This window comes from Sesamum indicum, linkage group LG3 (assembly GCF_026168435.1).
Source record: "Sesamum indicum cultivar Baizhima isolate 11 linkage group LG3, ASM2616843v1, whole genome shotgun sequence".
Classification (NCBI taxonomy): domain Eukaryota; kingdom Viridiplantae; phylum Streptophyta; class Magnoliopsida; order Lamiales; family Pedaliaceae; genus Sesamum; species Sesamum indicum.
In genome coordinates, this window is record NC_142659.1 from 1734817 (window position 1) to 1878995 (window position 144179).

The following is a 144179-nucleotide window of genomic DNA, read 5'->3' on the forward strand; positions in this document are numbered from 1 at the left end:
AAAATTGTATTATTTTATCTTATTAATACTTATTTTCTTCATTAATCATAAATTTCAGTAAATAAATATTTTTTTCTAGTTTTCAGAAAAAATAATATTCAGAACTTAATATTTAAAAATTTTAAGCACACCAATTTATGTGTTATCTAATAACAAATAAATTCTAATTATGCTTGGTTTGGTTTCATTTTCAGTTCTTGAAAAGAGTGATGTAACCGTTGCATGAATTTGTCAGCATCCTCAACCTGACCATTAAAAATCTAAAAATAGAAAAACTTTTGATTTTATTGAATTAAATTAATTACATATTATATGCGATCAGTCACTTCTTTTGAAATCGTATCTCGATTTCATGCCAAATATATCACATTTATCGTATGAAAATTTTTTATTCAAATCAAATTTGGCCGAATTAAACACTTTTCTTGAATTGTACATCAATCACATGATAAATATATTAAACTTATTGTATAATTGATTCAATTGCAATCGAATCTGATTTAAATAAAAATATATGGTCAGACCTGATCTATTATACTAGAATTTCCCCAAAAATTAAAAGATTGGAAAAAAAGAATACTAAAACAAAGAGAAAACTCCAAACTAATGAATAAAATCAAAAATCAGATGCAACCCACATTAACAACTGATCAATATTTAAGTTAATTAATCCACATTACATGTTAATTAAAATCAGTTAATTCTGCATAATACCCAAAACCAATCTCTCTTTCTTTTTTTTTTTTTTTTTTCTATCAAATTTCGTTATTACTGAAGCATGGAATTCTTACAATGAGCAATTGCACCCTGGATTGCACTCTGCAGCTCCTCCATTGATGAAGCATCCGAGTGGTACGTACCCGACCCCGCCCGGCCCATTTGGGTGTACCCGAACCCGGATTCAACCCCGTTTCTGCCATGGCTGGGTGACGACCTCATCGACGACGGGCAGCTCGAGATGTAGCTTCGAGTTGATCTTGGGTATAACCTCTGCAGATTCCCAGAGAAAGAATGTGAAATAGTTGTGTGACGATTCTCCTTTAGGTAGTTCAGTTCTTGATCTTTCATCGTGAATAGCAGAGTCGTGTTCGCCGATCTGGGGTTTCTTGATGACGGTGGCGGTGGCGGTGGGGTTGGTGTTGGTGTTGGCGGCGGAGATATTTTCTGCTGCTTTTGGGAGAGCTTTTCGTATAAGGGCTTCACTTTTTTCAGGTACTTGCGGATGACTTCTTTCGCTGTGGAGCTGACCCGCTTCACGGCCGCGCCGCCGGAGGGGGGCGGTGGGGTAGGGGGGTTCTTCTGTTCTTTCCGGAAGACGGAGGAGAGTTTCGGGAGAGAGAAGTACTTTGATGATGATGGTTTTGATCTTGTGTTGTAGCTGCTGTTGGTGAGGCGTTTGAGTTCGTCGTCAGAGACGGAGCTGGGGCGGGCGGAGTCGCAGTCGAGGTGGCGGAGGAGGTCGGTATTGGAGGAGGAATCGGTGGAGGAGTGAGAGGCGGTGGAGTCGCGGGATGCAGTGGTGGTGGTGTCGGAGGAGGAGGAGGAGGAGGAGGAGGAGAGGAGGAGGGTTCGGACCATGGAGATGCGGGGGGAGAGGTGGAGGGGAAGAAGCTGGCCTTTGTAGAAGAGCTCGTCAGCGGGGCGGAAGGCAGCGGAGGATTTCCGGGGGGAGATGGAGATGGTGAACTCGAAGTCGGAGGAGGAGGAGGAGTGGGTGGGGGAGGAGGGGAGGGTGTAAGACTTGGTGGTGGAGTGGTGGCGCTTCGCCGTGCGGTGGCCCATGGTGGTGGCGGGCTACATTACCGGAGAATTTGACTGTGGAGAGGTGGGGGCTGATTCTTTATAGTAGGAGGGAGATGGGAGATGGATGCATGAATTTATGGGCATAAAGAAGAAAAAATTATGGTATATTAAATTATTAACTAACCCTACCCATTTATGGCTCTTAATTACTTTATTGTTTTCTATATCAAATATTAAAAAAATGTATATTCAAGTAATATATTAAAGGAATGATTATATTATGCTTTCATAAAACTCCTTGTAATTATATATAAATTTCTTGTGATTTGAAAAATTACATTTAATATTCTTGTTAATTTTTTCATCTGATAAATTCGTTCATTAGTTAAAATTCATTGAATATATTAATATTAACAAAAGTATTGAATGAAAATTCATATGTACCCAAGTGACTTGTTATTGAATTATTACAGGCCAATCAAATGTATTTCTAACCAAACTACATTTATACGCATTCAAACGCAATTGCACGTGAGAAGGTATATATTTTCACCGGCCCTTACAAGTATAATTTGATCAGAAAAAAATTTTGCTGACCTACAATAAGTCCATATTAAGTTTATCCGGAGTAAATATGGATTTTCATTCAATTTCTTTTATTAATAAGAACAAATTCAATAAACTTTGAATAATTTAATAATTTATTGGCCAGACTAAACAAACGTTAATAGTAAAGGGCAGTGTAATTATCTCTATATTGAACGATATGATTATGATTTGATATAATTAACTCATTTTGAATTAAAGGAATATTAATGTTTATCCAATTTTTAATTTATGACTTTATAAAAAAAAAGTACAATGAAAATTTTCATGTCCGGAAGTTTGAAGCATTGATGAAAATTGCATTTAAAAGTGTTAATTTTATTTGTTTTTATCAACTTAATCTGATTTTTCAAGTTAATATGGTTGTTGTTATGATCTCATCATATCAACTACAATTTATTTATATAAATTATTTATGTGTTTTGAAAATTCTACGTACATCAATTAAAAATGTCAACACAATTTACAAAAATTACAATTATCTTTTAAAAAATTATACATATACTTCAAAAAATGTCAACATAACACAAAATATCCCTATTTTTGGCTGTCAGGGGTCATTTATGTAATTATGCAAAAGATAGGAATAATTTGTGTAAATAAATCATAAATTAAAAAGTATAAATAAAAATAAATTCAAGGGATAATTACACTCCCCTTCCTGAGGTTTTATATAATTACATGTAGACCTCATGTGATTTGAAAAATGGCATCTAGTACCCTAAGTTTACATTTGTCTAACAAATAAGTCCATTCATTATTCAAAGTTCACTGAATTTCGTGACATGAAGAAGAAAAAAAAAACACTAAGTGAAAATTGATATTTCTTATCGATTGACTTATTATTAACTTATTACAGTTCAAGTGATTTTTTCTGACTGAACTACCCTTTATAACGGTGAATATATACATCTTCACATGCATTATCGTGTGAAGATGTATATATAAGGATAATTTGATTATAAAAAGATTTATTTGACCTGCAATAAACAGTAATAAGTCAATCGAAAATATATAGATTTTTATCCATTTTTTTTTGTTAATATCAACAAATTCAATAAATTTTAACTAACATGGAATTTATTTGTTAAATGGAGCAAATTTAGGACTAGATGTAATTTTGCAAATCACTGGAGATCTACGTATAATTACACCAAATCTTAATAGAAGGGAGTGTAATTATCTCTAAATTAATCATCAAGTGCTTACCAAAATATGAAAAAAAATAATGATAATAATAAAAGAAATTTTATATTGGTAGAAAATATTGTTCCATTGTATTTAATTTTCTTGACCATATTTTAAATATATATTATTGGCGTCCACGTCACTATAACAGTTATATCATTTAATTATGATTAATTGTCATGATTAATAACAAATAGTTGTAGCAAATAATTATTGACCATAGTCATGCAACGATTTTTCCAAGTACATCAAATGCAGATGAAACACTTGTATGATTTGTAAGTACCAAAACTAAAACAGTTTTCAAGGGATGAATTCGTGTAACGAATATCTCATATAACCAAACTTCAATTATTAGGACTCCGATCGAAACAAACAATACCTCACATTATAAAACTCCGATCTTGTGAGGCTCAGACCAATAGCCTTACAAAACTCGGATTGCGTGGCATGCTATACCAATTGTACATATGTAATAGAAATCATAGCTTATAAATAACATCATGGCATGGAACAAATGTAAGTTTGATTCAAATGAATGGGCAATTTGGTAAAATAATAAAGTCGTGCAATCGTAGTTGCAAACCTCAAAACCTCACCACCTAAATAAATGAATTAATCTCCAATATTGACTCTCTTATATATATATATATATATATATATATATATATTATAGAGATACACGACGTACTCGATGTGTGTACAAAAATATTAAAAAATTATAAATAATTAATATTTTTATTAATAAATTAGTTATTAATTATGAATTACTGGCTTCAAAAACATAAAAGTGTCAAAAGTTGATGAAATTTCAGGGGTATTTTAGTAAATTTATTTTTAAAAAATTGAAATAACTACTATGACCAAATTTTACTGAAGAAAATGAATGAGTTAAAGGATAATTTGGATATTCAAAAGTTGATAAGATAACAGAGTTTTCTTTTATAAATTATATAGCACTTTTCTGAAATTTATCATAATTATAAATACCATCATTATTTTAAATTTACAAATATCTTCCTAAAATTAACAACAATCTAACAAATACCCTCTACAATGAGATGTCATGATCGAAGGGATATCTCTAAAATGATCATTAATTTTAGGGAGTATTTATAATATTTTAAATAAAGAAAAAAGTATTTGTATCAGGAGGGTCCGTTGTAATATTTACCCTTGAAGAAATATTACAACGCCATTTGAATAATAGTGAAGGTGAAATATAGTGTTGATAAATCATAATTCCATGTAAATAAAAAATTTAAGTAATAATTTTAATATTTTCGATAATTATTTAATTAAAATAATATAACTATGACTTTGTAAGAAAATTTATTAATAAGAATTAGTAATAAAAATTGTGCATAAATTATCATTAAAAATAATTAGTGACATACATATAGTGATGATACAGTGATAACAAATATTTTTTGTTATTTTATTGTGTTATAGTTATAAAAGTGTTACTAATTACCTAAATGATAATTTTCATGGGGCTATAATAAAATTAAGAATAATATTGTAATTTTTTTTAATATAAAACAATAACAAAGAAAGAAATGAGATAAATTCTCACTCATTTATATTCTATTTCATAAATTAATTCTGTCTTATTTTGTTGATTTAGCCAAAATATAATAATACTAAAATATTTATTTTTGAGATAAAATATAAGTCGATAAGAACTTTTTTATGTTTAACCCGTAAAAAATATTCTCTATTTATATTTTTGAATTGGCTCGATAAATTTATTTTTGGCTAATGAATTATTAAAAAAAATACTAATAGCTCAAATTATCAAATCAAATTCAAATTGATAAATTAATAATATATACTAGAAAAATATTCTAGATAATTCAATTAATGACGATATTCCAAAGTTGGATATATGCCATTAATTATTTATTTTATTTTTATCCTTGTTATATTTTATATTAAGTAAAATTATAATTTTATTTTCGTATATAACCCTCGACTGACGGTCAACTAATATCAGGGAAGATCATTGAAATACAAAAACTCAGAGGTGGTCTATGCAAATAACCCCAACCTCATCTATAGTTTTTATGCTAATAATTATGTAATTACTAACTTATTATTTTTATAACGTTGAAAATTATCGCCTAATATATATTAACGAACGAAGATGTATAAGGATAATTTAGTCATAAATAAATTTATTTGACCTGTAATAAATTTGTAATAAATCAATTGGGGGTAAATATAGATTTTTTTTCTAATTTTTTTTGTTTATATCAACAAATTTGATAAATTTTGACTAACAAGATGACTTAGTTATTAGACGGAAACAAACCTCAGGGGTGCTATAATTTAGTCTTTTTCTTTTTTTATAAATTTAGTCCTGAACATCTCATATTTGATCATTTTTCGATAAATTTAGTCCTGAACATCTCAAAAAAATAATTTTGCTTATTTACAGTAGAAAGGTAGGGTATTTTATAATTACATTTCCTTTTCTTAGAAAAAATAATAGACCCTTAATATTGAAGGGTGAAAAGTCTGGCATGCCCCTGGAAGTGGAAAAGTAATTAATTACTTTGAATGAAATGACATTTATAACCTCCAAATTTTAAGTATAGCTATGGGATTTTGTTGGAGAAAATGGTAATTATAAACAAATAATAAACCCGGGGGTATGGTGGATCGGAATTTGAAAGGTCACATCAGAAGCCACATCCACATGCATGATGCATGGCGTCCGGCATTCCTGTTCTCCTTCTACCACGTAGGTCTTCCCCAGTCACGTGCTCCTCGGTTCTAGTTGTGGTTAGGTGTCACGTGCAACAGCCATGGTCTGTGGAGGCGTGGACCATTTGATTTCGATTCCACTCAGGCTGGGAAAATTATAGTCTTTCTACTTTAAAGTTTGATGTTATTAAATATAAATTTTTTATAATTTAAAAAATTATACACAGTACTCTTGATATTTGTTTTTATCTAACAAATAAGTTTGAAAAATAATATTTTTAGTCCCACAAGTTAGGCCCACGTCACTTTTGGTCACATTCAATACAATATTAGTACTTTTAATCTCGTAACTTACAAAAATTAGCACTTTTGGTCCTCATGCACTTATCCATCTACAATTTAACAATATTGGTCACGTGCCTCGTACGTCGCCATTAAGTATTTTTGGTTGGATGAAAAGACTGCCCATTTTTTCATAATTTCTTAAATAAAAATGGGAGTATTTATAATTAAAGCAAATTCAAAAGGAGCTTGTTATAATTTTTCCTTCATTTTATTTTATTTTCTTTATTTTGCCAAGTTTATTTTATTTATACCCACCAACTAATTTTAATCAAATTAATTTCAAGCTTCAACACATTTATATTTAATTAATAATTTATGACACACTCGATATGTGTACATAATTTTTATATTATAAAAAATAAATTTCCTTTTTGTTTTCTATTTTTTGTTTTTTGCGGGGTGGGTTGGGCATTATGTAGATTAAGTGCATGCGTAGTATTCTAATTATTTTTAAATTATTGCTTTAGTATGATGAAATAATTAAAAATGCATGATTTTAATTATATGTTATAGGACAGTAATGATGGTATTGATAAAGGAAGTCTGCTGTAATTAGTATTAGCAATGAGTAATATGCATATATATATATATATATATATATTCCTTTTTAGCTGTTGTAATAAAATGGACATGGGCCTCATCTCCACACCAAAAAGAAACAAATTTCATCATATTTTATAGGGATAATTACACCGTCTTCTCGTTATATTTAATGTTATTATACATGAATTTTTTATAATTTAAAAAATTATATTTAGTATATCGTTCTTTTAACAATTCGATCCATCTATTAGTCGAGTTTGTAAAATTTGCTAACATTAGGAAAAAGAAAATGAATGAAGATCTGTATTTACTTCCAATTGACTTATTATAAACTTATTGCATATTTAACATATCTTTTCATACCGCACTGTTCTTATATATCTTTACACGCGAATGCATGTGAAGAGGTACATTTTCACCCTTATAAGAATAGTTTGGTAAGATGTTTGACCTACGATGCATCTGTAATAAGTCAATTTACGGACAAAATATAAATTTTTATTGAACTTTTTTTTTTGCTGATATCGACAGATTTCGTGAATTTTTTACTAACAGATGGATCTATTTATCAGATGAAAATAAATGTCAAATATCAGGTGTAATTATTCAGACCACAGAAATTTTGCATGTAATTACATCAAACCTTAGGAGATGAAGAGTGTAATTATCCCTATTTCTCAATCACAATGAGTCCCGCTGAGATTAGATTTTAATTACATAAATATATATTTTTTTATAAAATTACAGATACGATTTCTGAATGAGTGTATATAGTTGTAGAATTTTGCCCTTGATGAAAAGTACATTAATAACAACTTCAATATTATATTTATATTTTTACAAAGAACGGTGAATATTTGTATAATTAAATATAACCTGAATGAATATCGATATTATTTATCCTATTTTATATGTTCCCATGCTCACTTATAATATTGTACATAATTGCTAGTTCTTTTTATACTGACTTGCCTTTTGGCAGGATGGTTGTGATTTACTCACTCAAATTGGAAAAATCTTGAATAGTTCAGGATTTTAATAATTAGGTTTGAAAAATAAATTAAATTATTGGATACACGTAGTTAAGATTAGGTTGAGATTCTATGAATAAATTTGAAATTATGGATTTGAGTCTCGCTGAATGTGTGGGTATTGTCCCACTTTATGTGAGTTATTCTAATTTATTTGTTCTTAGTTATTTGTTGAATTGGTGTAATTTATTTATTAATCTTAGCTATATTGATCTATTTATTGAATCGATATATTACTCAAAAAAAAAAAAAAAAACTCAATATGGCATATGATTTTATTCCACGAGGACATCTTTAAATTAGTGCAATATCTATGTCTCAATATTATATATATATATATATATATATATAGGAAAAAATACAAGCAACCCCCTTGTGATATCGTAAATGAGCAAATTAGTCCCTTATCAGATAGTGATTTACCTCTTTGTATTTTTTAAAATACAATAATTTATTCTCCAATGATTTTTAAAATGGCGCAATTTACCTCCCTATACAAGGAGGTAAATTACTTTATTTTAAAAAGTACAAGGGGGTAAATTGCTATATTTTTTTTCATATGGTGGTAGTGTGCTCATTTTTAATATCACAGGGGGTAAATTGCTATTTACTCTATATGTATATCTTCATATTCATTTAAATTTTAATATGCAAAAAATTATAATAATGTTTATTGATTTAATTTTGTGTGTTGAATTTGCATATGACGACAAAAACATATATAGACCAAAGTGTAGGCGTTGCATTGCATGTGGTACTTAATCCATAATACTAATATTCATATATAAACAAACCTTAATGAATTACTTAATGTAATTGATGATTTTGAGTTTACGTGATTGATCATTTTTCTTGAATTATACATCAATTAATAACACGTTTTTCATATGTGATTAATGAGTTCTGATCTAGTCTGGTGCGAACTGCCATTTTGAGAATATGGCCATGTGTCCTTCCCATGCTCATCTCGTCCGATCATTATAATCATGAGATGAATGGCTTGAACTAGACATTTAGTATCAAAGCTCCCAAGTCGTTATCTCATCATAAAATCTTATAATATCAGCGGATACACATCAGGAGAAGATTTACTTTAGACATCTTCAGGGCCTACTTAAATAATTGGTACCCATATAAATAAGATTTATATCAGTAAACAAATAAAATTTCAACCTTATAATTAATGTACGACCCTTTAAAAACCATGCTTTCATCGTACACAATGCATAATAATACAGTGGATTAAAATAGCATGTAATTGTTAAAATCATAAATATGAATCGATTCATCGCATGTAGAATTTGCTCGTATATGAAATAATCCATCTCTCTAAGAGCTTAAATTTTTAGATAAAGTGATCGTTTAATATAGTATTAAAGTCAGATCAAACAAAAGGTCGTGTGTTCAAATCTCATTATCGCTCATTCATAACAAAAAAGGTTTCACATTTGCTGATGGGTGAGCGTGTTAATTAAAATAATAAATACTAAACAATATTCACCTTTTTAACATCTTAAACTTTTGAATCGAGCATGTTAAAATAATAAATACCAAATAATTCACATTTCTACCAATTTAAATTTTTAAACGAAATAATAAACGGCTGTGCCATGGACGGGGTGGCCATGAGTCGTCGTCGTGTACGGAGAAATTAAGGTAGCGAGGGTTTCGAAATTCGTGATGTGTTGTTGAAGTTTGATGTCTTAATTAGGTACATACGTAGTTGTGATAATACTATGTTTGGAGACCACTGTAAATACAAACTTACTTTTTTCAAAGTAACGTATAGATCTGATCCACCTTAGGAATTGTGTGTTTTATTTACATGTTCAACTTTTGAGGAACAATCCAACAGTGGTTAGAGGGTTGGATTATGGAGTGTGCCGTTGTCACTATGTATAGTTTCATGCAGCATTGGATTTTACAACTCCATTTGCCAAACACCAACTTTGTTTTGTTTTATTTTTAAAGCAAGAGAGAGAAAGTTATGTGATCAGAAAAAGTATGATTTTTTTATATATAATTAATTATCATAGTTGAAATATAAAAAGTTATAATGAATACTAATTAGTTAAGAATGTGTAATTGTTGTTAGTTGTTCTATATAAAAAAAATAAATTATAATTAATTATGAATGTGCAATTATTATTAGTTGTCTGGAACATATGGCGATCGTCTAGTTAAGTAGTTTGTCCAATCACTGAAGGGCAATGCATTTGACTGGTATACTGATTTGGAGGCTGGCTCGATTGATGGATGGGAACACTTAGAGCAAGAATTTTCCAATCGCTTCTTTAGCGCTCGGTGGACTGTAACCATGATTGGGCTTACAAATTCTCGCCAATAAAAAGAAGAACTAGTGATCGATTATATCGATTACCTAAAACTTCTGTCACTGAAATGTGCATTCAAGGGATGCATTGGGGCCTTTGGTATATTCTCCAATGAATCCTACCTAAATCTTTTGAAAAATTAGCCACTCGAGCACATGATATGGACTTGAGTATGACAACGGGTGGAGTTGATGGACTACCTATTCAGAAGCTTCGCAAAACCAACGAAAGACAAGAAATAAAGAAAAGGGCAAGGCCTTTTCAGAAACTCTGAGCAAGGAATCAATGGCCGTAAATGTAGCATGCTTCAAACTCAGGAGCATGGCAAAAGATAACGTTGTCACAAATAATAATGTTCCTTACGACAAAACACAATAAAAACAAACTTTGAAGTAAATGCAAGCACAACAGTATCCATTCTTTGATTCCAATGTCTCCAGAATATTGCATGACTTGTTGAAAGCTAACCTTATCGGCCTACCCAAAATGAAGCGACTTGAGAGAGCTGAATAAATGGATGATCCAAAATATTGCAAATACCATTAGTTAGTTGGGTATTCGATTCAAGATTGCTTCATGTTCAAGGATAAAGTTATGTAGCTGGCTCGCCAAGGTAAACTTTCTCTTGAGGAGGATACTACAGCAAATGTTATTACAATCAAGTGTAGATCTTTCGATGGCAACAATACTTCGTGCAACATTACACATGCGAATAAGACTACGATCAATGAGGTTTCAATACTTGAAAAGAAAGATTCCTCTTACGCTGATAAGTGTATGTCCACAGTTACTTTCACTAATGAAAATTTGCTTCTCGTGTCTAATCCTTATAATCGTCTCTTGTTCATTGCTAGATATGTACATGAACAAAAAGTGAATAGGATATCAACCGATGGAGGCTATGTTGTTAATATCTTACCTCGGTGAACTTTGTAATAATTATCCCTATACATGAATTCTGAAATAGTCGCCTTATGATCTAAAGTTTCAACCAAAGAGGTTAAAAGTTGTTGGCATTATAAGAATGCTATTGGTGATGGATTACATGGCGTCGACCGCGCTATTTCATGTTATAGACTCCAAAACTTCTTACAACATGCTTTTCGATTGCCCCTGGTTACATGAAAATTCTGTGGTTCCCTCTACATGGCATCAACGCTTCAACTATTGTCATGACGGTATAGTAAAAGAAGTGCTTGGTGCTAACAATTTTTTTTTATCTAAGCCGAATCAAACTTTATCGATGCTAAGTACTATGCCGAAGATACTAAAAGAGGAAAAGAAGTTTCGCCCACAAAAAAATCAAAGTCACACAATGATCAAAGCGTGGAAAAGAATGAGTCATCTACCATTGAAGCCAAATTATCAAAGAGTCTAACTTTACCATTGACTCAGATCATCGTGAAGCAACCATCTAAGCCCCACTCAAAGGATTTGTGCCCTCGACCTAAGAAGAAGAAAGAGAAATGAAACACTGGCCATAGATGGAAAAGGATATGAACCTAAAGCCTTTAAGCTACATGTCAAAATCGAGTATAAGCCACAAGAAAGGCTAGCCCTTCAAAAACTTCCTCCTGAAGCCACCAACACGAAACTCCATGGCTTTACCGCTCTTAAGCCTATCCGCATCGCCACAAAGAGGGCCAGTAGTAATCATGTCACTGAAGCGTTCTTTTCAATTGTAGATGACAAGAGGAAAGAAAATCCACGAGAATCTGCCTTTATAAGAATTGGCTGATATAGAAAAATGGTGCATGGAACAACCAACAACCAATCTAGCTTTGATAAATTAGGTCCTTGTAAAAAAATGGTGAAATAAAAGAAATGCATGTTTAAGATGGTTGCACATTGAAAGAAAAACGACAAGTTTTCATGTACACAAAAACTTAGAAGCAAGATCCCTTCCAAAATAAGACACCAAATAACTTTAACTATATCTTATGGCATGGTCCTGAAGGTTAAAACGCAAATCATAATCTTTACGCAAGCACAATTTGACGATGAGGATGATAGAAAAGTATAGCATCATCTAATCACATTAGCAATGGTGCTGAAGAAAACACCACCTAAGCTTACCACATCAACTTAATTGAAAATGGTAATATTGAAAAAGAAGATGCCGAAGACGCTCCTTTAGAACTTGAGGTAGATTTTAAAAGCCACCGTCGATGATTTGAAGGAAGTCAATCTAGGTGACACTAAAAACCCTTAACCAATTTACACAAGTGCCTCGCTAACCCCAGAAGAAGAGGAAGCTTACATTGCACTACTACATGATTTTAAAAACGTGTTTGCATGGTCTTACAAGGCAATGCCAGGGCTAGATCCAAAGGTAGCTGTGCAAAACCTATTAGTAAAGAAAGGGGCTCGTCCTTTCAAACAAGCCCAACGTAGATTTCGACCCGAGTTGATCCCAGTGATTGAAAGTGAAGTAAACAAACTCATCGAAGTCAGTTTCATTTAACAGGTCTAGTATCCTATGTGGATTTCCAGTATCTTTTATGTGAGGAAAAAGAATGGGCAAATTTGAGTTTGAGTTGACTTTAAGGACTTGAATAATGCATGCCCTAAAGATGACTTTTCATTACCAATTGTTAAATTAATGATAAATGCCACTACGGGTCATGAAGTATTACCATGGATGAATTATTCGGATATAACCAAATACATAAGACACCAACAAATGAAGAATTGACAGCTTTTTGTACTCCAAAAGGCATATATTTCTAGAAAGTCATGCCTTTTGGGCTAAAGAATACCGGTGCCACATATGAAAGGACTATACAAAATATTTCGATGAAATGCTTCACAAGAATATCGAATGTTGCATTGATGAAGTGGTTGTGAAGTCAAATAAGTGAGATGATCATTTTTAGGGTAAATAACATTTTTGGTTCTATAAGTGGACCTGTTTCCAATTTTGATCCCACGCTCAGGCCAATTTGCATATTAAGTTCCATATGTGGCTTTCTTTTCAATTTGACGACCATTGAGGGAATTCCGTCCAATACATAACGACAGCTACTTTTTCTGTCACTTGCTGTTAATTGTGGAGGGAAAACGTGGATATTTGCAGGGAAAAACAACAACTTGGTGGACCATTACACCATCTTTCTTCTATTTAAATCTTATTTGTTCTTGCATTTAGTAGGAAAAATGTAAATGTGAATAACGAGTCCATTTACCTAACCTCAAATCTAATACCTAATCAACATATTTTAATACCAATATTATAAAAAAAAATTATTTTATTTCATTCCATTCTTATTTAAAAACAAAAATGTTAGAAAAATAAAATATTTTTTAGATATTATTTTTCTCCAAAATCTATCATTTTAATTAAGCACGACAAAATGTAATGAATTTTCAATTATTATTAGGTTAAATTACATCAAACTCCCTTAAAGTTTGATATAATTACGAATACTCCCTCGTTGTTTGAAAAATTGCAATACCTCCCTATGTTTGATGAAATTATGTAATCCTTGGATGGAGGTATGAAATTGTCAACTCTGCCCTGTTCTTTTTTATTTTTTTAAAAAGAATTAAAAACTTATAAAAAAAATCGAATGGGATGGATGATAAAATTTAAAAATTATAAAATAATATTATCCAGTTAGTCCTTGAAAAAAATAAAATTATAATTTTTAATCCACAAGAGTATTTTGGTCAGTTCATCATAAAAATAGATGAAAACCTAACGGATTGGGCTAATTGTTGGACGATTGTTAAAATCATGGGGGTATTGATAATTTTTTAAAAAATGAGGAGGTATTTGTATTTATATAAAACCTCAGAGGAAGTTGTTGTAATTTACCCTTAGTATTATGCACAAAATAGATATGTTAGAAATTAATTAAAAATTTTCAATAAAGAAAAAGAGATATAAAAATTATGATTAATTATATCGAACTCTCCTAAGATTTGTCATAATGACAAATAATTTCTCGTTATTTAAAAAATTATAAATATCTTTTGAAATTAACGATCATAAAATACCCTTATAATGATATGTTATGAGAGGATATTTGTTAGACAATTATTAATATCAGAGGTAATTGTGATCTTTTGAATAATGAGAAGATAATTACAAATATGATAAATTCCAGGGAGTACTTTGTAATATTTTATTTTTATTGTGTGAATTCCTTTTTGATTTTTATATATTTTTCCAATATTTGTTTTAAGGTAGTAGAAAATATATCTTTATCGCAATACGTTTATTTTTTACTTGATTTATAGCAAGGAAAGAATAGTTTCTCCATCTTTACTCCCTTCTGTTCCTTTGTCCTTCTTCTCCTTTCAAACCCTAATTACGACGCACTTCACAGAAGTTTTTCGTGTATTTCTGATCAAATTGTTGAGGATTTTTTGTTTCTCTAAAGCTTGGATCCGTACTGCTGCTGTTGAGGTAAACGTGATGGCACTTTGTTCCGTGTTTTTGCAGTGTTCAAAGTGTTGCCACCGCTTTTTTTTTGGGGGGTGAATGCTGTTATTGCGATTTGAAAGAATTAATTTTGATTTGTTTGTGATGATTTTGTTACGGAATTTACGTTATATCGCCTAGTGAATGGTTACGTCGCTGAAATTTCAGTTTATGTGAATAAAGTTTGCAGATTATTTCGTAAATTTTGTTTTATCGTTTCAGTCAAGAGCTGATCAGGCTGCTAGAAGTACGATTTCTTTCATCACTTACTGTTGAAATCGAGATATATTATATTTGCGCTCTTTTTGGGTCTTTGTGAGTAATGGACATGTTTATTTGGTATAATAATATTTAGGCACTGAAAGTCAAATTTAATGTGCTTTGAATGAAGGCTTTTTTGTTCCATCTTGCGAAGCTTTAATCCTTTTGTCTTTTCTAGAACCTGGATAAATTTTCTCATGATAATTTAATATGCTTTTTGTACTCCATGACGTCAATCCATGAGTAGTTTTTTCCTCATTGGCATTGATGTGGTGCTTTAAATTTTAAAGATATTGTGGAATATAGCTTTATTGTGTATCGTATACGGTTTCTCACTTTCAGGAATCCAACAGGAATAATGGCACTTGCACGGCGTTACCAGCCACAAGGTAGTCATTTTTGCAGTGATGGCAAGTCATCTTATGGTAGAAACAGCAGGACTGCTGCTAACTACAACTGGAACTATGATAGCCGCCCCTACAATACAAAATACTGTATGCCAAATCATGATTCGACGTATGATTTCACTGGAAATTTAATGCTGAATGGACAAAATCATGATCATGTTTGGCCCGATGCTGTCCCTGCTACAAAAAGGAGAAAGCTCTCAGATATGCCCTGTCAAAGCACTTGGAGACCCTATCAACACCACACCAGATACGGAAGTGGTCTTGAGGATCATGCTTACCTGTTGCAACCTGTACCTCCCCAGTTTGTCAACACTTACTACAATGCCCCTTTAGCCTGCAACAAGAGTTCAGCTGTTGTTGCCCCAACCACACCTGATGACTCCAGTGCTTATGCCTTAACTACCTCCAAACGGGATCGCTCAAAGTTTGAAGATGCCGAGGAAGTGATTTTTATGTCGAGAGATGAGATAGAAAGGTGCTCACCTTCAAGAAAAGATGGAATTGATGTCCTGCATGAGACACATTTACGATACTCGTATTGTGCATTCCTTCATAATCTCGGTGTTCGGCTTGATCTGTAAGCTATTTATCTTGCAAGATATTTACAAGCAGTTTGCTATTAAGTATTGTTGTTCTATATTCTATCTTGAGAGTTTGTTTCACTGACAAATCTTTTATGCATTTACAGTCCACAGACCACTGTTGGAACTGCCATGGTTCTGTGCCATCGTTTCTTTGTTCGCCGTTCTCATGCCTCTCATGATAGATTTGTAAGTTTCTAATCTATTAAGATTTAAGATGGCATTTTGTCTTTCTGAAATGAGATTGATGATGCAATAGAAATTCTCCTGATTTGAATAAACTCCTCCTGGGAGAACTTTCCTCCTACATAGCAAATTAATACTTTTTCTTTTACTCTGTGATTAAAAGCTTAATTGGATGATTGATCTTTTATCATTGCAGTTGTTAGCTACGGCTGCGCTCTTCCTCGCCTCAAAGTCTGAGGAGACACCACGCCCACTTAATGATGTACTAAGAGCATCGTGTGAAATGCTCCACAAGCAGGACTGCGAGTTTCTCCCTTACATGCTCCCTATTGTTAGTGTTCTCTCTCTTCGTCTTTTTTCTGCTCTGTGAATGCTTCTCTGGCTACTCTGAGGTGGAGTTAGAAATGCTTTCTAGCAACTAACATAATCATAATTCTCGTCATAATTCTCAAAGTTTGGCACAAGCACATTTTAATTGGCTTTATAGCACAATCAAGTTTCATGGGATATGTTATTTTTTCTTACAGAATTAATTTTCGAAATGCTTTGTTAACAGACCCTACGTTTATATTCTGCATATAGATGTAACCGAAGCCACATTCTTCTATATTGTCTGGAATCTAATTGTTGTAGTTATGTTGTATGCATTATAACAGAATAATCTGAAGGCACTTGAAGGAAAATAGAGCTATTCTCATGCATCGAAGGAATTGGCAGAATATGGTCTTACTGTTGGATAAATATAACTGATGCTCTTTTAGTTCTTACAAATGCTCAAAAGATATAGTGACACGTGAGGGAAAAAGAGATGTTATTGTAAGATATGACTTCTTTTGTTCATTATTATTGGTATGGCCAATGAATACAAGAACATGTGAAGCATAAGATTTGGTGGTGCAGCGCTCATTGTTTTTCATTGTTCCTTTTTTCCCCTTTACATATTACTCATGCAGTTGACTTGCTTCATCATCCATCTTATTTGGACAGGACTGGTTTGATCAGTACCGCGAACAGATATTAGGGGCAGAACAATTGATTTTAACAACCTTAAATTTTGAGCTCGGCGTGCAGCATCCATATGAATCTCTGACATCCACTCTTCAAAAATTAGGTTTCTCACAATCTGTTTTGGTGCATCTGGCGTTGAGCTTGGTCAGTGAAGGGTAAGTTCACTACTTCTGTACTTCAAGTACTTTTGCTCAATGTGCTTAGTAGTGTATACCTGCATTAATAGCTAATCCATATATTTGACAAGAGTACTTAGCACACATAATAACATCAGAGCAAGTGGTGATTGGTCTACCTCAGATCAGATTTCTGGACTTTGTATCAATTTACCAGCCACCGGCGCCAACACTTCAATAACTGCGAGAGTAGGATAGACTTTTTGTTACTTCTGCATTCTTGGACTGCATGTTACTTTTCTAGTGCTATACTTTCTCCTTTTACTCTGTAATCAGCCTGCCATGTGATATTGATGTTTTGTGGGTTGGCATATAATTGCAGGGTCTATAGAGGATTAGCGTGCTCACCTTATGATATTAGTAGCTGGCGGTTGATGTGCTGTTCATCAATGTTTTGTTTTTCATCTGAAGTTGATCTAGAGATATCTTGTGGATGCCTTTTCCATGCTGACACCTTAATGACATGCTCATTGGCTATAGAAGATAGTTCATGGATGACTCAAACTAATATTGCCATTTGGACATTCTGATTTTGCGTTCATAGGGGAATTTTATGTGGGATATATGTTTGTCTGTTCAGTCTATTCCACACGGAATGCTATAAACAGGCTGAGGAGTTTGTGAAGGCGCTTGCGGGGTAATTCTTTGTCACTGATCATGCTGACTGCCTATGAGCTATTGTGTCCCAACTGACTATCATTCCTCACTCCCGTAAAAGATTTGCCTTCAACTTATAAAGATTTACTCACTTTGAAAAGTTCTCCTTCCTGCTGTATATCGAAAGTAGAAGATATCCTGGTTTGCCATATTTTTCGAACGATCTTCCCTTTATGGCCATTTCATTTATGAGGACTTATTTTCATCTTGAACTTCTAATTTTGAAATTGGCATCTGAATCCTGATAATTTTATGCATACTTTTGGGGGACCTTTTTGGTATATATTATTTGTCCTTTATATCTGGGCTTCCAAAGTAACATCATATGGAAAGCCTATCCACACCCTAAAATATCTTTAACTGCAGTGCTGTAGAGGAGAAAGAGCAAAAGTTGACTGCATTTCCCTGGGGGGGGGGGGGGGGGGCGGGGGACAAGATCATTCAACGTTTCCATTCCACAGCATCCTAGAATGAATGTTATAGTTAAGTGCATTATTTTTCAAGTTCCTCGTTGAGATTGTGTTGAAAAAGTGTGAGGTAGAAGAGTAAAATGGTCTTTGTATGTTTCACTGTGTGCCAATGGAACATCTAGTGATGACCAACAAGCAATTTTTATTATCTTTGGTGGCACAAGTTTTAGTTTTTCATTCATGAACACATCATCAATTATTAGTATCATTAGTGAAAAGGGAAAAAGATATTAGATATCTTAGTTAGGAGAAGTAGTTACATGATAAAAACACATAATACAAGAATGCGTCCCTGTATTTTTGTTGAAAGTTTTTCACTTTCATCTATGTATTTTTTTCTTCCCTTTTCGTTTTTATCTTTTGTTTTCTCCCATGGAAGGAAGGCAATGCAGAAAGAAAATGCTATATTTTCTATTGAGTATGTTCTTCTTCTATAACAATATAGAGACCTTAGCTTGGCAAGAAATTATAGTTACATCTAGGTTCTCAATGCATCAAACTCTCTGTTGGTAGTTGCGTGTAAGTTGTAGTGAGATATGAAATGGTATTGGCGGAAGTTCATAACAGTTTGTTGAGATTATAATGCTACATTATGGAGTATCTTCTTTAAGTGTCTTGTAGGTTTTGTGACCGTGTTTCTAGGATGTTGATCAAATTTTCTTCACTGCTGGCATTTATTTTTCTTTTCTGGAAGCTGCTTTCTCCTTGGAGGGTTTTTTAATTCATATCTTGGGTTTTAGCATTGGTCCGTGTATAGCACAGGCACTTATATGTTCCAGGTTGTTTATGTCTATACTTGGTGTTATTTGCAAGGTTCTTGTTTAGCTATACTAATAAGCTTTAGCATATTCTACTAAAATAGTTTGCTTTCGTCCAATCTTTTTGTTACTTGGAGTAAACATGCCAGGTTATTATAATTTTTTTTCTGTGCATGTGAATCTGTTATTTGAGTATGAAGCTATTGGGTAAGATGGCCCAATTGAGAAAGATTTAGGATATTGTATAACTGTCTTTTCCCTTTGTTTTAGGGAAAAAGCGCGGATCTTCACCTCATAACGGCCAGTACACATGTTTTCAAATGTGTAATAAACTTGAAAGGAATGTCTAAACATAAATTTTCTTGTGATAACTTATGTAAAAGATACTTGATATTTGATTCATGATTCTTGTGGTTCAAAAGTATATGAGGAGTTTGTTAACTTTCTAGGATTCTGATTTCAGGAACTTGAAATAACACTATTACATCTATAATGACTCTTTAAAAGCGTATCACACAACAGTACCTGTTGGTTTTTAATTAATAAAGAGAGCCTCTTCTGTAGGATTACATTAATTGTCTAATTGTAGAGAATGGACATACTTTTTGTGTATATATACTTGAGTGTTCGTCACGGAAACTAGTTTGTGCAGTCACACATATCTGTGGCTGAAAGCTATATTAGTATTCTTTAGGCAAAATCTATTTCAATCCAAGAGCATGGAGACTTGCATGTTGCAAGCCTTCTATCAAATTTTGGGGGGATTTGGCTCGGTGGGAGGTGTAGCTTGCGTGCAATATACGGTCCTGCTCTTTTATCCCCATCAAAGTCAACACGGTGTTGGGACATTGTGGCCGCAGAAGTGAGTCATGAAGTCGCTAATCGCTATATCTGTAGGTGGTGTAACATATTTTCTATATTAGGGTACTTTGTCAGCGTACCCCGCCGAAGAATCTTGGGTATTTCCAACTCAGTTGCTGCATTATGAGTTGGTAAGGGAAAATTGTTTTGGTTCGCTTACTGGCTTTTCTCACTTAAAAATGTTTTATATTTTAACCTATGTGCAAAACTGTTATGTTATTGTGGCAATTACATTCAAATCGCATAAGGCCATGTCAGTCCAAATTTTGGTGTTGCTCACACGGTTTGTGTACCTTACCTGTGTTCTATCTGGATGTCACAATGAGTACGCTCATCATATTTCTGAATTCAACTTTCCTGTTTTGTAGGCTAAGAAGCTCACTTTGGCTTCAGTTCAAGCCTCACCACATAGCTGCAGGTGCTGCATACCTTGCTGCCAAAATTTTAAACATGAATCTCGATTCGTGCCATAAGGTTTGGCATGAGTTCCACGCACCACCATCTGTACTAAGAGGTAAGCAACCTTTCCGCGCAAGCACCATGGCCTCTATTTTAAACTTTTATATCTGATGTAGTTCAAGTAAATTTTTTGCTCTAAAAGATTAGAAACTTTCTTTTATACTGGACGTAACTTTATAAGGGCCTAATATGGTATTTTCTGGGAGCTTTTTTTACATGGCTTGTGCATGTGAACGCCTTGTTTTTGTGAACGCCTTGTTGTTTAGTTGTCTCTCAATAAATGGTATTTAAACTCTTAAGGGAATATCTGCATGAATATGACTTCATCATGCCCTCGTAATAGGCTACTATTGAAGAGGAAAGTATCATTAACCAGTCGAATTTGATTGAAATCATATTCATGAAGGTTTTGTCATATAAAAGAATAAATTGGCAAGTAACCTCGTTTGGTCCATAAACTTGAGTTTTATAAAGCTCTGAACAGAACTCGAGTTATGAAATGATTCTCTATGTGGCAAAGCTGTATTTTATGAGCATTGTGCCTATTTTATAGGCTCGTTCTCTATTTTTCACAATCTTCTCTTACATACAATACATGTTCTATTTTGTAATACCCCCAACTGTTTGATGCAGATGTTGCACACCAGCTGATGGAACTATTTTAGAAGATCAATTCTCTTGAGCTTGAAACCAGCAAATCTAGTCGCACACGTTGTCTCCATCTGTCTCTGTTAGTACACCGTAATTTTAGTGTCAAACCAATCCCGTTACAATTGAGGATCGACAACATGCTTCCATACACTGTAGAGTAAGATGGACTTTTACATGGATCTTAGGTGTAAATGTTACACGACTTCTCTCGTTTTGTGTTGAAATGCTTAATCATGATAATAGAATTTGAACTTTCTGAATCTCTCTTCCTTGGTTATTTTCTTTGGGGCAGACTTGCTTGTAAATTCTCAGTCTTTATGAATCTGATGAGAGTTAAGGGGTTGGATTCTGTGTTGGGATTGGCTCGACAGCAAGAGGCGATGTCAACTGTTGAAAAATGGGGTAATTGGGAATTTTCCACTGGTGCATTCAGTACCGTGACAACCCAATACTTGCGTGCGTATAATCATATAGATACAACGTAATATTTGCGTGTATATAATCAAATAAATAAATAAATACAACGTAGATTTTGAAAATAAAAATCAATATATGGTTAAAAATGGAGCTGGTGATATCAATATATATGACTATACCTTATGGAATTTTCCTTGTCGTGTATTTTCTCACTTATAAATAACCTTAACAATTTTAAACATATTCATATTGCTACTATTAGACTAAGAGAATCGGATATTCTGATATAATGTATTTTTATCCCTGAATATATGTAGTCACATTGAAAAAAATCTTTATTTTTTTAACTAATAACAATAAATAATTATAATAATATATCTCGATCTCGATACATTGATCAATACTTCAATGCAATTAATATATCAATATGATTAATATCAACAAAAAAAATTACAATAAGAGAAAATACACTTTGTCCCCCTAAATTATTCGTCATGTAACAATTACTCCACTAAACTAACAAATATAATATTTACTCCTCTACAATTAAATTTTTAGACAATATGCCCTTATATTATATATATATTTAGTTCAAAGAACTTCTTTCTTTCTTTTTTTTTTTTTTTTGCAATTTTGCAATAAGTTTAATTAAAAAAATTTAATTGAAAAAATATCTTTTATTTATAATAAAGTAAAATATAATTAGTGAGTTCAATAGTTTGAAATTTTTTTTAAGATTCAAAGTTTAGTAATGAATAAGTAAAATAAATACACAAAAAAATTTCATGAAAAGATTTTATTAATTTGGTAATAAAGATTAAGTTATTAACTATTTATTTTTTTAGATAAAAATAAATAATTACATATTGGTTTTCTTAATATATTTTTTAAATATGATAAACATATCTATTCTTTTTATTTTCTAAAAATATTTAACTTTTGGTTAAGCCTATATATTCGTCAATTTCTTTTAAGAAGCATTTATGAGTTGCTCATTATATTATATTTAGTGTGTATCTACTATATATACATTAATTTATACTGCACTTTTAATTTAAATTTTTTACTTATAAAAAAAAATATTGAAAATAATACAATTGTACAAGGCATGAGGGGCATTTTTATCTAACCAAGGGAGTAAGTGTTACATTTGTTAGTTTAGGAAGGTAAATGTTATATGACGAATAGTTCAGGAAGCCAAAGTGTATTTTAGCCTTATAATAATTTATATAAAATAAGATAAGGCCAAATTGTATATTTGGTCCCACAAAAGAGGGTCGGTGGCTTTTTTCGTGATTTACGAGAATTTATATTTTAGCCCAAAAAGTTAAAAATAATTGCAACGTTGGTCCCATTTCAATTTTCCATCAATACTTAACGAAAAGGGTCAAAGTACAATTAAATTTATAAAAAAAAATCAAAAGTTAAATATATTTATAAAAAATTTATTATTTAAAAAATAAATTAAACAAAATTAATCCACCCCCATCCCCTACCCCCTCTCCACACCCCCTAACCCCTCCCCAGCCCCCATCCCCATTGCTGCCTCCCACAGAAGGGAACGACGATGTTGTCCAGATATATTGGGTGATGTTGTCGTTGCCTCCAATCTGGGCAATCTCCGTAAATAACGAATTTTTGGGCGCGGCCGGCCTTTGGGGGGACGGCGGACGCTGCGGTTGTCGATGCCGACTTCGTCCAGTTTTCTATACTTTTTTTAATTTTTAAATTTTGAATTTTAGAATAACTAAAAAAATTATATTAATTAAATTAAAAATAATCTATTGATATTTTTAAATATAATTAAAGGAAAGTTTTAAATTTCATTTTTAATAATTACAAAAAATATTTAAATTTAAATATAATTTATGTAAATATTTTTAACTAAAGAATAATTTAAATTATTAATATAATATATTTTATATAATATTTATTTAAATATTTTTAACTAAATAATAATTTAAATTATTAATATTATATAATTTTTGTAATTATTAACATTTATTTTAGTTAAGATACTTTTAAATTTGAAAAATGAATTTACTATTAACTTTTATATGTGATTTTAATTTAATATTTCAATTTAAATTATAAAACTTCAAAAATTTAAGTAATTTTTTCATTATTTAAGTAAATGTATTTAAAAATATTTTATTTTTTAGTAAATGAATATACAAAAAAGTCACTTAAAACAAATAAAAAATATACATGTGAAATATTTAAACACCATGATAGTATTTTATTCAAAAGCACTAAAAAACAAAGTCAAAAGCAGCTAAATTAACCCCCAAACGCACAAAGAGCACGTGTAATGCACCTTTCGTTAATTACTAACAAAAGTGGCATTTTTTGTTGAGTTTTACAAAACACAAGTGGATTTTTAGCTTATTTCGAAAATACGAGGTGGTTTTTAACTATTTCAACAAAACACATGGGGGTAAAATGCATTTTAGCCCAACAAAAAAGGAGTTAGTTGAGTCAACCCATGACTTGACCCTTTCCGTTAAGTATTGACGGAAAATTGAAAATAGAACCAATTGTGCAATTATTTTAACTTTTTGGGATTAAAAATAAATTTTTATAAATTACGGGACTAAAAAGATATTAACCCTTTCTTGTAGGACCAAACATGCAATTTAGCCAATAAGATAAATAGTCATACACAAGTTGGTGCGAATGTAGAAGCGAGCCACTTATAGTGGACGATACCGCTTTGACTTTCTCTCAGGATTATGGCATTGGCAATAGGCAGTAGGCATCAATGGTGGCTTTCTTAGTCAGCCTCATACCTTTATTCTCCAATATCTACTTCTTGTCTGTCCCAATTTGGGAGGCTTAAATGCATTTTTTTTCTATAATTTAAGTTATTTGATATTTTTATTTTTTAATTTTTTATTAACATTTTAATTTTATGTTTTTTTTAATTTTTTACAATTTAACTCATTTTTTTTTCGATTGAATTTCACTCTTATCGCTAGAAAAATACATATGCATCTCACATGACATTTTGAAATTGACGCTAATGTCTCACAACTCGAAGTACAAGACAATAGACAAGTGAAGAGAAGTCAAGAGACCACTTAAGACACACAACTCAAGACACAAGATATGAGATAACCGAAAACAAGAGACTACTCAAGACACACAACTCAAGGCATAAGACAAGTAATAAGTGAAAAGACCACTCAACACGCACAACTCATGGCACAAGACAAGAAATAAATAAAGACAAGTCAAAAGACCACTTAAGGTGCACAACTCAAGGTGCATGACAAAACACAAGTGAATATAAGTCAAGAGACACTCAAAATATAATTGAAGATACAAGTGAAGACACAAGCAAGAGAGCATTCAAGAAGTTTTAAAATCTTCTCAAATGGAAATCAGGAAGATCCATGGTGTTCAAGACAAAATTCAAGTTCTTCATCGCGGGACTAATCCAAAATTCAATGTTTGATTCAGGAGCAAGTCAACAGACTCACGAATTAACATTTAAAAGTTACGAATCCACCTTGGTGGAAGATTGAAGCTTCAATTCCACCAAGAAATCTCTAAAGTTCAAGTCAAACATTCCAAGTTTATAGCATTTATTGGTGTATAAGTCAAAGACCTTCAAATTAAACGTTATTGAAGATCCAAGTCAACACCATAGGAGATTAAAACGTCAAATTCCACCCGGAGTTGCCAAAATCAAAGATCGCATTCTTAAACCGAAAAATCAGAGGTTTCAAATACAGATTTTGTACCCACAAGATATTTGATTAAATTTAAAAATTATTTATAATATTTTTCTATTTTCAGTAAATTCAAAACCACGAAATCTACGTTCAGGATCGAGACGGGATGAATACAATGTGATCGCAAATATCTGTCATTTTTTTAAAATCATTATGAAGTTTTGGGGCATTTTTGTAAACTCCAGATACTATTACATAGCCCCTACATCACTACCCACAACTTAAGATCACGATGAAAACTTTATTTTTTAACATCTGCATATGCAATTCTCATAAATTCTTAAGATTTTTGCTAAGATTTATAAAATATTACTAATATTATAGAGCTCGTTTATGTATAAGTGTGATATTAATTATTTTTTTTATCAAAATGTTTGGTTGAAAAATCACTGGAAAAAAAAAATTACTATTGGCTACAATAATAATGACTGTGACTAAAAATTACTGTAAATAATTATTTTTAACCACGATTAAATAAAATTGATGTAAAAAGTTAGTTTTTCTTCCATGAAAAAATTATTTGCCACGATTAAAAGTCATTGTAAAAATATTTGTGAATAGAACTTCAATATTTTATTAACGAGGTCTAATTTAATTGTCGAAATTGATGTTCCAATATCATAAGATGAGTTTGAATTTCACCAATTTATGGGCGTTTATTCATTTTTTAAAAATTTGAAAGTAAAATTTGATCTATTATAATATTGTTTGCAAAATATAATGATTTGACATAATTGATTTTCAATCGTACAATTTTTAGAGTAATAACATATTTTATCCTTACCAGATTTCAACACCATAAACATCGACGGATCAAGCTAGAGATTCCCGAAAAGTTGAAGGATTAGATTGCAAAAATATGTTAGTATTCTAATGCTTAAGTTCACAGTTCACAGACTTAGTACATTTAGTCTTATAGGATAAATATTGTGATACTTTTAGTCCCATAAAATAAAAATTGCGGCACATTTGGTTCCATATGATATAAAGAACTTTATATCCTACGTGACCAAATGTAACACAATTTTTATTCTGTGGGACAAAAAATGTTACAATATTTATTCTATGTAACTAAATATGCTAAGTACATAAACTGTTGAATCAAAAGTACAATACACCCTCTCGAGTGGGATAAGTGCAATTTTGTTATGTATATGTTAGAAATTACAATTAATTTTTAAAAATTTAAATTATTTATACACACTGGTTTGTATGTGTTGTCAAAAGAAGTCCAAAACTGGTGAGTGAAAACAACCTCAATTGATTGACAACGTATAAATCCAAAACAAAGTAAAAAACACACACGAAGAAAAAGAGGGAGAGAAGAAACGCATTATTCATTGGCTGCCACCGTCTCTCTCTCTTCACCGCTAAGAATTCTACGACGTAACACGCAATCTTTTTCTTTCATTTTTTTTTTCTTGTGATCACGTTCTTGCAACTTCTCTAATCTCTTGAGTTTTACCGGTGCTTTGAGTAGTATAATTCTCTGAAAATTGCCCCAAGAATTCGTTTTGTGTCTGGTAGCATTTGTTTTAGGGTTTTAATTTGATCTGGTAAAGGGCTTTCCTTTTAGTATTTTGGTTTTGCCAATTCACGTAATTTCTCAGGGGTTTCCTACGGATCTCATAGTATTAGTGAGGGATTGGGTTTGATCAAGTTAAGTGCTTGCCGCTACGAAGAAACTTGTATATAGAGGGAGAGAGATGTTATCGAATCATCTGCAGAATGGAATGGACACCGCAAAGTTGATGTGGTCGCGACTGCCGAAGTCGGAGGTGGAGGCGGAAGCAGATGGGTCTACTGCCGACGAAGTCGGTCGTTATAAGAAGAACGATGGAATCGCTGTTGAAAGCCTCGATTATGAAGTCATTGAGAATTGCGCGTACAGACAAGAGCAGGTGCATACACCCTTAGATATGAAGTTTGGACCTTTTTCAGAGTTATGAGTTGTATAGATTTTGGTGATTATAGTTTGTTGAATTGGCTTGTCTGATTTAGATATTGGAGTAGTTTGATATGATCTTTTGCTCTAGTCTGGTGGTTTTCTATGGCATCTTTCTTCATTATATTTATTTTGGACCAAAAAGTTGGAGAGAAGTTTGTTGATGGAGGGAGTAACGATAGGATTTTGAAATGGAGCTATAGACAAGAAATGGAAGGCCATGTATGGACTACTCTGTATTTTATTAATAGCGTTTACACTTTAGATGACAATTTGCCTATTGGTTCCGGATGTTAGTTGAATATGCCTTTTCCTCCTTACGCCAAGTTTTTCTACTTGGCTCTTTTTTCTTCTGTTGATTGATGTAACTGATGGGTAAACTTGAATTAAATGTAAAAGCCCATTGCTTCAGATAAATTGGCAGCTCGGAAAATGATTGTATACACATATAAGAAATGACTTTGAATAGCTGGAACTGTTCTAGCTATTTAATTGGCTTGATCATTTTCTTGTCATCTTGACATTTCAGTTGGTATTTTCACTTGCAGGCAAAAAGGGGGAAGATTTATAGGGCATATACTGTCTTGGTAAAGTGGATTTTGGCATTGCTTATTGGGACAGGTGAGATTTGAAGTTTTTATTTGTTTTTTGCCCCTCTCTTTGGTACAGCGACTTGTACTCACAATAAGAGAGGTGCGTGAAGCAGGCCTTGTGTGCTAGAACTTTAATTTGTTATGGGTTCTCTTTTTATTTGGTTGCTTGAATTTTGGATCGTTTTGTGCACATACAACTACATACGTGCATAGATGACAAAGACACACAAATATGCATGCACATAGAAACACAAACATATACATGTACATGTCTGCATATGTACTTGTATATGCACACGCATTCACATATATACATATTGTCTCATACAATAACACCAAAGCTGCCTGTGAATGTTTCTCCTCAGTTATATTTAATTTGGATATGCGCTCAGTTCACATTAGTTTTCAGAATTTACTTTTTCCATGTCGGGCAACGAAGTACCTCTAAAGAGCAAAGGCCATTTTTGCCTACATTGACAGCCAAGAAAAAGGGAAAAAAGAGGAGGCATGAAATGAAATGATTACGGCAATTTATTTTTAAATTTTCAAAGGCAGATGCTTTTGCTACGTTTTTGTATCTTTTTATGAAATGTCTTTATTCTCTCTTCAATCTCCTCTCACATATCTAAGTCCCATGCATCCATATATGCACCATAAACACACGCATGAATGGCAGAAAATAAAACACACTGACATAATATAACACACTCATGCTTAGTCATACGCAAATACTCACATTTTCAGATTATGTAGACAGCATTTACCCTCTCACACAAGAACATATATTTAGAAATAGGTGTTTTGGGATATTGTGGTGGGGGCTTGGGTGGCAGATAGGGCAGGTGGGGTTAATGGATAGGGTGACGGGAAGGCAGGGTAGGCAGGGATAAAGGGTGGGGGAGTGGGGGGGCAGGGTCAGTACGCAAGGGAATGGGTGGGTCTAGTGGTACTTTTGTGGTGGCTGAGTTGATTAGGGTGGGGAATGAGGAGAAAGAAGAGGGGGTGTGAAAAGATAGGAGAAGAAGAAAGAAAGTTGTTTGTTTATTTGATTAAAGTAAGAAATATAAGGAAATATCCGTTTTTGTTTATTATTGTTATTCTTAGCTACTGTAAATTAATTATAAATTATTAGTTAAATACGTAAACAATTAATTATGAAACAGTAAGTACACTCAAACCATTATTTGATGATATTTTAGTTAAATATCGTTGTTAGCTGAAATTTACACTGAAAAGATTGGTAGGAGTAAAAAAAGTAGGTCTGTAATTGCTAAATAAATTTAATGGAAATTTCAGATTTTGTGAAAATATTACATGTTAGACACTCTGGGTTGTATAATGATATCAAAACCCTTACATATTGAATGGTATAAAAAATTTGAAATTTTTTTGACCATAATGTTGGAGGGTAGAATTGAGTTCTCCTTCCTTTTAATGATGATATTGGCCTTCCTGGTACTGGAGTATGTCGGAAGGTGTCAATCTAATAGATACAATACTGATAAGGGTCTTAGTCCAATACTTAAATTTTCCAAAATATTAGTAGTTTTTATATGTGGACCATTTCCAAGGGACGCCAATTTAATTATACTGAAGTTTTAACTTAAAAGATTTGGAAATGGATTAAGATGCTATATATTAGGTGATGTTAATATGTAATTCAAAAGCTTGGAATTTAGAAAAATGAACAGTAATTAGCAGCACCACCTTCAGATAGCAGTTGTTTTATGTCAGACCATAGTTATTAATGGCGCGCCATGGTGCAAGACACAAGTCCAGTGCCATTTCCAGAAAATGGCGCAAGGGCTGGTCATGGCGGCGGAAAGGCGTGCTGTGAGGCTCAGAGGCGCGCTAAGGCGTGCCTTCTGCAAGCGTCTGGCGAAGCCCAGTTTTTTTCAAAGACGCAGTAGTGGCAGAGGGCGGCTACAGGGGTGGGGTGCGCTTGCGAAGGCTGCTCTGCTCTAGGGTTCCGCCGGTGACGCCGATCTGGGACTTCGGCGGTGGCTGCGGTGCAAACTTAGGGTTTCAGAGAAGGAAGAGAAGTAGGGTTTCGCACAAGGAGAAAAGAAAAAGGGAATAAATATTTAAAAGAAAGTAACAGAAAAATGTAGGGTTTCTTTAAAGCTTTTAACTTATTTTTTTTTAAAAGTCCAGAATGATGTAAAAGAAAAATTAAAGAAAAAAGAGAGAAGAGAAAAGAAGAGAAAAACCCTTACTAGTTGTTTTACACATTTATTTTATGATATAATGATTAATATAATTTCTAATATTTATATTTAATTGTTTGTGTAATATTGTAGTTAAAAGATATATTCATATATGAATAAATAATTTTATTTATTCAAATTTGAGCCATACTTTAAAAATATGCTTGCCGCGCCATGCGCTGTGCGCCATGGCTCCACGGCACATTAACTCAATATTGCCGTGCGCCATACTTTAAAAATATGCTTGCCGTGCGCCATTAACAACTATGTGTCAGACAATATTGTGTGGATATATGGACAGTTGTATACGTTTGAAAGTTTAACTCAATTGTTAAGAGTTAAGAATATCTTGCTTCTAGATATGTTCAAGTCTTGGACAAAAAGCAAATGCGTTGCAAGTAATATTTACTGGAATAAATAAATGAACTAGGGTGTCCGAATCAAAATTAACATCTTCAGCAGGCATACATGGTATAGTTCTGTTAGATGTTGGTAAGTTATTAGCACTATAACTTGTTATCTTATGAAGGCTGAAGAGTAAATTGATCCAATTTTGGCACTTGCTTTGCATATGGTGTAAGTCTTACCTGGCATTTGAAGTATCCGCTCATTTATTGTCGATTTTGATTTTGTAGCCATCCTACTTAAACTGTTTTGAAGTGTTTTCTGATTGTTAGCCAAGACCCCATGAGTTTATTTTCTTATTGCAAAAAAATGCTATTATAGTTTAAGTGCTCTACGTTTCAACTTTAGTTTGCTGATGTAACAGTTTTATGAGGATATCCTGATCATCATGTAATGTTTTTATTTAATAAATCACAGTAAAGTATATTATAGTTGGACATCCAAGAATTCCAGGTTGTGCTCATGGACCTTAGGATGGAAATGCAAGCAATTGATATGTATGTACTTAGTGCTCTTGATATTTGGTGATCCATCTTTCTGTCAAATGCATTGAGCTTATTGATTGAAACCAGGCTTTCCACATCTCCAAACCCCAAAAGTTGGATCGCCAGATTAAAGAAGTAATTTGCTATTAACTGTCTTTAATATCTACATTCAGGCACTGCACTAGCTGCTGTTTTCATCAATATTTCTGTTGAGAATTTTGCGGGATGGAAGTACTCTTTGACATTCAATATAATTCAGAAGTCGTACTTTGCTGGATTTTTGGTATATATGTTGATCAACTTGGCTCTAGTGTTATCTTCTGCATGGATCATCACACAGTTTGCACCGGCAGCTGCAGGATCAGGAATCCCTGAAATCAAGGGTTATTTAAATGGTAAATGTAATCGGATATGCTCTTATCAGTTGATAGGTAATTTGGATGTTCTCTTTGGAACTGATGCTGATTTCCTTCTGAATCTGCAGGAATTGACACACATGGTATTCTTCTATTCAGAACTTTAATAGGAAAGGTCAGTTGGCTTTTGGTCTGCACATTCTTTGATATTATCTATTTGTTATGTGAAGGTTTACGCTGTATTTTGCTCCTCTTCATAGATTTTTGGTAGCATAGGATCTGTGGGAGGTGGCTTAGCCCTTGGTAAAGAAGGTCCACTTGTACATATTGGTGCTTGTATTGCTTCATTGCTTGGACAAGTAAGTCTATTGTTGTCAAAAGTTAATTTGGGAGAGCTTCTTGGGAATCATGTACCTGTTGCTGGATTAGTTGCAAACTTGCAATTAAAAAAGGCTTCTGATCTATATTTTATCTAGACCAGTCAAGAACATTAAGTGACATGTAGTGAAATATTACTGTATTTGTTGCTAAACAACTGCTGAGAGTTAATCTTCAACAGCTACACATAAGTTTGTTTGTCTTATTATATTTTTTGTTTATAATTTGATGATTTTGGTTAAAACTTTCTGTCTGTTATTTTTCATTTTACTTGTAACTACAGGGTGGATCCACAAAATATCATCTGCGCTCAAGATGGCTTCAAATTTTTACCAGTGAACGAGATCGCCGTGATCTTGTAAGTAATATGTTAAAAGTTAAGCATTTTTCATACACATTGGTGGCTGAATTCCTTTTAATTGAATTACTAGTTTGCATTGTTTTACCATTTTATGCGATTCTGTAAACTGCCGAAAGTGAGTAGAGTTTTCTGGATTTTCTTGAAGCGCGGATCAACTCCTTTTAGATGTGCTAGTGTAGGTCCCTTTACCTTTCTTTTTTCAGGTTAATGAACCCTTTTGCGAATTTGGTGCTATTATCTTTTTAGGTTCTTTCTCAAGAACCATAACTCAGATCATGTAGCATTTGAAAAATGTTACAACATGGTTTAAGACTTCCTTGTTTATTTAAAGTGACATGCGGAGGACTTTGGTAGTTTAAATAAAGCAACTTATAGATGTCAATTTTGTACCTTCATGCCATACATGTATCAGTAATGTTGAAATGATTGACATCCATTTATTATGATAAATGAAGTGATACCACCGTGTAAATTTGTCTACTTATTACTTCTCTTTTTGAAAGATCAGCTGAAAATATGCCACATATGCCCTCTGCACGGGTTGTCATGCTTTTTACATGTGCTAAAATTGATTTGGATCTTTTTCACCTCTAATATATCTCATTTAAAGATTAAAAATAGATGTGTTAAGTTGTGATGAAAAAGGTGATAAGGCCTCTGAGCCTTGCTTGTTTTTGACTATTTTAATGTTTTGAACAAGGTCACATGTGGATGTGCAGCAGGCGTGGCTGCTGCTTTTAGAGCTCCAGTTGGTGGTGTGTTGTTTGCACTAGAAGAAGTTACATCATGGTAACTTTTGTTTTCTCATTTTAATGTCAACAATTTTTCATGTAACACCATCTTATGGTGGTAATATTAATTGTTGCTGCTATTTCTTTTCAATTCTCCACTTGAATCCCTGAAGTTTTAGCACTTGGGCATCACCTACTGATGCTCATAGTTGAAAATGGTACCCTATGGTGCATGGCGTAAAAGGCGAAAGCGCACGCCATTTTTTGACCTGGTGCAGGGCACCAGCCCGCCTTTTTCGGGGGGCCTAGGAGTGCCATGGTGCCCCCAGGCTGAAGCCCAGGCTTAAAAGGGTAGGCTGGGCTGGTTGCGCTTTTCTTTCCTTCTGGGGCTTTTTATAAAATAAAACAAAAAATGCAAATAAAGCTGAATGAAGAAACCCTAGTTTGCGCCAGTTTCTTTTATGTCAAAAGGCAGTAGTTTTACCTCTTCTTCGCCCTCTTGTTTTGTGTTTTTTCCCCCTGAACCTTTAGTGAAATGTTGATTACTTTACGATGACATAATATACTGTTATTAATGTCATAACTCAATTTTCTTGCTTTCATATAAAATAATTTGCTAAATAAGTAAATTTGAGATTTTTCTTGCTAATTTTTTTAATTTTTTTGGCTTTTTTCTTTATACTTTTGGCTAAAAATCAAAAACCTAATCTTGAACATGCTGATTTTGGTAAAAACTAAAGATAGTAATGCTATAAAAATATGAATTATATATGCAAAAATGTGACGTGTGCCATGGCCCTAGTCCCTAGAGCATGTTGCGGTATGATATGCCACGCCCCTTTAGCAACTATGGTTAGCGTACAGTGAAAAAATTGGCTACTTTTGTCCATAAGGTGGCTTGAATACGGTCCACCAGAAGGGAGAAATACTGAGCAAAAATTGTATATTATATATAATTTTCTGTATCTTGTGCATATATATAGTAGAAGTGTTTTATCCTGAAATCTCCAAAAAGTTAAAGATTAAAAGTTACAAGCTATACAGAAGATACAAATATGTGCAAATGTGAGCATGATTGAACAATCTGAAGGATATACTCACCTGTATCAGCTGAGTTCAATTGATCCCAGAAGTTCTGCTTTTTTTGTTCTTGTTTTAGGTGGAGGAGTCAGCTCATGTGGCGTGTCTTTTTTACATCTGCCATTGTAGCTGTTGTTGTACGTTCGGCAATGGGATGGTGTAAGAGTGGAAAGTGCGGACATTTTGGCGATGGAGGTTTCATTATATGGGACATCTCAGGGTGACTATACTGACCTTTTACTTGTTCAGTTCTGCCTAATATTTCCTTGTTGACATCTGTTACTGAGTTTTTGCTCGAGCTCTAACCAAGATTATTTTTAGTGGTCAAGAAGATTACTCATTTCAGGAGTTGTTGCCAATGGCAGTTATTGGTGTTATTGGGGGTCTTCTTGGTATGTATGAACATACACAAAACTGACATAATTTGTAGAAGGGTAAATTAAATACTTTGCATTTATTTATTTATTTTTTGTGTCAACTTATTATCTCAATTTTGCAAAATTTGCCTTTTGCCATATATGACTGATTTCTGGTCGATTATTCGACCGGGAAAACATCACATACTGTGCACATGATATTTAAGGGCAATGTACTCATGTTTTTCCGGCATGTGCACTGCATTTTATGTTTTCCTGGCAGAAAAATCGACCAGAAAATGGTCATATATGGTAAATTGCGAATTTCATAAAGTTGAGATGGTAAATTGATACAAAAAAAAATTTTAAATGGCAAAGCATTAATGTAATTTAACCTTTCTAGAATGATGCACTTGGTGATGTGGTTCTGGTTGAATATCTTTTTGGGTTTGCTTGCAGGGGCACTTTTTAATCAGCTTACTTATTATATAGCCTATTGGCGTCGCAATTATTTGCACAAGAGGGGGAATCGTGTCAAAGTAAGTTCCTGAAATGAGATAATCATGCTTTGACCATCTTGGTAAACTATGATTGACCTTGTTTTCTCATATATAGGTTGTTGAAGTGTGTATTGTCTCTGTGATAACCTCCGTTATTTCATTTGGATTACCACTTTTCAAGAAATGCACTCCTTGCCCTGATACAGATGCCAATTCCGGTATTGAATGTCCACGGCGGCCAGGGATGTACGGCAATTATGTCAATGTAAGATCTCTTGGGCTGTTCCTTCTCTGGGGCTGGGAGTACTTAGTTTGACGTACTGTTCATGTCAAATGGTTTAGTTTCAAATTCCAGTGAATTTTATAGCTCTTTAATGGAATCTAAAAGATAAATGGAAAGGGAGTGGGTTCGGATTCTCCACTTGATAAGCACAAAACTATGCAGGTTTTCTTTGTAGTTGTGTATTTGGTATGGTAATACCAATCCTTGTAAGGATTTTGAACTGATTTAAGAGTTTGGGTTGGTACTTTGCCAAATACTTAGCAAGTTCGACTTGCATTTTTGTGTTAATAATTTATAAAAGAAAAATAGACATTTCAAACTGTAGTTTTGTGTAGTCTTTGCAACCAAGAATAATAAATCAGGCCCATAAGAATAAAATAACAGTTCTACAGCTGTCAAAGATACGACGCTTGTGAAGCTATGAACATACTTTTGAAATTTCAGGTGCCAGAAAAGTGAACAGATATGTGTTCTAATCTGTAGACCTTGACCTTTATATGGATCTGGAGCAGTGAGAAACACAGTATCTCCGGCTGCCTTGGGTTTTCCCTTGGCGATTGGTGGTGTAAAATGAATAAATTGATCTCTAATGAATTTTTGTTTTACTGCTAATCAATATGTGAAATGTGAACTATGCTATTCAGATTAAAAAATTATCGTTCTCTGAGGTAGATACCTTAAAATTCCTAATAACATTCCTAAAATATGATGTCCAAATGCCAATATTTCAATCTAGAATTGATAAATATGCTTGATACATTTAGTAAGTTGAGGGGGTGTAATTGTATTCTTTGCTTGATTTGTACATTCGTGCTTCTTGTTCCTTTAAATATCTTTGGTGATTACACTCCCTCTTTTATTGTTCTTGCAGTTTTATTGTGGTGAAAAGGAATATAATGATCTTGCAACTATATTCTTCAACACTCAGGTCAGCTGAAATTCACCTTAGTTTTACTGTTATGGTTATCTTCTGGTCTCTACTAATGCAGCCTTTAGATGTTTCCAGGATGATGCCATCAGAAATTTGTTCAGTGCCAAAACAATTCATGAATTCAGTGCGCAGAGCTTACTGACGTTTTTGGTACAGCATTGCCTTTCATATCATTGTTTTACTATGAGTTCAAAGTGTGAAATTCCAATGTACTAGATGTGCTGTGCCTGTTACCTCTATGCATGGAATATGCACTTGACAAGCAAATGGAATCTGGTGTTGGTTTCTGTGTGTATTTGTCCTATTTGGTAGGGGTGTTCACAGTCGGTAAACCGATAGAATCGAATCAAAACTTGAAGTTATATTTTCTTGAAACGTTGGTATCCAGCTCGTTTCAATTTTTAGTTTTGCTTCACCGAGCTGTACCAAATATTGAATTATTATTTTTATTTATTTTTTATATTTTACTTTTATGTACATATTTTTTATATATTAATTATTTTTAGACTACTGTAATTTTACTTCTTAAAATTTTTAAAAATGAATAAAAAGTGTAAGTATTATTTTTAATATTTAATTTTGAACTATTTTTTATATTTTTAATGAAGATTCAGTTTACCGAAAACACCGAACCACCAAAAGGAAACTTGGTAATTACCGAAACTGACTGACTAATTCTGTTTGGTATAGCACTTTGGCATATTTGGTTTAATTTTACCGAATGAATACCCCTACTATTTGGATAGTTCCCACGAGTCTTTTGAGGATAGGACCTTGCTGCAAAGAGTTAGTTCCCCCACCTCAGATCATTCCATACAAACAAAACGTGTGATAGCATATCATTGTGTCTGTTGTCTGAAATATTTAAAGATCATCTGGTATTCATTAGTAAGCTTCATCAAGCAAATGCTCCACCAACTTGCCCTCCTGGAGAATACTCTTTAAGTTACCTGTGATTCAGTTCTATATCCTGCATATTGTCTTTCCATCATTTATGATTTAATGATTCTGTACATGAAATTGTTCTTCTATGGTGGTGGTTGTTCAGGTTATGTTTTACTCCTTAGCAGTTGTCACTTTTGGTACTGCCGTTCCAGCTGGTCAATTTGTTCCTGGCATAATGATTGGTTCAACTTATGGGCGGCTTGTTGGCATGTTTGTCGTGAGCTTTTACCAGAAGCTGAATATTGAAGAAGGAACGTGAGTCCCCACTTCTATACATTTCTAATTGATTATGAAACTCCAAAAGTATTTGGAGCTACCTTTAGATGCAATTTGTTGGCTGAAAAATTTTATTGTTCAAATGGACAAGTTTTTCAGTAGTGAAATTGTACCACTCCACCCAACTAAGAAATTGAGCTTCTAGGAATTAAGAGTGTGGATCATAAGGTTTTACACCTTAGGTCCTTCATTTTTACTGAATTTGTTACTAAATCCAAGTTTTCTGTTGGTTCATTATTCCTCTCATCCTTGATATGTCCAGTTTTTTGTCCGGCAGTCACATGCATTTTGTTTGTCTGAATAGAAGAACTTGGGAAGTGTTTCCTGTTACAATAGTTAAGTTTGAACTTCAAAACATTCACGTGGCCACAAAGTTGGGCCAATTTGAATATCGAATTCTGTGTGCCTGGTTATAACATCCGACTGAATTGTATGTTATTACTGGAATTCTAGATATGCTCTCTTAGGTGCGGCATCTTTTCTTGGAGGCTCGATGCGGATGACTGTTTCCCTTTGTGTGATTATGGTTGAGATCACAAATAACTTGAAGCTTCTACCTCTCATCATGCTGGTTCTTCTTATATCAAAGGCATGATTCTCTTTCAGGACCTATACTGTTATATAGTTAAGAACTTCTTAGTGAGATAATGTCGTCTCTTTTCACATCCACTAGGAAGGAAAATGAGAACCAACTCAAACAACTAAGTTATGACTTTCACCTGGTGCCTGTTCTCTCTTTCTCCCCACCCCACCAACCCCAACACACACACACACACACCGAACAATGAATGCTTATATGCACAACTGTTAATATTACTCCCTTAATCTTTTAAAATAAACACTTCTTTTTAGCATGATAAATCCAGTATATATATGTACAAATTTGAAAAAGAACTATTGGGTGGATTAACATTCTGAATAGAATATTTTCTTTGAAATTATTTTGGATTACTGTTAGCATTAACGTATCTTTATATATGTTTTAAAAGGCTAAAGGCATCCAGTTAAGTCACTAGTCTTTTTTCCTCTTTTGTTTGTATTGTGTATCAATTTTCAGAGTTGTCTCTGCAGGCAGTTGGTGATGCTTTCAATGAAGGCTTGTATGAAGAGCAAGCTCGACTACGAGGCATTCCTCTATTGGAATCAAGACCAAAATATCAAATGAGAAATATTACGGCAAAGGAGGCTTGTGGAAATCAGCAGGTTGGTGGAATTGTGTAGTTGATTTATTGTACCCCAGTTGTGGCAAGTTTAATGTTTAACAACAGTACTTGTTTTCTTTTTCTTGATGTCTGTTGGAGATCAGAAATTTGAACTCTTAGTAGATGTGGTTTTTTTAGATATTGCTACTTTTTTACTTCTATATGTTGTTATCGAGGTGCATAAAGCAATTATGGCATAGAGTGGTTTGTGTATGGTCCTACTCTTTGGAAGCACAGCAGATGCATTGTTCGAGAACCTTTTAATGGAAATGGAATACTAGGCTCTTAATTTTCTGACACCCGTGCTATTTGGGAGATGCAAATGGATCTGAACATGATTGTTTCATGTTCATATGTCTATATGTGTCGTTACTAATTTTGATGTTGTCTAATTTACTATATTCGGTTCCTTTTTCCTACTTATACATTGTTATGTCATTTCATTGTCTTGAAAGCTTTCAGTTTACTCGGTCTTCTTCCTGCATGTAGGTTGTCTATTTTCCTCGTGTTGTGAAGGTTATGGATGTACTTTCTATTTTGAAGGGCAACAATCACAACGGCTTTCCTGTAAGTTGAGTGTTATGCTGCTCTAGTTCTTAGCATGTCGGAGTTCTGCTTAATAATTCTTTTTCTGACCGTCAGGTCATTGATCACACAAGAAGTGGGGAGACGCTTGTAATAGGCCTCATATTGAGAAGGTCGGCCACCTTTATCCAACTTCCGAATTACGTGACATCTTTCCTTAGAAACATAGATAACTAAATGTCTGTATTTTTGTGATTGAAAAACTTAAATAGTCAGTTGACATGAAAACTATCTACAGTCATTTGCTGGTACTGTTGCAGTCAAAGGTTGATTTTCAACACAGTCCATTGCCCTTCAGTTCAAGAGATGGACCAATACCAATCAGGTAAGTGAAGGAACAATGACTTTCCCAATTCATTTAGTTACACAAATAATAATAGTTGGTCGGTCATCCATATTGCAGGCATAATCTCACGGAATTTGTCAAGCCTGTTTCTAGCAAGGGATTGTCCATACATGACATTCACCTAACCCCTGATGATCTGGAAATGTACATTGACCTTGCTCCATTTTTAAATCCCTCTCCTTACGTTGTTCCTGAGGATATGTCATTAACCAAGGTGATATGTTTGGACCTGTTATTCTGAATTTTCATTTAAATTAGGCGCGCATATGAACAAATGATTACCTTGTGATGCTCTGCATAATGATAATGGTGATCCAGGTATATAACCTTTTCCGGCAGTTGGGGTTAAGGCATTTACTTGTTGTTCCGCATGCTTCTCGTGTTGTTGGAATGATTACAAGGAAGGATTTATTAATTGAGGTACTTTCAATTGCACAATTTTATCTTGTTTGGTTGTGTCGAGAATGTTTGTGGTGATGGGTATGTTTTCTCTCCTACTTTGCAGGATAATGAAGACATAGCTGGTGTAGAGCTTCAAACCACTAGTGTAAGGTCTCTATGCGGCTTTACCTGTATTGCTGAACTTATTGTCTCGAGTATAATTAATTAATATCTGGATGCTACTTATTTTGTTGCTGCATGAAATGGAACTTTTTCATCAAGGTGGATGAATTAGAAATTTTTGCCATCACCCACCTTTACCAACTAGCATGTGCATTGAGTGTTGCTTGGTGTTCAGGAATGCAGTTTTTCCACTTACAACTATTTCAATTACTAAATTTGTTTGTTTACTTCTTGTAAAATGCCATATTTTTTCCCAGTCAGTCGAACCTAGAAATTGAAGATACCTACTTTTCCGACCCCTAGTCACTTTCAGTCAAATCAGAGGGGGGCTTGCATCAGTAAAGTTCAATATGATGTTTGGTTAATTTAAATTTTTTTCAAATCCGCTGGAAATTCAACTATAATTTCACTCCACATGATAGATATAACGCAGAGAAACAAGAAAGCAATGGGAGCCGCAAGGTGTAACTGAGCTATAAAGAAGATAATGATGTGCAATACTAGAGTTGGTGACTGCTTGGAATCGAATGCTACGTGCATGTCTCTGTACTTAAATTTCCATTTTGGTTCAGCAGGGATCATCAAGGTGACAGAAGCCTGTCGAGGGGGAAACCAGACGCCGAACAACCGCTGCTCGATATGGTCTTCTAGTTTGAAAATTGTTAGGACTATATGAGGTTCAACCACATCTGTCATCAAAGGCAAGGTTTCTTCAGTTTCCTCCATCTTCTTAAGATATTCAATTCTTTTCATCTTGAGATCGACATTGGTTATCGGAATTGTATATAGTGCATGTCAATTCTTTTCCGCTCCTTCGAGGGGAAAAATAGAATAGGAAAGGAAAATGTGGAAACATAGAAAGAGAGACGAAGACCTACTATAAGGGGGTTCGGGAACGACACTTGCCTATAGGGAAACCCCGTATTGTAACATGCCGTAATTGTGTATTAGAAATATTGTTAGTGATTAGCTGAGGCTTGTGTATAGCTAGAGATAGAAAGTGTACAAGTGAGTCTTCATGTTTTCTCCCAAATAATAATAAATTCGAGCAATTGGTATATGCTAGTTGTGCTCAGGTCCAAGATCTCCTTACTAGTTGTAGCAGCTGCTTTGCGTGTAGATATTAAGCCATATTTGAAACATTGCAAAGGAGCTAACGGGATGTTTGTAATAGTTTAGCTCAAGTGCTTATCAATTTTTCGTGAAAAGGAGTTGTGCTTTTCAACTGTATAATTAAGGTTATCTAAATGAGAAAACATGCCCATGGATTCAATTTTTCCAGGTTATTGCTCGTCTCCCGAACACTTCAACTCTTCGATATAAGAAAAGGTGTTCACTGTAAACTAAATCAACTGCAAAATGCCATTGCCGTAGACAGCCTCTCGCTCTCCAAGCTCTCTCTCTCTCTCTCTCTCTCTCTCGCACATAGCCCGCGCCCACCACTGTCATAGACGCCCCAACCCTCGTCAATGGTGACCTCTGCCCCAACACCAACAGTGACCACCAAAAGAACTATCCCTACCATTCGACACCCGGCCCCTGCCTACCTCCAGATCTATGGGCACCTTCGGTTTCATCTCCACCACAGCACCCGCCCACAGAACAAGGCAAAGGCTGGTCATTTGGTAACTGCCCGGGTGGGTTTCAGCTAATTCAAATGTAAGGCCAAATAGATAAAACGGTTGCCTGATTATATCCATATTTTGGGGGAGCAGATTAGATGAGGAGTTTAATGTCTGTAAGTTTATGGAGTAATTTACTAACCACCCCTATGAATGAGTATAATTATCCATTAGACCCCACTTTACTGAAATAAAATCTCCCCTTCAGCTTTTTACTAATTACATATCACCACAATTCTTCTTGTACAACTAATAATATTTATAAAGTCTGATAAATTCTAATGTTCCATTTAAGAAAAATACAGGTCTATATATACATTGTTAGGAATTGAATTAGACAGTTTTTGATCATGTGCATGAAACATAAGAAGAAAGTAATTGAGAGTCATCAGATTCGATTTTAGAGAATTCAAATACGATCACGATTCTACGTGAATTATAATAAAACCATTTACTTTAGGAGTTGTAAAGATTGTAAAACTTTTTATCTCAAACACGAACCTTCTTCCTGATTGTGTGTTGGACTTGAATGTAATGTTGGAACAAGCACCACACTTCAATATATGTAATCTGAATAATATACAATTTTATAAATTCGTTTCAACGTATTTGTAACTTAACAAAAAAGGTAAATTATAACAAATTCTTTTGAAATTTGATTTGCAAATGCTCATTGTTTAGAAAATTATCGATATTTTTTTTTATTTCAAGGGTGGTACAACAACTAGTTTCATCCGTTAATTTTTATTAGATTTTTATTTATTTTGATAGTTTTTACAATTCTTTTTTATGGATTAAGCTGTTGGTTCTTTTATAATTTTCAAATTCTTTCATCTACTTCAGCCATTGCTTTGCAGTTTTTTTGTAAAAAATAATAAGAAAAAAGTGGATAATTTTGTACCTTCGTAGAAAATTATATAATTTTATCAAACATTAAAAAAATATTACTAATTTTCCAAATGAAGAGAATGTTTTTGTAATTCTGCAGATCTGAAGTCCTTAAAAAGAAAAAAAAGAAAAAGGACGTACTATGTCTTGTAAGTTGAAACTACACTAATATCTACAGTTACTTCTTAAAAAACCAAAGGAGTTAGAATCTACAAACTCACACCTACAAAAATATACAAAAAATTGGATCGCATTGATCATGAGGACGGACTTTACAGAGTTCAAACTGCAGTATCAGATGGAGGGGAAAAAGACTTAAACAAAGTCCACTCATTCCGCACCACGATCGAACAAACTCTCTTAACATTATGTGTTCATGCAAACCAGAGAAGAAAAAACCACCAACCCATGTACAAAAAGCCCTCGTTCCTTAATTCCATCATCATCCTCTATTCCTCTTCATCATGTCCTTGAAGAACCACTTCCACACAGGATGTTGTCTCCATACACACACTCCCATGAGGTTGATAGACATGCCTTTCGTCTCCGGCAGGAGGAACACGACGAAGATTCCCATTACAAGAATCCATGTGGAGAAGAAGAAGAAGAAGATGACGGACTTCAAGAAGCACATCATGGATAGGAATGTCTGAGATATGACAAAAGTGAACAACATGTTTGAGCTCACTGCAAAGGAGTAGCCGGCAGTTCTTGTCTCGATGGGGAAGATTTCAGTGGGTATCAGCTTCCCCAGTGGGGACCCCATGACCATGCAAAATTGCAAAGGCCATCACGAGCAGACCAACACCACCACCACTCCTGCCAAGCTCTTGTCTAGTGTCCGTCTCTAGAAGGTGGAAACTCAAGATTTCTCCGATCCCACCTGCATCCAAGAAAGTAAGTAATATATATATATATATATATATATATAAAGAGGGAGAGGTCAACGTCATTACATTTTGTTTTTTACAAGTACAAAATCATTACATATAAATGTTAATTGAAGGGTAAAATTGAAAATTTATGTAATTTTTTTGCTAACATCAACATTTTTTCTTTAAATTCTAACGAAAAGGGATCATTTGTAAACAATGAATTTCAAAGGGGGTGTAAGTATAAATTTAGAGCTTCTTTGGGGAAAGGCATAATTTCGCAATTTTAGAGAAAGGAAGCAAGAGAAACAATTGCCATTTGCGGAAACAGAGATCCAGAATACTCAAAATTGCACTGCTAAAAAGATCAGTTCACAAATGGGAGCTACAACACTATTTATAAAGCTCTTAGATTAACTGAACAACCCCAATAACTGCTGAAGCTGAAATCCTAAAGCTGCAGAAGAGCAAGAACCTTGGAAGTTCTTACTGATTGATGTGGTCGAGGTTTTTTTGCTAAAGGATAAATTGGGAATTTTACTTTGGCACAATTGCACACCAGGTGAAATACAATTTTCGCAAAATGTGTAATTTTCAAGAGAAAAGGTGTCTTGCCAATGAATAGTCACTTGGATTAAAAAATTAGTATTTTGGTATTTATAGGGTATGGTGAGGTATATATATTTAAGGTGTGTCTACTACATACCAAATTACTCTTTTACCCTTACAATTTAATATATTTTTTTATTAATGTACATTATACAGCCCCCCACTCTCGGATGGAATATGCCTACCCAGTGTAATATTTTGTCCGAGAGTAAACACTCCTTTGAATTGAGTTAACACATGGGTGTGGATGGCAGTGCAAATGCTTAGCCAACAATATTAGGTGCCGGCTCGAACTGGGGGTGCACCTCGATTGCAGGGTGCACCACCAAGCCCAGTTCGAGGGGGGTGCACCAGCCAGCGCACTGCGTGCCCAGCTCGAGGTTACCGCCGCTGGTACACTTGCCGGCCTCGAGCTGAGCCAGTCGGCGGGGTGCTCCAAGTGGCGCACTCCAACTACCAGCCGGTGGGGCTGGTGGGGTGCACCACCTGGTGCACCCCACGAGTCCAGCTCGCGCACACCCGAACTAGTGCGGCGCACCAGGTGGTGCAACTAGAGCCCTTCTTAAGCTTGGCTTGAGTCTTCAAGTGTTGTGAGGAGATGCTAATTTTTGCGTCCCCTGGGTTTTGAACCGAGGTCAAAAAGGTGGCAAGTAAAAACTCCTACCATTACATCATCAAATATTTCTTAACAATATTTGCTCTCAGTTTTTATTAGTAGAGGTTATTCAGAATTTATTCATATTTCGCGCCGAACTCTTCCATTTATTTTGAGAAATTCGACGCCATCTTCAAGAGATGAGATTCCCCGTAAACAATTTTTACATTTGGTAATGGAGCCCCCCAAGATTTCGGAGAGGGTGAAGCGGCACAAAATTTTTTTTAAGGACGTAGCCTCTTGGGGTGATTTCTTCACCATCCATTAGGTTAAAAATTTTGGTAGGTAACTCGATAGTATTCTATGTTCATAAATGTAGTCACTACACTTATGTTGTTTTGTTCTCTTATAATCTGTATTCGCCAGATGTTGCCTCAAGGGATGTTTTTGCTCAAGCCCCATAGTTAGGTTTTTACCAACTTCGGAAGGGGGGGCAAAATTTTCTGATTCCAACATTTTTTATGAGGGGACCTTGCCTCAAGAATTTGATAAGGGGACATTGCCTCAAAGGATACTTCATGTCCCGGAGTCGGTCTTTCACCAACTTCAAGGTGATGTAAAGTTTTCGGAGCAACATTATTGACGAGGATCTCGATGAAAGTTCTATTTAGGGGGTCCCGGGGCAATAGCGACTTTTGTCTATATGATAATGACGATTTTTGCCTCTAGGGTCCTCGTGAAACTTCAAGGATCTCTGTCTAAGTTTGTGTCGTTTGTTGGGACTACGACAAGAAAACTAACTTCCTAACTCAAAATTCGAAGTACAATAATCAAAAGAGAAGAAAGGTATGCCGATGTTCAGGAGGAATCTCCCATTGAGGGGTACTTGCTCATGAGTCAGGGGGGTTACCTCTTGGGATGGTGACTGTTCACGAGACGAGTCTTGTTCCGCCAACGCCCGAGACCTGGTTTGCATACTCAGTGTCGAGATAACGGTTTCCCACAAACGGCGCCAATGATGTGGTCGAGGTTTTTTTGCTAAAGGATAAAATCGGGAATTTTACCTCGGCACAATTACACACCAAGTGAAATGCAATTTACGCAAAATGTGTAATTTTCAAGAGAAAAGGTGTCTTGCCAATGAATAGTCACTTGGATTAAAAAATTAGTATTTTGGTATTTATAGGGTGTTGGAAATTATATGGTGTGGTGAGGTATATATGTTTAAGGTGTGTCTACTACATACCAAATTACTTTTTTACCCTTACAATTTAATATATTTTTTTATTAATGTACATCACTGATCAAAAAGAAGAAGAAGAAAGCCTATTGCTAAAAACGCTAAATAAGTATGAAGAAGAAAACACTAAAAAAATAAAAGTGCTAACTAATGACTAAAAACTAAAAATAACGCAAAACCATAAAAAAAACGTTTCTTCCTCAAGTGACAAGTGATCTGATATGATCTGTTCTGCCTGAAGTAAAGTTTTGAGCTAGTTGAGCTGCACAGTAGCTAACCGAAGATAATCTTTTTGCCCCCTCCTCAAGTGGGACTGTGTAACAAATTAACCAGACCCAAGTTCTAGAGAAAAGAAATGAGGATCGGTTAGAGTTTTTGAGAAGACATCTGCAAGCTGAGCTTGCAACAGCGCCGGAGAGGGAGCCAGAAACGAAGAAGACGGATGCCGTCATAAGGTAGGCCGACGTCCCAAACTGCTGCAGGCCTTAGCTGCATATAAACTGGCTACGGCTGCTGCTAAGACTTATCATCATGTCTACAGTAGTTGGTTTCTAGTTCGTCGACCCTTTTCTTGTAAGATTCTGGGAACTTGCTCAAAGATCATCCGTTCCAGTTACCCCAGCTGATCATCCAAACAAAGCCCACCAAATCAAGAATTTAGTACAAGAATATATATGATTTAATATACTTAAAAATCCAAGAAACTGTTACATATTATATGTCTACCTATAATCATAACAAAAAATTAAGCCACTTAAGGCAGCAAAAATCCAGCAGCCAACACACAATCTGTGATCTTAGACTTGAAGACGTTGTTGTCCTGGAGGTTTGGCATTGTACTAATTATTAATTTCTTGCTTCTCCAAAGATGTCAGAATTGCTAAAATCTCAGGATGTCCAAACAGTAGGTTCTTTCATGCACACAAAAATATGTCCTTTTCTGTCTAAGTTTTACACAGATATGCATATGTATTGCAGAGGGGAGTGGTGGGGAGACAGAGGAAACATTAGCAGGACCAATGTCCCTCACTCTCCTGCTATTTCCCCTGTGCATATTACATGCAGATAATTACCAAAGCATTCAATGTAATGAAAAGTTGCCTCTTTAATTTATTTTCTTCAAATTTTTACTAAATTTAGATCCTCAAAATTCGGAAAATTTTTGGATAATGGATGAATGTGAACTTTTATACATCTGTGATTTCTCCTTAGAAGAAGAATAGTGCATCAGAATCAAGGGCGGAGAGGAAGGACACATTTTTTACCCAAGACAATAGAGACATCACTATAATGTATAATCATCTCTTTCTCTCTCTCTCTCTCTCTCTCTCTCTATATATATATATATATATATATATATATATCCAAATTCTATGTGTACTAATGTGTGTGAAAATTGTTATTACACTTAAATTTTCTCTAAAAATATAAAATTAATTTTTTTCTAAAAAAATTTTAAACTTACATTTACACCTCCTTTCCAAAAATCATTTTACACTTAGCCCTTTTATTAGGATTTGGACAAAAAATATTAATGTTAGCAAAATAATTACATAAAATCTAATTTGATCCATCATTTAACATTCTCATGTAATAATTTTGTACTTATAAAGAAAAAATATAGTGATGTTAACCAGCTCTCTCTCTCTCTCTCTCTCCATATATATATATATATTACATTTATCTCTTTATAAAAATAAAAAATATACATGAGAATGTTAAATGAGGTACCAAATTAAAAATTTATGTTTTTTATTTTGCTAATATCAGTATTTTTTCTCCAAACTCTAACATAATGATTTTAGGTGTAAATGGAGAATTTTTGAAAGGGGTATAAATTTAATTTTAATTTTTTTTGAAAAAATATAATTTTACATTTTTAAAGATACTTTAAATGTAATTAACCTTTAGAAAAGAATTTGTTTGTTTTAGAAAAAATAGTTGACAATCTAGTGGAGATTTTAAATTAAAGTACCTTCACATATATGCGCAAATGTCATTCTCTAAGGTCAATAGTGTTGAAAAATGGTGAATAACAAATTAAATAATAAATTTAATTAATATATTTATTTTGATCAAATTAAATAATAACAAGTAATTAGTTATGATGTGTGATGCGTAATAAGTTCATAATATGTGGATGATAGTTGATAGTACCCAATCATCAACTGATTGTGTCTAATTAATCAAATATGTGTGTCCTTTGTTTGAAAATATGTATCTACTGGGTGAAATTATGCGTCCATTTGGGTGAAATGATATGTCTTTTGGATGAAATGATGCGTTAATTCAAATAAAAAGTCATAACTTTTCAAATACATCCGATTAGATATGTCCAGTGATATCTTTTCAACTTCTATAAATAGGGCCCATTTCATTAGGTCAACTTGAGTTCAACTTGGAAAGCATTTGAGATCATTTCAAAGTGTCAAAAATAAAAGCTTATAAGTCGTTTCTTGGGAGGCAAACTGTCGTTTTCGTTAGCACCAACGGGGCAATAATTATCTTTTAAATAAAGTAACTCTTAGCTTGATTTCATAATATACAACTCATAAATATCCCTCAATTTTTCACAACAAACAGCAATTCAGTGTCGAAACAAATTCAGAAACCAATGTAATCCCAAAGAGTCTTGAACAAAAGTGCATAATTCTCCAATCCAAAAATGTAAATCCTCATTTTTCTTTCAAGAAAATCTGTCTATGCTTTACAAAAGCATGGTGTAGAATATAGCATTGCTCATTCAAACAAATAGACAAACAGAAATTACAGCCCAATAACCGAAGACAAGGAACCTGCTGAGAAATGATTTTTCTTGCAATTAATTAAGATAAGCTAAACACATACGGATAGCAGCAGCAGCAGCCATGAGAGCTTCCGGAAAAGCATGTTGACAGCAAAGGGAGAAGCTGCATTACTGGGAGAAGGTGCTGGTAATGTGAATCCAGGAACTGGAGAGGGCAATGGTCCCAACGGGCTAGGTGCTGGTGAAGGAGACCGAAGGACGTTTATGTCGACTTTCTGCCCGGCTTGGCAGTGCCCCGGCACGCCACACACGAAGAAGTGGTGGCCGTGAGTGTTGATGGTGATGGAATCGTTTCCAGTTGTGTGGGTAGAAATGGGGGATGAGGCGTTGCATGCCTTGTATTCCGCATGTGTGACTTGCATCACGTTGTGAGACTGAGGGTTGTACTCGAAAACTAAAAAGCGTATACAAACAAAACATTGCTTGGTCAGATAACAACGAAGTCCAAGTAAAAAATAATGAGAACACGTATCCGATACTCTAGAAAATTTACGTTATAAAGTAAAATTCATTACTGAATGAATCTTTGAATAGTTATGCAATGAAAAGAGTTCTAATCGCTGTAGAGGTAAAATAGATACAGGATTGATTAAAAATTTTAAGCAAGGATAAAGTAATGTCTACATCACTGTCTAGAAGCTGTATAATTATTTTTGAGTGGGTTATTTTTAATTTTCAAACAATAAGGGGTATTCATACTAATACCAAATCTCAAGAAAACTCGTTGTAATTTATTTTAAAAAATTAACTGTGACTCTGTGTTGGAGAACATTTGCCTAGGATCTTTGTTAAATAGTGCAAATTACATCGTACCAGCATTGTGAATGTTACTAATAACATGACATATATAATATCACCATTGAATACGAAAACATAGGTAAGAAATTTTTGCTTATGATTGTGCTGGTGGATTCAACGGCAACAATGGAAGTTCAGACACAAGGTTTGTTCATACTCCATAGGTTATTATGAAACATGATCATGACAGGAGAGTTCACATGTACGCATGCATGTCTTGGCATCACCATCAATGCTTCGGTTAAAAGGTTAAAACTAATGAATCAAATCAAATCGATTATAAAGTAAGTGTGAGTGGTCACTTTTATTGAACTATACGCCTATCACACCATATGTATATTACACTTGTCATATAATTAGTGTATTCGACTAAATCTGATTTGAATTAAAATTTTCCGTAAAAGAACGTCACAATGTGAAAAAGTTAGGAGAAAAGGTCTATCTAAACATCCCCAGTATTTCAAAGTGTGTTCCCTTACTTCACCTGAGTTTTCTTGCATCATTTTCAACTAAGCATCAAGCTAGAAATTTTCAAAGAAAGATGGCGTCTTTGCATCAACACAGCAAAACAGAACTACCCATGATTCTCCAAAACATCATAAATATACACAAAAACACAGGACAAAACAGACAAAGAGAGGAAGAGGGAAACACATAAACACACACACACAAACACACACATATATATATATACCTATAATATCACCAAGTTGAAAGGTTTTTGCAGCAGCCCATTGCCTGTAATCAACATTCCCAACAGTGGTCCAACCAGCTGAATCTCCCACCTTATGAACAGCTCCAGCAGACAGCTCAAACAAACTAAAGATGAAAAACAAAATCACAACACCTTTGTTTTCAAGAATTGAGCCCATGTCCTCCTTTTTTCTGCAAACTTTGCCAACTGTTTTTTGTCTGAACAGTTCCTTTGTTTTTCTTTCCCCTTGAGAACTCAAATAGGACTCTCTTTTCTGTTGGCTTGCAAGATTTTGTGTCAGTTTTATAGTGAGAATTTTGAGTTTTTTGGGCCTCCCCCTGAGGTTGATTTTGAGGTTTTCATATATAGTGGACCGATGTGATTCAGACAATGACTACTCTTTTTAAGAAAATTTGTTGAGAAGTGGGCCTCAAAATAAGAGAGATTTTTCCACCTTTTTTCATATCAATAAAAGGGGAAAATTGCACTTTTGGTCCATACTGTAGAAGTATTATATTTTTGATCCTATAATTTATGAATTTAGTACATTTCATCCCATAAAATATAAAATTATAGCATTTTTTATTTCATAAGATAAAAAATTATAGCAAATTTGATCCTATAAAAAAAAATTGTAGCATTTTGGTCCCAAATGTTACAATTTTTTAGCTTACGAGACCAAATATGCTAAAATTGTAAATCGTGAGATTAAAAAAATAATATTTTTTCTCTTATAGGACCTAAATTACAATTTTCCCTAATAAATGAGGAAAATAAGAAAAAGAAGAAAGGCATTTATTTTCAAGATTAAAGTAGTGAGGTAGAGATAGTGGCATATGGTTAAATGTCCATCTTCATCAACTTGTAGTGCACTCCAATTCTCATGCAACGCATGTTAATTAGTTTAACAAAATTATAATATAATTTTATAAGATAGTTTTTAAAATTTGGAAGCTGTCGGATCTTATTTTAAAAATAAAATATTTAAAATATTTAAATAAAATAAAATAATAATGCTTATAAGATATTAGTGATATAAATTTATAACTAATTTGAAAGAGTTTTTCGAAATTGTAAAAGATAAATCAATTAGAAATATCATATTTCTTTGAAGGAATATATAAATTCTTTTAAAAAAAAATACATGCACACGCGCCCGATAGGCCAACATTTCAATAATAAAATATTGGATCGTCAACTATTGAGGTGTCCTTTAGGAGACCAGAAGCTTATAAGCTCTTAACACAGATGTTATACTCATGCAATATTATTTTCTAAATTTTTAAATATTTTATAAATTCGCTATTCAAATTAAACGTGATAGTATGTGGTGGGATGGGGTGGAGTGGGGTGGTGGGGGGGGGGGGGTTAATTCTCTCAATTATCAAGATTCAAATTATTAAAATGGGATTTAATTGATAAGTATTAATTCAAAAATTTTTAGTTATAATTGAGAGATAATAGTTAAAAAAACTGAAAATAATATATATTATTGAGGTGGAGATATGAGACCTAAGCTGGTGGCTTTAATTAAGTAGAGAACATTAATGGTTGAAAGACTTGAAAGCAAAGAATTAGCTAATAATACTAAGGTTGTTGGATTCTGCAAATACATACATATATATATATGTATTCAACTTCTCAACTATACTTTTAAGTTGTCTATTGATGCCGATAAAAATTAGCTTAATTGGCGAAGCTGATACTTTATAACTCTAAGGTCATGACTTCAGACCCCACCAACACGTGGGATGTTATTCTATTTTAATAGCATGTGTCGTTTTACTGTAAATAGTAGAGTTTGATTAGATATAGTTATATATATTGATAATTACTATATGATTGTTATAATTATGCATTTGATTTATTCAAAAATAGGAAAAAATCCAAACAACTCACTTCTGATATCGCAAATGAGATGCAAATCTAATTAAATGGACACGTTGTTAGACGGATGTTAAAATCAAAAGGCATTTGTGATTTTTCAAACAACAAAATAATATTTGTAATTATGTCAAATCTCAAAAGATGTGGTTGTAATTTATCCTGTAAATAATTTTATTAGGAAAGAAAAAAAAAAGAAGATGAAGTAATAAAGTTGGAATATATTTATTAAAAACAAATAACTACAGTTGCCTCTAAAAAGAATAATATAAAACTAAATTTATTTTACATTCTCTCTCCAAATTTCCGTCTCTTTGTTTTGGTGGCGTTGGGGTGGAGGTAACACCCTTTTCTTCTTTTTTTAAAATCTGAAATGATACAATTTCCTGATTATGAGATATCATATATAGTAGATCTTATTTGAAAACACAAGACAGTGTGAATCATGTTACGCCAATACACCATCAGCATGATATAAATCATGCCGCTGATGTGATATAATTCACCATGTTTCATGTTTTTTGTATCCGATCCCTAAAAAAAGGCAAAAAAGAACACCTCGGATAGCAAGAAACGACGAGAATCATCGTCCATCGATGAAAAAACGCTCAAAATCATATGCAGAAACCACATCCAGAGCTGCATTACCCAAAGAATAGTTCAAATTTCATGTTAAAATGTCAACAATATCTTCTTTTTGATTGCCCCCAGGAGTAAAACCACTGTCCTCCCCTGATGTTTCACAGAATAAACAAATTCCAGAGCTTTCTGTACAAGTTTCAAATGGGGGAGCTTACACATGCATTCTCACGTCAGGGGATTCAACGGCGACTATATATAAACGTCTCCCATAATTCTAACCCCTGTTGGGTAGAAACAAATTATAATGTATAATGGGGCGAAGAAAATGGAAAGAAGTAGTTCACCTAGATGAAGTATCAGAGTCGTCGGATTGCTTGGATGATTTATTCTTCAACGCTGCTATTTCCTTATCTTGTTGTTTCTTTAGGTACCGTTGTGCGGTTGCGTTCACAATCTTGACGAAAAAGTTCATCAGCATGAACCAAACGATGGTGTTCCAAATGAAAGCGAGAGAAAATTCCCATTTATTCCCCTGCGAATGAAAAAAAAGTATTGAGTATGGAGATAAATTCGTATAGATTAGGGAAGATGGAACACAGGAATACCTTGTTATTTGCCGGAACGTGATGTTTAGTCGCCATGTACTTGTCTTTGATCTTATGGAGTTTGGAGACGAGGTTGGGTAATATAGAGTCAAACCCAGGTATAAAGCTAAGTACCCAAATTAGTTCGTTTTCCATCCAGTGAAGAAGTTGATTATTGCACACGGAAATGATAAACACCGTCTGCCGATTGTTTACATTTGATGGAGAAAATGTTGCGTGTAAGTTAAGAATGTTGACAGATAAAAGGAGCATACACTTGTATTGAATAAAGCCAAAAGCCAAGATTTCAGGTCTGCACAAACCTGTATGTGAGTCTTGATGATTGCTTTGCCTATCATCGTTGCAAGAAAGAACTCCCAGAAAGGAATTCCAAATTGTCCGCACATTATGCCCGCAAGATCAAATAAAGGATTAGGTACCTACAAAATATCCTTATGGAGATGAAAAGATCCAGCAGCGGGTATAATGTGGCCAAACCTTAAAAACGAAGGCCACTTATGTACTAAGAATGTGCGAAGAAAGAAATTCAATAAAAACGAAAAAACTGGAATCTTTCCACTAGAAATCTCACTTATTTCATACAGAGAAGAGAATTGTGAAAAGGAAGTAAAAGTTGCAAGCTATATGACGAAATGATAACCAGAGGATATGAAATAAAGGAGCTAACCGAAGCAAGAATTAAAATCGTGAAGAAGTTTAAATATTGGGCATGTGACAGGAACCAGCGCTTAATTTTATTTAGTCGAGCAGATATAAATCCCTCATCCTCTTTTGAGGAATCATCCAATTCTTCCATTGCATTGACTTTACCACCTGACAAGCGAGCTGCATAAAAGAGAGGGTAAACATAAGGCCCTTCACATGTTTAAAAAGTTCAACTTACCGATAGCACATGACTTACACAACTATCAATGTGAAATTACGATGCAACCTTAATGCTTGCAGACCCAATAAGTAGAATAAAACCGACATGGCAATTTGGGGGCAATGAATGGTACCTTTGTAGAAATTAATACATCACCTTTGGCCCCATAAAGTAGCAAAGTTCTTATTATCCTAAGAATACATATCCTCATATTTCTACAACTAGAAGGAGAATTTTTGAATTAAAATGTCAAGCCCGCAAAAGCACTTGACTCGGAAACAGGAAACAGCTACATGTAGACATACCTGCCCTTGAAATGAAGTAAGGGGGAAGTTCACCAAGCGCAGTGCCAAGACCCCACAGGATTGCTTCTAACTGGACCTGGGGCAATATGCTACTAAGGGGAATCCGTACGCCATGTGACGATGGAAACAACGGGGGCCCAAATTCAGCACAATCCTTGCCAAGCCATGAAGGAACTCTTTTTAATTGTATTGTATCATATAGGGCACTTTTAATGTCTACTCGACCACATTGCACTGCCTTTATAGTGAATAATGCAATATGAGGTCCCAGATAGAGTACGAAAGTGTGCAATCCAGAACCTGTAGAAAGATATAACAGATGAACAAGTTCAGATAATCTTCTATGCAGCTGTTGCATGGGAAAGCTTGTCAACTTGTCATCTCTTTGAAAAAGTTCATGCAGTCAGATTGCTCATTAGCTTACAAATTGTGATGCATGTTAACATGGATGAGTAGATATCAATTAGTAAAGAAAATAATGCATTCCAAAGCTAATAAGGTTTTAGGGTGACTAAGTACAAAGGAATCAGAAGTCAACTTCAGAACTTCAGTGACCTATCCATAGATATCTCGATGAGTATGCATTTTAACTGAGCCCAGCTAACAACCTGAGTACTGCTAGATATGCCACCTCCAAATTCTAGGACAAGATCCATGCATTCTGCCACAAGCTTAAGACACACATGTGGATCCCAAGTAATACCAGATATAACCTTACCATACTAGTAAAAATTGAAAAATAAACTGGAAATCATATCTAAATGTTGGGTCAAGGTGAAGTAACATGTCTGCTCTTGTATCTTTTTGGTATAGAGGAAAAGTTTAAGTTCACATCAGAAGCTTGTAGCGTGAATAAAATTCTTATATTTCCTCATCAGACAGATTTTGCCATTAAAGCCAAGAATGGAAGTTTCTTCCTTACAAGGAGTGTTTTGTGTTTCACAACAAAATTCAGGCATCATGGTGGGTCCTAGCGACAGCTAAGGATGCGTGATCCTCAAAATTGGGTTCTGAACACCACCCAGTGCAGATAAGTGTTTCCCATAAAGAACATCAAGAAAATAGAATGGACATGCTAATCAAGTCGATTTTGCTTACCCAGTCCAATGGAAGATGCAACACCAAGAGCCACCCACCATAATCCAAATCGCAAATAACGTAGAACTTCCTCAACATGCTGCATGTAAAATTTAGATTCATGAAATGACCCAAGACATGTCAACCATTGACCACAAGAGCCCAAAATAACCATAATTGCAAAAGGCAACAAGAAAGACATTAGAAAACCATTCCTTCTTCAAATAAAGCCTGGAAATCTGAATTTCATTCCAAAAGACAGTAACAAAAAGAAAAAAAAAAAAAAACTGTGCTGAATCACTAATCCTTGTCCATTTCAGCATTACTATTTTGACTACCTTCTCATGAGGACCATCAACAGTAACAAGTAGTACGCCAGCAATCGCAACAATGGTACTCAACAGCATAAGCCAACCACGATGTGACAAAAGATATGCTACTGATCGGCTGAGATATCGTGTGACGGCAAGAATAAAAAGCTTTAATGTCTTGAAAGGCTGTGAGGTCAGGGTCAAATTTTCTAATTCTTGTTGGTGCTTTATACGAAGCCCTGCAAAGCAGAAATTTCTCAATTATAAGGAATATAAGTAAGATCCCTGAATCAGAATCAGCAATGGCTCGACAAATCATTCAGCAAGGATGCACTAAACTAGATTTTAGTAACATAATGGTATCAATTTATCCGGAAAACTGGTATGCCTGCTGTCAACAGTGTCACAACAGTACAATATCTATATCCACAAAGAACAGTCATTTCCCAGGCATATTTTAGTTGGAAATCAATCTTCAAGTACACAAAAATGCATAAAAGCTCAAATGTACATGCCACAAAGTAATCTTCTAAGTAAGCAACTGATCCATTATCTTCAAATTATTAATGTCGGTAAACCAATTTATAGATTTTTATTTCTTTTTTGGTTTATATAGTACAACTCTATTCCTCCTAGCAACATGTGCAGAATTGAAGCTCGTCTCCAAAGGGATCACTTATGAAATGAAGCAGAATTTAGTGTCGGTTTAGCAATTTCAATCCTAAGCCTGAAACAGTCAACAGATTGGTAAACCTTGAACTTCTTGGTAAGCAAATATAGCTCCAGAAAAATCCTTTTTCTTCCTAACTGTAACAACACAAAAGAAGACAAGGATGCTATAATAAGGCCTCAGAACTTCAACATCTCAAATGCAATTCAAATCAATCTAACAGATGCTGCTTTCTCTGCTAGTAGCATATAGGGACATGTTGACCTGTAACAACAGACTAAACTTTTGTTCCACATGTATAAAGGATGCATGAACACTGTTAACTGCTAAACTCTAGTTCCTAACAAATTGACCACTAAACCTTACTACATTAACTGAACAAGAAAACCGTTCAAAGCTAACAACATTAACTAAACAAGAACAGCAGTTAGCCCTCCCATGATCACGCCAGTTCAACATAATGAGATGATGATTATCCACCAATTAAAAGATTGCAGCTCTGGGGCCTCAGCAATGCTTTTGCCTCCATGAAATCATAGGGACAAACTTAAAATACTGCACTCTGAAGTAGATACGTCAAGCTGAGAAGACGGAACTATCCTGGGTAAGGAACAGTTTGAATACGAGGTTATGTTTAGCTCATCCAACATGCAAATAGCTCCTATCTAAAATGTTAGATTGCCCCCAACATTCATACAATGGAAAATTTTCCAATTCAAAATCTCACTTTCGAATAGTATGAGCATCTAGCTATTAGAAACCAAATCATATGCAAAAGGACCAAATCTGCTATTCCCTTCTAGTTACAATACAGATGAACAATAAAAAAGAAAAAAGGAAAAGAATCCCATGATTCCTCAAGAGCAAATTTTGCCAAACAATATTCAGAACACTCAATTATCTTCCTTAAGAAGCACACCACTCATTCACACCTTGCATAGATATATCATATCACAAGAGCGCCCGCACACACACACACACACACACACACACATCTCGCAATGTGCATAACTGTGGTCTCCAAGTTCTCCACAACCAAGCAAATCCCACTAACAGCAATGCCCATTTTAGCTGCATAGCTAAAGACCCCATATAAAATTACATTAATACACCAAGCAAATGCAAGGATGAATTCAAAAAAGCAGAGAAACCTAATTAGTCAACAACCCTTTTACTCCCTGCATCAACACTCGCCGTCACTATCAAATCCATTAACCAGCTAAACTAACAAATAATCTTATATTCACTACACGCATTGAATTTACAGAGATTCACAACATCCACAAGCACAAGAAGGAAAAAAAAACATCTTTAAAAACAAAACCTCAGATCAAAACAAAATACTGCAAATCCATACTAAAGACAGAAACTTTCCTGAGATCGACATGCCCCTGCTGCGATGATTTTTGGAAGAACTTGATTTTTTCTTGGACCCCATTATCCTATATTCTTTCACATGTCATCTCCCACACATACACACTGTTTGTGCGTGTAATTGTTCTTTTTACCTACGGTGATATGAGTCCGAACAACGTTGAGCCACAGCACAAGAACAAAAAGGGAAGGCAGGAAATCTCAATTGCCAGCAACCAAAACAACAAAAGACGGAATTTCTGAAGAGAGATCTGAGGGTTATGGAAGCGGATATGTGCGTGGAAAAAACACCAGACTTTGGTGTGCGTGCGAAAGCTCCCCACTGTTTTTGAGCATTTATCTCACTTTCTCTCTCACACACTACACGCACTCACCTTTGCAAATTGGGATTCCCATATGATGCCATATACATAAATAAATAATTAAATTGCAGAAAATAATAATAAAATATATAAATATTATTTTCAATCATAATATAAATTTGATCATTAACATAGTTTGATTCATAATTTTTATTTATTTAAAAATATTTATATACAACGTGACTAATTAAATATAATACATCTCTCAAAAAAAAAAAAAATCATAGTACATAAACCAATATTCGTAATATTATAGAATAATTAATCTATAATATTGAAGGGATAATAAATTTATATAAGGGTCTTTTAGAAAAATATTATCTTATTAATATATCAAAATTATTAACTTAGATCTGGGCCTAAGTCGGGATCGAAGAAATTATTATTTTAAAAAAAATTATTAATTTATCAAAGGGTGATTAGCAATTTACCTCCTATGATATTAAAAATGAGCACATTACCCTCCTATAAAAAAATATATAGTCATTTATCCCTCATTACTTTTTAAAATGAAGCAATTTTACCTTCATTTTAAAAATCATAGGGGAGTAAATTGTTCATTTTAAAAAATACAGAGAGGTAAATCGTTATTTATTTTTTTATAAGCGGTAATTTGCTCATTTGCGATATCACAAGGGGTTGCTTGCACTTTTTTCATTTATCAAATATTAATTTATAGAGGTTCTTTTTTGTAAATAAATAAATTCCAAATTCTAATCTTCAAATAAATTGAAATTAATTCAATTTTTTTAGTTATGGAACTCCACTAAAATAAATAATATTTATACTAGTATAAAATTAAAAAATTTATTCTTCATTGGTGGTTCGTACATTGGTAATATTAAAATTTAAAATATCAATTATACTCTTAAATAATTATACCAAAATTACTTAAATATTTTAAATAATCAATGACATTGTTAATCGACTAATGTATTTATCACTCTTGCTTTTAATTATATATATGTATATTTAAAAATATATATTGTATATATTTAATTATATGAACATAAAAACGACGTGTCATAACGGTGGACCTCGAAAAAATAGGAGGAGAAATTTGTGATGGAGTAAATACAAAAAGAGGTACTAATAAGAACCGAAAGGTCAATTAAGTACTATTTTATATAATTTTTGAATTGTATCTATTTAATTATAGGGATAACTATACTCTTTTTCTTCGGATACATAAACATCTTATAGTTTGGGAAATTACATCCCGCACCTTTGGGATTGGCTTTCGTCCAACAAATAAGTCCCTATATTAGTGAAAATCCACCAAATATGTTGATGTTAACAAAAAAAAAATTAAAAAAAATTTGAATTTACCCCACATTAACTTATTACTGAATTATAGTAAGTCAAATAATTTTTTTATGATCAAATTGTCCTCATACGTCTTCACGTGTTAATGCATGTAAGAAGGTATATTTTTACCATTATAAGGGTAGTTTAGTCCCAAAAAGATTCTTTTACCTACAATAAGTCATTAATAAGTCAATCGAGGGTAAAAATCAATTTTTCCTTCAACTTTTTCTGTTAATATCAGTAAATTTTTACTAGCGGGATGACTTATTTGTTTGATGAAAGTAAATTTTATGAGTGCTAAATATAATTTTTTAAATCACAGAAAATTTACGTATAATTACATTAAATTTTAAGAGTGAGAAGTGTAATTATTCCTTAGTATTATATGTAGATAAGTATTGCATATGAGGGTGGTTCCTCTAAAAGAATAGAAAAAAGAAATCTATGTTGGAGCAAAGACAAAAAGAGGGACTAATAAGCAATAAGATCCGAAAGGACAATTAAGTATTGTTTTTTTTTTTTTTATTATAGTTTTAATAAAGGAAAGATATGCAAATATCATCAATATCAGTTGGGCAGTTTAAGCATATTCCTTCACCACCACTAAGGACCTTCTTTAAATAAATAAATAAATAAATAATAATAAAGAAAGTATTTATTATTTTTAAGTAGTGAAATTCCATATATTTTTTTTAGATGAATAACAATTTACCCCCTGTGATATTGAAATTCAGTACATTACTCCCATATGAAAAAAAAAGTATAGTAATTTACCTTCTTATACTTTTTTAAACGAAGCAATTTACCTCCTTATACAGGGAGGTAAGTTGCTTCATTTTAAAAACCATAGGGGGGTAAATTGTTGTATTTTAAAAAATAAAGGGAGATAAATCGCTATTTATTTTTTCATAAGGGGGTCATTTGCGATATCACAAGGGAGTTGCTTGCATTTTTTCCTACTGTTTTTAGATCGTTTGGTAAAAATTTAGATATGAACATTTAATGATTATTAATATTTTCATATAAAAAACTTAGGTTTAAAGAGAATGAAGAAACAAGAGATTATTGTAAAAAAATAATAGAAACACATTACCTTAATTGCAACGTTTTATTAATTTTATTATTTGAGTAGGACTTCTCAATATCTTGTAACTATTGTTGAGGAGCAAGAAGGGGCCGAGATGTCCGCATCAAGGATGGTAACCGGGGCAGGTTTGGCTTCACTCAACACCTTCTCCGCCTAATTTTAAGGGATAATTATACTTTTATTTTCTGATATCTTATATAATTATTTAAAAATATTATGTAGTTTGAGAAATTATATCTAACACTCTTAAAGTTTATTTTTGTCTAACAAATAAGTCCCTCCATTGACCGGAATTCACTGAATTTACTGATATTAATAAAGAAATTTGAAGAAAAAAAAATTTCAATATACAAATTTTTACAATTTTGTAAACCAGATTTACTTTTTCTCTTGAGTTATTCTGAAGTATTTTATTTTTTGTGAGTGTAACTTACATCAATAAGATTATATCTATCCCGAGTTTTATTCTTTAATATTGGGTTAATTATATTTTGTCATTCGAATTATGATCATTTTGACACTTTAACATCTAAACTTTTTTTGGTATAAACTTATCATTTCGACTTTATGAAAATTTGCACTTTATCATTTATAACTATTTTTCAATCAAGTTTTATGTCAAAAAAATCACATGTAGTGTACATATAATATTAAAGGGTTACACGATGTGATATTTTTCACATATGTACAACATGTGATGTTTTTTTGGCAGAAAATCAACAAAGAATGGTCATATATGGAAAAGTACAAATTTGACAAAGATGAGATGATAAGTTGACACAAAAAAATACTAGATGACATAGTGTTAAAACAGTTATAGTTCAGATGGCAAAATGAAATTTACCCTTTAATGTTTTATAGGGATAATTACACTTTCCTCCCCTGAGGTCTAGTGTAATTATACGTAGACCCCTGTGATTCAAAAAATTACATTTAGCACCCTTGAGATTTGTTTATGTCTAATATAGGTCCATCTGTTTGTCAAAATTCACCGATTTTTAAAAAAAGTTCGAAAAAAATCTATATTACCTTCAATTGACTTATTACTGATTTGTTACAGATTAAATAGATATTTTTATGATCAAATTACCTTCATAGGTCTTCACACGTTAATATATGTGAGGAGGTATATTTTTACCGTTATAAGTATGATTTAGTCAGAAAAAAAAAATTATTTGACCTACAACAAGTCTGATAAGTCAATCAATTGTAAATATCAATTTTCATTCAATTTCTTTTGTTAACATCAGCAAATTGGTGAATTTTGATAAACCGATGACTTATTTGTCAGACGAAAACAAACCCCAGGAATACTAGATACAATTTCTCAAACCACAAAAAATCTATGTGTAATTATATTAAACCTTATGGGAGGAGAGCGTAACTGTCCCTATTTTATATTTTGATGATGAATCTCTATGGGGACAAAGTATTAAAAATAATTATAATAAATTGATACCTATTATATATAATATGTATATATGAATGCATACACCTCTTCATATTCATTTTTAATACCCATTATGTTATACCCTTTTGTATCCCCCATTATGATTTGTAATTATAATGATTTATGGTGTATTTTGTAACCACATTTTTGGTGGTCTATAAATACCACCATGTATTTCATTTGTAAATAGTTTTTGGAGAGAATAACAAAGAAAGTTTGTTGGAGAAATACATATATTTTACTTTATATTCTATTAAGAGTGATAGGCTAATAAACTTAAAATTTCTCTAAGTTTATAACACGTTATCAGCACGACGTTACGTTACGATCGATCAAGGTAAAATGTTAATTTTATTAGTAATTTTTATTCTTTGTTTGTTTACCTCTACAATATGATAGTTAGATTTATTCTTGAATATTTCATAATAAAATATGAGTAATTATATTATATATTTCAATGTCTCCTGAAGTAGACATATATACATACAATTCTTAATTTTATCCCCTGAAGTGGATATGTTCTATAAAATTTCATTGCTTCCTGAAGTAAGTAATGAGTTAAAATCATCTCCAGTAGTAGGTGAAATATTTTGTACCAATTATGTGCAATATCATCCCTGAAGCGATGATAAGTATATGTTTAATTTTCTCACCACCTGAAGTGTTTTGAGATAATGGCTTGATCAAGAAGCCCGATGCTTCTTCGTTTATTTATTTCATTTCTATAATTTTTCGATAACATAGTTTTGTTTCATATGCCCATGTATGTATTTTACATGTTTTGCTAGTATATGCAACAAAATTTATTTGTTAAGAAAATGATTTGGCATGAATACCATTTAATTGCTATTTGTAACATTATAAGATTCAAGGCAAACATTTTATTTAATTCCATGTACACATGCCATTATAATTCATACTAATTACATGGTAACTTATATGTAACTTAATGTTAGTAATATTTCATGTCATTTTTACTTTATATCATGTGTAATACATATTATTTTACTTTTATGTATATGTTGAATATTATGCTAAAAGTGTATATTAACTTGTTGTAGCTTAATGGCCAATCTAACAAAATTGGATTTTGTTGCTCTTGATATTTCTGGAAAAAACTACCTATCATGGGTTCTTGATGCCGAACTACATTTGGCAAGTAGCAAATTGGGAGAAACAATAAAAGAAAATACTATTGCTTCTGAGCAAGACTGTGCTAAAGCAATGATTTTGCTTCGTCATCATCTTCATGAGAGCCTGAAGTCTCAATATTTAACAGTCAAAAGTCCTTTTCAACTCTGGAAGAGTTTAAAGGATCGATTTGACCATCAAAAGACTGTAATCTTACCACGTGCAAGATATGAGTGGATACAATTGCGATTGCAAGATTTCAAAACGATTGCTGAATATAATTCTGAAATGTTTTGAATTGTATCAAAATTGAGGTTATGTCGAGAAGATGTGACGGATGAACAAATATTGGAAAAAACATTTTCTACTTTTCATGCATCCAACCTTGTACTCCAGCAGCAGTACAGGGAACGTGGGTTCAAAACCTATTTACAGTTGATTTCATGCATGCTTGTTGCAGAAGAAAATAATCAGCTTTTGTTGAATAACCATCACACCCGACCCACTGGTTCCAAGCCACTTCCTGAAATTTCAGCGGCATTGCCTGAAGCAAATGCTACTTCTTCACGAAAGGGGCGTGGTCGTTACCATGGCTCACCACGGGGCCATTCTTATGGTCGTGGTCGTGGCGGTCGCGGTCGTGGTCGTGGTCGCGGTAATAGTCGTGGTAATACATGGATTAATCCCATTATTCAGAAGCACAATGGGAACAAGGCAAAGAATCAACATGAGAAAACTACAAATGAAGATCTTTGCTATAGATGTGGGATGTCTGGGCATTGGTCCCGTACCTGTCGTACGGCACAACATCTGGTCAAATTATACCAGGCTTCTGTAAAAGCGAAGGGTAAAGAAGTTGAGACTAATTTTGTTGAGGCTGGAATCTCAGACAATACCCACATGGATGCTTCAGATTTTTTCCAGTCTATTGAAAATGAAGATAAAAATCTCCCTGAGCTGCCCCTACAGTTTGGTGACATTACTGAGGATTTTGACATGCTTGTTGATTAGATTTGTCTCATATGTCATTAGTATGTTTCTATTATTCAGTTATGTTTACTTTCATTGATAGGGTATTTCTTTTAATCTTGTAATGCTTTTATATTTTATGAATGAAGTTTTTCTTTTACTTATTATATGTCTATTTCATTTATATAGAATGGATCAAGCCATTACAAATCTCAATGACAAGGAACATTGTCTTGTTGATAGTGCCACTACGCATACAATTTTGAGAAACAAGAAATTTTTCTCAAGTTTGTTAATGACAAGAACAAATGTGAGTACTATTTCAGGAGTTAGTAATCTTATTGAAGGCTCCGGAGAGCTACAATCTTGTTACCTGAAGGAACAAGATTATATATCAATGATGCCTTATATTCGAGTAAATCACAAAGGAACTTATTGAGTTTCAAGGATATTCGACAAAATGGTTTTCATATTGAAACCATGAATGAAAATGGTATCGAATATCTATACCTTACAACATATAAAACTGGCCAGAAGCAAGTTTTAGAAAGAATGAGAACATATAGTTCTGGTTTATATGGCACATTGATAAGCTCCGTTGAAACACATAGTATCACTAACCCGAAGTTAGTTGATCAAAGTATTTTTACTTTGTAGCATGATAGACTTGGTCACCCAGGTAAAATAATGATGTATAGGATCATTGAAAATTCACATGGACACCCACTAAAGGACCTGAAGTTCCTTGTTAAAAGCGATTTCATATGTTCGGCTTGTTCTCTTGGAAAACTAATTACAAAGCCATCTATGACAAAAGTGAATGTAGAATCTCCTATGTTTCTTGAACGAATTCAAGGAGACATATGCGGGCCAATAACACCGTCATGTGGGCCATTTAAATACTTTATGGTGTTGATTGACGCATCAACACGTTGGTCACATATAAGCTTGTTGTCAACATGAAATGTTGCTTTTGCAAGACTGTTAGCGCAAATTATTAAATTGAGGGCTCATTTTCCTGATTATCCTATTAAAAGGATACGGCTAGATAACGCGGGATAATTTACTTCTAAATCCTTCAATGATTATTGTCAATCAATTGGGATAGTTGTAGAGCATCCAGTTGCTCATGTACATACTCAAAACGGCCTAGCAGAATCGTTAATTAAGCGGTTACAATTAATAGCTAGACCCTTATTGATGAGGTCAAAATTGCCTTCATCAGCATGGGGACATGCAATATTGCATGCAGCGGCTCTAATTCGTCTTAGACCTACCGCTTACCATAAATTTTCTCCATTACAATTGGTCTCCGGAAGAGAACCAAATATATCTCATTTAAAGGTGTTTGGTTGTGCGGTGTACGTCCCGATACCCCCTCCTCAACGAACTAAAATGGGGCCACAACGGAGACTAGGAATTTATGTTGGTTTTGAGTCTCTCTCAATTATTAAATATCTTGAACCAATGACCGGTGATCAATTCACTGCTAGGTACTTGGATTGTCAATTTAATGAGACAGTATTCCCGGTATTAGGGGGAGTAGATAAGGAGATTAAAAGGAAAGATATTGCATGGAATGCAACATCTATGTCTTTTATGGATCCACGAATAAATGATAGTGAAATTGAAGTTCAACGGATCATACATTTGCAAAGTGTTGCAAATAGGCTACCAGAAGCGTTGATAGATACCAAAAAGGTCACAAAATCACATATTCCGGCTGAAAATGTTCCAGCTCGTTTAGAAGTCCCTGAAGTGATTCTTAATAAATCAAATGCATCTGAGTCACAAATACGCCAGAAGCGTGGTAGACCACTTGGCTCTAAAGATGCAAATCCTCGAAAGAAAAAGGAACATATCGTCTCAGTTAATCACGATATGAATGTGACCACTAGTGTCTCTAAGGATAAAATCCCTGAAGCGGTTTTATCTGATGACTCCAAAAGCAATGAGCAAGATGTCGAGGACAGTTACGAGATGTCTATTAATTATGCTCATAACAGTTTAGGTTGGTATCATAAAGAAATTGAAATGAATGATATTTTTGCCTATTCTGTAGCCGTCCAAATCATGGATGAAGATGAAAATGATCCTCAAACTATGGAGGAATGTAGACATCGAAATGATTGGAAAAGTTGGAAAAAGGCCATACAAGATGAGCTAGACTCACTAAATAAACGAGAAGTATTTGGACCTATAACTCCAACACCAAAAGGTGTCAAACCTGTTGGCTATAAGTGGGTGTTCATACGCAAGAGAAATGAACGAAATGAAGTTGTAAGGTACAAAGCTAGACTTGTGGCCCAAGGCTTTACTCAAAAGCCCGGAATTGATTTTACTGAAACATATTCACCTGTAGTGGATGCTACCACACTTAGATTTTTAATCAGTTTATCAGTAATTGAACAACTACAAATGCAGCTCATGGATGTGGTAACTGCATATCTGTATGGGTCATTGGATACAGATATCTATATGAGAATCCCTGAAGGATTAAAATTGCCTGAAGCATTACGGTCAAAGTCTCGTCATATGTACTCCATCAAATTGAAAAGGTCCTTGTACGGACTTAAACAATCAGGACGTATGTGGTACAATCGTCTTAGTGAGTACTTAATAAAGAAAGGATTTTGCCATAATCAAATAAGTCCATGTTTATTCATAAAGAGGACAGAGTCGGGATTTGTAATCATAGCTGTGTATGTTGATGATTTGAATATTATTGGATCTCCTGAAGAGATTCGACAAGCAGCTAATTACTTAAAAAGTGAGTTTGAGATGAACGATTTAGGCACTACAAAGTATTGTCTCAGCCTGCAGTTCGAACATACTAAGGGTGGAATTTTCATTCATCAATCGAACTATATAGAAAAAGTCCTTAAGCGTTTTCATATGGACAAAGCTCATCCATTGAGTACACCTATGGTAGTTCGATCGCTTGATGTTAATAAAGATCTATTTCGTCCTCCAGCACATAACGATGAGATTTTAGGTCCAGAAGTACCATATCTCAGTGCAATTGGTGCATTGATGTATCTTGCTAATAATACCCGACCAGATATAGCATTTTCTGTTAATCTACTAGCAAGATATAGTTCAACACCAACAAGAGACACTGGAATGGTGTTAAACACGTTCTACGTTATTTACGTGGAACAAGTGACATGGGACTATATTTTGAAAGGCATGATGATGCCAAAACAACCAAATTAGTTGGTTATTCAGATGCGGGGTATTTATCTGATCCACATAAAGCTATATCTCAATCTGGATATGTATTCATGTATGGTGGAACTGCTATTTCATGGCGTTCAACCAAACAGACTTTGGTAGCCACCTCATCAAATCATGCAGAATTAATTGCATTATACGAGGCTGGGCGTGAATGTGTATGGCTTAGATCACTAATACATTATGTGCATGAATCATGTGGACTGCAATCAATCGAGAAAAGTCCCACAGTAATATATGAAGACAATGCAGCGTGCATCGCCCAAATCAAGGATGATTATATTAAAGGCGACAGAACCAAGCACATATTACCAAAATTTTTCTCCACTCACGAGCTTCAAGTGGAAGGCAAAGTTGATGTTAAACAAATTTCATCAAGTCAGAACTTAGCAGATTTGTTTACGAAGGCGTTACCAACAAAGGTGTTCAAACAACTCGTACGTAATATTGGCATGCGACACCTGAAAGATATCTGCTTCAATTGAGGGGGAGATTATACAACTGTACTCTTTTCCTTAGCCTTGGTTTTTATCCCATTGGGTTTTTTCAGGCAAGGTTTTTAACGAGGCAGGATGTATATAATAAAGAGGTATGCATTCAAGGGGGAGTATTATATATAATATGTATATATGAATGCATACACCTCTTCATATTCATTTTTAATACCCATTATGTTATACCCTTTGTATCCCCATTATGATTTGTAATTATAATGATTTATGGTGTATTTTGTAACCACATTTTTGGTGGTCTATAAATACCACCATGTATCTCATTTGTAAATAGTTTTTGGAGAGAATAACAAAGAAAGTTTGTTGGAGAAATACATATATTTTACTTTATATTCTATTAAGAGTGATAGGCTAATAAATTTAGAATTTCTCTAAGTTTATAACAATACCAAAGTAATTGGGAATAATTTTGATGGGCATGGGCTTTTACAGAACTTTTACTCTAGCTTGTAAAATGCTCCTCTTCCTTTTTCTTCCATGGTGAGTGATCGAGCTTGAGATATGGGAATCGTGTCTTAATTTCATTTTTCTCTTCTCAAAATTATCTTTCTACTGGCTGATATATGATTCAACATTATCCCAATAAGGCTGGTAAACATGGTCTAATAATTAAGAGCATGTACCCGCCACATGGATGTCGTCTTCCTTCAAATAACATAAAATAATGTAATCTTTATACATCTAACGTGTACATGTGTACAAAAAAGTAGACGATCCAACATCATTTGAAAGAGAAAATTTTGAGGCCTTTTATGGTTTAATGAGGATCATTTTGTGTGATAAATGTCAGTTACCTCGAGTGAGTCAAATTTGAAGTATTACAGGGTCCAATTTGACACTGTAGATCAATCCACATATCCTAATCTAAGCCTGCCTTAGCTTCAATCGTGCAGTGCTTAACCGTCTTTAGAGTTTGGGTCGGGTCGCTGTGCGGATTTTGGCGAAATGTCTTCCATGCCCTTAATGAAGGGCTTTTTCGTCTTTTAATAATTAAATTCCGATCAATATATAATTCATTCAGGTCCAATCAAATATTTATCACATACAAAAATAAATAAATAAATAAACGACTCAATATCGATCAAGATGACTGTTTTATCTTGAATAATTGAAGAAGAATAATGATCCAAGTTGAAGTCCATGCGACCTCCTTGGCAAACGGGTCCTCCAGGCGGTTCGATGTTGCTATCTCTCCCAAACTAGTGATTGGGCCCTGAGAAAAGAAGCAAATCATTAGGCTTGTTGGGGTAGCCTCCAGCTAAGACCCTCCGATACTTAAGTCAGTATTTGGTTTGAGGTCATAAAGGCAGATCGCTTGCAAGCTGGAAAATCGAAGAGACCAGAAAGTAAAGAGTGGTAAAAGGAGCATACCATAAATGCACTGACTATGGAGTTTTTATAGCGTAAAACTAGGGGTTTGGTTGGTCCAATGGGCGTCTTCCACGTGTCCCGAGTTGACAGGATCGGATCGTTGACACAACCCGGATCGTGATCCCACCCGATTAATAATGTACGGATTCTTCAGGTAAAATTGTAATTTTGAGCTCTTCCAAGGATAATTTGGTCTTTTTCAGATAAATTAGGGCTTTCTACGTCAATAATGTAGGGTCATATATGTTGGCTTGATCAATAAAATATGTTGTTTTATGCTACAATACTATGGAGTTGATTTTTTATATTGATGTAAAAATTATTTCCTAAGTATTCGTATAAACACGATCTATAGTCCCCCAAGTCTATGTGATGGTAACTGTAATACAAGTCATTTATATTTTCAAAAGTGATACTACTAAGTTAAAATTCTTGATATAAGATACGAAAAAAATGCAAACAACTCCTTGCGATCCAAATAGCAAATTATCCTCTTATGAAAAAATAAATAACGATTTACCTCCCTGTATTTTTTAAAATACAACAATTTACCCCTTATGATTTTTAAAATGAATCAATTTACATCCTTATACCTCCCAGTATAAGGAGGTAAATTGCGTCATTTTTAAAAAGTATAAGAGGGTAAATTGCTATATTTTTCTATAAGGGGTAATGTGCTTAGTTTTAATATCACAAAGGGGTAAATTGCTAATTCACCCTATAAAATACTAAATAAATAGTATAAATTCAATTGCTAAGGTAACTTATCTTCGAATATTTAGTGTTTACATTAGGGAAAATAATATTTTTGGTCTCATAATTTTTAAAATTTTTTATTTTGATGATATTGGTTACGTATAGAAATTATTATTTTTAGCCCGTAATTTCTAAAAATCAATATTTTTGGTCTTATGGTACATTTTTATTAGATATCTTAACCATATGGCCATTAAAGCGTCTACCCTTTTTTGTCCTATTGGTTATATATTTCTTACTTTTTGTTCCATAACTCGAAAAATATAACACTTTTGGTCTCATGTATTTAACAATCACGTGGTTATCAGAGCGTTTACCTTTCAGTCCCATTGGTTACATAATTTTTACCTTTGGTCCCGTAACTTGAAAATATACCATATTTGGCCTCATGCACTTAACGATCAAGTGACATTTTTCATTAATTATCTAACGAAAAAGTGTCAGGGACCAAAAGAGCTATTTTTTTTAAAATTATGAAATAAAAAGTAAAAGTTTTGTAACTATTGGAACCAAAAGTAGAACAAATTTAATTTACGGGACGAAAAATATCATTTCCCAATTTACACTTATCAAAATTGATTTTAGATAATTTGTTTATTGCACTAAAAAATTAGTTTATGAAAAGACACGTGGCACCACAAAATCGGCGTATCAAAATCAGACATTCTAATTGGTCCAAACACGAATCATCCTATCCAATATCCAAATCTCCCTCCACACAAACCTCATTTTCCTCCATCAATTTCAATACTCATATTCATTCATTCATCCCCTCCACCGCCCACAATCCGAACCCGAAAGCAGTCAATCTTCCTCCATGGCCATGGCAACTCAAGCCTCCCTCTTCACCCCCACCCTCTCAGCAGCAAAACCCGCCGACCGCGTCGCCGCGCCGTGGAAGCAGTCAATCGCTCAATTCTCCACCCCTAAGGCGCCAATCAAGGGCGTCGCCTCCGTTTCCCACCGCCCCATCCGCGCAATGGCCGAGGAAGCGCCAGCCGCGACCAAAGAGCCCGAAGCCCCCGCCGGATTCACTCCACCGGAGCTCGACCCAAACACCCCCTCGCCGATCTTCGGCGGCAGCACTGGCGGGCTTCTGCGTAAGGCCCAGGTGGAGGAGTTCTACGTGATCACATGGGATTCCCCGAAGGAACAAGTGTTCGAGATGCCGACGGGAGGCGCCGCCATCATGCGGCAGGGGCCGAACTTGCTGAAACTGGCCCGGAAAGAGCAGTGTCTGGCGCTGGGGACGAGGCTGAGATCCAAGTACAAGATCAAGTACCAGTTTTACAGGGTTTTCCCGAATGGTGAGGTCCAGTATCTGCACCCGAAAGACGGGGTGTACCCGGAGAAGGTGAATCCGGGTCGGACCGGAGTCGGGCAGAATATGAGGTCGATCGGGAAGAATGTTAGCCCGATTGAGGTGAAGTTTACTGGGAAGCAAGTGTACGATTTGTGAGCTCAGAATTTGTATTTCTCTGATTATATAAAACGTGTTCAATGCATGACGACTTTCTTTCATGTGTTTTTGCCTTTTTTATTATTATTATTATTCCATATAATATAAAATTCGCATAATTATTACATTTTAGAAAATATTTGATAATCTGTACTATACTATAATTGGTGACGGGTGAAATTTAATTTAATTTTTTTATTTTTCCATGATTTTTTTCCTCTGCGATTTTATATCTTTATCTTCTTTTAACAATATTTGTTTATAAATACAATATTTGTATTTATGGATAATTATAGTTATTATCCCATTTATGATTTATTTACACAAATTATCCTTACCTATTGCGTAATTATGAAATTCACCACTGGCAACAAAAGAACAGGAGTAATTATGTAAATGATATTCACGTTTTTAGTGGACATACGTGTTATTTTTCAAAAAATAAAGATAATTTAATATAAAATAGATCATAAGTCAAATGTGTAAATATAATTATCTCTTATATTTATTATTATATATATTTTTTGTATTTTGCTTATCTATAAAAATGTTGAATAAAAAATTATATTAATATTTTTATTTAAATTATTTTAAGAAATTATACGTATACGTAGCGGCTGCTGCATATTACTAATATAAGAAATATTTATTTGCAACGAAAGCTACATTTTGGAATTTTTTACTATATTGTAGGCTTTCTTTAGGCAAAAGCCAAAATTATCTGTATATGATTTTTATTAAATGAAAAAGTAATGAAAATTTTACACAAATGATCAGATCAAATCAATTATAAAGTAATTGTGGTATACTTGTCAAGTCATTGATCACTTTTTATAAATTATATATTAATCAAATCGAACTTAATATGAGTCAGAATTTCTTGAATGCCGATAGTTCTTTAAATAGTGTTTAATTGAGTTTTTATCATTGATCGCATAAAGTTCGTATTCTTAAAGCAATTTAATAAAATGATCTCTTTTTGTTTATTTTTTGACAAAGGGTTATTGAGAATTTAGCGTCGGACAAAATTATAATTGAATATACGATTTCAATAATAATTTATAAAGTAAATTATATTAATATTTTTAAAATTAAATTAAAATACACAAACACCTCTTGTTTTTTTATAAAATTATAGTTACAACTCTTGCATTTATAGTTGTAATTATAACTATATTCTCTATTCAAAAGAAAATATATACAAACACCCTTTGAAAAATGTTGTACCAACACCCCTCATATGATGCAGTCATAATCTTACAGAGAAATACAAGATGATGTATAATTGACCTTACCTCATGGTATCAATACAATTCACCTAATTTATATTATGATGATGTTAAATAATTTAATGGACAAACATTCAAATATAAACTTCACTAACATTATTAATAGACTTCCTTCTGCAACTTTGAAGTGGGAAACTCCTTATGAAATATTATATAATAAACGTGTGAACTATCATCACATGAAGGTGTTTGGATGCTTATGTTTTGCAACAAACACGCAGTCTTTTAAAACAAAATTTGATCATAGAGCATCAAAGTGTGTATTTCTTGGTTATGCACACGGGTATAAGGGCTGTAGAATCTTTGACATTGAAAAGAAAACAACATTAATAAGTAGGGATGTGGTATTTCATGAAAATATTTTTCCCTATAAAGGAGAATTAACAAATCCCGTCACTTATCCTATCTCATTACCTTTAAATATATCAGATGAAGAACCTGCTATAGATACTTGTATTTCTAATAAAGAAGAAGAAATAATTGACATAATGACTCCAACACTTAGAAGATCAAATAGAATCACTTCTAAACCTGCTTGGATGTCAGATTTTGTATGCAATTACTCCAGTGAACATACTTCACCTGTTGTATCTGTCATGTCCACTGCATATACTAGTTTTGTTGCCTCTGTTTCCACTTTTCAAAAATCTCAATCTTATCAACAAGTAGCTTCATAGATAAAATGGGTTAAAGCCATGCAGTATGAGCTTACAGTACTAAAAAACAATCAAACATGGGAAGTAACTCCCTTACCTCCCAACAAACAAGCCATTGGATGTAGGTGGATTTTTAAACTTAAATTTAATTCAGATGGCTTATTGGATAGGCATAAGGCCAAGTTGGTAGCCAAAGGCTACAACCAAGTAGAAGGAATTGATTATTTTGAAGCTGCTCACCTGTAGCTGAGGTAGTTACAATGAGAACTCTCATTGGAGCAACTGTCTCAGCTGGATGGGAATTGCATCAATTGGATGTTAATAATGCCTTTTAACATGGCTTCGTGGATGAGGAGATTTACATGAATCCTCCAGAGGGTTATGATGTTCCTTCAGGTTACGTGTGCAAGCTAAGGAAGTCCTTGTATGGACTTAAACAAGCTTCCAGGCAATGGAACTGTGAATTTACTTCCAAGCTAGAGGAGTTTAGCTTCAAGCAATCAAAGAATGATTATTGCTTATTCACCAAAACTTCATCAGCTGGTTTTCTTGCTTTATTAGTATGTGCTGACGATATTCTACTTGTAGGCATATCAGTTTCCCAAATCTCAGAAGTAAAACAGTATCTAGACAATCTATTCACAATCAAAGACCTGGGACCAGCTAAGTACTTCCTTGGATTGGAAATTGCTCGAGCTACTGTAGGTGTAGCCCTCACTCAGAGCAAATATATACAAGACATTATCCTAGACATGAAGCTGACTGAAGCTCGCACCACAAACACACCATTGCGTCCTGGAATTAAACTTAGTGCATCCTCAGATCATGCTCTTCCACAACCAGACACTTATAGAAGATTGGTAGGAAAACATTTATACCTGAACTTCACAAAGCTTGATATATCCCATGCAGTGTAGCAACTAAGCCAGTTTCTTCAAGTGCTCTGTAATGAAAATTGGGATGCAACAATCCATGTAGTTAAATACCTCAAAGGAATTCCCCATAAAGGCTTATTTTTTCCTGCAGACACAGAATCCAGACTTAAGGCATATTGTGATGTTGATTGGCCTTTTGTCCAGATAGTAGAAAGTCTTTAACTGGATATTGCATCTTCTTAGAAAAAGCATTAATCTCTTGGAAGACAAAAACGCAGAATATTGTATGTCGTTCTGCAGAGTATAAGGCCATGGGATCCATGCGTGTGAACTAGCATGGATTGCAGCTCTTCTACAAGACCTTGGCATTCAAATACTACGTCCTGTTCCTTTCTTCTATGACAATAGGCTGCATTACAATCATCAGTAATCCCGTCTTTCATGAAAGAACGAAACACCTGGAAATCGATTGTCATCTTGTTCGTGACCATTACAAATCTGGTTTTCTAGCCCCTACTCATGTTCGGTCCAAAGATCAACTGGCTGACATTTTTACCAAACCACTCACAGGACCTCTTTTCCACTCTTTTCAGGGCAAGCTAGGACTTATTGACTTTATCACAAGTCCAGCTTGAGGGGGGATGAAGACGGAAGTGTTATAGCAGAAGAAAATTGCTGAAAGTAGGTGAAGAAGATGATGAACAGGACCAACCAAGGCCAAAGTTGTTGTTGCTTAGTTTACGTTCTTTTAGTCTCATTTTACGTTTTTTCACACTTGGAAAGGATTTTTTGTTGGGAAGGAAGAAGAAGACTAGAAGGAAAGAGAAAAAACAGTTTTTCTTTTTTTTTTTTTTTCAAAATCTTGAATACCCAACTGGGTAGTTTAGCACTCCCTACTCAAGGTGCACAATAGGTCAAGTCGGCTCAGGACCAGCACGGATTAGCCCGAAAAAGTTTGAACCAGGACCACCCCGCTATTGTTTATGATCGGTCTTGGAGTGGTCTTGGACCTTTAAATGGCCATAATTGGGTCCCAAATCCAGCCCATGAACCGGCCCGATTGAGGCTCGGATTAGGCACGAATGTACATATTTTATTTTTATTTTTTTTTATAAAATAGGAATTTTTTTTTTGGAATAATTACTTAATTTTATAGTTTATTATAAAATAAAATAAATAATAAATTAGATCACACCAAAAAAATCATAACTAGAAAAAATAATATTTAAAATTATATAATGAACTTAATAAAATTTTACGAACAAACTTACAATAATAAACTTAGATGATAATAAATTTAAAAGAATTTAAAATAAACTTTAAAAAAAAATAAAGAGTATTACTGAATCAAAATACTAAAAATTTACAAGTAGAACAATAAAGATATTACTTTTAGAGTTTCAAAAGTATAAAAAGCTGTAATAATAATTAGTTTAGGAGAATAAAATAAAAGTTATATGTCATATATTATTTTTACAAAAAAAAATAGCCCAGCAGGCTCGGCTCAAGATCAGGTGGTCCTGGCCATTAGGCTGAGTTGGTCCTAAGTTTCAATACCTGGGATTGTCCCAGGACCAACCCAATCTCAAGCAATCTTGGGCCCTGCTAGTCTAGCTCAGCCCACTGTGCCTCTTGACTCCCTACCCAAACCCCTACTCGAATTGTCAAAATCGGGTTACTTGATAATAAGTTTAAAAAATTACATAATATATAGTTAATGGTTCGAATTTCACACTTTCTCTTTGTGCTAATCCAAAACCAAGTCAATAAAGTGTTGGTGCAATTTTATTCTAAATTTAGATTACGATATATTCAACAAATCAAAATAAACGACTTAACTCGATTTGAATTGACTAGTTTTGAAATTTCTTTCCCTAGATACTGGAGGACAACCATCCATATTATACAAGAAACTTCCTCTCTCCAATAAGGCAAAAGCTAAGTCGGGTTAAACTCGTTGTGTGTTGTGTTATTTAGGAGTTTACGCAGTGCGAATTGGATCAATTTAGGTAATTTTTTGGCCCAACTCAATATTTGCGGTTTTGAAAAGTTTCGCTCAAGTCCAACCCAACAATCATTAAAATCGTACTTTGCGGTCTAATTGAGTTGGGGCAGGTTGGAGCAATTTTTGCAGTTTTTAGTATAGAGTTAATGACTTGTACAATTACATTAGTATTTTATGACTAACTATGCTTTTGGTATAATTGTTTATCATGATAAATGCATTTTTCTATAGTTAGCAAAAATATAAAAATATGCTATATCAACTACAATATATAAAATATACATAGTTATATATTTATTATAGAAGAATAAAAAATAAATATAAAAGGCTTACCACTTTTTTTAATAAGAATATGAAAAAAACTCTTATTTAGAATTAAATTGTAAATTAAACTGATCATAATAATATATATAAATATTATTTAAAATAATATAAAATGATTATGAAAATAAATTGTAACAAAAAAAAAAATACTATCATCTACAAAGTATACAAAAAGACACACATGCACACACATATATATGTACAGGTGGAATATGAAAAAAGCTCTTATTTAGAATTAAATTATAAATTAAACTGATCATAATAATATATAAATATTATTTAAAATAAAATAAGATGATTATGAAAATAAATTATAACCAAAGAAAAAAAAATACTATCATCTACAAAAGCATACAAAAAGACGCACACGCACACACATATATATATATATGTATACGTGTGTAGGATATACAATAACTAAAATAGATAAATAAAAATATATAGTGACTGATATTTTTTTTTTATACGGAGAAATAAAGTATAAGAAAATTTAAAAGTATATCCATCATATACTTCACAATATAAAAATACTTTAAAATAAAATAAATATATTTTTTTAATTAATTTTGACTTTGTGTTTTTAATTATAATTTAATATTATTGTCAAATCTTTTTAGTAAATATTACTTTACATTGATGATCACATTACATAGACAAACAATGAAAATAATAGGACATTGTCCTGCAGATTACTTTTGTTCATAAAAAAAATATGTTTTTTCAAGTTTCTACATCGTATCTTCTTCTATTTATGTAGTCTATATATTTTTCCTAGTTACTATCAAAATTTTTAAATATTTTTATTTAAATAGTTATTAATTTTGGCTAAAACTCTTTATTATTATTTATTTTATTGGAATTTTGTTTCAATTATTCTACTATGTACATAATTAATAATTATATTACAAAAGAACTAATTGCAAAATTATTTATTTGGACACATAAATTTATAATTCTATTGTTGAATTAAAGGATATATTGGCACCACAAATAACGAAGAATTACAAAACATGGCAAATCATTCACACGTTTATAATATAGAAAAAAGATATATTACCAATAAAAGGTATTGTAATAATTATTATTGTCTTGAATATTACCTTATGTAATATAAATTCTAGTATATGACTATTGTCGTTGTTTGCGGCCAAACGCGGTCAATGCGGTTTATGTAAATATAAACCAAACTCGATTGCTAAAGGGCGGTATTTTTTTCCTAACCCAAAATCAACCCAACCCACCCTTAACCCACCGATTACGATGCTGTTTGGGTTGGGCCGGTCATGCAATTTTGATGAACACCCCTAGTGTTACTCGATAAAGGAACCTAATCACCACAAAATATTTCTTTCGACAGAGCTCATCCATGTATTGTTCAGCTCGATCACCAAACCTCTACGACATACTAAGGTCCAGGCAAAATGGCCGTTTACTTGCTCGGATCGGGGTTCAGGAATGAACGTCAGGCTCGATCTAATCATTGTTCCACTTAGTTAACTCTAAAATACAAACACACTTATCTCTCCCTATTTTCCACAAAATAAAGAAAAAACGCATAAAGAATAGAACCAAATGAAGCCTATGCATGTACCAATCACCAAAGTGAAAGTTTTCAACTCAAATGGAGGTTGCAATATAGAGCCACAAACAGAGTTTGAAGAACCAAATCTGAAAGGGTGGTAAAATTGCATAACTTGTCCCACACTTTAGGGTTATTTTATACTTGACCTCACATTTTTATGAAATTTTAAAATTAACCTCATGTTCCGTTAAAAATTGCAAAGAAGACCCTTTTTGCAACATGGGTTTTTTTTGGCAACATTTTTGGACTCTTTTTATAACTTTTAACTAACATGGGGTTAATTTTTAAAACCTCGTAAAGTGTGGGATCAAGTATGGAATGACCTTAAATTATGGGACTAGTTTTGCAATTTGTCTGTGAAAGGGATAAACATTGGAGCTATAGGGCAGAAAAAGAGACGGCAATTTTCCAGATCATAAGGCATCTGGTTGTAATCATACACCCCTTTTCCAGCTAGCCAAGAAAGATATTCTTCCTCAGCAACCGGCCTAAAACATTGATTCTAAATCATTTTATAAGGTTTAGGACAACTGTTTTGGTTCAACCATAAAACTCAGAAAGGTCAAATGCTGCTGTTGGAGTTGTCATCAACTTATAATGTGTGCTCAAGACATCACCGTCGTCATTAACAACATTATATCATGATTCTTGTCGTTTCAGACAGGTTTTAGTTGAACTACTCAGGATTAATCTGTCCACTCATTCTTTAAACAAGAATGAGGTATTGTTTGCAGTTAAGAAGACTGGGGGGGGGGGGGGGGGTTGCTATTAAGAAGACTGAGGGGGTGTTTGTAGAATAAGTTGTAGAAAAAATTGTAAGTTTAGCTGTAGTGAAGCTCGGGTATATTTGGAAACGAAAGTCGAAAGTGTAGAAAAGATGAAGTTTGAGTATGTATAAAACAACTTAATATTTACAATTTTATCAATAAGCTGCAAATGAGGGGAAGTTGATTATAACTTTAGGCTTAAATCAACGTAATTTAAACAGTTCAAGAATTCAAAGATAGAAACTGTAAACACTCCCTCAGGGGTTCAGATTTAGATGATTTAAAGACATGAATTGATGTATACTATCCTAATACGACGACTCTATGCAAGAAAAACATCAACTCCATTAAGAAAAATTTGAACAAAGATCTTTGATTCCCAAGAATATCGAATGAGATATAATGTTAGTAATCAATGAAAGAAATGAATACCTATTCATACTTCCAAGCATACAAGAACAAAGAAAAGCCAAGACCTGGCTGCTTGGATTCCTTGAAGCTCCCTGAGCAGCTCCAGGAGAAGACAGACGACGAATCGGAAATTGAATTGCCGGTCCACAGTTTTTCCATTGATAAACTAGTTTGAAACATGAAGACGGCGCTGCCTAGATTCGAGCCAAACAACCAATTGTGCACATCCCAGAACACGTCAACTGGAATCCCATCAACCAAGATTGTGCAGTTCCCACGAAATTTCCACCGGAGATGCTTAACTTGCATAACAGGCTTCGAGTCGACACGAACCACAAGAAACGGATCATCGCCAAAAATCGTATCACACTCGATTTTAAGGTCGTGGATTTGGCCATTATCGCAGAACTGAGCCTTGGTTCCAAATACCCTCTTCCCACAAATGTGTTCCCTCTTGGAAACGAATACTGCACTAGAAAGGGAGGCAATCGCTCCGGTTTTCTTGAATGCTTCTTTTGTCAGATCCCCAATTAGCAAAACCATCTCCCTCTTACATACAACCCCTATATAGTAACCCTCCAAGGGCTCCGGCCCGGATCCGAATTTCGCCATAGAAAGATCCCAAAACACTTCAATTCTACCTGAATTAACTTCCAAACACTTAGACCCTTTCCTCTTTGAGAACAAAGAGGGCTTCACATCCACCTTAAAGATGCACTGATGAGATGCATCATCTATTTCAACACTAAGGCATTGGCCCATCAAACTCTTGCTCCACACAATGCTAATCAAGCAAGATTTATCAAACAGTTTACATCTATAGACGCAAGTCACAGAATTCTGAGAAGATTTACTCACACCAACACTCGAACAAGAAGCATCAGCAACTTGAACTCCATTCTCCCCAAAACAAGACGGAAAATCCCTCATTTTCTTACCACAGAATTTGACCCAGTAATTTAAACCTCTCTAGGGCTACAAAGACACGATTTTTACAGCAGGATTTTCAACAGTAATGCAACAAAGTCCCGGAAATCGAGAAGGGCAGCTGAAAACATACCAAGAAAACTGAATCTTTGAAGGCGAATTCAAGAACCCATTTCCCAAAATCTGCTGGATTTATCAGTTTCGCTTTGTTTGGAGCCTGAATTCTTGGTAGAAGTTGTTGGTTTGGTGTAAGAATTTTCTGGGGGTTCAATGAGAAATGGTGATTGTTTTTATAAAAAGTACAAAGGAATCAGCAAAGAAAGGACGTGTAAAGAGGTCTGGATTAGGGGCAAATTTTGCGGGGTGGAGGAGGAGCGGACCAAAATCACTGACAGTCAAAACTTTTTTTCTTTTTCTTTTTCTGGATATATTATGTAATATCATAGTATTTTAATATGCATATTTTACAATATAAATTATATTCAATTAATCGAATTAATAATTTTTAAATTCATTTTAATAATTTAAAATATATATATATACAGAGAGAGAGAGAATATATGTACATTATTTCCAATTTTTGTTTCATGTTAGGATTTTTAAAAAGTAAAATGGAAATGAATCGAGTCGAACCAACATATCATAATTCAAAATTTTATTGAGTTTAAAAAGTTATACTCGAATTTTACTTAGATTATTAATAGAATTAACTTCAAGATTTATTTTATTTTGTTTTTATAATAATTTAATTTTTTTATATATTTTTTTATTAATTGAATTAAGCTTCTATCGAATTTTAAAGCTAGTAGACAAAAGTTTTTTTTTCAAATTTAATTTTTTATATCCAATAAATAAAACCCAAACAAAATTTTACATAATTGTTTTAATTTATTTTTCAAAATTATTAATATATATTGTAAAGAAATCTCTTACAACTAAAGATATTTTTATTTATTTATTTATACAATATTTAATCCATGAAATCAAGGGTGGTTGACCAATGGGATTCACTTCAAGGAGACAAATGTAATTATGGAAAAAGAAAAGGAGACAAATGTAATTTTAGGGCAACATTAAAAAAGGACATGGATGTTGGACCAACATACCTTTGGTTCAAGTCTTGCTATGATGCGTGTTAACAACACAAAGTTAAATGCGTGCTGGCAACAAAATTATGAACAAACTATTGCCCATAACAACTTTTGAGGGGAAAAAATTAAAAAAAAAAAGTAGAATCCAAGGAAAAGGATTATTAACAAATAATAATAATTGTGAGTTAATGTAGTTGAGTAAAGAGGGTTGTTCATAGAATGCAAGAATCCACCCCCCCCACCCACCCCACCCCACCCCACCCCACATATTAAAAATAATTATAATTTAGATCAGATGTGTAATTAATTATAAGATAAGTTACATCCGTATCAATTGAAATTTGACATAATTACAGATATATTACTGTTAAAATAAAAATTGTAATGACACATCTTGAGGTTTCTTTCATCTTACACATGAATCTATTCAATAGGGTCCCGACGGATTTTACATGTGATATTCAAAAGTACCCCTCTCATAATTTTAACTATAGTTGAATCATTTTTTTCGAGACTAAAATGGCATTTTAACCATATTCAAGTAAGACATTCCATGTCATTCGATTAATGTCGTACTACTTTAAAGTACTTATAGGGATGAAGAGGCGAAAAGATGATTGAATATGAAAATATTAGGGAGGCGATACAGATATATGGAGAAATAAACAAAACGAGCACCAAATGGTATCATCAATCTTGGGCGTTTTGGTCATTTAATCAATTTTTTTTATTTTTAGAAAAGATCAATAATATTTAAGTACTTCTATACTTTTTTCGATTGAGTTAATAATATTTTTGTAAAGCCCATGAGACGTAATTGTAATTTTCATCTAATAGAGATATATTTATAATTAGATCAAATTTTAGGTAAAATGGATATAATTTACCCTTTAATCTTATTAAAAATATTATTATGTTTAATATATGATTGAACCTCTTTGCAAGTCTGAAGAGTAAAAGGAGATTTATAGATTTTTGGTACTCCATTGATATCATGAAATGGTTAAGGAAATGTGTTAAATTTGATTTGGTTCAACCTAATTATTCATAATAATAGCTTGAATTATGCTTGTCTTGCATACTCTACCTACTATACAAATGCAATCATGAGTATAAATATGATGTGGGGTCCAGTATCCTGTCTATGTTGATACTGTCTCAAATTTTAATTTCTAGTAATTTTGTATGATTTTATATTTTTAAATTAATTAATAGAGCTCGTTCTTATACGTCACTTTGATGTGATTGTGCACACTATTATTGACAAGCACAGGCACTAGAAAATTAATTTGTAAATTTATTTCTTTTGGAACTGTTTGGAATTGACGAAATTAATTTGAACCGAATTTTGGAACAGTTCATATTCGGTCTTTATAGATGACATTACAAATATTTAGAAACGATTAATGAAGGATCGTTCAATTTGGCACAATACTCTATAACATATTATTGAATACGTGACAATCATAGCTCTTCATGCCGTGCCTCAACTCCTTCATGTCGACACAACGGGTCAAATTAGATGCGTAATCATCAGGATACTTAATATGACTAATCCATTCACATATCCTCCTCTTCTGCTCCTTAGTCAGCTGTATATACGGCTTTGGATATCACATTCGGCCTCCTTTTGTCCACCTCAAGCTTTGATCGATTAGATATGATCTTCAGGTCCTTCCGTGCATTTAGATTATCCTTCGTTTTTTCATTTATATCCATTACGGTATTGAATATATTGTCAAACACATTCTTCTCAATGTGCATGACATCAAGATTGTGTCATATTAGATGCCTCGAGCAGTAGTCGAGCTCCCAAAAGTTGCTTTTCTTTGTACACTTATGCACGCTACCATACTTGTCTGGAGTGACAACGTCACTTTAATCGCAGGACTAAACTCTTCAACCCAATTGTGGATATGTTCTCCCGTCAATCCTGATCGTGCAACCTTCTTTTCTACTCGGTTCTTAGTGAATACTTTCTTGTTCCTATGGTACGGATGGTCTAGGGGAAGGAATTATCTGTGGCAGTCAAAGTAGTATGCGTTCCTATCATTCTGAAGATCAAATGCACGTGTATTTTTCATGCAAACCGGACACCCCATAACACCAGCGAAACTCCATCCAAACGTCATCCCATAAGCGGGTAGGTCGTTCACGGTCCACATCAATACAACACGCATCGTGAATGTCTTGTTCTTTGCACTGTCACACGTCAGTACACCCACATGCCACAAATTCAGCAACTCCTCAATCAGCGGCTCCAGGTAAACATTGATGAGACATTTCGGATTGGAAGGACCGAGCATTACCATCTTCAAGAACATATACTTAGAACTCATGCATATTCTCAGTGGAAAATTGTACGGTGTAAGTAGAACGAGCCAAACATGAGTACGGACGACCGTACTGCCCATGCGGTGCGAACCCATCCGTACACAAATCTAGTCTAACATTACGAGGCTTTACTGCAACATAAGGATATGTCTGGTCAAAATGCCTCCATGCCTCTGCATCAGACGGATGACACATGGATTCCTCCTCCTTCTGATGGTAGGCATGCCACGTCATTTGCTCGGCAGTCGCTTTTGAAGCATACAATCTCTACAGGCGAGGGGTATCGGCAAGTACCTAAGAATGACATACGCGGTCTTCTTACGGTTAGGATTTCACTTCCTGGCAGGCTTGTACCTAGCTTCTCCATATAACTTGCAGTAGTCCAGATCAATATCGTTCTTCCAGTACAACATTCGACCATTCTTACATGTATCAATCTTCTCAACAGGTAAACCCAAGTCTCTTATCAAATTCTTTGTACTATAGTAATCCATGGGGAGGGTGTGATCACGGGACAATATATGATCAACTCACTGGGATATTCGATCATATATGTTGAGAAATATGGCCATTGACCTTGATATTCACCAACTCAGCAACAACCCTCAATTGAGATTAGGTGCAACTATTCCACAATGGTTGCTCGACAACATGCACTACATTATGAAATCAATCTGCCAGCGTAGACACATAATCATAGGGGCCTCCATCGTAATATGAACTAGGCCCGTCATCAATAGGACACGACCTCGTACTATCATCAGGCACACCATCCTGGTTATAGTTAGAAAATCAGAAAGCTGGCCTAGTCGCATAAAAGAACATCCTCTGCGCCCAATCCATCTGCGCCGCACCACCCCAGTGCGTACTAGTACCCTCCATCTCATGAGAAATAGGAGTTTACTCCTCCTGCAAAGGAGCCGCGGTGACGGCCTCAAAATACTCCTACACCATCTCCTCTCCATGAGAAGTCCAATTATAATACTTTGGCATAAAACTGTTCATATACAAGTTAAAATTTACCTCGTTCGGAGTTTTGAAAGCTTCATTTTTGCACTTACGACAAGGACACTTAATTTTCTCAGCGTCCGTATATGTATGGTGAGATGTGGCCCATTTTATAATGTAGCAACACCATTCTCAAACTCTGGAACCAGCCCTGCTTATCAGGTTCTTCTCATACATCCATCTCCTCAACTGTTTTCACATGATGAGTCCTACACACACACACACACACACACATATATATATATATATATTATTATAACATTAAATTTAATCGATAAAATTACAACAATATAATCATTTAATAAATAAAGGGTTAAAGTTGTTGACTAAACAAAATAAAATAATCAAAATAATTTCAAATATCAACGAAAATTCGAGAGAGATTGACGAGCAAGAGTGTAAAATATTAGTGGGGATAGTGAGAGATAAAAATTTTTGAGAGAGATTAAGAAAATAGAAAGAGAGAGAGAGAGAGAGAGAGAGAGAGAGAGAGAATAAGAAGAATGGAAGAAGATAGTGAGATTAAATAAAAAGAGATGAAACATATATATAGAAAATATTGGAACGGGCTTTGGAATGGATATGGAACACATATTTAGCTGTTAAAAAGTAGCTGTTATTGTACAATTTGCAATGGTCAATGGATTGGACTTAGGAAAGGTTTTTTGTCTGTTGAATTGTAGCTATTGTACTTTATTTTGAAAGGTCTTAGTAATACAATATTAATAAAACAACAAAATCGGTACAAGTAACCGTTCCAACTTGTACCGGTTTTTGAGACAGTCATCGTAACACATTCCGTTTTAAGTAAAACTTATACTTAGGAACAATTTTTTGCATAATAATTAGGTGCGTACTCAAAACCGTTCCAAATTGTACCTCATTTCGAAATACATTTACTAACTATCATCTCTTGGACATTAATTGTTACACATATAGGAACGGTCAACGTAAGACCATCCCTAATTCTAACAATATGTTCCAACCAAAGTTTCAACCATTTACCATTACAATGTTGGAAAGGTCGTGGGAGCGGATACTGTAACTATCATTTTGGAACACATGTTGACACGGTTTGACCTTTCCAAAAAATAACCTATAAAAAATGGAGATCATGACATTATATACCAAGTTCTATTCCTATTGTGTTCCAATACCCTTTCTAATATGAAACGAGCTTTGAAACGATTTGCTGATCCGTGCAAAATCCCATATTTTTTGTAGTGAGAATAAAAAAAAGGGGATAGAGAGTGGAGGAAGCACAAGCTGGAGGAGAGGGGAGGAGGTGGCTGCGATGGCTTGATGGGGAAGAAGATAGCACATTTTTTAAAATATTTTTACAAATAATTCTTTTAATATATTTAAATATTTTATTCGTATATAACAAATAATAATATGATAAATATTTGTATATTGAATCTTGTAATTTAAATTTAGTGAAATCTAGACAATTGAATTGTGTGTTAAAATTGGGCCTTCAATTTAAATGTAATGAAATTTAACAGTTAATTTTTATCTAAATCAGAACAATTCATTATATTAAATACAGATCATTTAAGAACCATTTATTTGTTTTCTACAAAATTTCAACCATAAAAGTATACCACAAGCAAAATCAAATAGTTCATAAATTAAGTTGTGGAATTAATTTTATTGTAAAAAAATCAGGCCAAGTTGTACCAACGACGCGTGGGCTACACCGCTGGTGTCGAGGGGGTATTTTTCTATGTTTAGAAAATGCTAAGGGAGTTCTTTATTACCCTTTTTTTTTTCTATGGACACATTTTTAAACATTTTCTATAACATATAATCACAGACAATAAATTACATTTAATCCAAAAAAAATATGACTATACGGCTTTTTAAATTTAAAAAAAAAAAGAAAAAACAATGCAACCCTTTGATATAGGAGGGCTTGGAGGTAGTGAACGTAAACTTTTACAAATTTACATGTCCTTTTTTATTTTAATTGTTTTTGTCATTAGAATTTTCATACAATAGTAAGAAGTAATTAATTTAAATAAAATTTTAGGTAATATTAATTTGACATGATTGAAGGGCTGAGGCCATAAATAGCAAAATCCCACCAAACTTTATTACCAAATGTGATAAAGTATGTAAGAGACAAAACATGACAAGAATGAATGAGAATTCTATGATGTATTATTATACCAACCTTTGTGATCATATGATATCATCACCAATTTTTGTTTTAGGGTAAATTGTTATAATTTTTTTAAAAATTTATTTTAATTATAAATATTTTCTCATTATTTGAAAAATAATAAATAATCTCTGAAATTAATAACCGTCTAATAAATACCCACTCGTAACAGTCCAATGTAAGGGTAAGGGTGTATTTACCAAAAGCCGTTAATTTCATAGAGTATTTATAATTTTTTAAATAATAAAAAAATATTTATAACTGCAGCAAACTTTTGGAGAAATCTTTTGTAATAATATACCCTTCTTTGTATATATATTATATAGTTTGTGGGGAACCAAGAAAAGTATGAAATAAGAGGTGTGTTTGCAATGTAAAGTAGGTTGCTTTACAGCCTTATTGCTCTGTGCTCCTCAAATATTCATCCTCTCTTTATTATATCTTTATATCCAAAGTGTGTATATCAAGTATTACTCATTACATCAACATGTTCTCTCTCTCTCTCTCTCTCTCTCTATATATATATATATATATATATACATACACTAATATAAAAAAGTTTTTTCTCACTCACGATCGAGAATTTACGACACTATAATACTAAATTATAAAATATTAATTATACTTTTAAATATTTATTCCAATATAATGAGTTATATTTATTTCAAATGGTTCACATCTTTTCACCGTCGTTTATATTCATTACTTGCTCTATTTTTAATTATATATGAATTTTTAATATTTGAATTTTCTGGTGTATCTATTAAGTTTTATACGCACAAATACTACGTACTATGATTGGTGTATCTATTAAGTATTTTTTTTTAATTTGAAAATTGTAATAAGTTTGTAATATTTGCAAAATTTATGTTTTTTATATTATTGATAAATTATTATTTAAATAATTGCTCAACTGCAAATACTTTTAATTAAAAATAGTTATATTTTTAAAATTTATGTACAACGGACAAAGTTGAAATTGAAAATAAAATTGAGGAATTAAAATATTTTTTTGTAAATAATGAAAAATTTTAAAAGAATGGTATGAGAAATTACCCATGAAAAAGACTAATTCAAAATAAATTGAAAAAATAAAGACTATTTTAAAATTAAATTCAAATGTCTTGCACTAAAATGAGTTTTACTCATATACCATGTTTGGTCATTCCTCGTCTACTTTGATAATGTTTGTTTGATGAGTTTCTTGGTCAAAAGAAACGACCCGCAACCAATGTGGAATTCAAAGTAATATTTCTCGTACCCAAACATGGAACAGTCACTATTGTTGACATTTAAGTCAAAATATATTGCTGGACTTGAATAAAATTGGAACTATTTTCCAAATAATCAATTTTAGTTATGACAGAAATTATTATTATTATTATTACTTAAAAAGCAATGATTATATCATAACGTACATCAATAGTTTCACGACGAACAGAGCATCAACGACAATGAACTACAGAACTACAGTGTACGTGAACGGACCAACACCCACGTACATGTAGGGCTGAAAAATAAAACCAGACTATTTGATGCTCGTCTGGTAAAACTTCGTTCCGACTCGATTTTTTCTGCTTAACAAACCAAATTTTGAACGAAATTTTTATCTGATAAAATTTCAGGCTCGATTCGATTCGTGTAAAGATAATAAAATATATTCAAAAATATCAAATATCTCGAGCTCGACTCATGTTTGGTTCGATTTAAGCTCGATTAAATCAATAATCAAACTAATTTGAAGTTCGATAACAATTTAAATAAATTTAAATAATAATAATATGTTAGTTCGACCCGAATCATTTATAGTTTGTTTATCAGGTCAAAATCAAAATCAAAATCAGAGAATATACATTTGAATTTCTGTCAAGTAAATCGAATTGAAAATTCAGTTTGGTATTCGATAATTTATTTTTTAATAATTTCAAATATTCATTTTTTAAAAAAATATTATATTACAAATATAATAAATAAAAATATATATAAAAAATTGATTTTATTATTTTAGTTAAACTAACTTATCAACTTAAACTTAATAATTAAAATAACTAATAACTTACACCTATTTAATATTTGAATTTTCCAAATTGTAGGGTTTTTATTCATATATATATATATATATATATATTTGGTTAATCCAATATGAAATTGAACCAAAATAAGTTTGACTTTACTTAATCGAACCAAATATTTTTAGTTTTGTTTTATTGAACAAATTTATACAAAATTAATGTGCAGACTTAATTTTTGACCACGATTGATCAGTATTTGCTACGATTTTAGCTATGATGAGAATATTTTTCATAATATTTTATTATATAAAACAAAAATTATTATCCACTGAGTCACGATTTTTTATTTTTAATCATAATAATTGACCATATTAAAAAAGAAAGGTATATTAATTCCAGTATCATATAAAACCACATCTGATTTTTCTCCTTCATTTTTCTCAACTTGGGTCCAAAATCCATTTTTAAAAATGGGTCAAAACTTTATTGCTAATAGAATTGGATTCAATAAAGATCCATACCCATACCCTCTTTAGTTGAATCCATCTTTAACTTAAAAGAATGGGTTTGGATACAATTGGGCCCAGATGAAAGATATCATGATTAGATCCATATCTCAGGCCCAAACTCCACCATTTCCAATAAATATTAAGATAAATTACAACAAGCTTTCCTCAAACTTGACATAATTATAAATACCATTTTGTAGTTTGAAACATTACCGATATTCCCTAATTTGAACGGATATCTAACAAATTAGCTATCCATTTGTCTCCATTGAGTTTTCATCTATTTTTTATGGTGAACTAACCATAATGCATTGTTGGGGTACTGAAGTGTCCCATGAACCATGCATGGAATTCTGGGATTGCGCCAGATAGCCTGTGAGGTGATAATTTTCATCCTTACAAGTTGTTAAAAGCCATTTATATGCAGATTTAATAGTAAATTTATAGGAAAAATGCAAACAATCCCCTTGTGATATTGCATATGAGCAAATGACCCCTTTATAAAAAAAATAAATAGCAATTTACCTCCCTGTATCTTTTAAAATACGACAATTCATCCCCCTATAATTTTTAAAATGAAGTAATTTACCTTCCTGTATAAGAAGATAAATCGCTTCATTATAAAAAGTACAAGGAAATAAATTACTATATTCTTTTTATAAGTGGATAATGCCCTCATTTTCATCCATAAATTACTTCCAACCATTTATCCTTCCAAACATTGATCTCTTTACCATTCCCTACAAGCCATTGTGTAGATTCTTTGATCAGCGGAACAATAGAGTGCGGATTCTTCCAAATCCAATGCTTATCATTATTACAATCAGAATTAATGAAATCACAATTAAAAAAAATATTTAGATTTAAAGATGATAAGACTGTTAGCATCTCATCACTTAAAGAAATATAATTTTTTTTATTCTAATTAATTATCATAATTAAAAGTAAAACTTATGGTGTATCATAAATAAGGTTACGGAACGACTATTAGCCGTTGATTATGTAAGTGAGTCAAAATATTTATTACATCTAAAAATTGTGGCTGATATTTTAATATAGACAAAATCGTTGCGAATGTTAATTAACTATGGTCAAAGTTTAAGTTTTTGCGTCGAATTTATTTTAATTGATTTACTATCATTTTTAAGTCGTAGTAATTTATAATGTATGGATTAATCAATTCTTTTGTATAGTGTCTGTTTGTTTACATAATACTTTGTTTTTTATCGTCTTTGTTATAAAATTATTGACGTCGATGATAGGGTTTTGAGTATTTTGATTTACTGTATTATACGATCGATCGTTTTTAAGAATTAAATGATTTTGTATTTATAAAAAAAGATTAAATGTCAGAGGGTTTAAGACTCCATTAGCGGCTTGTTACCACGTACAGTTACGCATACAATGCGTATTAGCTGTTGTTTCTGTATATGAGCACAAAATATTTTGTTATAGCATATTGAATATTCTGATCACAGTTAAAATCATGACAAATATTAATTAATCATAACTAAAATTTAAATTTTTGCATCAATTATTTTTTTACAATGGTAAACAATATTAGTTCACCATAAATTTTAAAGTTATTTAATATTTAAGAAAAAAATGTGTTTTTCGGATTTTAACTTTTCGTTTTATATTTCACTACGTAAAAATACACTAAGGTTATAAAATATTTTTTTGATATCTAAATAACGTGAATTTTACACATATATCGTGTATATATTAATATAATATAAAAACGGAATAATTGCCCTCGATTGATTATTATAGGTCAAACAAAACTTTTCTAACCAACCTACCATTATTAAGGCAAGCTATACTTCTTCACATTTATTAACGCGTGAAGATGTATAAAGGTAGTTTGGTTACAAAAAGATTTGTTTCACATGCGATAAGCCAATAATAAATAAATTTGAGGTAAATATGAATTCACTAGAAAAAAACATAATTTTTTGCTATAATTTTAATAGCTATGGACTAAAAATCGTGGCAAATAATTTTCATTGGTCATTGCTAAATAAAACCAATGCAAAAACATAGATTTTTTACCAAAAAAAAGTTATTTGCCATGGTAAAAATATTTGGTATGGGTTTTAACCACCGTCGTAGATACCACAGTCAACAACCGTTGCATGGTCGTGGTCAATGACTATTTGCTACAGTTATTTTATTTTTAACCATGATTAATTGTTGTATTTTCTTTAGTGATTTTTATCCAAATTTTTTATTAATATAAGCAAATTTAGTGAATTTTAACAAATGGAGTGACTTATTTATTAGATGAAAACAAATTTCACGAGTACTAAATCTAAGTTTTCAAATCATAGAAAATTTACTTATAATTATATCAAATATCAGGAAAGACGGTGTAAGTATCCCAATAAAAAAAATGCAATTTCAAAATAAAGAAAACAGCTGGGAAAAAAAAAAAAAACAAACTTACAGAAATCTGCAAACAGTACGCAATCATTAAAATTATTCTTCCCAGTCTCTCTCAGGCATTCAGATCTTGCTAAGGCTGCTACTGATTGTCCAAAAGCCAAACAGTACTTCTGGGATCATTGGTTTCTGTTTGTTGCAAAAAATCTAGGCAACTGAGGAACAGTACGAGATTCACGTTTAATCACTTTGACATTTCTGTACTGGAAATAATCAAACTGAAACCTCCAAACAAGGAATTAAGTGGTAGTCTGTACTAGCAAGGCAGTGTTTGTTTGTCCATATCAAACTTAGCCAAAAGCTAGAATACAAAACCAGAATCTCTTTACTAGCAGTGGATCACAAAAAGTCATGAGACATAAGTATTTGGGACTCAGACTCTCAGGTCTAGGAATCCGAATCGGTTTTTTTTTTTTTTTTTTAAAAATTCTATTTTATTTTTTTATTTCATTTAAATTATATATATTATGTGTATAGAGATGACATTATATATTTTATTTATAAAAAAACGTCATACACGTGACATATATATTGAATGAAGTAGAAAAAGCATCGACGAGGAACAAATTTAGGAAAAATTATAATTTATCCCATGTGATATAATAAATGAGCAAAAAACTTCCTGTAAAAAAAATAAAAAATTACCCCCCTGTATTTTAAAAAATAAAACAAATTATCTCTCTATCTAAACTGTTGGTAAATTGCTCATTTTCTAAAATACAGGGGGGAGGGGGGTAATTTGATCATTTTTTTTAACATGGGCTTTTTGCTCAGTTCATATATTAAGAGGGTAAATTGAATTTAACCTTTAAAAGTCATGCTGATGTTTCCGCATAGGTAAGAGTCACTACAAAGACTTTGGATATATCTAAGACTATGATAAGGATTGATTTACCATGATTTTTTTAATATTTTATTATATTAGGAATCCGTTATAATTATCATAAATTTCAATAATCAACAATTAATATACACTAATTACCAATGTAAAATATGTAATAATCATCAATAACTATAATTACAGTAAAGCGATGAGTACTATTAAAAATAGAGCAATATTCACACGTTAGTGAGATTAAAACCCATGACCTCCTGATTAAGGAACCCAACTTCGCCAACTAAGCTAGGTCTTATTGGCACCAATATTTTTAAATCTTATCTATCTATCATATACTCGTCACATAATTAATTTGTATATAATAAAATAGTTTTAATTAAGTTGAGCATATAATATTATATTAACACCTCATAAGTTTATGTCCAAATACACAAATACCCCATACCATTTTTGAAATTATAGGTACACTTTCGAAGGGGTATTTGTGTAAATTTTTGTCAGTGCGTTGAACAAAGGCCTACTTAATTACAACTATAATTTTAAAAGATATAATTATAATTTTTTTAAAAAAAATAGAAGATGTTTATTATGTATTTATTTCAGAAGGTGTCAAATGTAATTTACCTAAAATTCTTGAAACCAACATGTAATTAAAAATTTGAACTAAGTCTTTTTTCATTAAATAATTCGATTACAACTATTTTTTTAAATATTAGTATTTAATAATTACAATAATTATATATTGATCAATTATATTCGGTAAACGAAATATAAACAACACTTTATATTACAATAGACAATACCTACTATATAACAGAAAAATATTCTATGCATATAGCAGGATTTGAACTCGTAATCTTTAAAATCATAAAGACTCAACTTCAACAATTAAATTAGACGTTGTTGACAATCTGAACTAACTTAATCAGTACAAAAACAAAAGAGAAGTTTTGAAACTTGGGTCTGAACCTTTTTGTTTATTATTTGCATAACAGAGTCCAATTAAGGGATTAATTAAAATAAGTGTGATAAGCTCATAATAATATTCTAATATAATTAGAACATTTAAAAACCAATAGTAAATTGCAGATATAGCTCCTAAGATTTGATATATTTATAAAAAGTCTTTGTTATTTACAAAATTATAAATATTTTCCTCATTTTAACGTATATCTAGTAACGAGTTCATTCCTTTATTTTTCTATCCAATTTTTGTGGTTAACTAATCAAATTATCGAATTATAAATTATAATTTTATATATTTTTTTAAAAATTTTAAAAATTTTTTTATGAATTACTTACTATAAATCAGCCTCAGATTTTTTTTATATTTATCCGACCTTTTTTCTATATAAAAAAAAACCCCCAAAAATACGAAGGTAGTAATTTCAAGCGAACCGTCTATATGCTATATATAATTATTTTTCATTTGAGAAAAGTATTCGTAATTTTTTAATTAACGAACAAGTAACAATAATTATGCTAAATTTCATGAGAAATAACTATAATTTACCCTAACATAAAATGACAAATACTTACGGGGGAGTTGTGTATTAATTAGAACATTTCGGTGGTCTATCTGGGAGAATTCTTGATCTGGTACTTATGCATATGTATGATTTCAATGTGATGTTAACTGTCTCGACCACGTTGTCTGTCTTCAATGTTGTGATTTTTACACAAAACAAAAGAGACTTAATGTATTTTATTATTGTAAATTGTAAATGAGCAAATTATTCTCCGATAATAAAAAAATAATTTATCTTCTCATGCTTTTTAAAATAAAGTAGTTTACCTCTTTGTCTAAGAAGGTAAATTGATTCATTTTTTAAAATTACACGGGATAAATTGTTGTATTTTAAAAAACACAGAAAAATATATTACTATTTTTTATATAAAGAATAATTTATTCATTTATAATATCACATTTCAAAATTGCATTTTTCTCCAAAACCAAAAGTGTAGACCACATAGCACTTAAATGTGCAACATATATTATTGCACAAATTTTCATGTAATTACCAAAAATGCTTTAGATCCCTTTTGACATTGACATTCAATTAAGAGATGATAAGAGTCAAATATTAGTGACAAGAGCATTTGTTAAATGCAATATTTAAATAAATATACTCTTTTTCTTGATCAATATCGTTGGAAGGTGGACATGTTTCCGCGCTTGAACTGTGGAGAAACAATGGAGATGAGGCCACCTAAAGGAGGCCTCATCTTTGACCTATACATTAACTCGTCGTACGGTCGTTGATAGAATTTTAAAAAAGGTAAAAATGATTCGTGCGGTGTTTTGATTCGACTCAATTGATAGTTCTTTTTGAAGAATAGAGCTGGTGAGTGGAGGAACGAGGGCTTCGGAGTTCTTGGGTGTCGAACCATGGACGGGTCGAGTGTCTGGGTTTTCTGCGGCATCGGTGTTGATGGGAAGAAACCCTTTTTGGCAATGTCGATGTTGCCATGTGGTGCTCGGGCGGCGGGTGATGCAAAGGAGAGCGACCTAGCATTGAGAGGCGAGATGCGTGGGCCTAACAGGGTATGGGAAAGATTGGTTGGGCCCATTTTAGATTCAGACATGTCCGTTAATGAGAGATACCAAGGCTTCAGAGAATCAAAATGATGTGAGACGGTAAATGAAAATCTTGAGGAGGAGCACGACCCAAGTTTAGTTGCTGATGGCACTGGTGAGGGGTCAAAACGCAACGACGTTGCTTGAGGATATGATTTTAAGTCATTAAAGTGAACTGATTCTTCGATATCAAGCGACGATACCACCGTGGTTAAAGGTGAAAGCTCCACAAATGATTTCACTCCCTGTAATCATGAAAGCATCGTAAATTATTACAACGTACGTTATATCAAGAAACATATAAATTATATAATGTAGACAATCTTGTAGTTCGAATCGTGTTTCACCACGCTCAAATTATTTATTATACGTACACAGCGATGACGTGTCATAACAACTAGTATAATAAATTGATAGATAAAATAATCACACATATATATACATATATATATATATATAGGAAGAAGTTGTAAATACCTTCCAAAGGTAAGAGAAAAGAGATGGAGGGTCAATGACAAAAGCCTTGTGAAGGCGTAGGGGATAATAATCCCCAATGATCTTAAGTGTTGCCACCAGCATCTTCATAAACCCAGACGCTGATCTGAAAAGGCCTGCAATTTCCCATCAACAGTTTTAAACAATTAATGAAAATACATAAAAATAATTACATCTACATTCCTGATATATAATCGATTTATATGAATTATTTATATTTTTTAAAAAAAAATTACACACACTCATAAAAAATATCAACATTATTATACAAATTATCCCTACTTTTTAGTTGTTAGGGGTGGTTTATGTAATTATACAAAAATTATGAGGTGTAAATTTAATCATCCCAAATATATATTTTCTCCAAAATGAATAAAAATTATTTTTAAAAGAAAAGTGGAGGAAAAAATTCAAATTACTGTTGGGTTTGTATCCAACCAATACAAGAAAAAGGTGAATTATGACCACTTTTGGTTGGAATATAATAATTTAACTATGAAAATGACCTTGTCTACCCTTATGCCCCACTAACCCGATTGCGACACATGAAGGGTAGTTCGGACAATTTCTGAAAAAGTTTCAAACAACCATAGTAAATTTTGATTAATTAATTAATTAATAATAATAGGCGTGACATTGGGAAAAATTAAAGTTGGCTGTGAATTTTGAGAAAAAGGGATTTTTTGAAGGTATTTTGAGAGTGTGTGGAATCCCAAGACACACATTTGCTTTTATTATGATAAAAGTTATGTTCCTGATTTGCCTCACAGAGTTCATTCGCTCTGAAATCACATTTACATAATATTATAATAGTAAAAAAGAATAGGATTAATTACAGTTTGATCCTTTTTATAAATGTGAAATATCATTTTTTTCTAAAATAATTATACTTACCATTTCTCTGAAAATTTATTATTTACACATGACCCCTTTCGGTAGGATTTGAATAAAAAATATTGACCTTGGCAAAAAATTCATATAATTTTTTAATTTTACACCTTATTTAATATTTTCATATAATAATTTTGTACTTATAAAGAAAAAATGAAATAATGTTAACCTCACTTCGTATATATATACACATGTATTATATTCATCCCTTTATATATATAAAAATATACAGTTTATACATGAGAATGTTAAATGATGGGCAAAGTTAAAAATTTATGTAATGTTCTTTAGCTAAAACCAACATATTTCATCGAAATCCTAAGAAAAAGGGTCGGGTGTAAATGGAGAATTTTCGAAGAGGGTGTAAGTGTAATTTCAAAACTTTTTTGGGAAAGTGTAATTTCACAATTGTTTTTCTTAATTATGATAAAATGCTATGAATATTTATCATCTATACGGCTTAATAATCAAGATAAATCAATATTATATATCATCATCAAATAAAATTAATATTAAAATTTTGACTACTATTAACTAAGGAAAAAAAATATGATTATACTTACATTCGTAATCTGTCATCTATCTACACAAACCACTTTTTCTTTTACATAATTACAAAAACCACCATTATCAACAAAAAACAGAAGTAGTTTGTGGAGTGATGTTGACATTTTTTTAGTGTGTAAGTATAATTTTTTCAAAGAGGGGTAGTTTGTAAAAATAATGTAGATATTTTTTTCTACATGATGTGTATTTTTTTAAAAATTAGGGGTGCGTTGTACAAATAGACCATAAATTATGTATGTAAATATAATTATAAAAAAAGAAAAGAAACTCACTGGCATCGAAGAGGATAACAAATTGCTCGACGTTTTTGGGCATGGTCTGGATGGCAACTTCTAGTGTAAACACTAGCAATCGAGTAAACCTACAAAATATATCACCGAAAAAATTAAAATAAATTAATTCTCGATAATTATCATAAATAGACAAAAATTCAAAAAAAAAATAGAAATTGAAAGAATCCCACTTCTAGAAATAGGTAAAAACGATTAACTCACAGTTTTTGGGAATGGAATTTCTGATAATCTTGCTTCATTCGGAAAATCTGCAGTTATTTGTTTCCAAAGCAAAACAAGAGTGAGATTTCATTCATGAAATCAACTCAGAGTTTGGGAAGTATAGATAGTATAAGGCTTTGTTTGGATACAGATCAATTTTCACTAAGAATTTAAAATGATTTTATATCAAAGAGATTTGAAAATCCATCCATCACAATTGATGTTACTAAAAATAGCTTAAAATGAGATTAGAATGATTTCCAGTCATTTGAAATATTCAAATACATCAGTCCAAACACAATATATAATAAAATTTAAGGATAATTATATTTATCCCTCTGACCTATGGTACATTTACACAAACAACCCCTCTCTTTTGTATAGTTACAAAAACTACCATTGACAGTAAAAATTAGGAGTAGTTTGTGTAACAATACTAATATTTTTAGGGGGTATGTGTGTAATTTTTTTAAAAAAATAAGGGGTGATTTATGCAAGTAATGATATTTTGATGAATGTATGTATAATTATTTAAAAAATAGAAGTAATTTGTGTAAACCAGCCAAAGATCAAGGGATTTAAATATAATTATTCCTAAAATTTCATTTTCTTGAAATTACTTCAAATATAAAAGAATAAAAAAAGATCTATATATATTAATAAATATATATATATATGTATATATATATATATATATATATAGAGAGAGAGAGAGAGAGAGAGAGAATTACAAGGACAGGTCTGAACTCATGGTCATGCCCAGCAACGTAAGCAACTCCTTCCGCCAGCTCAGCGGAGAATTCATCAGCCATCAAATCCTCTTCAAATTTCAAATAATAATCCATATTATAATCAGCCAGTGTATTATACACACACATATACACATGTGTATTTGTGTTAAATGGTATTTTACTTTAGGATAAAATACAAGGTATTCATCTGAAATTTACTTTAATTATAAATATCTACTCATTGTTTGATATAAATATCATAACAAAATACCCATTGTGATAGCTCATTATAAAAGGGAATTTGTTAGAATATTTATAATATTAAGAAGGTATTTATAATTTTTTGAATAACGAGGGATATTTGTAAATTGTAACTAACGCAAATCTCAAACGAGCCTCTTCTAATTTACCCTTTATTTTAAATGAATCAATTCCAATTGTATCATGATTTTTAATAATCAATAAGCAGTATACGTCAAATATTGATGTTAAATATATATAACTAATTAATAATTATATATTTTTATAATAACTAAATCAATAATTATTATAAAAATAAATTAAATAGCTGCTATTAAAATAAACTAATACCCATTCACACTCATTAGTAATGGGTGCAGCTATTTCAAAACCACATACAACAAACATTCTCAGCTGAAACAAGAGAACAAAACCAAAAGGTGACAAAAAAAGGAGACTATTATCTAAAAATAGCAAAACAAACATTCAAAATAATTAGTGTATTAAAACAGAAAAGAAATTCAAATAATTTGATAAATTACATCGACACTTCTAAACTTAGGTCAAAAGTACAAACACCCCCAACTTAGGTCAAAAGTACAAACACCCCCTGCATTTTATAAAATTACAGAAACACCTCTATTCAAAGGTAAAGATTTGCACCAACACACTCTGAAAAATATTACATTAACATTCTACAGGAGGTGTAGCTGCAATTTTGTAAAAAATAGGAAGTATTTGTGTTATTTAGCCTAATATCAGAAACTTTCGATGTAATTTACCCTAAAATAATATTTGAAAAGGGAAGAGAAATAATTAAAAACAAAAAAGAAAAGAAAAATTAATACCAGTGGGTAAAGAGTCTCTCCAAGAAAGACAATTCCTGAGGTGCTTGGCAGCTTTCTTCACATCATTCCCTTTGGCTCTCACAAACCTCTGCACACATTCATTACTGCAATATTTCTCCTGCATTATACACACACACACACACATATATATATGTTCATCAAATTTCAATACCAATCATATATACAACTATACATACATATATATACACACACACAAATTTCAGGGGAAAAAAGAAAAACAAACATTTTAAGTCACAGGAAAAATAATACATAATTAATCGAAACAAATAGAAAATCTTGAATTTCATGTGATTTATAAGTAAATTTAAGAATGTCAATATGCAAATGGCGGTTCTCTCTCTCTCTCTCTGCATGTATATATATGTGTGTATATGTAGAGAGAGAAATGAAGAGAGAGAGAGAGAGGGGAAATCAAAGGAAGTTGATGCAGTAGCAATGGAGTTAGTGCAGAAAAAGGAAGCAGATGGAGAAACAGTAATGAGAAGGAGATGAGAACCTGTTTGAGAGTGAGTGGAGATTGTTTGTTGAGTAGATGAAGCACTGATTCAACTCTACTCCTCATCTGTTGTTGGTAGTAGCAGTACTCTTCTTCATCTCCACCTTCCAAATTCATCTTTCCCCCCATTCAATATCTCAAACAAACACACACAAATTGCTCACCGATTACTGTCTGTGAAATTGATCAATCTCTCTCTCAAGATCCAAAACACAATTACACTCCTTCACGCAACCATTCTTTTCAAACTCTCATCAGTCTGCTCTCTTTTGCCACCTTATGTGTGTGTGTGTGTGTGTGTGTGTGTGTGTGTGAGAGAGAGAGAGAGAGAGAGAGAGAGAGAGAGAGAGTTGTGTGTGTTGTGTTGAAAACTGAAAAAAGAGCCCATGTATATAGATATATATAGCCGCGATTGATGCGGTTGAAGGGCTGAGCGCGATTCATAAGCCGGCTAGAAAATGTGCTTTTCCCATTTTGCCCCTCCTTCATCTCTTTTTAGGATTGCATGAAATTATTATTTATATAAAAGAAATTAATGTAATGTAATAACATAATTATCATTTTTAGAAAAAAAAAAACAGAAATTAATTCATTAACACTTTATTTGCTTCTAATAAATGGAGTAAAAAAGAAATTATAATTAGATAACCAAAATTATGTATAGGGATGATAACGGGTTGAGTTCATCAAAATACCAAGGACCTGTTGAATTGAATTCGATTAATATTTTTAAAATATTAAAAAAAATATTTTTTTAAGAAATAATACTAATTTTTTCTTATAAATATGAGACAATAATACAGTTGAAAGGTTAAATTTTTTTTTATAAATTTATATGTGCATATTTTAGGTATTGAAATATTAAAAATTTTAGAATATGTGTTCTTATTTATAAACATTAAATGGTTATAATGTATATATATATAATTATTTGAACTTATAAAAATATTATTTATGTATTATATATAAGTATAAAGAAATTATACATATTTTTTATATGTACAAATATATTTTATATAAGTATACATAAAATATAAAAAAATTAAAAAAAGATTAATCGAAGTAAATCCAAGTCCAAACCATTAAGACATAGACTCGTCCTGGGATTCGTTTAAAGCTTCAAAATTCCACCTCAATCCAGATGGATTGGGGTCCATTCGATCCATTGCCATCCCTAATAACATATATCAATACTAACAGTGAATCCCTAATAATTTGTTTTAAATATCTTTCAAGAGTTTCTTTTCCTTTTATGTATATTATTGAGATAAATTTTGTCATTTCATATTACAATATATATTGAATTAAATGATCAAGCTCGTTCTGAATTATAAAATACTTCATATTTCGATAGCTAAATCGACTTTTCAAAATATTCAAAAACATATTTCGTGTGATTAATTATAATAAAATACTTACATAACTCTTAGGAGGTACACTACATGCACTTGGTTGATATTTCAAATATTTCTATTTCCTTAACTTATATATAAATGGATAAATTACCGTCATTGTATTTAAATTTTGATATAATTATAAATATTTTTTCATCGTTTAAGACATTATAAATATTTAACTGATTTCGATATTCATGTAACAACAAGTCCATCTCGTTAAAACATTTTACATAAATTGAGGTAAAAGTAGTACAAATGGTGGGTTTTGTAGGACAAATGGGATGGATTGTAATAATGAAGTTTAAGTGAGAAAATAAACCCGTGAACGGATATTGTGGGATTCTGATTTCTGACCCCCTTATCATTCTCATGTTTGTCTAAACATATGTTGTACTAACTGTCTCTCAGTCTCTCATGTTAGTTTTAATCAATGTTTTCAGAATTGGATTGAGATCGAATTGGTTAAGTTATTGAATTATTGATACGATCAGTCGGATCGAATTGGTTAAGTTATTGAATTATTGATACGATCAGTCGGATCGAATTTAAAAATCTAATTGACTCAAAACCTATTGTATATATATATGCATATATAAGATAGCAATACATTATATATCAATTAATTAACCAAAAAGATGAGCAAAATGAAATCAAACTTAAAATAAATAACATTCAGTTCAACACAATAAATGCATAAGCTCAATTTGTTGAACATAAATCCTGATTAAATTGACAAACAATTAACTAAAAGTAGTCAAATCTACTAAAACCCGAATGCCGCTCGGATCGGGTTTTGATCAGTTCGCATTGGTTTGATATCTAGCAGTTATATATGTCCAACTTGGACTGGACGCATGACCGGTTTCTGATCGAACCGATCGATTCGGTCCGATTTTGAATATATTGATTTTAATTGCTGCTTTCTACACTGCCATCAACTCCTTTGCCCCCTTTCCCATTTTTCATCTATGATGCATGGATATGGACATAAATCGAAAAATAACGACATAAATATAATACGATACGAACACAATGATACAAATTTTTTTAAAAGATTAGGATATGACATGGCTACATATAATATATATTTTATTATGTATATTTTTAAATTCTCATAAAATTAAAATATATCATATGAAAAATATTAACACAAAAAAAATAATAAAGGCTTAGAGGGGAAGAAGAAGAAACGTTTCATATAAGAAGTGAGAGAGAGAGACAGAGAGAGAGAGAGAGAGAGAGAGAGAGAGAGAGAAGTGAATTCTTTTTCTTTACTATTCAATTTTAGCGAAAACCTTTTTAATATTATATGAAAAAAAAAACCAAACGTACCGTACATGACAGAAGGTGTGTCCGACATTATATTTTCAAACATGTAGATATCGTGTGTAAGACATATCTAAGGTGTGTTAGTATCTGTCTCAGGTGTCAGACACTATATCAAATAATTTTTAAAGTATCCTTTATTCTGGTAATAAAACGTAGAGTTGGTAAAAAAATCAAATCCTTTTGTTAGTCTTTCATAAAATTTCATTACATCATACATACCACTTTTTTCTTACATCAAAACATCCTAAAAAAAAAAAAAACCCATAAGACCATATGTTAAATAATTTTATCAAAATTCTCCATAAAATGAGATATAAAAACCAGGTGTAATAAATACAGATCTCTACCTCATAAGATTATCTTGGCTAGTGAAATCCTACGCAGCTTCATACTGATGGAATACCCATATATCAATTATAATAGCAAAAAGATCAAAATACCCCTTATAAGGGAAATTCTAAAATTATATTTTTGATCTCATTCGATAGAACCGTAAATGGGAAAAAAAAGAAATGAGAACGAGCCTATCTAGCGGGATTAAAAGTGTAATTTTGTAGAAGGACAAGAATCTGTGTTTTTTACTCGGGTCGGATCGCATCACAATGACCCAACCCGTGGATCCGGACCCCTGATTGTATCTTATACTTGAAAGCTCGAAATCATACAAATTTGGACCCGTATAAATACGGACATTAGGTCTATAAACCCTCAACTATTTTAGGCCACAGTATTACTCTGAATAAAACATTCTTCATTTCTACTTTGATCTCATTCCAATTGACTTAAGCATCCGAGGTTTTTAAAAATATTTATATTGTATTTGGATGGACGTATAATAGATTTAAATTTAATAAAAAACTTAAAAGAATAATTTTAAATGATTCTATATTATAAAATTTAAAATCCATCAAACAACAAAAAAAATTTGTCACCAAATAATTTCTAATTTACAACTCCAAATCCATGAGTTACTGAATTTTGGACCAGTCATGTTGTATCATTAAAAATTTAAATTTAAATCCATTATTTTTATGAATGATTTTCCAAATACCTATATAAAGGTGAAAATATAACATGTTAGTACCGACAGCAAATATATCTGGATCATGTCACGTGGACCAAATAATTAACTATATTTGATTTTATAAATATACACAACTACTCAATTTATTGGTACGTCATTTATTATTTTCATAAAAGTATTAAATATTTTTCTTTTAATCTCGAATTGACTTTTAAGTTTTGTTGAAACCCATTCAACGAACCTAACTATCTCTTTTATGTCAGGTTCCGAAATTCGATCTCAATTACTTTTGGAGTGACATCATCTTTGAATCAGATCAATATATATATATAGGAAAAAATGCAAGCAACCCCCTTATGATATCGCAAATGAGCAAATTGTCCCCTTATGAAAAAATAATGATTTACCTCCTTATATATTTTAAAATAGAACAATTTACCCTCCTATAATTTTTAAAATGAAGCAATTTACCTCCCTATATGAGGAGGTAAATTGCTTCATTTTAAAAAGTATAGAGGGGTAAATTGCTATATTTTTTTCATAGGGGGAATAATGTGCTCATTTTCAATATCACAGGGGGATAAATTGCTATTCACTCTATATATATAGATTAAATGTAATTGAAAATACAATAAGATTTAAAATAAAAAAAAATTAATCATGGAGAAAATGGCTACTTATGATCATGCAGACATGGTTTTGGATTATGATTTTCTTGATTCAAATGAAAAGCCTCTAGATAGTGGGCATGTGTGTTGGATTCACACTTACCTACAAGAAAAACAGGAGGATTTCAAAATTTGAACATCAAATCCCCACACCTAGCATGACACTAACCTTTCATCATATCATGGTTTAATCATTACCCTTTGTTTAAAAAAAAAAAAAAATCAACCAAACAAGCAATATAGTGGGGTGGAAAAATAAATTAAATTATTTGATATTTAATTAAAACTAATCGATAAAAAAATTCGAATTCAATTTGTTGATTTAACAAAACCAAATTCGAATTTTTTTTTTGTTTGATAAGTTTTTAAATTCGATTCGATTAATACATAATAAAATATATTTAAAAATATTAAACTATTCAAGCCGATTCATGTATGTTTCAATTAAAGCTCAATTAAAATAATAATTAAACTAAATTCAAATACAATTTTTTTACTTTAATATTAAAGAATTCATACAAATTTAAATGATAATGTGTTCGATTTGATTCAAGTAACGCCAGTAATAATATAAGTTTCTCTTGATGGTTTACTTAGTGGGCTTGTGGGGTATGCATTATGGGGCAAAATCAAAAAGTGTGACGGGATATATATATATATATATGTATTTCTTGCCATGTTAATTAATTGAGGTGATTAAGACCTTCGTTTCAGTTTCTTGAGTGTTGATTATGAGACAAGCTGTAGTTGTCTACATGAAACAAGACAAAGTTATGTCCTCCTCTAGGCATGAAGTATATATTTTAAATCTCTTCACGGCAAAAGCGTGCTTCAAGTTGAGCACTTACTATACATATCTCTTTTCATTGATGTAAATAATTGTGTAACAATACACGTTTCTGAAATTTGAATACCAAATATTATAGGGAAAAATATAAGCAATTTTCTTGTGATATCGTAAATTACTTATTTATGAAAAAATAAATAACGATTTACCTCCCTATATTTTTTTAAATACAACAATTTACCTCCCTGTATTTTTTAAATTGAAGCAATTTACCTCCCCGTAAAAGGAGGTGAATTGCTTCATTTTAAAAAGTATAAGGGGTAAATTGCTGTATTTTTTTCATAGGGGGGTAATATGCTCATTTTCAATATCACAGGGGGATAAATTGCTATTCACCCAAACATTATATGCCATGTCATTATACAAGTATGACAGTTCATTTGATGTTTTCGTAAAAATAAATAAATAAATTACTCGAACTCTTTTGAGATTTGATATAAATACAAATACCTTTTTATTGTTTATAAAATTATCAATACCTCTATGATCTTAACGTCTACCAAACAACCAGTCCCATCTATTAGTTTTCGTTAAGTTTTCATCTATTTCTTGTGGCGAAAGAACCAAAATACCCTTACAAAATATAAATTATGATTTTACTTATTTATTAAATTTTTTTAATGGAGTAGAAGGGCAAGAAGAAAATTTCACCTCGTTAGTTTTTTAAAATATTTGTTACATTTTTTTTAAAGAAAACAAGGGCAAAGTAGACATTTCCAGTTTTCTATCCAAAAACTACATAATTTCAGAAAATATCAGGAGATATTGTTAATTTTTCAAACAATGAGAAAATATTTATAATTATATTTAATTTCAAAAGAGCTCGTTGTTATTTACTCAAAAAAAAAAAAAAAAAACCTTATATTCGTAGTATTTAATTGGTTAGGAATCCTTATTCTAATTCAAGTGAGTGTCTATCGTTCATTTTCAAACCCTAAAGTAATTACTTTTTTTTCATGGAAAAAGAATGCTTCTAAGCATTTTTCTCTTCGTCTCTCTTCTTGTCTTATAAATGTGCTTATTTGTTCTATATTTTTAAATTAGTTTTCCATCATTTTCTAAAGACAAAATTATATGTTGATATTTTATATATCTAGTGCGCGCGACTCTACTAATCTTGATCAAGGTAAATTATATTGACACCTCCTAAGTTTAAGTCAAAAAATACAAACACGTTTTTTTCTTTTGTAAAATTATAACTACGCCCCTTAAAAGGTGTTAGTGTAATTTTTTTTCAGACGGTGGTTGTGTAAACTTTGCATCTAAATAGGGGGTGTGGTTATAATTACAATTATAACCTCAAAAAATTTATATATTTTTTCACAAAAAATAAGGGTGTTTGTGTATTTTGACCCCAATTAGGTAATCACTAGTACCACAAAAGTGTAATGAAGCCGTTATTGATATGAGCTTAATAAAATAAGATAGAATATGATGTATATGTTGGTGATACACATTTATTTATAAGCACAAAAAAGTAATTTTATATTTATACAATAAATATATGCACCCTATCACACTACATAATTTCCAACACCGCTATAAAATACCCAAAATATTATTTTTTACAGCAAATTACTATTTATTGATTTAACAATACACCATACACTCTCTCTAAAGCGTAATTTTACTTGGTGAATTGTTGTGCCGAGAATAAATTTCCATCTCATCCCTTAATCAAAATCATAATCACATTAGAAGAAAAATACTAAAACAACAGCACAACCATGAGGAGCACTATCAAGAGAGACATGGGCTGTGTTTGGATTTGTGTCTTTACATCTTATCTGCGTGTTTTTTTGTTTTTCAACTTTCTATATACAATATATATATATACATAATATAAAACAGATATGATTTGACAATAAACAACAATTTTTGTCTCTAAAAAATTACAACATTAAAATATTTATATATATACATATTTATATATAAATATACATGATTTGACAATGAACAGTGATTTTTGTCTCCCAAATTCCAACATCGATCACACCTACACCATTTATTTTAAAATATTTTAAATTACCTCAAAATACAAATCCAAACGTATCAATGAGCTATGGTAAGGAGTTTGGACAAGCTCTGAGAAATACTCCCACTTGCAAAGATTTTGTCTGAAAGGAAGATTAAGGCTAAATTCATGTACGGACCCATCCCACTTAAAGTCTTCTCCTACAAATCTGTGACTTATATGCACCAATTAGAATAAAGTATGAAGCCATCCATACTCTTGTAAACAAGGAATCAAATGGGTCTTAAAAATGAATCCAATGAATGGATCACTGATCCAATTGATACTAATAACATATTAGTGGACAACCTTCAAAATCTTCTTAATCCCACTAATTTCAGTTTTCTTGATTTAACAATGGAATTTTACCAGATTATTTTAATGGGACTAATATTATTTTAAAAAGAAGAGGAATCCGTCAGGGGTCCCTTATCTCCATATCTATTCATTCTTTGCTTTGAACCATTTATAAATAAAATTCTCGAGGAAGCGTTTGACAATAAAATTAGATGGAATGAAACCTTCAAATAATAGTCCCCCCTTACCAATCCTTACATTCGCTGATGATTGCTTAATGTTCTTGCAAGGAAATCGGAGAACAATTTCATGTCTGAAAATTATTATGGAAGAATTTAGCAAGATATCAGGACAAATTATTAGTTGGGGAAAATCTACTGCTCTTTTTTCACCATTTACACCAGATCGTAGTAAACGTATTATTTCTCGACAACTTAATTTGTGCACTCAAAACATTAACAACAAATATTTAGATCTTCCTTTTTGTTCTTCTAAAATTTTCTAAGGAAATGTTTTATGAGATCATAACAAAACTGAAAATAAGACTGCGTTATGGTATAATAAATGCCTTTCATATGCTGGTAGAAAATTTCTTATTAGATATGTGCTTAATAATACGACAATGTATTACATGTCAATCTTCAAGACACCGAAATGGATACTAAACAAATCAGATAACCTTATGGAAAAATTCCTATCAAAAGCCAAACCGGATCAAAGAAAATTTAGTTGAGTGAAGTGGAAATCGGTTTGCACTCTCAAAGAGGAAGGGGGCCTTGATATTAACAACTCTAACACTGTATTTGAATTTACATTTCAGTGCATTCTCGAGATGGGCCAAAATAATATCAATGTTTGATTTTGATTTTTACACCTTGATTGGGTGTAAAAATACAAATTGATGTGCTAAGCTATTTTTGTTTTTTTAAAATTTATAGGCCCATAGCTCAATTGTACAAATCTCTAAATTCACCTGCTAAAACTATTTTTTTAAAAACAGAAATCTGAATCATTGTAATTCCCCTCTCTCATCGACGAGTTGAACCCTTCTCTCCTCACCCATTGCTTCGTCGATCTGAACCGAGCACAGCCCCAGCGCCACCATCACCGCGTCAAACTCCCACCACGGCGTCATTAGATGAACTCCACCAACAGCAGCCCCAGCGCCGCCATCACCTGTTTCCTCCCACCACGACGTTGTTAGGATGAACTCGCCACAAACTCCGTTGGACTCCACCACCACTCGCCATTCACGTCAAAGGTGTGTCGCCAGCTGTTGGAATCTGTATCTCACGCCCTGCCTAGTCCCCGTTCCACACACCGCGTCAATCAAGCAAAAAGGCGGATTTGGGTCTGTAACAATTACTAAAAATTTCTTGTTCTTTTTATTTAATTCCACACTTTCTTTTATTAAATTTTTTATTTCTGAATTTTTTGAAGATTTGAGAGTTGGGTTTGGATGTAGTATACTGAAAAGTATGTACTGTTCAATAGTATTTTCTTCAATAATATTATTGTCTGCAATGAATTTTTCCTGATTTCTCTGTTCTTTCACATGGTGCACAGTGATTTTTTTTCAGTGAACTATTGTACGATTTTCACTTTTTCCTGAGGTTTCTGTTGATTCACACATTGTACAGTGAGAACATGTTTAAATCTACAACAATCTGTAACTTTTGTCTCTCTATATATACCATATAGAGTGTGATAGAAACACTACATTCAAGTTTTCATAGTTCATAATGGTTATAGCGTGTGTATGTGGGTGTAGTGTTTGAGCTAACTTTGACGTTTAAGAGTTTTCGTTCATGGAATAGTGTTCAAGTCATCCACCATCTCTTGCATTCTATTTTTCCTTTCCACTCCCGTAGTCTTCTACGATATACCTATTATTTCCATTTTCACTTCAAAAAGGTACTTCTCAGTTATTTTTTCATACTTTTGTGTTGTTGGAGCATTATTTAGATTAATCTTGCCTATATGTTTTTGCTTGTTGTTTTTGTATGTCTTTGATGCTATTTAATTTTAGTGCTTGTTCACTGTTTTATGGCTTTTAAAAATTGAAAATCTACAGTTGAAATTATTAATAGAAATGTGATATAGGTGTGTTATGATCGCAATTATGAATATGATATAATATAAGTAAAAATTTACTTATATTAAAGTGAGGAATGAATTAGGGAGAAGTACAATGAAATTAAAGTGACTAGGCACCATGATTTCTGAACTTTGTAGTTATATTAGCTTAAGTTTGTATCAAGTAATCTCCGTGTGCCCTTTAAGGTGGGTTCTAAAGCAGTTTCCAGTCCAAATATTTTTTTATATATTATCTTTTTTCAATCCAAATATAAGATCATTTTGGAGACAATACTATAGTCCATTTAATTATTCATTAAATTTGTAATTACTATTTAAAATGTAAAAAAAACCCTTAACAAAGAAAATTACTTAATATAAATATATATACTATATTTCCCTAACAAACAAAATAGTTGAGCAAAGAGAGCTGCAGATAATTCATTTTGTCTAGATATTTTTTATACATGTCCCCTTTTTTTTATACACTTTTGGACTGTGACTTGCATCAAACTTTTGTAAGATGCATTACTTCCCCATTATAAGTCTTAATATGCAGCAATGATAATTTTGATTTTGTTCAAAAAAAAAAAAAATTGTTTCATTGTTTTAGCATTCATCAAATTTAGAATTATAAGTCACAAATTACAATTATAGTTTCACTCATTAATTCTGTTGAATATTTAAAGAAACCCGTGGACTCTCCCTTAAATCATTGTCAGTTATTTAACAGAGCACGTGCAAATTATGTGTTCTCTTCATTAAATATTTAATAAAATTTGTGGTCTAGAATAAAATTATAAATTTTTGTGATTTATTAGACTAAATCTGGTGAATACTAAAATAGTGGAATCAAAATCACAAAAAAAATTAAGTTGTGGATGTAAATTGTAATTTTCCCAGCATCGACACTGTACATAAGATAGAAAGGTTCTTTTAATGGTTCAACTTTTGTATTTCATACTTCAGATTTTGATTTTTCGATATCTTTCATGCACAATTCGTGAACAATACCAACAAAAGTTATCTGAAATTATTCAGGTATAGTTCATTGATAAGTTTCAATGAGTCCTAGTTACCTCGTCTATGTCCACCCACAGTTCTAAAAAGCAGTGGTCGACAAGTCACAATGGCCTTAGATGAAAAGCATAACCAATGTGAATGACGAATGCAATCTCATCGTCAAAAATAAGTTAAAGTCAAATTTCAAGTTTGCAAACCATTATAAATAAATAGCTAGGAAACAAATTAAAGATCATCGAAAAAATTTTCCAACTCTTTAGCAAATAGAGAATTGAGTCTTTTAAGTTTCCTGAGTAGTATAATTTTTGGTATATGGGAATTTGCCCAACGAGTCAAAACCTCTTATCTATGAGAGGCTAAATAGTTATCTCCTCCAAAAAAAGGATAGAATGTCTATGTACGTATTTTCTTCAATAAAATTTGAGGTTTCTATTCAACTTGTTTATCAATAATTTTGTTAAGTCTCTCTTTTGAAGTAGTTTACGCCTTAAAGTAGAAAAGAAAATAAGGTTGTGTTGTTTGTTGAATAAGTCAAGTACCCGCGAACCATATATTGCGATTGTGTGGTTGGAGGAAGTTCGTAAAATTAAGGACTTGAAATATCCGATAGCAAGACGGTCAAAACAAGATGTGGATTTATGAAGATTTAATTTTATCTTGAAATCATGTTGGGACTGATCAATGAATAATAACGGTACTATTTCTGCTAGGGGGAAAAAAACTAGAACCAAAACTGATACTATTACAAAGGTTAGTGGTTAAAATAAAAATAAGGTACCTAAAATACAAATCTCTGTAAAATACACTATTAAAATTTACTATTTTGTAAAGCATGGTAACAATGCTTCAGTAAAATATTAGGCTCAAAGAGATAACTACAAAAAATAAGAAAAATACGCAAAGTTTTCACTAGAAAATAAAATTAGTAATTCACCTTCCTGTGTTTTTTTAAAATATAACAATTTACTTACTATTTGTTCTTTTAAAATGAAGCAATTTACCTTCTTAGATAAGGGGATAAATTGTTTCATTTTAATTAACACAGGGAGATAAATTGTTAATTTTTTTTATAAGGGGATAATTTGCTCGTTTGCAAAATCATTTAGAGTTAAATTGCATTAATTAAACCCTTTCGAGATTAGCTGATATTCACAAAGCTCTTAACAGCAATAATACATGAAAATGCACGGTTTGCATACACGCAAAAACTGCCTTTTCATACATCAATCTACAAAACAAACATAGCAAAGAGATCCAGAATGCTACGGGACTAATATTCACCCAAAATTACTCACATTGATGCATCTACATGATGCGGCTCTATGATTATATACATACATTAATCGAGTGAGCAGGAGCACAAACTAAGACGTGGAATCGATTGGAGGAGACGAGAACATGAACGACAGCGCGGAGGCTGGGCGCCGGGGGGACGGGCGGCGTCTATTCGATCGTCGTTCGTCGCCGCAGCTCATTGTGCGATTTATTTTCCATTTTTCAGTTTTTGTTCTTTTGTTCTCTCTTTTTCCGGCAAATGCAGATTTTGAGAGTGTGAAGAATAAATGAAGGGAATGCAATAGTGTCGGTCGGGTACTGTTACGGCAGCGTTTTGCTTAAGCAGTGTCAGAACGAACAAATTGGGATAGATGCTCCTAACAATGGGCGCCTTGGAGGAATATTAGGGAAAATTACATTTTTTGTCCAAAATGATAGGGGTTGTTGTACTTTTATTCAAACAGTTTATATTGTAGCATTTGGGACAAAAAAAATGGGATAAAATACATTTTATCTAGCCTCCTATGCTTTGTTAAGTACCTAAAAATTCGTGTTTCGAGAATAGGCTAAAACTTTCCTTGTGTTTTGTAAAACTCAGCAAAACATCCATTCTGTTAGTAATTAATGGAAGGTGTATTAAATGTTCTCCTTGTGAGTTTTGGGATTTTTTTAGCTACTTTTAACTTTATTTTTGGGTATTTTTTTTCTAAAATGCCCTCATATGTTATATTGACTTGGGCATTTTTTTGCTTATTTTGAGTGATTTTGTTTTTGCATTTTATCTATCCAAAATTAAATTGATACATATGGCCCAAAGAAGCCCAACACAAGGAAGAATAAAAAAAGTTTAGGGCCTACCCCATCAACCTAACGACCCACAAAGGGAGCAGGATTCCAAAATAGCCACAGTTTAGCCTAAGAATATGGCCCAACAGGAGATAATTGGCCAAAGGTCCACGCGTAAACGTCTCCCAAGTGGCAGACGCCTGGTTTGCCGAATGTACCTCTTCGCCATCATGGAGGACATAGTTCCAGATAGGTCTCCCCAAAGCCTTGCACTTCTTGACGGCTGGGACTCCCTAGCAGCTATGAGTCCTAGCTGATGAGGGATCTCCCCCAACTCGAAAATAGATCTTCAAAAGAAAACCTAACGGAAGATAAAAGCAAATTAAGGCTTATCCAAACAACCTTCATTCTCTTTTTCCGAAAGTTAGGAAGGCGTGAAGACCCCCATCGCAGGGGGACACCCCTTTTAAATACATGTTTAATCCCCAGGCTGGGGTCGCCTTCCAAACTACTTGAATATTGCTTTCAACTTCTATCTAGCATTCTAACTGCAATCTTAGCATGGATTTCTTCCAAAAATTCGATCAATTTTCATTTTATTTATTTTTGGTGATTATTTTATTTCGAATCTAGTACTAACTTGGGCGTCGGAGTGTTAATATATCGTTTTGCAGGTCTTGTGCCCCAAGTCTCTCTATTTGCTTATTCAAATCCAAGACAAAAGCCCAAGCTTGTTGGACCCGTATTATTTCCGCACGTATCAATTGGCGCTGTCTGTGGGAGACACGGAGTTATAAACGTGAGTCCTAATGGAAACTCCTAGCAACGCTGCGAGCAAGCAAAAGGTTGTGGAAAACCTGGTAATACCCAGGCTCTACAAGTTGTTGCGGGGACATCCCTAGACCCATACTGGTGGCGCGCCAGTCTCGGCACCCTTGGCACTAGTTCCACCACCTCTATATTTGCAGATCCCGTGGTTGATTCCCCTTGACGTAGCACCTCCTCTAATACCTCCTCGGGAGAGTTATCTTCAACCCTCCTAGGAACCATCCAACAAATAGTCTTGGCATCCATCCAAGAGCAGGTGGAAGAATTGATCCCTGCTCCTACAGTCACCCCATCTGATGTGGACGCCCCAAAAGAAGACGCTGAGGAAGGTATTCCTATTCTCGCACCATCAGTGGTAGGAAGACGAGGACATCCCCCAACAGCTCACCAGGAGATCCCTTCACAGTGGCTTTCGCATTTGAAATGCTTATAGAAAGCCTTCCAAGATATCCAGTACCAGATTGCAGGGCCCGCCAAGGAGGAGCAGCAAGGTGTCCCTTTCACAGACACGGTGATGCGGATGAACTCTCAGCAAATTGTCGCACCCCGGCCATCACTGAATACAATGGCACTTGTGAAATTGTAAATTAGCGGGAGGACCAAATGGAGGCGATTCCCACCACTCCAGAAATGCATAAGGGGGGCGCATGATATAACCTGGAATGAGACACTAGATGTGGAGGCGATGGAGAACACCCCCCTCATCCAGTTCGGACGAGCAGAACGATCAGGATCTAAAAACTCTCACAATGACGCTTTGAGCATCTCAGCATTATTGGCCAACTATGAAGTAGAGCGCATTTCCATAAATTCAGGGAGTTCGACAAACATGTTATTTGGGAAGCTTATTAGTTGGGGGACATCCCTCTAGAAAAGGTGAACACCTTCTTTACGGCTTCGCAAGCGAAGTAGTACATCCACAAGGCATGATTTCACTCTCCTTAATGTTAGCAAGACACTCAATGGAGCATGGGGATGCTTCCTATCAAGAAAATGACTCTAGCATAGTTATCACAACTAGAAGATTGCGACCTTATTTTCTCACACACCCTATCAGGGTGAAGACAAACTTACCATTAAAGCAAGGTGTGGGCAAGCTCGATACTTCCGGACAATTAGTGAAATGGGCGGTAGAATTAAGTGAATACAATATATCATACCTACCACGAACAACTATCAAAGCTCAGGCTTTTCCTGGCTTCGTCTCCAAAATGGCGGGAGCACCTATAGAGGACACCTCTAATGCCGAAAAGTGGTCACTGCATGTGGATGGATCATCCATGACCGAAGGCAGTGGTGTAGGCATAGTCATCACTTTACATCATAGGGAAGATCTAGAATTTGCTATCAAATTCGGGTTCAAGGCCTCCAATAATGAAGCTGAATATGAAGCACTTGTGGTAGGTATGAAGATGGCTAACGAAGCAGGAGCCAGGTATTATGATACACAAAACAAATAATTCTCTTAAACTTTTAGGTAGAAATAAGGGATATGCGAGATTTGTGTATTATAGAGTCGAGGCAAGAGTTTGACTCTTTTTCTTTAAGACAATTGTTGCTCCACTCTGGTGCTAATGGAAATGGCAATTTTTCTTTTGAGATACAATGACTTAAAATTTCAAAATAGTAGCACTACAAACTTTGAGAACAACGAACCAAAAAATATTTTGGAACTCTCTTACTAAAACTATACTTGCAAAATGCTTTTATTGCTTGAAAATGCTATCGAATAAATTGAAAAATGAATGAAATGAAATGGGAGGATCTATTTATAGAAGTTGGAAAGGTATCATTGAATGGACATGTCCAATCAGAAAAGATGCCTTCGAAAGGTTATAATCTTTTCACTAACAGGACATACAACTTCACTCAAATGGACGCATCACTTCATTCAAAGGGTTTGCTTAATAGACACATCATTGTAACCACAGGGCACAACTATTCGGTTAAACTGAAAATGATTAGATGATGATTGGGCGTCATCGATCATCATCCATGTGTCATCAGCTTGTTATGCGTTGTACGCCATAACCAATCATTTGCTAAGACTTAATATGATCAAAATAAATAAATTTATTATTTAATTTTTCATTCACTATTATCCAACATTATGTTAATCTAATTTTTATAGTGAATTGATCAAAATACCCTTTTGAATTATGAATAATAATTTTGTATATATTTTCAAATGGTAAATTACAACGGGTCTTCTGAAATTTATCATAATTATAAGTATTCGTTGGTTGACAGATTAAATATATCCTCTAAAATCAATGATCGTCTAACAAATACCTCTTGTAATAGACTGTTGTAAGGGGTATTTTTTAGATGGCGTATTTATAATTTTTTAAACAACAATGGGGTATTTGTAATATAGCTAACCTCATGGGAGCCCGTTCTTTAAAAGAATAGCTTCGCAAGCACCGAAAATAAAATATTAGGTGCTTATATAGTTCTTCAAGAAAAAGTAAGAAATTCTCAACTTATCAAAATCTTAACAAGTTAGTTCAATTTCCTTCAAATTAATTATAATTCTATCGAGCATAATATAAGGTCTATGATCTATTTCTATTCGAACACTTCAATAGCTCATTTTAAAAATAAGATATAACATACAGAAAGCTCAAAAAATATTTTATAAGATACATTAGCATATAAGATCTCATAAATAAGTAATTCCCCAAACATCCTCTAAATCGGGAACTCCTTATTGTTCTTTTAAAGAAAGCTAATAAGTTGATAATGTTTTGTTTTTTTGGTCTTATAAGTTTTTCTTATCTTTTATCAAATACTTTTTAATATGATTATAAGATGTTTTGATAAATTTATAAATTCATTTAAACCCTAAGACTTTTTTTTTTTAAAGATTAGTCAATTTATTTTATATTTTTAGAGATAATTATACTATCCTTTCCTGAATTTTGGTGTAATTATACATAAAACCTCTGTTGTTTGAATTATAGCTAATACTCCTGAAGTTTGTTTTGTATATCAATTAGACCCCTATGTTAGTTAAAAATCATCGAATTTGTTGTTATTCGTAAAAAAAAAAAATTGAATGAAAATCTATATTTACCACCGATTAACTTATTACTAACTTATTGCAGGTTAAATAAATCTTTTTTAACCATACTACCTTTATACATCTTCATGAGATAGTGCATGTGAGGAGGTATATCTTCCCCCTTAAAGGGTATTTTGGTCAAAAAAAATTTATTTAACTTATAATAAGTGAGTAATAAGTCAGTTGGGAGTAAATATGAATTTTCATTCAACTTTTTTACTAATATCGACAAATTGGATAATTTTGAATAACAGTAAATCTATTTGTTATACAAAAATAAATATTAGGATTATTAAATGTAATTTTTTAATTCACGTGGACTCTACGTATAATTACACCAAACTTAAAAAAAAAAAAAAAAACAAACTATACAATTATCCATTTTCTTTATTATAATGGAAGTGGAGGGTGAGAAAACCTAATTTCCAGCCCAAAATCTCTCATTTCTTGAGGAAAAATTACCTCAACTCAATCAATTTATTTCAAGGTGCACAGAATTGGCTATGGAAGAAGAAAGAGTAGCATGGAGTAAAGAAGATAAGTTAAACGTCACAATGGTGTACAAAACCATCCATGTACTGACTGAAGAGTCTCTTTCGGGCTCATGTGTGCCCATGTGAGCTTGCATGTGCATGTTTCAAGTGTATGTGTCAACATGTACACACACAAAGATTCCTTTAATGTTTCTTCCTTTTTCATCTCTAGCTACTCAAGTAAAATATGAAATATTAGAAAACTATTATTTTAGTCCGTTAAGTATGCCTAATTTTAATTTTAGTCCAATAACTATGTCCATTTTTTTTTAGGTCCAGTAACTTACGAAATTGCTTACTTTTAGTCATCTGTCAGATTTTCGAACAGTTTTACCCCTATGAAACTTTTGAAAGGCAGTTTTAGTCCATATGCACTCATAGGGATAAAATTGTCCGAAAATCTGCCAAAGGACTAAATGTAAGCAATTTCATAAGTTACTGGACCAAAACAAAAATGGACATAGTTATCCGACTAAAATTAAAATTAGGCATATTTAGCGGACTAAAATAATACTTTTCCCTATATGATAGCATTAATATTTTAAGTTTTAATATGATCATTGATATGGGAACCATACACAAAGTACTCCAAAATGATATATATGCCTCCAATTTAATGCTTAAAATGGCCCGAGATCAGTGTTTTTTTTATTGGGGTTGTACTGATCTAACCCTAAATCAATTTGAACTCAAGTATGTGCAGAGTTATCGTGATCGTCATATGATCAATTCTGCATCAATGATCCATGTATAATCGTATACTTCAGTCATATTCATAAGTAGTAATGCCCTTCATGCCCCAGGTACATATTAGCTACCCTATTATTTCTTACGAGTTCACTCTTTACCCTTATAATCTTACTGATTTAAGCATTAAATGACTATATTATCGAGTCTTTGTCCTTATGATCTTACATGCTCTGCTTCGCATATTGTGTAAGCAAATTTAATCGGTATAGCATTTTGGACATGGTTCAGAACCTATTAAACTCATTAATCAATGCTAATCCAAACTCAGGTGGATCGTATTTACAAAAAATTGAATCATAATCCACTTGAATACTTATTCAAGTAAATTACACAGATCTAACAGTCACAAAATATTCATCAGACTAAAATTCGTTGGGATATTATGCAATTTGACCAGTGTAGTCTTACCAATGTAAATCATATGTTAATACATTCCACATTTATCCTATCATCCAATGTAAAGGACGGCAAAGGGTTAAAGTCAATTATAATGAATCAACTATTATAAATCAGTCAATGCTAGTAGTTTATAATACACCCGTATAAATTCTCGAGCTCTACATTTTTAATGAGTTTCAATTGAACCAAGTATTATAATTTTACTACCACGAGTCTGCAATACACAGTATATAAAATGAAAAATTCGATGTACTCGATGAGATTCGAACTCATGATATTCAATTAAAAAACTCGTAAGATAATCGTTGTTCTACATTATCAACAAGGTTCAAATTTGTATATTCAAGTAGGAACTTAAGTATCTTAACCATCATTATGAGAGATATGACAATGATTACAATCACATCACAAGCCATATCATACTGAAACAACAAAAATTTCGTGTTGTTCGCCTGTATATGTCTAACATGAATCATTATATGAAAAATAATTATATTATAAAAATAAACAACTGATTGATTTATGCATAATCTATAAGCAGAGCTAAATGCACTTTTTATGTCGTAACTTAGGTCATTTTATATTTTTATCTTTTTAAGATAATATTCTGGTCTTGCATTCTTTCAATTTTTATTTCAGTCCTTTCCTTGCCGAATTTGACTTTCACGGACTAGAAGGGTGAAGTCTGGCAAAAAAAATGACTGAAATTGTGAAAATTAAAAAGATGTAGGACCAAGTATTACCCTAAAAGATTAAAGAACAAAAATACTGGCATAAATGAGCCAATAAGAACAATAGTCTCAATTTTAAAAGATCATATGAGATGAACATGTAGTTTTGCAACGAGAAGGATAAACCTACTCAAAAAGAGGATCAAAATTATAAAAATTAAAAGAATGCAGGATCATAATACTATCCTAAAAAGTTAAAGAATGAAAACACAAAATAGTCTGAGTTACGAAATAAAAAATGCATTTAAACCCTATAATCATGGTGAAAGTTCAATAAATTTCATATGATTTAGGCTAATGATGTGAAAATTTAGAAGGCATATAACTATATTTATTTAGCTTCTTATAAAATACTTTTAAAACTTATAAGATATCAAATTTATTTTAAAAGTACGTTGTTAAAATGTTTGAATAAAATAAAATAGTAAAATTTATAAAATGTTAGTAATAGTAAATTTATAATTAATTTTAATATAGTTTCTTAAGAACTTAAAAGTTAAAAGTTTCAAAAGTGCGTAAAACTTCTAACATCTTATTTTTTTAATTTAATTTTTTTTAATATATATACACTAAATATTTTGTAACATCTTACAACCTCTTAAACATCTTTTTTTTTTTAAAATACTAAAATACTTTATAACATTTTCAAAAACCATCAAACATCTTATATATATATATATATGATGTTTTAAAATATACCTTAACTATAAGCTCACTCCAAACACCATCTAATTTAAAATAAATCAAATCAGTCGATACTTACCTGAAATCAATTGATAAACATTGGTTTGAGTTCGATCCACTCAATTTAACAAACCAAAAACGTGAAAAATATTTTCCGTTCGAAAAGTTTGCAATGTTATATGTTCGAATTCGATCGATTTGATTAATGAAATAAATAATAAAATATGCTTGAAAATGTCACACTATTTAAGTTTGACTCATGTTTGATTCAATTAAAACTCATTCAAGCTCGATTCGATAAATAATCAGAGAAAGCTCGATCATAATTCCAACAAACTTAACGAATAATGTGCTAAGTGCTTGACTGGGCTCGATATATTTACATCCATGGTCGTTATCCGAATTAAGTATAAAAAAGATCTCATATAATAATTACGAAAATGTAAGTTTTAGTCGTCTACTGTACCGAATTTTTAATATGTTCACAAATTGAAAAAATAAAACATATTTAATTCTTTATTTTACGGAATTTTTAATATAGTCCTTTACTCATAATATATTTTAAATATAAAAATATTATTTATTATATATATGTACACAGAAACCACGTGTCAATAATTATAGATCGACAGTATTTTAAGACAAGAAAATTAAATGTAGTTTGGTACACCTAAACGTAGCCCTTCCTAGGAGTTTTTCACAAGACCTAAACGGACAAGGGCAATAAGTGTTTATGTCTTGCACCGTCGTGGATGATCGTATGCTGTCGTGTGAATTCAATAACTCATGTCTAATGTTGTTTGCAAATTTCACTGAACCAAAATCGGTGGCTAAGATTGGTTTGAATTTAATTTAACGGTTGGTAGTTAGTTATATAAATGTTTAATACTGATAATTAATATATTAATAATTAAAAAATTTTGATGTAAAATGTACGCTAAATCAAATAGGGTAAAATGTAGATACGGGTTAGTGTATGTGGTCATTTGCACTTTGCTGCTCATTTTTTTTTTATACTTTTCTATCTAATTTTTTAATTTTATTGTACTTTTACCTTTTTCGGTGAATAATAACGGGATATTCCATTGGCGTCTGTTCAAGCCTCTGATGGTGATTTTTGAGTTTGATAAAATTATATGGGTTATTCGCAGACACCCTCCTAACGCATGGATCATTTGTACTTTTCCCCCAAATTTTTTATAAAAGAAAAAACAAAATAAATTAAAAAAGTTGGAAAAAAAAGAGAGAAAAGTCTAGAAAAGCAAATAAACAACTTCATATTACAAGTCAAATTTAATATTGACACCGGCTGAAATATACTTAGGCTTGATGGTGGCGTCGATAAAAATACACACGATTTTTTCTTTCTTTTAGTTTGATTTTGCTTCGTTTTATACAATATGAGTATATTTGGTATTGTTGTGAATTTCACCATTTTCTCATTTGGGATGTTAGAGTTCAATTTCTTCATTTAGGTCGATGAGTTTTTCTTGTTTTCTCATCTAAGTTTATAACAAACTTTGTAATGTTGTGTTGATTTTGTGGTTATATTAAAGTTTTTAATTGTGAATTGAGATTTAACATTATTTTGTTCGGTTTAAGGGTTTCACACTCCTGATGTTGTAGAAAGTTCATGGCCTTTTTTTTTATTCTTTTGACTTGTAACGTGAAGCTGTTTATTTTCAAATCAGGTCCTTTTTTCCCCCCTATTTTATGAACTTATTTGGTTTTTTCTCAAAAAAATTGGGGGGCAAAGTGCCAAATGAACCCATACTTTGGAAGAGTATCTGCTTTTAACCCTTACAATACCCGATCTCAAATCACCCTTAAGCATGTGAAACACACGGATGGAATATTCCGTTATTATTTCATTAAAAATACAAAGTACAATAAAATTAAAAGATAGGGTGAAAAAAGTGGAAAAAGAAATTGGGGGACAAAGAGCGAATGACCCCATGTTGAGGGTATCTGCATTTTACCCAAAAAATAAGTTCAATTTACAGGTTTGATCCAATCCAATTTAAATTAGTTTTATATTGAATTAAAATTTAAAATATCCTATATTAAGTAGGTTTGGGTTGGATATCGAGTGGATCTAAAATCAGTTCAAACTAGGCTCATATCAATACTCTTCCAGAGAAAAAAATAACATAAATTTTAATAATTAAAGAGATACTTTTTGTATTTATCTAGACTCTTTTTAAGGATGAAGACACGCATTGTCACAGTCATTAGCATGTGAAATAGTATAAGGGTAGTTTGGTCAGAAAAAAATTTATCTGACCTGCAATAAGTCATAATAAATTAATCGAGGGCAAATATGAATTTTAATTCAGTTTTTCTTTTTTGCTAATATTAGCAAATTTAATGAATTTCGACTAACGGATGAACTATTTATTAGACGCAAACAAACTTCAGGAGTACTAAATATAATTTTTCAAACCACATCAAATTCACGTACGATTACATCAAACAACTGAAAATAATGGTATAATTATCCTTTAAATTTATTTGAGGAGAGAAAAGTTACTATGTCCAGAATATGTCGAATACAACACCAGCTCTGTCGATACCGTATTCTCGTCATGTCATTTTTGTGCCAAAATTTTCTATTTTAATTATGTAAATATATTAGATAACATGTCCAACAAATGTTAAAATCTACATCAGTATCATGTACTTATCCAATGCTGCATAAAATATTTCTTCAAACCATCAATAAATTATAGATAACATGTCATGATCAATATTCAAAGATAATGGTTAGGTCCATTCCTGTAGAAGTAAAAATTTGCATGTTACAAGTGACTTATCATACCTTACTCTACAGTCAAACCTATGTCTAATTAATTAAATTATATATTTAGTTCCTAACTAGCTGGATTAATTAAACATTAAGATCCCATTTACTTTGTCAGGATATGAGTTATTTGTGTGATATAATAATAAGAAGAAGAAACAAAAGGCCCTGTATTGATTATAGGGATAATTACGCTTGGATCCTTTATGAAAATGCAAAATTACACTTCTCCAAGAAAAGTTTAGAAATTACTGTTACTTTGCCTATAAAAATTCTCCGTTTACATCCGACCTTCTTCTGTTAGGGTTTAGACAAATATGCTGATGTTAGAAAAAAAAATACATAAATTTTTAATTTTGCCCCTCATTTAAGTATAATATATATATGTGTGTAGAGTAAGATCGATATTATTACATTTTTTTCCTTATAAGTATAAAATTATTACATATATAAAAATATTGAATGCGGGGTAAAATACAGAATTTATGTAATTTCTTTGCTAACGTCAGTATTTTTTGTTCAGATAACCCTAACGAAAGGGGTCATGTATAAATAATGAATTTTCCGCAGGAAGTGTAGTATAATTTTAGAACTTCTTCGAAAGAAGTATAATTTCGTATTTCTGAAGAGAGTTTAAGTACGATAAAAAAACCCTTAAATATATTATGTTTATTTGAGTTATTCGGATTGAATAATTCTACCCACCTAAATAGGTAGGTTGATTTATTCAACCCAAATAGTAATTAAATAACCGATTATTAAATTAAAAATCTGACTCCGTAATATAAAGTAAATACCTTACTATTTAGACCGCTTATATAATTTAATAATGTAAAGTAAGATAATAACGTAGAAGGACTAATGATGCCATATTGTACGTAAAAGTACCAAACTTCATCATTTATTCATTACTTGAAAAGAATTTGTGGTGGGGTAGGTTTTGATATTAAAGTGGTGTTCAAATTTTTTGATTTTGCATATCTCATGTTTGACTTCTTGAAATCCACATTTTTTCAGCATTTTTTTTTACCTAAATTAATATTTAAAAAGATCAAATTTAGTATAATTGATTAAGAGGTGTTTGGCTAAATTTATTTTGAATATCGTGTAAGCTTCTGCATTTTATAAGATATTTTAAATGTTTAAAGATATTGAATCTTTTTTTCAAAATAATTTTTTAAAAATATTTGAATAAATAAGATGTCGGAGTGTTTGGCATAACAATATTGGATGAAGTTAACTTTTTCTTTTTTAAAAGATTTTATATGATTCAAAACATCTTATTTTAAAATCTTATAAGTTTTTCGAGAAAAAATTAGCCAAACGATTATAAGATGTTTTGAATAGCTTATAAGTTCAGCAAAACACCCTTTAAGAGTGTCGTTCAAGAAAAAAAAATTATAGCTAAAATTAGGTCTGATCGTGCTTGAAATTAATCACATGACAGACGTATATGATTGATATACGATCACGGGGAGTAATGAATCATATTTTGCAAATGAAGTATGTACTTAGTTGGTAACGTTGAGGCCCCATGATTGTAGGATTATAAGTTCGAACCCCACCAATGTGCGGGCGGGTGTTGTTCTACTTTAATAGTAGCTATTGATCTTTGTTCTACTCGATATTGATTATTGATATATTGATTGTTATGTCGATCAGGCCTAACTTGATTCACAAAGTTGAGTCGCGTTCAGATCCCACCTCCGTGTCGAAATTGGTCTACTTTAATAATAGCTTCGATTGTCTATACATTTTAATATTTGTAATGAGTGTATATTGATTGCTAATTAATAAAATTCATAATTAATTATAATTGATTCATTTAAAATGATAATAAATTGTTATAATGAATTCATTAAAAGAACTAATTATAATTATTTCTCGATGGATTCAATTCAATTAAATCTAATTTAAATTTTAAAAAATCATATAATTGAAATGGACTTGGTCTTGCCGTCTTTTTTCACTCTAATTTATATATATATATATATATATATATATATGAGTGGGTGCCAATCTACTGTGGTGGTCCCTAAGGAAAAGGGAAGAATATTCAATTGGAATCTTCTTATTTTAAAATAATATTTTATTTTATATATATATATTATTTGATCCGATATATAATGGGATTGATGCTCGATAATTGAAGTATTATTCATTCTGATTTCATAAATCTTACAACTTTGTTATGAAAAACCGTCTTGATACGAAGATGTGACATTGTGACTCAAAATGGGCAAACTCCCCATTGAAAATCAATATGGGACGAGTATCAATATTATTATCATATATATATATATATATATATATATTATTTGGTATATATAATATAGAATATTAAATAAAGTACTATTATTTTAAAATAGAGTATTATAATCGATTATCACAATTTAGATGCTCATATCACTAATAGCGTCCAACAAAAATTGATTCTTATAAAATATGCCACTATAATACTATAATTCTTGCCAACCAAAAAAAATAAATAAATAATAATAATAATAATAATATTTTATTTATGTCAAAAAAAATTGAATCCATCGTTGATTAACAGAGTTTGGTTGGATAAAATGTTGAATCGAATAAATTAATGAATATATTTTTTTTTAATTTTTTTACCTTCGATCAAATATGGGATATGATCGAATTATACTATTGTATCCTACAGTAAGATAAGTTATCAGGCCTTATTCAGGGTCTGATGAAAACTGTCATTTCTTGTAATAAATCATAGATAAATGAATAAGTTATCAGACCTTATTCAGGGTCTCATGGAAAGTCGTCATTTTTTATAATAAATCATAGATAAGAGTATACACTAAAGGTCCAATCCACCTTTATCACGTCTTGCAAATAGCCCCTTATAGTACCTATGAGGCCCGATGTAACGGTTATTATTGAGGTCTAATTTGGTTCGATAATTGCTTAATTGATTATGTGAGAATTGATATTAAAATAATTAATTTTAAAAAAGATAATTCGGATATTCGGATTTACAATTTCGTAATTCAATGTACAAATGGATATTATAGCTAATTTTCAAAATTAATATCATTTTTATTAGGTCAAGATTTTAATCTAACTCATTCGATTTTTTTTATAATTATTTAATTTTATTTTAAAAAATATAATTAGTACAAAGTTGGCAATTTCAAACATTCGACAGAAAATTATATATTTTATCAAATAAAAAGGATATCAATAATTTTCTAAACAACAAAAAAAAAATTTATTAAATCTCGAGAGAGCTCGTTATAATTTATAAAGAATTACAAGTTTGGACTGTTTAGTCACAGGTCAAATGGGAGGGCCAAGATTCAATAATGTTACAATTGTAAAAGTGGTAAGTTTGAATTTCATATTAGGAATATTTCTCTCACTTTATATATAATTATTATAATTTGCTGATTTAATAATAAATTAATATCATAATGCAATAATATTTTATTATAAAAAAATAATAAGAATAAGCATCAAGGCAGAGTGATTCTTGACAACGTAGAGCACACATAGTGACAGTGTGAGGGGGCTGCAAAAATCATTTCCCCCAACTTTCCGTGAAAATCCACAAATTTTGTGTAGTAATAATCTGTGACAGCCCACTTGGTGCCACTGCAAAACGTGAACGCCACACACACACACACACACACACACACATATATATATATATATATATTACTACAAAAGATAATTCATTAATGCTAATGCTATTGCTGTGTTGGTCCCCTTCTACCAAGCTGTTTCAGCCCTGTCTGTCTGCCTGCCTTTGATAATTTTCATTTATACGCACACACACACACACACAATACTTCTTGCCCAGAAAAAAAGGTGAAACTGTGGGTCAATCGGTGTGTGTTGTGTGTGTGTGTGTGGTTTTTGTTTAGCAGCTCGTGAGGAGATAGAAAGTGAAGAAGAGAGCAAGAAAGGGGAGAGACTTTTTTTTTTTGGTCTGGATTTTTTGAAACTTTGATTTATTTATTTTTTTTCCTTGGAGCTTTATTACCATTTTAGCGGAGAGGATTTGTTGTATTGATTCTTGAATTGGGGTTTCATTCTCTGTCTCCCATAAGTTGAGAGCGAAGAAGGAAGATATATAAGGAATGAGTGGTACTGTTGATCTTGATTCAGATGATTCTGAATTTGTTGAAGTTGATCCTACTGGAAGATATGGAAGGGTATGTTTCTTCAGCTTTAACACCCCCCCCCCCCCACCAAAAAAAATAATAATAATAATTTTTGCTTCCAATTAATGTTTTTTTTTCTTTTTGGAAGAAAATTATTATCACTCAAGAGTCGTATATATTTCATGGAGTTGAGTTTTATTTTTGTTGTTTACTTTTTGCTGATTGCAGTAAAATGTGATTCTTGGAAAAGTTGTTTCACTTTAGTTTTCATTTTGATTCATTCTTGCTTCCAATTAATGCTTCTTTTTCTAAAAATTATTATTACCCAAATCCATTTTTTGGGAAGAGTAGAAATTAGTTTCCATGGATTTGAGTTTTGTTGTTTCTTTTTGCTTAATTTCTTGTTTTCCTTTTGTCTGATTGCAGTACAATGAGATTCTTGGAAAAGGGGCTTCTAAGACAGTGTATGTACTTAGTATCCTACATTAGCCTTGTGCAAATTTGATGATGTTTTTCTGTATCTTAATTTTTCATGGTAAGAAACTGATTTTCCAGGTTTGTTTGGGTGTTTGTTGCAGTTACAGAGCTTTTGATGAGTATGAAGGTATTGAAGTAGCCTGGAATCAGGTGAAACTCTATGATTTCTTACAAAGTCCTGAGGATCTTGAGAGGCTGTACTGTGAAATTCACTTGCTCAAAACCTTAAACCACAGAAACATTATGAAGTTCTGTACTTCTTGGGTAGACACTGCCAACAGAAACATCAATTTTGTGACAGAGATGTTCACTTCTGGTACTCTCAGACAGTAAGTGCTCTCATTTGGTGTTCTTGATTTAGTCCTAGATTCTTGCAATTCGCCTGGTAGTCATTTTATGGTGTTTCCCGCGTCGTTTCATTAAGGTATAGGCTGAAACATAAGAAGGTCAACATTAGAGCAATCAAACATTGGTGCAGACAAATCTTGCAAGGTCTTCTTTATCTCCACAGCCATGACCCTCCCATCATTCATCGCGACCTCAAATGCGACAACATTTTTATCAATGGAAACCAAGGCGAAGTCAAGATTGGCGACCTTGGCCTCGCTGCAATCCTTAGGAAATCCCACGCCGCTCGATGTGTAGGTAAATTTTATAAGTCCCGAATGGTGCCATTGCTTTGTTGATTGATCAACATCCTTGCTTGTAATGGTTGAAGGGTGATGTCTTGCATCGTTCTTTTATATTTTTGAAGCGGATGGAAATGTTGTCATTTGGTCATTGATGCATTTGGTTCGTAATAACCAAATCGGCCTCGCCGCGAATTGAATTAGGTAAATAGAGTCGTCCCACATTCCCAAGAACAGGAATTGAATTCGTTTGGTAAGATGTGAACTTTGTTTGGTTCATTTTAAGGCGTTTTTCTTTGTTTTGGGGAGATAGAACCGAAAGACCAAGATAAGCTCTTCAGTGTTTTTGGGAGTTTTTAGTATGTTTGTTTTGTACTTTGTACTATTATTAGATGAATAACGATAAGTTAAAACACATGAACTATGCATTTTGCAAAAATATAAGCAGACATACATGAGGGACAGCCAAAAAATGAAACCAAATGATGTTTCTCCCCATTTCGTTTGTATTGGTACTTAATTTGGGGGCATTAATCAGGAACGCCGGAGTTCATGGCTCCGGAGGTGTATGAAGAGGAATACAACGAATTAGTGGACATTTATTCATTCGGAATGTGCATTTTGGAAATGGTGACTTTCGAGTATCCATACAGCGAATGCACACATCCTGCCCAAATTTATAAGAAAGTCATCTCCGTAAGGACTCGAACTTTAAATTTGCTCTTACCAATTTGAAACCTCATTCCTTCTTAATGTAAGTGTTCTTGTCTTGTTCTAGGGAAAGAAACCAGATGCTCTTTACAAGGTTAAGGATCCTGAGGTTCGGCTATTTGTTGAGAAATGTCTGGCAACGGTGTCCGACCGGCTTTCCGCTTGGGAGCTTCTCAACGACCCCTTCCTCCAAATCGATGATTATGTTTATGATTTGAGGCCGTTCAGTTATCATAGAGACTATGATGAAATCGGTCCAATTTTGACCCAGCGTCTCCTAAGTGCTCATCATAGCACTACCAGTTCTCTAGTCAACGGCTATTCCAATTTTCTTGGTTATGAACAAGAAAAAGACTTGGATTGCCGCTCGGTCGAATATGAAGCAAATGAAATTGATTTGTTCATGAGTCAGGACAAGGAGCAATCCGAACACTTCGATGTGACGATCAAAGGGAGAATGAGAGAAGACGGCAACATCTTCTTGAAACTCAGAATCGCTGACAAGGAAGGTAGAAAAACTTTACATTTTTCTTGTTTGAATGTTAAAATATAATGAAGGATATGGTTCTAAATTGTTTTTCAATTTTCATAGGTCGAGTCAGAAACATATATTTCCCGTTTGATATCGAGACTGACACGGCTCTGAGTGTCGCAACGGAAATGGTTGCTGAGTTGGACATAATGGACCAAGATGTGACTAAGATTGCTGAAATGATAGACACTGAGATCGCCTCGTTGGTGCCAGACTGGAGAATGGGGGTTGTCTTAGAGGAAAGCCCGAGTCACGAAAACGGCAGTTGCTGTCAGAATTGTGCTTCCGATGGTTCTCTTGAAGGTTATTTGTCGTCCCACCAGTCGGGTAAGAACTTGCAAGTTCGTCAATGTTCCAAACACGGGTGTGGGGCTATACATGGCCGCTTCGAAGAGACCTACCAATTTGAGGGCCGCGAAGCAAGTCTCCAAGCCAATGAAAACCTTGAAGGATTAATAATTGATAAGGAAGACAATGTTGTAAGAAGCGAGGAGGACAATGCATATAATGTTCTTCAAGGTTCTCCGAATGGAGAGCCCTCAACTCTAGCAGAGGATTATGAAAACGAGATAAGGCAGGAGCTACGATGGCTCAAGGCCAAGTATCAAATGCAGTTGAGGCAACTAAGGGATCAACAACTTGGCATAGTATCAAAATCTTCAAATTTCAATTCTGACAACAAAGAATGCAAAAACGACAACTTCTCATCAGTCTCGAGCATTGCAGAAGTAGAGAAGGATGATTCCGGGCCTAAATCTTTTGCATCCGGCAATGATTTTACCAAGTTTCCCCCCATGAATTCCGACAAGAAAGTTATTAACCAAAAGGTTTGCAATTATGAGTCCGCATACAATTCTTGTGGTCCACTGCAGATGGGCACGGCCAAGAACTTCTATTCTGGTCCATTGCTCCCACATTCGCTTCATCGGGCTACTTCTTTACCCGTGGATGCAACAGATTTGTAAGAACTTGTTCACTATTTATACTTAAATGAGTTAGTGTATTCTCAAATTAAGGAAAAAATCTTGATTGTCTTGTGGTTGTTCCTACAAGGTTTCAAGAGTTGCCTGTAATTTGATTCTCCAATTTTTGCAGCTTGTAGGTTCTCAACTTCAAGTGAAAGTGACTTCCACTATGGTTGAGATGAGTGAATTTACATTACTAACTGGTCCATACTGAAACTAGCAACATCTTCTGACCATTCATTATGAATATATGTGGGGCTGTAGACGATTTACGTCGACTGCGATGTGTCATTGTTCAAGCTTGTTTCAACGGTTGTCGAACTTGAACAAGTGTGACTGCTCTTGATTTGATGTGTGGAGCTAGCAGAGCTTGATATGAATAGCTGATTACGGATAAAGTTCTTGTAGTTCGATCTTGAAGTTTATAATTTGGAGTTGTGGTGACGGACTCACTTTCTAGATAGTAATTAATGGTCGAAACTAAACTACATAGTCAACGGGAGCTCCTTGGCTATGTTAGAGGTAGTTTGGTTTAGTCAGATTGTAAATATACGCAGAAAATATAAAGAAAAAAAAATAAAAAGGTATGATACAAGATTACGTGGTTTATAGAGCTCTCCTATGTATGTGGTTGTTCAAAATTGATTTCTATTGTGACCATTGACGATGAGTTACAATAAAAGACCACCCATCAACTATTTATGCTCGAATACTTGTAAAAATATTGTAAATCTACAACTTCTTGATTCGTTGTCGCTAAGCATGGATATATTATTGGAATAACCTCCGCTCTTTAACAATTGCTACGCTGGTCGCTATCGTTCTTCTTAAACCATCAAAACAAAATTCAATTTTGAGATATATATATACATATATATGTATAGGTAAATTACACCGAAATTTCTTAAGATTTGCTATACTTATAAGTATTCCCTAATTATTTGAAAAATTACAAATACCCTCTTGAAATTAATGGGTATATAACAAATATCCCTTTATACATCCCATTGTAGGGAGTATTTGTTAGACAGCTATTAATACTTAATATATTGAGTTTAAATAAACTTTTATCATCAATTTAAATCTAAAATTGAGTATAGAAAAGATTGCTTGTTTTATTTGCTTGAATTCTCTTCTCTTTTTGTGATGCTCAAGTACCTAACAGTAGCCCACCTCCATCACAACTTGTGGTGCTGCTTTATCAATTGCAAAAACAAATAAATGATCCTATCCCACTAGCCTAACATTCCTAGTACCCAACTTGGCTTTGTCTACTTTTAGGTTAGATATCCATGTTCTACCTTCATTGGCAGTTAACATTTCAAGGTGATCATCTTAATGTTAGGTGTTGCATATAGCACATATTTCAATCATACCAAATAATTTGAAAAAAATTCTCTTTCCTTTTACTTTTCATTTTTTTTTCACTTGAATGATCATAGAAAATAGTAGCGATCAGTGTCTGAGGAAAAGTAGGGTCAGTCCCAATTGCCTATTCGTTGCACCGTAAACACTGTTGTTGATACTAGTTGAGACGGCTATGGTTGGTATCAATAGGAATAGACTTGTTGGGCCGGTTTCATAACTCCAGTTTTATTAAAAAGAAGGCATAAGGCTCGGTAGCTCATTAGCTCTTAGTTGCTAGTCTCTATGGGCTATTGAGGGCGGAAATAGTCAACTTTGTCGTTGTTGTATTTTTTAGTCTAATAAAAATAAAACATTGTAAAAAAAATAGACGAGGTGGATGCAAAATTTTGAAATTTTGTAAAAAAGAAATTATTCACTTAGTCCATGCAAAAGAAAAAGAATTAAAAAATAAATAAAATTATAATTTATAGTCCGCAAGGATAATTTAGTCAATTCACCACAAGAAATGAATGTAGACCTAACGGGTTTAGGTTACTTATCAGACGATCGTTGAAATCATGGGGTATTAAAAAAATTTCAAATAATAAAGTGGTGTTTATAATGATTATGTCAAATTTCAAGAAAGTTCATTATAGTTTACCCTTATATAAAGTTAGTGTAGTTAATAATTAAATTGAATTTGAATGAGTTTTAGTTAAATCGAACACCATATGAGTTCGATTGCAGTAATATTCTAATAATCTTTTCACAGATTGAATCGCGTTTAAGTTGAATTTAAAATCTGATGGCACAGAAAATTATTGTTCGATTTGGATTTATTATGTTTAATAAATATTTAAACGGACTTTTATTGATCGATTTCTTCAAGTTGATTATTACATAAATTTAATTTAATTTTCAACCTTTTAAGTTTTTAACCAAATGATGAAGGCTTTGTCATATGGGAGAATAAATGAGAAAAAAATAAGGGAAATTGCACAAATCCTAGTCCAACTCATCCACCTCAATTAATTTTCATATTTTATTATTAGGCGTGAGTATCTTTTTGGTGTCTCATCCTTTCGTAGTCTGTTAATTTCTTTATTTTTTTAATTATATTATTAGTTTTTATTTTGCTCTCTCTTCTTAATTGTGCTTTAAATGGTTCACAAACTCTACGATCTTATTTTATCGAACCTATTTTAAAATTTGAATTTTAAAATTCCAACTGAAATAATCTTATAAAATATATAAAATTTTAAAATATTTTAAATAAAATTAGCCAAATACTCCCTTAAATTAACATGTGTGGGCCCTTCAATCATTCAATGAATGGGTCCTTCCGCTGAATAGCCTGCTCTACTTGAAGCCCACACCAGAAAAAGTTGTACCGTACAAAGGTACAAACACCAATATTAATGGTTATCTCGTAAAATTTAATATAATTATAGATATTCTCTTATTTTTTTTTAAAAATTATAAATAATTCTTTGATATTTAATGAAATTATATAATTCTTGATTGGAGGTATAGAATTGTCAACTTTGTGCTTATTATATATTTTTTAAAATTAAAAATAAAAAATTATAAAAATATCGAATGGGGTGGATGAAATTTTTTTAAAAATTTATAAAAAATTCTATAAAAAAATTAAAAAATTTTAAAAAAATAAATAAGATTATAGTTCTTAACTTACAATGGCATTTTGGTAAATTTATCAGAAAAATAAAATAAAAATCTAACCGATTGAGCTTTCTTAGATGACTATTAAAATTATTTTTCAGACAATAAGAAAATATTTATAATTATGTCAAATATTAAAAAAAAGATTGTTGTAATTTACCTATTTTAATTCGATTCATTTTTCTCGAATCCTCTAAAATACACTTTTAATTATTAGTCCACTGCCTACATGCTACACATGATTTTTTATGCATTAAAATGTTGCCATAAATGACACAAATTTATTAAGTTTAAGAAATGAGGTATGTATTTATTGACATTAAAATTTGAAATAAAATTATCAATTAAAAACTCAAAATATATTGGATAATATTTAATTCTAAAATAAAGTCCATAATTAATTTGAATTTTATATAGACAATGAATCCGCAAGTCCGTATTAAATTTAGGCCCAAAGGGATCAATCAAAGATTCTTTCTTTTAATTTGGATTGGCTAAAAGGATTTTCAATAATGTTTAAGCACGACATGTTAAGAGACTGGTCAACATCAAAGTCTGTTGGTGTTTAAGTTTAATACAAGTGAGCTCAAACTACCTAAATTTTTTGCATACCTATAAAAAGGGGCCTTCACCACACACAATAGACGCACACAACAAATCCGCAATAAAATAAGTTTGAAAGCCTGATGCCACAACGAAGCACCGCAACTGCGAAGGTTCCACTTTTTCATTGGTATTAAATCTTCAAGTCTTGATATCATATCTCAATCTGACATGTAATTTGCTCCACAAAGTCAGAGGAGATTATGCATCTGATTCAGGATCAAGTGGGAGCCCTTGTATCTACATTTGACGAAGAACCAGAGGGCAGTCCTCGCTGCAAAGATTCTAACTCATCTTTATTTTAATTTATAAAAATTTTTCTGTCCATATTTTCTAGTTTCGTAATTTATTTTGGTAAATTTAAAATTTATGTGAACAATATCAATCGTCCACCTACATGATGTATTGCGCATTGAGTGTAGCATCTACTGACCTAACATACATATCTCAATCTTCATTAGCTATAACAATTTTGCTTCTGCTGACGCTGATGTGATTGAGTTTTTCATATCTACAGATTTCAGAAATATTCTATTGAGGTCTCGCGACTAAGAGATCATAAATTCAAGTTGCCATGCGCATGAATTGTATCTTGCTTTAATTATTCCAAGAAACCAAGTTATTCCAACCAAAAAAAAAAAAGGCCCACTAAGAAAAAAGACTAATGAGAGTTAGAGGGTGTTTGGCTAACTTATAAAATTAAAAAAAGTGTTTAACTATTTTTTTTTAAAAGAGCTTATAAGATTTTAAAATAAAATATTTTGGATCTTATAAGCTTTTTAAGAAAAAGTTATTTTTTCGAACTTTTTTTATAAAATCTTATAATTTATATAAAATTAATATGCCAAAAGACTAAAATATCCCATTCATACACACTTACACACTCTCCTCACTCACTCTCTCTCTCTCTCACACACACACAGACACACACTTTGTGGGTTTTGTTTTGCTGTTTAATTTATTTAATATTTGAAAAAGACAAAATACTTTATTACTATAATAATAAAAATATTGTAGTTAAATAAAAATAAGATTGGTGTTGATATTATATTTACTAAAAAATATAAATTCAAGACATTATAAATCATACGACTAGAAATAATCATTGCATTAACAAAAAAAATTAATTAATATTTATATTAATATTCGACTAGCATTATTGCATCCATATATTTTATTTTTATTCAAAAGTTTAGGTAATAATTCATCATTTTTTTTGTTATTGTAAAAAATTATCTATAAAATTTTTATTTGAAAATTAAACTAATGTGTATTATTTATAAAAGCATTTAAAAAATATTTAAAATAAAATATGTAAAGAAATAACAACTTATTTGATTCTAATGGTATTAAATTTATTTTAGTCATTTTATCAATTAAAAATCTTATTATGCCAAACACTCTAACATCTTATAAGCATTAATATCTTTTTTTATCCAAAAATTTCAGGAACTTATTTTTAAAATATCTTATAAGATGTTTTAAAAAAACTTAGCCGAACAGCCTCTTAGGCCCATTTATGAACTGGACTTAAGTAGGCCGAGATCAATTATCTTAATGGACTAAGAGATTTGGGTTTTAGTATTCATTGAGCCCAGCCCAAAACAACTCTAATAATAGTATCTTTTACTAGCCCACACGTTTGTTTATATTTTCATTTTCAGATTTGAGTTTTAAATTCTTGAAAGAATAATTATAGTGAAAATGTATTTATTTATATATTTTTATTAAAAATATATTGATTTAATACCACAATCCAATATAAAACACAATATCATTAATTAATCTGAATATAGTCTCATTCCCACACAAAAATTTATACAAAATTAAAAACACGTATTTTCTACTGAAAATTAAAAATATAAACATGAACAAATTGTATTTAATATTTTTTTGAATGAATAATTTAATAGTTTTTAACATATTATATCTTCATTTTAACTATTTGATTGAATTAGAATTCCCGAACTGATCAAATTAAGAAAATAAATATTTGATGCAAATGGTTTTTCTTAAAATTTATTTAAAATATTTATAGACTCATACATTTTATAATATATTTTTAGAATTTATATATTCTATATCTTATTTTTAAATCAGTTTAAGAATCAGTTTTATAAAAATCAGTTTTTCACCTATCTTTATAAACATCAGTTTTTTCTTTTAATCTTATACGTTCATTCTTTAGAATATTTACAGAGTACTTTTCAACATAGTATAAGATCTCAAACACCTTATGAAATATTTTTAATCAAAATTTTTCAAACTTGATTGATGATGTCGCCTAAAAATATTAGATCCAACCCACAAACAGAAACATGTTAATCCAATTGGCCCATCAGTAGGGGAAGAGAGACCCACATGCTTACCTCCTACTTTACTGAACTGGCAAACCAATAAAATAAGCCTAATTCAGCCGGACTCGTCATCACACAGCTGGATGGACACGTCATATAGCTTGTCAACACATTAAGACACATCATCATAAAATATTCCCTAGTTCCGAATAAATCGATGGCAAATGAGTTGAGAATTCACAAGTAACCAATTCTCGAATTTTTAGACAGACATGACAAGACTTAGTCCACCTAACGTATCTCAATCAAATTAAGTCCAAATCACAAATAGTTTTTTCCTGAATAATAGCCAACTCAAAGTGTTTTCAAATGGCATAGGACTCTCAACAACAATCCTCGTATCCCACTCTGTACATGTCTATAAATAGAGGTCTTGTACAGTCATTTAGTAACATCATTCCTATTTTTGAACTCTCACTTATGCTCTCCATTTTCTCTCGATTTTTAGGCTGCTTTAAGCATATATTTTGCACTCCATATGAATATATACACTTTATCATCTTTTCTTACCATTTTTCTCACTTTTCTTCGAGTTTCTTTTTTATTTTTTTCACAAATCGTTACTGACTTAAGCACAGGAGTGGTAATCTTTATTTTGCAGGGTTAGTTCCTATTGAATTTTAGAATTTTCCTTGAAAATCCTTCGATCTTGTAGTGTGGTAAAAAATTTGGTACGCATAATTGGTCCTACTATTCCTCCTGCAGATCCATCTTCAGGTGCTACCAAAGCTCCTGATCTGACCTTAGCAGTCGTCAATGCTCTAGCTCCAGCTCTCAACCAAATAGTTGGACCTGCTGCTATGAACCCGCTCTTCTGTGAGAAGTTTCTTCAATTCATTATAGAGACTATCAACTCAACCATTTATGGTTCTCAAGCTAGCAGAACAGGACTTTCTTTCGAGTTGGAAAGAGGCAAAAACACTAGGAAGCTAAGGCGTAGACGAGCAGATTCCTGTTAAGTTCCAGCAGGACCGATCCTCACTTGCTGATTTTGAGGGCAAGGAAGTAGCTACCTTATAGCCCCCTGAAGTATGGCAATCACTAAAGAAAGGGATGCAGAAGCTTCACCAGCAAGTGACAAAAGAGACCATTCCTGTTGAGTGTGGCATTCCTTTTAGTGAGCACATCACTAATTTTTTAACACCCTCGCACTTACCTGCTTACGAAGGTACCTCGGATCCAATTGAACGTATTCGTAAGTTAAAAAATGCAGCTTTGCTACACAGGTATACTGATGGCATCAAATGTTGTGTTTTTCTTACTACGCTAACAAATTATGCCCAACAATATTTCGGCCAGTTTCAAGCTGGAGATCTTTTGCAGAATTCAACTCCATCTCCCAACACTAATTCATTAGCAGCAAAAAGTACCGAAATCTGCTATTAATCTTTTAGGATTGAGGAGAAGGAAACTTTAAGAGCTTCCGTCCAACGCTTCAAACACAGCCATTCTGGAGGTCCCAACAGCTTACTAGGAGGTGCTCGTGAGTGCATTTATCTAAGGACTTCATTTAGGCACTCTCTTCGAATCTGTGGCTAAGAAATCGGCCACCGATATTTTGGATGTACTAGCTTGAGCAGAAAATATATGAACATAAAGGACGTCTGGTTGGTGAAAAAGAACAATCGTGATAAGGGAAAGGAAAATGAGCTACCCTCTGCGTGCAGAAGCATAGGAGAGCTACGAAGGCGTCCCAACCCCTTTAATTCAATGAATGAACACTATACTAGCCCCGCTAAGATGCTCACAACGACTGACCGACTTCCTACCTTGTAGTGGCGTAAAGGCTCGCAGGAGGGCCCCAACCCCAAAAATCTAAATATTTTTACAAGTATCACAGGGAGTACAGGCATGACATCAATCGGTGTCGTTGGTTGAGTAAGAGATAGAAAGACTCATACAACCACGGTTATCTAAAGGACTATTAGGTGTCAACAAAAGGAAGAACACTCTCATTATTGCAGCTCTCGCAGGAGAGGGCAGCAGGCAGATGACCCTTCTAACAGGGAGAGCCGAAAGAAAGAAGTCCCGGCTGAGGAGAACAACCCAGAAAACATTCCCGTTAAAGGTGTACCCTATATGGTTGTAGGAAGACCCACTGATGGGGTTTCAGGACGAACTAGATGCGCCCATGCACGGGCTGCTAGAGCCATTATGGAAATCGATCTCATGGCCCAGTAGGGATGATCTACTTTGGTCCTACTGACACATAGGGAACATTTACCTCATAATGATGCACTTGTTATTTATGCTATTGTAGCAATTATCTGTCCAATGCATTTTTGTGGACTCAGACAGCTCTGCAGATGTCTTTTTTTACAAGGTATGCTAGTTGGAGTTGGCGATGTCCTATTGGAGCAGGTGGACTACTCACTATATGGCTTTGCGGGTAAGGTAATGCAACCCCTAGAACAGGTCTCGCTTTCTCTTTCCTTGGGGACAAAGCTTACCCGAAGGACCAAGATGATTCACTTTTTGGTCGTAGACATGCATCAACGTGATCTAAGGGCTACCTACTCTAAACACTTTCCATATAACTGTCCCACCTATCACATAGAGCTAAAATTCCCCGTTGGAACTAAAGGAGGAGAAGTCATAGGCAATCAAATACACAGCTTGAAATTGCTATGTTGAGGCAACAAAAGGAGGTGGAGGGAATATGGATGTAGATCCTCCTAACAGGAAAAATAGCTGGAGACCTACATAGCATGAAGATCATGGAGGTGTGATTCCCGCTCGTGTACAACCAGTTGAGGAATTGCTAAACATTCAACTGATACCTGGAGAATCAGATAAGATTACCAAGATCGGCTCCCAGCTAAGTCCTATACTAGCAGGACAATCCTTTCTGCTGGAAAATGCTATGTGTTTGCATGATAAGCCAGTTTGTGGGCATCAACCCTAGCGTAGTGGTGTACAGCTTGAACTTGGATCCAACCTTCCCCCCGATAAAGCAAAAGAAGAGACATTTCAGTCCTTAAAAGGACAAGGTCATATAGGAATAAACTTACCCTAGAAGATGGAAAAATAACAAGAATTAGTGGAGAAAAGCACGATCTAGAGTAGGATACCTACAAGAAAATGGTGGGCAAGTAAAAAAATATTGCCCTAAAAACGGAATACGGGGAAGAAACAAAAAATCAAAAACTTAAATTGGTGAGAGATTAGAGTGAAAGTACTGGAAATGACAATGCTCTAAATATATCTCTTTGCTCTAACAATCCTGTCGACCAGGGACTCGATGCCCAACTGACTGCCGCCAATTGTGGGGCGTGTGATTTTCCAAGGCGGCAGGACTCCTCTCATCCCTTATCTCTCTTAATTATTACTAATTATGATTTCTTTAAGAGATGAAATTTTAATTCAGAAAGTATTTTTAGTAGGGAAGATAGTAAGTCGAAACGGTCAGCTCACCTAGCTGGATTAGCTCCGTTGGGAACTAAAGCTCCTACTCCACCAGTCCAACTCTACAAAACCGCAGAGTGGGGGGAAGGGTGTGCGGAGTGATGATGCCTCCCAAATATTTTGGACCCAGCCCACAAACAGAAACAGGTCAGTCCAATTGGCCCATCAGCAAGGGAGAGAGACCCATAGGCTTACCTCTTAGTTTACTGAACTGATAGGTCTAAGAAATAAACCTAATTCAACCGGACCCGTCATCATACAGCCGGATGGACATGTCATATAGTTTGCCAACATATTAGGGCACATCATCATAAAATATCCCCGAGTGGTTTTGTATAAATTGATGGCAAATGAGCTGGGAAACCATGAGTGACCAATTCCTCGATTTTTAGGCAAACAGGGGAAGACCCAGTCCACCTAATCTATTTCAGTCAAATTAAGTTCAAATTACAAACGATCTTTTTTAATGATAGCCATCTCAAAGGGTTTTCAAATGGCATAGGAGTACTCTACACAGCAACCTCTATATCATGCTCTGTACACGCCTAAAAATAGAGGCTCTGTGTAGTTATTTGGTAACATCATTCCTCATTCTCAAACTCTTATTTATTTTCTCCCTTTTCTCTCAGTTATTAGGCTATTTTAAGCCTATATATTGTACTCCATATGAATATATACACTTTATCATCATTTCTTACCATTATTTTCCCTTTTTTTCAAGTTTTATTTTTATTTTTTCACAAACCATTACTGACTTAAGCATCAGAGTGCTAATCTTTTTTTTGTAGGGTTAGTCCCCATTGATTTTTAGGATTTTCTTTCAAGATCCTTCAACCTAGTGGTTGGTCAAAAATCTGGTATGCATAATTGATTATTATCCGGATCGAATATGAATAATTTTTAAATGAGTTGGACATTAATTTAGCTCAATTAACTTAAATTTTTTAAATATATTTTTTTGAATTAATTACACTTAAACCTCCCCTAAACACGCAAAATTATAATTTTTCTTAAAGAAATTTCAAAATTGCACTCACACTCCATAAAAAATTTTCTATTTACACCTGATTCCCTTTCTTTAGAATTTGGACGGAAAATGCTTACATTAGCCACATATATATACATATTATATATATATATATATATTTAGTTTTACCTTCATTCAATATTCTTCTGTAATATTTTTATATTTGTAAAGATGTTAATTTATAATATATATATATAGTCAAAATTGTGTAATTATAATAAATATTACTTCAAAAAATTACAACAATTAGATAGAAAGTAGTCATAGATTATTGGAAAAGCTACTCATGTTTTGTTTTTAACTTTTTACTTCTTATATATGAGGTGAGGTTAATATTTATTGCATCTATTTTTTGAAAATGTCTTGTTCAAATAGTTCATCTGGTAATTCAAGAAATAGATGCGCAATAATGTTGATCATCTCATCCTCATATATAAGAAATAAAAAAGGTACAAAAAAAATATTGCCTAGTTTTTTATTCATGGATACTTTTCTTTCACGGCTAAAATTTGGATAAAATTTTTCTACATTTATATCCTTTAATTTTATATATATTACATTTACCCCCTTATAAGTATAAACAAATTACTAGGAGAGTGTTGAATAAGGGATAAATTGGAAGTTTATGCAACTCTTTTGTTGACATTAATATTTTCTGCCCAAACTCTAATGAAGAGAGGGGGGAGGGGGGAGGGGGGAGAGGGGTGCTAATTATAAATAGAAAATTTTTAGAGGGTATATAAGTCTAATTCTAAAACTTTTTTAGGGAAAAGTGTAATTATATATTTTAGAGGGAGTCTAAGTATAATTATATTTTTATATATAAATTTTCCACTAATTAAATTGAGTTCTAATTGCATATATATCAAACCCCATAAAAAGATTTGAGTATGTTTAGAATTTATTTATCATATTTAATGAATCACACCCGAACGAATTTACTCCAAATTTTCACTTGACAAAAAGCCATTCTGTATTTTAAAATTAAATTGGGCTATTAAATTTAAATATTTCTATTATAAAAGTATCCCGGTATTTACAATTTATACATTCTGAAATTAGATTTAAATGCATAAATATTTTATATTCTTTGAGAAATTATAAATACACTTTATAGTGTTCAGAAATAAAAATTTACACAAATATCTTCTGAGAAATATTACACTAATGTGACTCAGGAGTGTATCTATAATTTATACTATATAAAAAAAAGGTCATCTATACTCATAAACGATGGTTGATATATCGCTGCACTAATTTTTTGTAAAGCAAAAAATATCTTTAAACTGATAAGATAATTGATTTATTCAAATTTTTAAATTTTGTATTAAATGATAATTTATTTTTTTTTCTTTTTTTCTTTAATGTATTAATTTGTATGTTTTATTCTTATATAATATATTTTAAAGTGTAAAAGATTATTTATTATATGAACGCAGAAAAGACGTGTCACAATGGCTAGTTTAACAAAAACTAAAGAGTTTTTGTGTATTTTGAGTAACCTCATAGGGAGTAAATGTAAACTTGTTAATGTTAGTAGAAGCTTATAAGTCTTGAGGAGTTTCTAACTTATTATTAAAAGTTTAACAATTATTTTAAATTTTAATTATATTACTTACAAAATTATTCTTACTAACATTTAACAAGTTTCATAATTTTTATTAAATTCAAATATTTCTTAGAATAAATTATAACATTTTATACACTCTGATTATGAATTTACAAGATTATTTTAGCTAAACAGTCCGTTACTTAATTTCCAGCTTAATTATCATTAATCTGCTTAAACCATTCTGTAATCGAAGTATTAAAGAGAGCATCAGATTGCAAATTTTTCTTTTATTTTCTTCACTTTTTCATATTATTTTTTTGGTTTGGTGAATAATAATAAAGAAAGAAGAATAAAACAGGACTCTTGTGTGTGTGTATATATGCGGAAGGAAAACCGATTGCAATTCTCTAAGCGGCTCTGTGTTTTTCTTTCCTTCTTTGCCGGAAAACTGCAATTGATCCCCGATTGAGCAAGTACTTCGTGGGTTTCCGGCGAGGTAATACGAATTGCTTAATTTTCGTTAATTATCGACTGTTATTGAGAATTCTTGGTGGGTTTTGAGTTTTGCGTCAGATCTGTTGATGCTGGGCTGCAGAATTGGGAACCGCTTTTCGAGGTATTTGTTCTTTCGGTGATTTGGTGTTGAATTTGGGTTGAGTTTGGTGAGAATTGGATTGGAATTCAAGTGGGGTTTCTTATGTAGTCGATGCATGAAAATGGAAGGGAGTGTAAGATCAGGAGGGGTGTTGAAGAAGAAGAGTTCGTCCGGGTGTTTGATTATCAAGAACAAAGGTGGGATTAAGAATTCAGGAGAAGGGTTGGGGGGTTTTAGTGATAATAGTAAGGAAAAGAAGAGGGCGAGAGTAGTTGCAAGTAGTTCGAGTTCGAGCGATGAGGATGAGTCCTTGGAGTTTATGAGAAGAAAAGTGCATGAGAAGAGATTGAAAAATGGCTCAATGGGGTACAAGGGAGATGAGCTTGAGAACAGGGAGTGTGATAGGGACAATGTTGGGGCTGAGATTAGTGGTGAGAGGAAGAGGAGTAGGTTGGATTTGTTTGAGTTTGACGAATATGATGAATTTGATGGGAAAAAGTTGAGGAATGAGTATTTGGAGGATAGGCCTAAGGGGCGTAGTGGCAGTGGCAATATGAAGGAATTTGGTGTTGGTTCGTCAAATAGGGACTCGATGGTGCATAAACGGAAGGGAACTTCATATTTTGATGGTTCCAATTGTGGGAGGAGTAAGGGGTTAGAGCACCGTGGTGTGAGGAATAAGGGATTTGAGTTGGATGAGGATGAAGCACACATGCCGATTTCATTGTTAAGGTTGAAGTATCAGGAGACGGCTAATGAGCCAATCAGGTTGCAAGGGAAGAATGGAGTGCTGAAGGTTATGGTAAACAAGAAGAAGAAAATGGATTTTCCATCTCAGCCTAAGAATTATGATCAGAGGGACTCTAAAGAAAGAAAGGCTTCCAGGACCGATGATGGTGTCAAGAAGGAAATGTTGGCACAGTCACCAATTTATCCGGTTTCAAAGTCACCTGAAACACGAAGTTTGTTAGCCAACAAGGAAAAAAATGTTGAGAAGGAGAAAAGGGAGAGTAAACTGGAAAAGGTAAAACCGATTTTGAATAAAGGCAGCAAGGGCAGAGATTCACAAATTGATGGAACTGATAGAGTGTTCAAGTTGGCAACGCCAGGTCCACATGCTTGTGGCTCAAGGAAAGGGATAACAATGGAGGAAGAAAAATCTCTGCCTCCTGAAAATATTACTCCTGTTAAAGGCAAGGAAGGAAAAGAAGCAAAAGCTAAGCGTGGTGGGACTACTGAAAAGCAAATGTTGCGTGAGCAGATAAGAGGAATGTTAGTTGATGCAGGGTGGACTATAGATTATAGACCAAGACGAAACAGAGACTACTTAGATGCTGTTTACATTAACCCTAGTGGAACAGCCTACTGGTCAATTATTAAGGCTTATGATGCATTTAAAAAACAGTTAGAGGAAGACAATGCTAAAACTAAAGCAGATGTTGGCTCTCCCTCATTTGCTCCTCTGTCTGAAGATCTGATAAATAAACTTACGAGACAGACTAAAAAGAAAATTGAAGAAGAAATGAGA

The 144179-nt window shown here is 32.6% G+C and overlaps 10 protein-coding genes and 1 pseudogene across 24 annotated transcripts in view; 6 read left to right on the forward strand and 5 right to left on the reverse strand.

Moving 5' to 3' along the window:
• Window positions 1–587: 587 nt before the first annotated feature.
• LOC105156982 (putative membrane-associated kinase regulator 1) lies at window positions 588–1875 on the reverse strand. Its single transcript, XM_011073264.3, has one exon. It carries the CDS (start codon window positions 1780–1782, stop codon window positions 769–771), a length of 1014 nt encoding a protein of 337 aa, XP_011071566.2. The 5' UTR covers window positions 1783–1875; the 3' UTR covers window positions 588–768.
• Window positions 1876–14713: 12838 nt separating this feature from the next.
• Window positions 14714–21662, forward strand: LOC105156983 (cyclin-T1-4). Of its 3 annotated transcripts, XM_011073265.3 has the most exons (7): window positions 14715–14909; window positions 15539–16172; window positions 16284–16365; window positions 16559–16693; window positions 17350–17525; window positions 20661–20806; window positions 21385–21662. In XM_011073265.3, the coding sequence occupies exons 2-7, from the start codon at window positions 15544–15546 to the stop codon at window positions 21414–21416; spliced, it is 1200 nt and encodes a 399-aa protein (XP_011071567.1). In that variant the 5' UTR covers window positions 14715–14909; window positions 15539–15543; the 3' UTR covers window positions 21417–21662. The 3 variants fall into 3 exon arrangements, with proteins under 3 accessions (XP_088735034.1, XP_011071567.1, XP_020548366.1); XM_088878908.1 differs by lacking the exons at window positions 20661–20806; window positions 21385–21662 and adding an exon at window positions 17869–18363 and having other exon boundaries at window positions 14714–14909; window positions 15528–16172; XM_020692707.2 differs by lacking the exons at window positions 20661–20806; window positions 21385–21662 and adding an exon at window positions 17869–18363.
• Window positions 21663–26830: 5168 nt separating this feature from the next.
• CLC-D (chloride channel D) lies at window positions 26831–41922 on the forward strand. Of its 10 annotated transcripts, none has more exons than XR_847409.3 (24): window positions 26833–27457; window positions 28050–28122; window positions 31365–31586; window positions 31676–31722; window positions 31808–31906; window positions 32209–32283; window positions 32987–33075; window positions 34177–34317; window positions 34419–34489; window positions 34913–34992; window positions 35069–35218; window positions 36108–36164; window positions 36243–36317; window positions 37216–37367; window positions 37842–37977; window positions 38460–38591; window positions 39080–39157; window positions 39233–39288; window positions 39414–39500; window positions 39579–39735; window positions 39840–39941; window positions 40027–40073; window positions 40658–40786; window positions 41368–41922. XR_847409.3 is itself a non-coding variant. In XM_020692463.2 (23 exons), the coding sequence occupies exons 1-23, from the start codon at window positions 27263–27265 to the stop codon at window positions 40734–40736; spliced, it is 2400 nt and encodes a 799-aa protein (XP_020548122.1). In that variant the 5' UTR covers window positions 26833–27262; the 3' UTR covers window positions 40737–41145. The 10 variants fall into 10 exon arrangements, 6 of the variants coding, with proteins under 6 accessions (XP_088734557.1, XP_020548122.1, XP_011071570.1 ...); XR_016064533.1 differs by having other exon boundaries at window positions 40661–40786; XR_002286754.2 differs by having other exon boundaries at window positions 40027–40068.
• Window positions 41923–48541: 6619 nt separating this feature from the next.
• Window positions 48542–50549, reverse strand: LOC105156987 (mavicyanin). Its single transcript, XM_011073270.3, has 2 exons — window positions 50210–50549; window positions 48542–49111 (listed from the first exon to the last, which is right to left on the reverse strand). The coding sequence occupies exons 1-2, from the start codon at window positions 50385–50387 to the stop codon at window positions 48747–48749; spliced, it is 543 nt and encodes a 180-aa protein (XP_011071572.1). The 5' UTR covers window positions 50388–50549; the 3' UTR covers window positions 48542–48746.
• Window positions 50550–52710: 2161 nt separating this feature from the next.
• On the reverse strand, window positions 52711–58260 carry LOC105156988 (vacuole membrane protein KMS1). The gene is made up of 8 exons (XM_088878789.1): window positions 57882–58260; window positions 55866–56076; window positions 55549–55627; window positions 54451–54750; window positions 53948–54105; window positions 53583–53699; window positions 53281–53460; window positions 52711–53207 (listed from the first exon to the last, which is right to left on the reverse strand). Exons 1-8 carry the CDS (start codon window positions 57944–57946, stop codon window positions 53016–53018), a joined length of 1302 nt encoding a protein of 433 aa, XP_088734915.1. The 5' UTR covers window positions 57947–58260; the 3' UTR covers window positions 52711–53015.
• Window positions 58261–63154: 4894 nt separating this feature from the next.
• LOC105168641 (uncharacterized) lies at window positions 63155–64231 on the forward strand (annotated as a pseudogene).
• A 6570-nt stretch (window positions 64232–70801) lies between these two features.
• LOC105156989 (photosystem I reaction center subunit II, chloroplastic) lies at window positions 70802–71583 on the forward strand. Its single transcript, XM_011073273.3, has one exon. It carries the CDS (start codon window positions 70880–70882, stop codon window positions 71519–71521), a length of 642 nt encoding a protein of 213 aa, XP_011071575.1. The 5' UTR covers window positions 70802–70879; the 3' UTR covers window positions 71522–71583.
• A 7761-nt stretch (window positions 71584–79344) lies between these two features.
• On the reverse strand, window positions 79345–80710 carry LOC105156990 (uncharacterized). Its single transcript, XM_011073274.3, has one exon. It carries the CDS (start codon window positions 80358–80360, stop codon window positions 79452–79454), a length of 909 nt encoding a protein of 302 aa, XP_011071576.1. The 5' UTR covers window positions 80361–80710; the 3' UTR covers window positions 79345–79451.
• A 14126-nt stretch (window positions 80711–94836) lies between these two features.
• Window positions 94837–100472, reverse strand: LOC105156991 (uncharacterized). The gene is made up of 7 exons (XM_011073275.3): window positions 100117–100472; window positions 99600–99717; window positions 98512–98600; window positions 97781–97827; window positions 97559–97647; window positions 95811–95944; window positions 94837–95578 (listed from the first exon to the last, which is right to left on the reverse strand). Exons 1-7 carry the CDS (start codon window positions 100243–100245, stop codon window positions 94898–94900), a joined length of 1287 nt encoding a protein of 428 aa, XP_011071577.2. The 5' UTR covers window positions 100246–100472; the 3' UTR covers window positions 94837–94897.
• A 25850-nt stretch (window positions 100473–126322) lies between these two features.
• Window positions 126323–130691, forward strand: WNK2 (WNK family serine/threonine-protein kinase 2). 4 transcript variants are annotated; one of them, XM_088878681.1, is made up of 9 exons: window positions 126767–126819; window positions 127195–127232; window positions 127347–127372; window positions 127482–127574; window positions 127670–127890; window positions 128413–128570; window positions 128653–129094; window positions 129178–130078; window positions 130213–130691. In XM_088878681.1, the coding sequence occupies exons 4-9, from the start codon at window positions 127489–127491 to the stop codon at window positions 130217–130219; spliced, it is 1815 nt and encodes a 604-aa protein (XP_088734807.1). In that variant the 5' UTR covers window positions 126767–126819; window positions 127195–127232; window positions 127347–127372; window positions 127482–127488; the 3' UTR covers window positions 130220–130691. The 4 variants fall into 4 exon arrangements, with proteins under 4 accessions (XP_020548312.2, XP_088734805.1, XP_088734807.1 ...); XM_088878680.1 differs by having other exon boundaries at window positions 126794–126819; window positions 127347–127395; XM_088878679.1 differs by having other exon boundaries at window positions 126324–126819; window positions 127347–127574.
• Window positions 130692–142355: 11664 nt separating this feature from the next.
• The window catches only part of LOC105156993 (uncharacterized), an 8997-nt gene continuing 7173 nt past the window's right edge, over window positions 142356–144179 (forward strand). Inside the window, exon 1 of the mRNA XM_011073277.3 lies at window positions 142356–144179. This exon is cut by the window's right edge and continues 774 nt beyond it. Coding sequence (XP_011071579.1) covers window positions 142767–144179 — 1413 coding nt within the window. The 5' untranslated portion in view covers window positions 142356–142766.

Coding starts and splice junctions, on each gene's coding strand:
- LOC105156990 (XM_011073274.3), bottom strand. CDS start 80,360: ATGAGGGATTTTCCGTCTTGTTTTGGGGAGAATGGAGTTCAAGTTGCT.
- CLC-D (XM_020692463.2), top strand. CDS start 27,263: ATGTTATCGAATCATCTGCAGAATGGAATGGACACCGCAAAGTTGATG. Junction 34,993..35,068: donor AGAGGGGGAATCGTGTCAAA/GTAAGTTCCTGA, acceptor TCTCATATATAG/GTTGTTGAAGTGTGTATTGT. Junction 37,368..37,841: donor CTGAATATTGAAGAAGGAAC/GTGAGTCCCCAC, acceptor CTGGAATTCTAG/ATATGCTCTCTTAGGTGCGG.
- LOC105156988 (XM_088878789.1), bottom strand. CDS start 57,946: ATGGGGTCCAAGAAAAAATCAAGTTCTTCCAAAAATCATCGCAGCAGG. Junction 54,106..54,450: donor TTACTTCATTTCAAGGGCAG/GTATGTCTACAT, acceptor TCTTTTATGCAG/CTCGCTTGTCAGGTGGTAAA. Junction 53,461..53,582: donor TCATCAAGACTCACATACAG/GTTTGTGCAGAC, acceptor AACAATCGGCAG/ACGGTGTTTATCATTTCCGT.
- LOC105156987 (XM_011073270.3), bottom strand. CDS start 50,387: ATGGGCTCAATTCTTGAAAACAAAGGTGTTGTGATTTTGTTTTTCATC. Junction 49,112..50,209: donor TCAACTTGGTGATATTATAG/GTATATATATAT, acceptor TACGCTTTTTAG/TTTTCGAGTACAACCCTCAG.
- WNK2 (XM_088878679.1), top strand. CDS start 126,745: ATGAGTGGTACTGTTGATCTTGATTCAGATGATTCTGAATTTGTTGAA. Junction 127,233..127,346: donor AAAGGGGCTTCTAAGACAGT/GTATGTACTTAG, acceptor TGTTTGTTGCAG/TTACAGAGCTTTTGATGAGT. Junction 128,571..128,652: donor TTTATAAGAAAGTCATCTCC/GTAAGGACTCGA, acceptor GTCTTGTTCTAG/GGAAAGAAACCAGATGCTCT.
- LOC105156989 (XM_011073273.3), top strand. CDS start 70,880: ATGGCCATGGCAACTCAAGCCTCCCTCTTCACCCCCACCCTCTCAGCA.
- LOC105156983 (XM_088878908.1), top strand. CDS start 15,544: ATGGCACTTGCACGGCGTTACCAGCCACAAGGTAGTCATTTTTGCAGT. Junction 16,173..16,283: donor CTCGGTGTTCGGCTTGATCT/GTAAGCTATTTA, acceptor ATGCATTTACAG/TCCACAGACCACTGTTGGAA. Junction 16,366..16,558: donor ATGCCTCTCATGATAGATTT/GTAAGTTTCTAA, acceptor TTATCATTGCAG/TTGTTAGCTACGGCTGCGCT.
- LOC105156982 (XM_011073264.3), bottom strand. CDS start 1,782: ATGGGCCACCGCACGGCGAAGCGCCACCACTCCACCACCAAGTCTTAC.
- LOC105156991 (XM_011073275.3), bottom strand. CDS start 100,245: ATGGGGGGAAAGATGAATTTGGAAGGTGGAGATGAAGAAGAGTACTGC. Junction 99,718..100,116: donor CTCCACTCACTCTCAAACAG/GTTCTCATCTCC, acceptor TGTATAATGCAG/GAGAAATATTGCAGTAATGA. Junction 95,579..95,810: donor TTTTCTCTTACCTTTGGAAG/GTATTTACAACT, acceptor TCATGATTACAG/GGAGTGAAATCATTTGTGGA.